At 41.6% G+C, this 123,574-nt stretch overlaps 3 protein-coding genes and 2 long non-coding RNA genes across 7 annotated transcripts; 4 read left to right on the top strand and 1 right to left on the bottom strand.

Annotated features, from left to right (window-relative positions):
- The first annotated feature begins 17,516 nt into the window (after positions 1-17,516).
- CDX4 (caudal type homeobox 4) lies at positions 17,517-36,316 on the top strand. The gene is made up of 3 exons (XM_081897494.1): positions 17,517-18,046; positions 32,506-32,651; positions 34,478-36,316. Exons 1-3 carry the CDS (start codon positions 17,587-17,589, stop codon positions 34,730-34,732), a joined length of 861 nt encoding a protein of 286 aa, XP_081753620.1. The 5' UTR covers positions 17,517-17,586; the 3' UTR covers positions 34,733-36,316.
- LOC309362089 lies at positions 32,778-34,050 on the top strand. The gene is made up of 2 exons (XR_014164790.1): positions 32,778-32,845; positions 33,223-34,050. It is a non-coding gene; the product is annotated as an uncharacterized lncRNA (long non-coding RNA).
- An 11,941-nt stretch (positions 36,317-48,257) lies between the features above and the next one.
- Positions 48,258-53,575, bottom strand: LOC309362051. Of its 2 annotated transcripts, XR_014164739.1 has the most exons (3): positions 53,318-53,460; positions 49,698-50,081; positions 48,258-49,156 (listed from the first exon to the last, which is right to left on the bottom strand). It is a non-coding gene; the product is annotated as an uncharacterized lncRNA (long non-coding RNA). The 2 variants fall into 2 exon arrangements; XR_014164738.1 differs by lacking the exon at positions 48,258-49,156 and having other exon boundaries at positions 49,833-50,081; positions 53,436-53,575.
- On the top strand, positions 53,341-83,569 carry LOC309362020 (cysteine-rich hydrophobic domain-containing protein 2-like; the record flags this gene model as incomplete). Of its 2 annotated transcripts, XM_081897495.1 has the most annotated exons (6): positions 53,341-53,816; positions 72,906-72,960; positions 75,117-75,272; positions 77,870-77,926; positions 78,209-78,268; positions 80,272-83,569. In XM_081897495.1, the coding sequence occupies 6 exons, from the start codon at positions 53,341-53,343 to the stop codon at positions 80,320-80,322; spliced, it is 855 nt and encodes a 284-aa protein (XP_081753621.1). In that variant the 3' UTR covers positions 80,323-83,569. The 2 variants fall into 2 exon arrangements, with proteins under 2 accessions (XP_081753621.1, XP_081753622.1); XM_081897496.1 differs by lacking the exon at positions 78,209-78,268.
- Positions 83,570-90,182: 6,613 nt separating this feature from the next.
- Positions 90,183-122,176, top strand: LOC309361830 (uncharacterized protein). The gene is made up of 14 exons (XM_081897056.1): positions 90,183-90,572; positions 94,384-94,465; positions 95,580-95,683; positions 101,810-101,868; positions 103,304-103,414; positions 107,591-107,721; positions 109,805-109,908; positions 111,509-111,613; positions 113,057-113,083; positions 114,267-114,320; positions 116,512-116,567; positions 118,327-118,471; positions 120,040-120,192; positions 121,961-122,176. The coding sequence occupies exons 3-14, from the start codon at positions 95,646-95,648 to the stop codon at positions 122,028-122,030; spliced, it is 1,053 nt and encodes a 350-aa protein (XP_081753182.1). The 5' UTR covers positions 90,183-90,572; positions 94,384-94,465; positions 95,580-95,645; the 3' UTR covers positions 122,031-122,176.
- Positions 122,177-123,574: the final 1,398 nt, after the last annotated feature.

Here is a 123,574-nt window from a genome sequence, read left to right as displayed (position 1 = left end):
TTAAATCACAGACTTGGCCTAGAAAGAGCAGAAGAAAGGTAAGTGTGGATAAGCCCTCAATATAAGGCACTGATGTTCCAGCTTTGCTCGATGGAGAGACATAACATGCCAACAGCACGCTAGAACTGAATTGCCCTGTAGAACCTTTCCAAGATCCCTTTTTCTTGCATTTTGAAGGCTGATTCATTAGAACAGTTAATAAATTCTTTCCTCCAATTCGCAAACTGAGGGAAAACATTTTACCAATTCTGAGTGTATTTGCCTTAGCATCAGTGTGTTTTGGTGTAGCTATGTTTGGAAGTGAGAGCTGGACCATAAAGAAGGCTGATCGCCGAAGAATTGATGCTTTTGAATTATGGTGCTGGAGGAGACTCTTGAGAGTCCCATGGACTGCAAGAAGATCAAATGCATCCATTCTGAAGGAAATAAGCCCTGAGAGCTCACTGGAAGGACAGATCTTGAAGCTGAGGCTCCAATACTTTGGCCACCTCATGAGAAGAGAAGACTCCCTGGAAAAGACCCTGATGTTGGGAAAGATGGAGGGCACAAGGAGAAGGGGACAACAGAGGAAGCTACAAACATGAGTCTGACCAAACTGCGGGAGGCAGTGGAAGACAGGAGTGTCTGGCATGCTCTGGTTCATGGGGTCACAAAGAGTCGGACACGACTAAACGACTAAACAACAACAACATGTTTGGCAGCTTATACTACTCTCTCTATAGATTGGCCATGTCAACTTGGTGCCCTCTGGACTACAACTCCCAGCAGCCCCAGCTTGTTCTCTCCCATAATGGTCATATGCAGAATAGAGCAACTGAAATGAAAGGACATGACTAATTTAGGTCTATTCATTTCAATGGGCCTACTCTGAGTAGTTTTTAGTTGTGCACAACCCTCCAGGGGGAGGGAGTAGTACCTCTGGTGGGGGAGATGTAATGCTCCTTCTGGGGCAGTTTGTCCACATTTGGCCCCTACTCTGCAATCAGCTCTCACCTGTGACTCCTAAATGGGCTACCTTCCCAAGTTGATGAGCCCAACCTGCCCCATACAGCACAGGCCAAGACTGCCTTCTTGACTGTTAGAACCCCTATTGGTATTGTCTACTCAATCTGCCGGAGCCTGTCTTTGCATAAAGGGGAAGTCCCTAACTCACCAAGTGTTTGCGATCCATTGGCTACCCTCACCTGGTTTAGCCAGCCAGTTGAAGCCTTTATATGATCCACAGAATGGAGTGACTCTATGCTGAAAAGTTGCAGCATTTGGGTCTTATTAGTTTCAAGAAGAAGAGAGGAGTGCCTGGCATGCTCTGGTCCATGGGGTCACGAAGAGTCGGACACGACTAAACGACTAAACAACAACAACGAAAGTTTCAGGAAAAGCCAAGTAGGTGACTAAAACTATGCATGGCGTAGCATATCATGGAGACAGTGGATAGAGAGGTGTTTTCTTCATGGAATCATAGAATTATAGAGTTGGATGGGACCCCAAGGATCATCTAGTTCAACCCCCTGAAGGAGTGCCATTGGCAGGATCCCTAGCAGGGTAACCTGCAGAAGGCCCCAAAATGGAGCATTCCAGGGTGGATGGAACCTGAATCGGTCTCACTGCCATCTTGCAGTGGCATCAAATCCAGTCCAAGCCCACTCACTGTTCCACTTCCAGGCTTAGTGTGGAAATTGCCCTGTACCATCCCCATTTCCACCCCATCTATTGTGAGTTCAAGGTTGCAGGTGCAGCAGTTGCCCTGCTCCATAAGGCCCTAGCAGATTTGGATTGTGCTCTGGGTGTGCCGCTCAAGCCCATGACAAAACATTCCAAAGTCCATATTGGGGCAATGCCTTTATTAGGGCAACCAAAATTTCATGAAACAGTATGCAAGCTTTCAGGTTCATCAGAACTCTTCATCAGACCTCCATCAGGTTCTAGAGAACTTGAACACTTGCACACTATTTGGCATTTTGGTTGCCCTAAGAAAGCAAAAATAATAATAACAAATGTCATTCCATTACCCACTTAGACAACAAAACAAAAACAATACATTGGTCCTTACCAGGTTGGTTGCCCCCAATTTTCTAACAGGCTCTGGTATCCTGGTTCTCATGCTGACATGAAGGTTGCAGGAAGCCTTAGAGTAAGCCATTGTAGCAAGTGTCATTTCAATATCAGCTTCTAAACTTGAAACTGATTAACTTCAGCCCTGCTTTTGAATGAGAAATGAAATTTATTCTGCCACAAACAGCTCCAGCTGAGGCAGCTAAGCTGAATGCGAAGAAATAAAAGTCCTCTTTAAACATATTGAATCAAACATCTCAACAGAGGGAGAATTTCATGAAATTTCATTAGCTGGTAAGTTCCTAAATCACAGAAAATGTAAGGAAGGAAAGTCAAATTTAGTCTAAGCAAAGCCAGGCTTGTAAAAAGTATCTATAATATGTTGTGTCAGTAAATGATCTATTTTATCAGTAGCAATGAATGAAGCCTATAGAAGTGGAAGTTATTTGCTATTAAAACACCAAAGAAAATAAGTTTGCTATACCAGATAAACTTCAATTTAAAGACATAAAAAGCACTGGGTCCTATCAAAACTCATAATGAATCCCTGCATTAGCTAAGAATATCAGCTGTGAGCTGGGAAATCCTGCATTTGAATCTCATTGCAGCAGTGGTTACCAAACTTGGCCCTCCAGCTGTTTTGGGAATACAATTCCCATCATCCCTGACAACTGGTCCTGTTAGTTAGGACTTGTAGTCCAGCAACAGCTGGAGGGCCAAGTCTGGCCACCACTGCACTACAGAATATGTATAAAATTATGTATACAAGTAGGGGAATTTTGCAGTTAAGAGTAGTGCTCCTATTCAAGACTTCATTTCTACCAGCAAGAGAACATGCTTCCCCATGATGCAATCATGACCACAATCATAGAACTGTAGAGATGGAAGAAGGCTCTGAGGGTCATCTAGTCCAACCCCCTGCAATCCAAAGACGATTAGACAAATTCATAGAGGAGAGGGTTACTGATGGCTACTAGCCCTGGCAGCTATGCTGTACCTCCACAGTTGGAAGCAGCAATGCTTCTGAACACTAGTTGCTGGAAACTGTGCTCAACTCAACTTGTGCTCAACTCTTGAGTGTTTCTCAGTTGTGGTGCCCGCCCTGTGGAACGTCCTCCCATCAGATGTCAAGGAAATAAAAAACTATCTGACTTTTAGAAGACATCTGAAGGCAGCCCTGTTTAGGGAAGTTTTTAATGTCTGTTTTATTGTATTTTCAATATTTTGTTGGAAGCCGTCCAGAGTGGCTGGGGAAACCCAGCCAGATGAGGGGGGTATAAATAATGTTGTTGTTGGCATCTGGTTGGCCACTGTGAGAACAGAATGCTGGACTAAATGAGCAATTGGCTTGATACAGCAGGTTTTTCTTAGGTTCCTAAAGATGATTCCACTGAGGCATGATGTCAGTGAAATGAATAATTCATCAACACAGGAAATAAGACCTCTTGCAACTAGCATCCCATGATGGAAACTTCCCCAACATACTGGATGTTAATCTAGGGCTATAGCAGAACATTGACACTCATTTATCCTATACCTTATCTGAGCATGCAGGCCTAAACATTGTATAATATGCTAAATATATTAATATCAGAGATCTTGGGTGGCTGTCTGTCATGGGTGTTTTAGTTGTGATTCTTGCATTGCAGGCTGGGTTGGAAACAAGTCTCCATCCATGGGCAGAAATGAATATGTAAGGGGTTCTAAATGACTTAGACTTATGCAATCTTGGGTTAGCAAAGATGCAGGCTGTATAATCACATTTTAGAGATATTCAGTTCACTTGCAGGGAGCCATGGCCGCATGGCTTCTTGCTTGTTCCAGGTAGGAAAAAAAGGGGTGGGGCAGAGCCTACTAAGATAAACACATTGGCAACTTGAGCTCAGGGCTCAGGCTAACCCTGTTATGCATGCAAATGTGAGCCAATAACTGCATATAACAACAACAACAAACCAGGCCTTGGGCATGGACTTTTAATTCTCTTGCCCTTATTTCACTACTTACATGGGTGGACCTACTTAAGACATAATCTATCCAAGAGGGGAGCAGTGTAGCTGGGACTCTTGCTTCATCAGCAATTCCCCACATAGGATTGGCCAAAGTGCATTATGTTTTTGGTTTTGTACTGGGTCTACAACTGTTTCCTGCCTTCTAATCTTGTCATCCCTCAGGATATAGAGATCTCACACAGAAGGAAGTGAAGTCTAGCATAAAGTTCCAAGCAACTTGCACAGAAAACAACATGAAGTTGTACATTTCATCCATCATTTACCTATGCTCTATTGTGTACTTCAAGTTTCCTCTAGTTTACTGATTCTGCAGACCTAGCGAACCTAGCAAGGCTCAGCAAGCTTTGGGCTGAACTGGGCTTTGGGTGAATTACATAACTCCTGGGTGGGAGCAAATAGACCAAATAGAGGTTGGGACCAAATAGAGGTTGAGGATAAATTGATCCAGTTCACATTTAAAGGCAAGCATTCCTAGTTACCATTTTCCAAAACAACATGCAAACCCAAACACAGTGATTCTTCAAAATTCGCCTTTCTCTGAATTCTGCGATACAGTTCTACAGCCAAATAATGTGTACTAAAATGCATATACTAAGGTAAAGTGTCCATTAAAATACATATATTAGTGAAAATAACATAAAAATGCATTATATTAGGGGAAATGGTTTGCATACAAAAATTTGCATATTTGGAGAAATTTGCAGTAAATGCTGATGGATTCTCATGAGAACTTTATAAATAAATTGCAAACTGACGAAATATGGAAACATCAGAAACTGAAATTAACAGATTCAACCATCCCAACTCCCATGGATCATGCAATAGACTGTATCTAGCTCTACAAAGTTGGAGATTGTGCTCTGAGGTCAAAGATGGAGATCCAATGTTAAAGTCTCCCTCCCAGCAGCCTCCAGTTGTTTTAATACCTAAATGGCACCAGAGCTCTGACTTTTAATTTTATATACATATATTATTGAAAAATGTCAGTAGAGAAATAATGTGGAAAAGGTGGAGAGAACTCGTAAGAAAAGAAAAAGAAAGAAAAGTGCATGAAACTGTGGTGCAATACAATATTGACTTAAGATGGGCCAAAGTGTTCTGGGAAGGGCCCTAAGCTATCTTGGTCACCTGACACATCTCCAAACCAGGAAGATATTTAGTTACACTCTGTGGAGTTATTCATCCAGACAAGGTGACATTTGCTTCACTGGTGAGTTGCTTCTTACTCTGCAAACAGGTCACCTTCAGAGGCACTCAATACTCTGATGTAGTGATATGGCTCAGGGAGGCCAACAGAAGCTTTGCTCCACACACCAGAGCCAAATGTCACAGCTTGCCTCTTCTGAGATCAAGATGCTGGAAAGGGAAAGGAGTTTTTGCCACAGGTACTTCTTCCTGCTGTGTGCCTAACACAAGAAAGTGACAGTCCCAACCACCACCTACCCCCAGGCAAGGCTTTCTGAAAGGAAGGAAGGTGAATATTTTCAACTGCCAGGGATTTATGATATAGATGAATTTCTTTTACTTGCTTTGCAGACTCCTGTTGTTCAGCAAGCCATGAAACAACAGGTAAGACTTATCTATGTTATCAATGGCACGTTAGAAGCCATGTAAGCTTCTCTCCCAATCAGAGGCAACACCTTCCGCCAATGACTGGGTGGGCCTGACGTTGCACACGCATGACATTGCATGGTTGGGAGGAAGTTGCATGCACCAAGCACCCCGTGCCAGTGTTGCTGTGTCAAGCGGCGCTGAGCATGCTAAGCCGAGTGCCGAGCACCAAGCCACCTCAATGGACAATGGCTCCTCTCTTGCGCTTGGCCTCCTCTGCACTTGGCTTTCTCTGCACTTGACCTCACCCAATATTGAGGTGGCTCCAAACAGTTCGGCCCCCCATGAGCTGGTGCCGCTGCTCCCAGTACAAACAACAACCTCAGAGGTGGGAATTGCCACCAACTTGGTGATTGGGACATCGCCAACTTGGTCGGCTTCAAAAGACCATTTTTTTGGAGTATCAATGGTTTTTCAGCCATGATGGCTAGGTTGTACATCCACTGTTGGAGGCAATATGCCTCCGAATCCTAGTTACTTGGAATCGCAAGTGGGGAGAGTTGCTGCTGCACTTGAGTCCTGCTTGAGGGCTTCCCACAAGCATCTGGATGGCCCCTATGAAAACAGGATGCTGTAGTAGGTGGGCTTTTGGTCGGCTCAGGCAGGCTCTTCTTATTTTTTTAGTATTTTTTGCCAGGGTTGTGGCAGGAAAGGAAGTCCCTGCAGCACTGTTGCTGCTTCTCCACTGCCCTGCAGTAAAGGTACCCCTGACCATTAGGTCCAGTCGTGGCCGACTCTGGGGTTGTGGCACTCATCTCGCTTTATTGGCCGAGGGAGCCAGCATAACTAAGCCGCTTCTGGCAAACCAGAGCAGCGCACAGAATGCCATTTACCTTCCCGCCAGAGTGGTACCTATTTATCTACTTGCACTTTGACGTGCTTTTGTACCTGCTGCTTATTATTTTTACTTTTCCAAAATGTGCATTAGGCAGGCACCTTCATTGTACTGTTTTATTTACATGTGAATTTTCAACAATTTATATGCTGCTTTCCACCATAGTCACTAAGGGGTGTAAGGTTACAAAATATAAGGTGAAGATAAAACCAGCTAAGACTAGCCATAAAATAAGAAAACATACTTAAAAAGTCAGCTGAAATATAAGGATCTTCACCAGGAAGGGGGGGTTCGTCTGATTTGAGCCAAGATGAACTCAAACCAGGACGAACGGTTATGTGCTAGTGGTAGTCTGGTCCCACCAACAGTTGAGACCAGGGTTTCCTAAGCTTGGGTCTCCAGCTGGTTTTGGACTACAATTCCCATCATCCCTGACCACTGGTCCTTCTAGCTAGGGATGATGGGAGTCATAGTCCAAGAACAGCTGGCGATCCAAGTTTGGGAAATCCTAGTCTAGGCACAGCATTATGCCACAGCTGGAGTTTCTGAACCAGCCCAACGGCGACAAAATACAACCTTATTGCAGTGATTGAGTCTTGAGGTTAGCAATAAGGCACTATTATGTTCCTAATTCTGGTATACTAAGCTCTTGCCACATAGTTGAGTCTTCAAAATAGAGAGTGGAAGCCTAATGTGGCTTAAGGATGTCTTTAGGTCAGATCATGCTGCAAATGTGGAGAGGTCAAGTGGTCATTGATGCCTGACACCTTGACAGGCTATAAGCCTCTGTGTTTATTTCACACACACCCCTGCATTATTACATTCATATCCCATATTTTCTCCAAGTGAGATCCAGGAAGCATGCAAGGATTCTCCCCCTCTCCATTATACCTTCACAACAACCCTGTGAGGTAAGTTAGGTTGAGAGTAAGTGACAGAGCTCAAAGTTTCCCAGTAAGCTTCATGTATGAGTGGGGTATTGAACCCTGGTCTCCTAGGTCCTCATCCAGCACTCTAACTGTCACACCACACTGTCTCTTAGGTTGCATGGTGGTGTGTAACAGCTTAGCAGAATGCTGTGGAACATCTTCAGTCTCTGGCAATTAAAAGTTCCATTTCTAATGGTCCTTTACAAGATCCACAATCTGTTTCACATTCCTAATGCTGTGAAATTCATCAGGATTCGTGGCTGGTGTGTTTGCACAACTTGTACCCTTAGGTCTCAAACCTGTATTTTAATCAGGTATCTTAATCCAAGGGGAAAGCTCAGAGGTAGGGCCTCTTCTCTGTATGCAGAAGGTCCCATGTTCAGTCCCCAAAATTTTAAGGTACAGCTGGAAAAAGTTCCTACCTGGATGGTCACACACTTCTGACCCCTGTCCTTTTCACTACCAGCCAGGTCAGGGAGAGACCTACCATTTGCTCTCTTTCACGAGGCCACTTCCTTTGCTACTCTAACAACTCATACTTAGGGACCATTAACTCACCAAGAAGGTGGCCAGGTTATTCCAACAATTGAATCCTCCATTAGATTTTAACCCTTGCTGGATTGAAGAATTAGAAGGGACTCATGCAAACATTCTATCTCCACTCCCCACCTACCCCCACCCCCAAAAACCCCTCACGATGCATTTTCTGAATCTTTTGCTATTTTTACCTGGTTGTGAGTGACATATTGTGGCAATGTCTTTCTTGAGATAACCTCCTAATAATGCCTTTGAGAAGCTATCATACTGCAAATTGTGCTTTATTGAAATCAGAGTCGTGTGTCGAAATCTTCAGCTGACAGATAGAACTCATTTAAGGTTTCAGAAATGTTTGCTGCCTTCTTGGGAAGAGTTTTCTTCACTGCCCACACATTTCTATTTTTAAACCCGTCTTACTCTATTCTGCAAAGCAATTTGCTTTAAACTGCAGCTGTACATTGACAAACCACCTACAAAGAATACTTCAAAGCTTCTCCCTTGCTGACACTGGAAGGTCCTTTGACACCACTGTTACACTTTTCACTCATGCATTTATTTCTAGACTGAATGGAATGGCAGAAGGCTATTTCACACGCTACACAGCAACAAGCCCCAAACTGCTGCCCCTGCTGCAATGCAGCAGCCAGCCTGCCACACATAACTATTATCCCTGCTCTTCCATCCCCGCCACCCACCTGCTTCCTCACCCAGCCCCCCTGCTTCCTGCCATACACACTTGGAACTAGGGAGGAGGAATAAATTTAATTCTGTTTGCATTTTAATGAGAAATTACCCAATTTGCACTTCTCCAAGCAATACATGAACCAAAACACAGCTATCCTTCAAAATTTGCAGTTACCTGAACTATGCAATGCAATCCTTCAAACAATGTGCACAAAAATGCATACATTTAAGAAAACAGTATACCCAAATGCATTATATCAAGGTGTGTGTATAAAAGATGTCTATACATTCATCTTTAACCAAGATAACTGTCTGGAGCATGGTGTTCTGCACTTACGTTCTGCAAACATTTTACAACAATGATTTTCCAAGCTTATAAAATGCATAAGGAACCACCACAAGATCATGGGGAGCCTTCTCCCTGAAGAGGGCTATGCTACACATACTGTTCCCAAACCCCCCCCACACACACACACACTGTTGTTGTTTTATCAATAGCTATTTGTAAGAGCATAAAAACACAGAGAGCTTCTGGATCAGGCCAAAGGTTCATCTCTTCCAACATCCATCTCCAACAGTGGTCATCCAGATGCTTCTTCTGTGAAGCCTGCAAGCAGGACTTGAGTGCAACAGCAACTCTCCCCACTGGCTGCATCAACAGAAGAATCAAGGGAAGGAATAGCACTGCTCTATTTTGCCTTGGTCAGACCACACCCACAGTAGTGTTTCCAGTTCTGGGCACCACAATTTAATAAGGATATTGACAAGCAGAAATGTGTGCACCAAGATGATCAAGGGTCTGGAAACCAAGCTTTATGAGGAACAGTTGAGGGACTTGGGTGTGTTTAAAAGAAGACTGAGAGGGAGATATGAATAGCCATCTTCAAATATCTAAAGGCCTGTGACATGGGGGATGCAGCATGCTTGCTTTCTCCTGCTCCAGAGGCCAGGACCCAAACCAATGGATCCTGAAAACATCAGGAAGAACTTTCTGACACTGAGTGGTTTGACAGTGGAGCACACTCCCTAGGAGGGTGGCGGACTCTCCTTCCTTGGAGGTTTTTAAGCAGAGGTTGGATGGCCATTTGTCATGGATGCTTTGGTTGAGATTCCTGCACTGCAGGGGGTTGGACTAGATGAACCTCAGGGTCCCTTCCAAATCTACAATTCTATGAACTGGTACACAGAGACATGCTGCCTCTGACACTGGACAGGGAACATAACCATCATGGCTAGTAGCCATTAATAGCCCTATCCATATTTTTGAGTTTTTAAACATAGGGTGTGAGAAGCAATAATCTGTAACATTAGTCTTTCAAAATGAAGCTTTCTTTCCGAAAGATGAAGGAGGATCACTCTCTTTAAATGCACTTTCTTTCTTTTTTTGTCTATTTGCATTTCTATAAAGCAACGAACACCAGTTAATCAGTAAGTCATGTTAAAGTTGAGAGGAATTGAGAAAGCCAGTGGAGGTCAATAAACTGAACTATGTTGTGATCACTTACTGAATATCATCAACTCAATTCTAAAATGGGTAATTTGTGGCTGTAATAGTAGGAAACAGAAACATTTCCTATGATGTATTAAAAGTGCCATCTAGTGGAGGAAAGTCATTTTCAAGCATCCATTTGTCAGTCTGAATTGTGCCCCTGCTAAATTTTCTATATCTTCCAAGTCCAATACACAGCGTCCAATCTGTTTGGCATGCAAGCGTACAGAATCCCAACCCACAACTGCATGTTCAGCATCCCACTGCAGTTTGCATAAAGACCTGAGGACTTGGCCATTAATAATGAATGCAGCAGCAGCATTAGAAGATATTGAGGGTAGTTGTTGTACTGAGTACCTCAGAATTCCCCATAAAACCCAGCCAGTCATGGAATGAGGCCCAGAGTGGGGAGTTGTTGTGGCATTATTCTCTCCCCCCCCCCTTATTTTCAACCTTCATGCTTAGCAGAGCAGTTCTGAAAGCTGCAATGTGACCCCCTCCCCTTTGCTGAGAGAAAAGTGTTGTAGGACTGGATACCATCTCTTTCTGGGATTTTCACAAACAGCTGGCGCATAGGCAAGGGGGCCCAGGACCATCTCTGGGAAGCAGGTTCTCAGAACCATGATCCAGGTGCAGTGACCAGCTGTCCATATGTGGCCAGGCCATGAGCCCATTGAGGCTGTGAGGAAGACCTCGTGGAATGTGGTCTGAAGGCACATGAAGCTACCACCTTGGTGAAACTAAGTAGGTCTAGGTCTGGTCAGTTTCCAAATGGTGACTGCTTGGGAACTCACCCACCGAACACCACTGCTTTGGGTTCCATGGCAGAAGGAAGGCAGGTAAATAAAAGTAAGAAAATGAGTTAATAAATCTCTTTCAGCTCCTTCGAACTCTTGATATGGATGCTGCCAGCTGTCAGAACCTCAACTGCCCCCAAAATGGAAAACCTTGCAGGATATGCTACTTTTGCTTTGGTATCAAAATGTGTAGAGTTTGGCACTAGCTGAGAAAATAACCCATAAATGCTGTACGGTAGGATATTATCTTATATGCAAAAAACACAGTGCTCCCTCAGTACATTGTGAAATTTTATTTTCCTAATGGTCTTAAGTACCTTAACAACCTAATGTTAAGTCTCTCTAAGATATACTGGGCTGCTTTTTTGTACTTCTGTTACTTTTATCACATTATTTTCTTTGATTTACTTCAATGAAATCTTTTAATAAGTAAGTAAGTCTCAAAGGGAACAAAAGGCAGTTTTAGGAAGTGGGGGCAGGATCACATATTGCAGGGCCAATGAAAAGCTGACCTTGTATTGTCAGGACAACCTCAGAAGCAAAAGCCCAGGGCCCTGTGAGGCAGAGTGAGCAGGGCAGACCTCAAACACAGTAGCAGCAGCTTGGCAGTAAGTATGAAAGAAGAGGCCCTCTGGATCCGACCAGAGGCCTGTGGAGTCCAGCATCCTGATCTCACAAGATAAAAGCACAAATAAGTAGTTGAAACCACTAGGTGTCTCCCTTGCTGCGTTCGGTTTTTGGTTGTTTTTTTAAGCATTTAAGCAAACCTGTATGTTTTATGCAAGAACCTTCTGCCTTTGATCACAGGACAGTGCTTGGGTTGTGTGTATGGTGAAATGGAAAATAATAATAAAATGTAGGAGGTGATGCAAAATACCTTTCTCTGCTGGTGAGTTGATGTCAGTCAGTTTAGATCAGGGGTTGGCAAACTAAGGCCCGTCAGCTGGATCAGGCCCAATTGCCTTCAGGATCTGGCCCACAGAGTGTCCATGGATCAGCGTGGGGATTCTGTTCGTTCGGGTGCGCCATTTTTTCCCTACACCATTCCATTTCCCCCCTCACACACACACCATGGTGGTGCCCCCTCCCTCCCTCCTCCTGGTTTCTCCCTACCCTGTCTAGAGGAGGAGGGGGGCTGGGCTGAGCTGGCTGAGTGCCATTTTAAGTAGCCCCTCTCCGGAGCCAGCCCTTTCGTGCCGCTCATCTTCCCTCCGCAACGGCCACCACCCTGGTGCTCCTGTAGGCCAGAGAGTGGAGTAGATGAGCTCACTCTGCCTCAGGTCCTGCTTGGATGCTTCCCATAAGTATCTGCTTGGCCACTGTGAGAGCAAGATGTTGAAGTAGGTGGGGCTTCAGCCTGATCCAATAGGCTCTTCTTATGCTCTTATATTAATTCCCATGTGGTTGACGGGAGTTCTAGTCCAAAAGTTGGGGTGGCACTAGACTGAAGGCTGATTTAAGCCATCTAAAAGGACCTCAGCTAGGTGTTACAAGAGGAATGGAAGCAGCAGAATATCAGAAAGGGAGAGAAGATGGGGATTAAAGGTGGCTCCAAATTCTGAAAAAGACAAAGACCTCTATTCGAATGCAGATGCTCCAACATAAAACAGATTTGAAATTGCAGGTGAAGTATCTGTGCAGACCTACTGGGGACAAAGGACAAGCAAAAGAAAAAAGGAGAATGAAACTAATTGATATGACCTGTGCTGGATTTACATATAAGCTAAACAAGCCATAGCTTAGGGCCCCACTCTCTTGGAGGCCCCAAAAAAATTTAAAGGGGAAAAAACCGGATGTACCTTTCCAAAATATAAGATAAAAAACAAATAAAATAAAACCTACATACAGTTAGAGCTTAATAATTATTTCACTATTAATAAACTTCTTCTTGATTGTATTTCACTATTAATATACTTCTTAATTGTATTTCGATTCAACAATTACTTTGATTAAAATACATATTTTCTTATGTTCAAATGGCTTTAGGTACCTATTAAGTCCATAAATTACCATATAGGATATATTCAACACAAAAACCAGTGACAATTTGTTGTTGACAAAGGACAGCTGCACATATAAAGGGCCCCATTACCTTCAGTAGCTTAGGGCCTCATCAAACCTAAATCCGGCCCTGGATATGACCACTTGAACTGGGGTGTTACCAGATGGGCTCAGAACAATGTAATGGTCTTGTCTGCCAGTCTCTCTCCAGCAGTGGCTTCCACCAGCTAGCACAAGGGGAGAGTAAAACCTGTATAGGCTCAGTAAACATCTCCAGGGGTTGATCCTTCTTCTCATCCGCAGGCAATTAAAACTATTTAGAGCCGCTCAGTGGGGAAATGCACTGTGAGAGGGCAATTGCTTTAACCAGAGAGGAAATTGGGGGTGGGGGGTGAGAAAAGTCTAGATGTCTTAATTGATTTTACACACCACAAAATTTAAAGCTGTTCCAATCCGGTATCTCTTTGAAGAGATGATTTCTGCTTTTCTGAACTGAATTACGATCACTGTATTCAGTCTTTTCCTACCAGGGCACTCCAGCTGTTTTTGGACTACAGCTCCCATCAGCCCCAGCCAGCACTGTGGTCCAAAAGCAGCTGGAAGACACCAAATTGGAGAAGGCTTCTCTATTTGATGTATAGTAATTGCTTAAAGATTCCGCCTCTATGGAGCCATCTGTAGGGCTGCTCTGCTCTAAGCTTCTGAAACGAAAGAGCAGGATATAAATGTAATAAAATTAATCCTGTTCCCCATGCAAAGCATGTAATTATTTAAAATAGTTCTCATCTCTCACCATATAAAGGCAGCCAGATTTTGGAAAATGTTTGAGTTAGTTAGTTTGGACTCTTGGTACTCAAGGGTCTGGCAGACAGCCTTCTTAGGAAAAAAATCTCATAAACTGAAAGTCTCTAAGAGGTCTAGTAAAAAAAAAACAGCCCCCCTTTTGCATTATGGTTTAATTTATGTCATTTACAAATAAGGAGGCATATGGACGGATTATCCCTCCAGCTAATACTGTAGTATGGGTTACATGAAAATACTATCAATAAGATTCAACACACCCATGCTATTTTCTTTTGTTTTATGATATTTTATTTTTAATCATATCTCTGTTCTTATGGTGTATACATATGAAAGCAAGGGAAATAAGAATAACACAATTTTTTTTACCCTGAGTTAAAAAAACCTCCCCCTGTAATGCAGGAATCTCAACCAGATCATACATGACAGATAGCCACCCAACCTCTGCATAAAAACCTCCAAGGTAGGAGAGTCCACCATGTCTTGTGGGATCTGTTCCACTGTCAAACAACTCTTACAGTCAGAATGTTCTTCCTGAAGTTTAGTCGGAATCTCCTTTCTTGTAACTTGAAGCCATTGGTTCTAATCCTATTCTCCAGAGCAGAAGAAAAGAACTTGCTCCATCCTCCATGTGACAGCCCTATAGATATTTGAAAATAGAGACTACACTTCTGTTGATGCTTGCTTTGTTGCTGCATCACACTGTTCACTCATGTTAAGCTTGTGATCAACTAAGACCCTTAGATCTGCCATCTCTCCCAGAGTGCTGCTTCAGGTGACTATTTCAGAAAGGCTCGTGGTAGTGCTGGCCCTGGAAACTCCTATGGGTTTTCAGCATCATCTGAATCAAGACAGCTATTTGTCCAGGTAAACAAAATGTAAGAAGAGCTCAACTAGGCCAAGTCAAAGGAGCATCTAGTCCAACATCCTGTTCTCAAAGTAGCCAGTCAGATACCTTTTCTGGAAATCCTACAAGCAGGACTTGAGCACAATAGTACAGTGGTACCTCAGGTTAAGTACTTAATTCATTCCAGAGGTCTGTTCTTAACCTGAAACTGTTCTTAACCTGAAGCACCACTTTAGCTAATGCGGCCTCCTGCTGCCGCCGCGCCGCCAGAGCACGATTTCTGTTCTCATCCTGAAGCAAAGTTCTTAACCTGAAGCACTATTTCTGGGTTAGCGGAGTCTGTAACCTGAAGCGTATGTAACCTGAAGCATATGTAACCTGATGTACCATTGTACACTCCCCACTTGTGACTCCCAGCAACAGATTGCCTCGGACAGTAGAAGTAGAACATAACCATAATGGCTAGTAGTCATTAACAGCCTCTTTCCATGAACTTGCCAGATTGTCTTTTTGACTTGTTCAAATTAGTGGTCATCATTACATCTTGTGGTAGCAAATTCCATAGTTTAACTATGCACTGTGTGAAGAATATACACATAACAATTTCCTCACACCATGCCAATGTCTTCCACTGGTAGGGACAGGAAAGCGTTCAGCATAATATTATAAGGACACCAGTATGAAAGAGCACAGGATGTTTTTACAACCTTTGCAGATGTATCATAAAGATTCTCCCTACAAGACTCCAGAATCAATGAATTAAACACTACAGAAGCAAATTTGGCAGCCATGTAAATCTGTTTGAAAGTCATTCTAGAATGCACCTTGAGAAAACAATCACAAGTCATTCATCCTGTGTTGGAATCCTGTTTGGAAAAGAACATCCTTCTCTAAACATAGTTACATTCCCAAAAGATCCTGCTTACTTCACATTTTCTAATTGTGGGAATAGGTGTTACATTGGAGGTGTCTAAGGGCACACACACATTGAGTCAATGGAACAATTCACTACAGGTTGAATGTGTTCAACAGAGATTTGCTCTAATGTGTCAGCTCATTCATAAAGGTGCAATTAAATATCACATCATTAAGCGACTGTATTTCCCCCCTAATTATCCTGATTATATTTTGCTGGCTCATAAAAAAACAGCGTCAATACAATTCACACTTAAAACAGCGTCAATACAATTCACACTTAAAAATCAACATATTTCTTTCTTGGTTGGTAGGAATCATCCTCCTGATTATTTTCAGCTATAACTTGTAACACGTTTAAACATGGAACTTTCTTGCATTGTTTTTTTTAATGGCATTTTTATGAGATATTCTCATAATATCTAAGAAAAGCACTTTATAGAAAGCAACTCATTCTCAGTTGCTTCAATCTGTTAAAAGAGACTTTGAAAGAGATGCCTCAAGACTCCTTCTTTATTTCAGCTAGAATGTTTGTAGTTCAGTCTTCCTGATGCTTTGGACTACAACTCCCATCAGCCCCAGTCTCCACTCCAAAACATCTGGAGGGAACCAGCCAATTATAAATACACTGAAGCCCAGTTAACTACGTCATGTAATGCAAAAGTGTTTAACTTTAATTGGAACAGGGAAAATTAAATTGCCACTGACAATTTGACATTTCCACCATGTTTCAACTCAACGCAAAGAAGATTACCGTCTTCAGAAGAAAATGACATATACATACATACAGTGCTTTTTCTATTAAAAAATGTTTAGGGGTACTCTCATTTTCCTACTCATATTGAAATACTGCCCCTCAATGAGGTGAAACTTGGATTCACAAAATGTTTTGGGGCAGTGATTTTTTTTCTTTAAGAAATGTTTAGGGGTACTCTCATTTTGACTCAAGAAAATCCCCATTTTATAGTTCAAATCTAGAAAAATAAATGCAGTAAATGGACAAAAGTACAAAGATTCACAAAATGTGTACCCCCAGAAAAAAGCACTGCATACATAAATACCTACATTATATCTCATTATTCTGTGCCACCTACATACATAATTTTATTTGTATGCCACTTTTCCACAGTATAAACAATGTTCAAGGTGGCTTTCAAAGTGAAAAAAGTTATACAATTCAAAACACAGCAAAAGTAGTCAGAAGCAGTAAATAAAACATCAAAAAGTACACAACCAAATGGAACAATTTTCCACATACAAGATGCAAAATAAAGATACAAAAAATTAATATCAATAACAGCAACAACCCACAGCTCAAGAAAAGCCCCTAAGCATTATCCCAGCCCAAGGGTTGTCAAAAGAAATGAACTTGCTTACCAGATGGCCTTATTCAAATCTCCAGTATATTTCAGTGGAAGCTTTCCTACCTTGTAGTCTAAGCATTGTATTGTGGCATAACCTTTCACAGAAAAAAAATCCACTTTGTCTGATGCCAGAGGTTGTACAGTCGACAACAGGTTGTGCCAAAATAAAGCTGTTGATTTTAAGATGCTACAAGACTCTTCTTAACTCATTTTGCTGCAACTGACAAAACAAATTCTAGAGGGACAGATGTGTTAGTCTGACGCAGCAAGTGCACACATAACTCATTTATGATGGAATGAGATACTTGTTGTTCTTATTTATTTTATTTTTGCATAAATAAATAAATGTGTGGAATCTGTGACCTGTCTGTCTGGGGATTTGGGAAACCAGTAGGTCAGGACATGGAGCATCTGTGAGAAAGGAAGCACCCAAATTGGCAGCAAGGTGGGGTTGTTGGGATGGCTAACCCTTCATTTGAATGCAAATGTTACTTGAGAGCAGCCAGTTATCTGTGACATCAGACAGAACCTTAGTAAACTGTTGGCCCAGCACCTGGTAATACTATTGTTAATCATGTGTAGTAAAGAGACCTCAGGGCTAGCATGAGTCATTCATAGAGCCAGTTGGGGCTAGAAAAAGAGAGTGAGAGAAAGAGGAGGGGGTGTGACATCAAAGGAGTAGAAGCAGGATGCCTTGGCAGGACAAAGCTAGGGTATGAGCATCATGTATGTGAGTTATCTTTTGGAAAAAGAAGGCAGCATGTATCCAGGATCCGTAAGGTGCAACAGCAGCAGCAGCAACAACAACAACAACCTGCCGGCACAAAACTTTGCCTCCACAACAACCTACGCAGATTACATGGGATACCATCCAATGCAAAATATGGACCACCGTGGACAAGCTTCAGGGGCTTGGGGAGCACATTATGGCCTGCAAAGAGAGGACTGGAATGCTTATGGCCCAGCACCTTCCAACACTGTGACCGCTACGCAAATGAATGGATCATCTCCCGGGCAGGTTTCCTATAGTTCTGCTGATTACAACTCCTTGAATCCCGCTGGATCAGGGGCTTTACCTTCTGTAAATACAATCAATACAGAGCAAATCTCTCCCCACAGTCAAAGACACAGCTCTTACGAATGGATGAGGAAAACAGTCCAATCCACTTCAACAGGTATGTTGGCGAGGACTAATCTATACACGGAAATCTCTAGCCTTATTCTGTGCCATCTCACCCACACACCTCTGCACGGGAATACAAAACTCTTGCTCAAGATGAAAAAGATTGCTTCCCTAGACATTGTCTATGCTTTTGAACAAATTTGATTTATTGTCCTTCTGATATCAATGAAAGATCAAATATAATGAAATAATCACCACATGCAATGTGCAGAAACAAGGGTTTTGAGGAGCGGGATAAGAGAATTTTTAATTGAAAGTGAACTGGGGTAATATCCATCTAAGTCATACTTAAAGAGATTCACTGAAATAAATGAACTTAAAGTGAATTATTTCAATGGGGGCACTCTGAGTATGACTTACGTCAATTGATTTCAATGGGTCTACTTTGAGTATGGTTTAGTTTGTTATTACCCAAAGTCTTTTAAATGAGATAATCCTGCAAATATATATATATTTTTTTATTCAACATAACCTTATGCCTGTTTATAGGAATTAAGTCTTACTCCCATATAGGACAGCAGACTGAAACACGCCGATTTGGTAGCACTGTAATTGAATACATGGCTCATTTAAGAGTAAGTTTCTCACATTTTCTACACACTTGTATGGCTGAAAAACTAAAATGGTCTTGAAGGAGAAAAGTTATATTCACATAATGCTTCACATCTTCTGAGGTCTACATGAGAGGGAGGTCTGCAGCATCACACCATGGTTATATGTTCAATTTATAGGGTTTCATGCATTAACACTTCAAATGGAAACAGTAGATGAAAGGTCACCCTTCACTTTAAAATGCTAGGCATGCTCAGAGGCTGCAGGGATCTAACACACACAACCAGCTTGATCTTTTCATAGGAGTTTCAATAGTAAGCTGGTGAAATAGAAATTGTATAAAATATATCACGGAGCTCCAGGAAAATATTTGTTAGATAATGGACTAGAATAAAGGTGTTGGCGGGGTGTGTGTGTGAGGAGGAACTGCCAGATTACTAAACACTCAGTAATTATAGTATATGGACAATGAATAATAAAATTCTGGTTTTAAAGTGCTGCATTAAAAAGAGAATCCTGAACAACCACAGCTACTGTGTGGTTTGACTGCGGCTATTAAGAGACCGTGGAAAATTGCTGCAATACCTGGTGCTCTATAGCATAATGCATAATGCCAGGATCCCAAAATGAGCCAGGCACACTTTTGCAGGCAATCCTTCAAAGAAGAATAGTGCTATTAAGGCGGGGGTGTGTGTGTTAAGTACTGCAAAACTTAAATGTATTTAGCTTTCAATTGAATCCTTTGGTTATGAAACAGTAGTGTAAACATATTACTCCTTGCTGATTATGTAAAGTACAGGAAACTCTGATCAGTGATTTGAACATCTAAGAGCTCAACTGTGATATTATGGCTTACTGTTAATCAAGCCTCATGGAATGCTGGGGCATATAAATCTCCAGGGGCTAATCAATGTTTTAAATTATTTCTTCCAAGTGAAGGATTGTGGTAAAGTATCTCTCTAAATACAGGCTACTGGAAAGGTCTTTATTGAAATAACTTTCAAACAACTTTCTACATTGCTTTTGAGGCCTCTTCTTCTTATATCCCACCTTCCATCAAAGGAACTCATGGGTTCCCTTCTCATTCTATCCTCACAAAAACCCTGTGAAGTAGGCTAGGCTGAGAGACAATAACCGATTCAGTGAGGATTTGAACCCTTATCTCCCACAACACTCTAACTGACTTTTTAAAATGCTGCTGTGTAAGTACCTAGAGTTGCCATTCTTAGGTTTCAGCAAAGTCCCCCTCTCTGGAAGTTCAATCTCTGAGGCTCAAATCCTACACATGTTGAAGGTTGCAGTCTCAACTCAACTTATGAGTAGACATGATTAGGATTGCACTGTTAGCCACATTTGAAACAGGGTGAAATTTTACTTACAAGCAAACATGCACAGAATATTGCTGCATGGCTCCTTGTCAGTGCCCAGCCTACACATACCATAGAACAATTAGATCTGTCTGATATATCTAACAAGACACAACAAAAAAGTATGTCTTCACACAGCACATGGCTAAACTATGGAATTTGCTCCAATAATGTGATGACCACCAGCTCAATAACTGTGTTCTACTTCCAGTGTCAGAGACAGTATGTCCCAATACCAGGTCCTGGGATTCACAAGTGGTGAGAGTTGCTGTTGCTTGCTGGCTTCCCATAGGCATCTGATTGGCCACTGTGAGAACAGGATGCTGAATGAGGCAGGCCTTTGGCCTAATGCAGTTTTCTTCTTATATTTTGATGTTAACAAAAATAACAAATTCCAGAGGGGTAGCTGTTTTAGTCTGTGGCAACAAAAATAACAAGGAGTCTCGTGGCGCCTTGAAGATAAATAAACACTTCCTGCCTCACAATGCAAAACCAGATTGGTAGACAATTCTAACTAAAATTAAACACACCATGCTAGAGCCCTTTAGAACCTAACAAATTAATAATATAAGAACTGTCCTGTAAACAGGAACCGATTGAGCTGCCTGGTCCAACATTCTGTCTTCTGCAGTAGCCAACAAGGTGTCATGAACATTCCATGAACAGTGCACAACAAAGCAGTGCTTGTTTGCTTCCAGAAATCAGGGCAGCTGATAGAACCTGCCCTAAGGATATTTGGCAGCAAAGTGATTATTCAAATGCTCTTTTTGGATGCTATACTCTCTACCATCAGGAATATCAGCAGCTCTTCTTTGTACAGAATCCAAGTGGCCAACAATTAAGGCAAGAACACTCAGTTAAAGCATATTTAAAAAATTGTTACTATTGAGCATTTTTCCTCCACTGTGCTATATGGAATTAGGTGATAGCCAACTCTGGAAAGCAGCTTGTCAATATTTTTTTAGATTATTATTGTTTTCCAGAACTGAGTTCTGCTTTGACCTTGAGAAAGAGATTGGATCTTCTGGAAAGAATCCAAATGGAACCTATAACCAATTAGAAACACAATTCTCCCTCCCCCGGTGTATACTCTTGAGAACAGAACCTTTTAGAGCTAGTTATCTCACCAGTTTCCTTATAAAATGTCTTTACTGAGCTAAGTGCTGCCCACTGCAGTCTTAGATAGCTGCTACAACAAGGTAGACACATGCAGACAGACTTTGTATTTGTGGTCAACATCAAGTCATCTGTTAGCAGCCAGAGCTTTCAGATTTAAAGTTTTCAAATATGACAAAACCAATGCCTTGTAAATTTTTGACTTGCTGTCAAGCATATACTGCTACAAAGACTTGGTAGTTAACATAGCAGATGGCCAAACTTCTCCTCTTTGGTTCAAATGCTTTATATAGTGTATTTAGCACCAACAGTGGCAGATGCTCCCCTGTGAGAAGAGAAGTATTAGGTCAGAGGTTGTCAAACTGCTTTCAAGGGTATTGTGGGCTTTCAAGAAGTTTATCAGGGGTTCCTTGATGAGTGTTAACACTGGCCAGCTTTCTCTGCAAGACAGTTTGACCAGAAGCTGAACATTTCTTTTGGAGTATGTTTGCCCAGAGAACAGACCTGCCTTTAAATAATAAAAATCCCCTTCAAATGCAGAGATCCTATTGTTTTGGTTTGTACCAGTTGGACCTCCACCACTTTGCCATCACATTTCATTATTGGTGCCACCTTCTCATGCCACAATGGAGAAGGCACTGTGGAGTTCAGGTCCTGCTTGCAGGCTTCCCATGGGTATCTAGTTGGCCACTGTAAGAACAGGATGCTGGACTAGATGGGCCATTGGCCTGATCCAGCACGACACTCTCGTGCTCACTTCACTCCAGATCTTCCTCGGCTTCCGTATGAGGGTTATGGGTTTTTTCAAGGTACAGTCTCATGGTGAGGAGAAACTTGGTCCATGCCATGTGCTGTGTCTGTGTCTTTTCCCTGGGATCTGCTTTGTTTTCTACCAGAATCTTAAAGTTCACCAAACAGAGTCAGGTGCAAAATAGTGCATAAAGAGGCCCAGTTTAGGTGTAACAATCACAGTCCAAAAAACCAGGGTTCTATGGTTATTAGGTCAAGAGCTAGCATTGTGTATATATGTGTGTGTGCTTCCTATTGCCCTTCCCTCCCTCCTTTGTTTTCTTGCAGGCCTTAGTGCAATATTTCCAGGGATTGTTAATCCATTATCGGTTTCAGGAAATCCAATTTTTAAGAGAAGGGACTTCTCTTGTTACTACTGCTAAACAATAAACAATAAAGGGATTTTGTTTGTTTGTTTACAATCAAGCAGTACTGTATATAAATTGTGTTAAATAATTTTAAAAATACTGTAAATCACTGAAAGGTCTGTCAGTAGACACCAAATCTCCTCTCTGCATACAAACACAACCCCACTCAATAATTTTCTGCAGTAGGCGGAAATGTAAATGTAGAGTGAGTTTCCTGAAAGTGGAAAGTTTAAAACCACATTTATACCACTTTAGCACTCATTGCTTTCCCCAAAGAATCCTGGGAGCTGTAGTTTACCACTCATAGAGCTATAATTCTCAAAACACTCTTAGCAAATTATAGGGGGTGATGCGATTGGTGTAAATAGATGAATACTGACTTTTTATAATAATTTTTATTAGTTTTCAATTACAGTACAGTCCAATAATAGCCTCATTATAGCAATACCAATTTATAATACAATTATTAATAATAATCATTCAAATACCGAATTATACAATTTAGATAAAGTGGGGGCCCTCATAACAATCTACCCCCAAACATTTTTCAGACATCTGCTTTCTTTCCTTCTCCCATCAGGCCTGCTATCCCCAAAGGCCTCTTAACTTAGGAATCTTGTACAATGAACTGTCACTTTTCCCTGTGTTGCTTTCCTGATCCTAAGCACATGCAGAGATGAGAGTCAGGAGAGGAAAATAGCAAACTTTAGCTCCCCATAGCCAAAATACACACACAAGAGTTTTCTCCTTTAACTGTAACTCTGTACAAGTTGCTCTGATTGCCCTTGACACCATATGTGGAGAGATCTCCACATACTTGCAGTTTTCTGACTTCCTCCACCGTCATAGGCAGAAAGCCCATGTACACCTGTTGGTGGCAATCACAAGTGGGAAGAGTGCTGTTGCACTCCGGTTCTCCTAGTGTGCTTCCTTTTGAGGCATCTGGTTGGTCACTGTGAGAATAGGATGCTGGACTAGATGGGCCTTTGGCCTCATCCTGCAGCCAGGTTTTTCTGAAGTTTTTAAATTTGACATTTTCTCTGGCCCAGGGTTCACTTTTGCCCCCTTTCTCGAAGGATTTAGGTAAAAATATACACTTATGTGGGGGTTACGTTCTGAGACATCACGCACATCAGTGAAATAACTGAACTCCATTAAGAAAGACTGTAAACATCAGCTCTGCCCTTTTAGTGATGTTTCAGTGATGTCTTTATAACGCTTCCAGGTCACTTTTGGGTTCACCACATTGCATGTATACATAATCACACACATATTGAATGCACATAAATGGGGGGCTGCCTGTACTGTGATGTCAATACCGACAGAAATTTTATTATTATTATTATTATTAATACCCCGTCCTCCCCAGCCAAGGCCGGGCTCAGGGCAGCTTACAAGCAATAATAAAAACAAGTTGAATGATTACAACTTAAAAACAAAATTAAAAATACAACATTAAAATATTGAAACATTAAAATATTAAAATGTAGCCTCATCACAGGAGGAGAAGGAAAAGAAAAAAGAAAGAGGGGGAGGGAATCAAATTGGCTCCAAGCCAAAGGCCAGGCGGAACAACTCTGTCTTACAGGCCCTGCGGAAAGAAATCAGATCCTGCAGGGCCCTGGTCTCATGAGGCAGAGCGTTCCACCAGGCCTGAGCCTGTCTTGCACCATGCCAGACTATTGGCCCATCTAGCTTACTATTCCCTCTACAGTGACTGATAGCAACCCTCAAGGGTTTCAGAGAGGAGTATTTCCCAGCCCTACCTGGAATTGAACCTGGAACACTTGGCATGCAAAGTAGATGCTCTGAGACTTGGCTGTAAGTCTCTGTTTATTTTTGTTGTGCAGTCACTATTAATATTGTGAACTGATAGGTCCTTGTTTAAAATCTTGCCTCCTCAGCCATGAATTCACTAGGGAAACCACCATCTCTCTTCTTGAAAATGGGGATGCTTTTAATACTGACCTACCTTATGTGGTTGTTGTACATATTAAAGAGACAATATGTGGGGCAACTTGAACACTCTAAAATGCTATATAAATGCTAAGTATAGATACAATAGATGCCTATTGTATATATTATCCTACCATTCTTTTTCAGAACAATTCAAATCCAGAGCTGCAACCTGGAAACAGGAGAGTCAAGGCAAGATACATAAAAGGCAAATATTGGTCAGCCCACCCCCTGTCAATATATATGTATATATATTTGCCTTAAAGACCTACATGAGACCGAGTGATAAAAAATAGTAATATTAACTTAAGACACAGCCTGAGAAAATGTGGGGGAGGAATAGACAAAATAAATTTACGATTTTATAATATGTTTTAAGATAAATTTTTCAGTGCTGCATACCAATTGTAGAACAAATTTTAAGAACCACAATTATTTAAAAAATCAGTCAAGAAGCTGAACAACTTAAGAATCGCTATCTGCAATCAGGTCTACGGACAGATTAAAAGGTAGATTAAGGATGTAATCCTAAAGTGGGCCTGAGAACATGTAATTTAAGGGAAATGATACTTACTCTGCTTTGGTATGCATCCTTCCCATAACTCTCTGGGTTACTGATTTGATTTTGGTGGTTGTGTATTACAGTCATACCTTGGGATAAATACAATTCAGGTTAAGCATTTTTGGGTTGCGCTACACAGCGACCCGAAAGTAACGGAACACGTTACTTCCGGGTTTCGCTGTTTGCGCATGTGCTCAAAATGACGTCACACATGCGCAGAAGCGGTGAAACGTGACCCATGCACACGCAGTCGCGTGTTACGTTCACTTCAGGATGCGAACGGGGCTCCAGAATGGATCCCGTTTGCATCCAGAGGTACCACTGTATTAGCTGTAAGAAAAATAAAAGAAAACTGTCAGTCATAATATAATAATAATAATAATAATAATAATAATAATAATAATAATAATAATTTTTATTTATACCCCGCCCTCCCCAGCCAAGGCCGGGCTCAGGGCGGCTAACAAGCAATAATAAAAATAAGTTGAATGAATACAACTTAAAAACAAAATTAAAACACAACATTAAAATATTTAAACATTAAAATATTAAAATGTAGCCTCATCGCAGGAGGAGAAGGAAAAGAAAAAAGAAAGAGGGGGAGGGAATCAAATTGGCTCCAAGCCAAAGGCCAGGTGGAACAACTCTGTCTTTACAGGCCCTGCGGAAAGAAATCAGATCCCGCAGGGCCCTGGTCTCATGAGACAGAGCGTTCCACCAGGCCGGAGCCAGAGTTGAAAAGGCCCTGGCTCTGGTTGAGGCTAATCTGACTTCCTTAGGGCCCGGGACCACTAGGGTGCTGCTATTTATGGACCATGAGGCTCTCCGTTGGTCCTAGGCCTTGAGGGTCCTAGGCTGTGAAGGGCTTTAAAGGTCAAAACCTGCATCTTAAATATGTGAAACTCAATTTTAAAAAACCAAAACCCTTTTGCTCAGAATAGACCCATTGAAATTAATAAAACCAAGTTAGTCATGGTCATTGATTTCAATGGATCTACACTGTAAAAGTAAGTACAGAAGGGGTGGTGCAAGGGGTGGAGGAGAGAACTGCTGAAGATTATTCATCCACCTCGTCCAATGCCCTCCTGCACACCACCTGGTAGGATGGGCCACAGCTGCGCTCTTGTCCTTAATTTTTTTAAAAAAAGAAATAACCAATACAGAGCCAGTGTGGTTAAAGACTAGGAGCTGGAAGACCTCAGTTTAAACCCCAACTCAGCCATGAAACTCACTGGGTGACCTTGGCGCGACCAGTCTCTACTGCACTACCCCACAGGAGTGTTGTGAGGCTAAAATGGGGAGGGGGCAGAACCATGTACAGCAGCTTGAGATCATTGGAGGAAAAGTAGAATATAAATGTAAGAATAAATGTAGAATAAATACATCTTTTGTCCTGCTGGAAACAGTGGGAAGAAAATAAAATCTAGGGCTAACGTAATTACCTAGAGGCATTAACTGGAGCTGGAAGCTGTTGGATCTGAGCTTTTGCTTGGTCCATCCCGGCACTGTATTGGGAGGGCAAGTTTGGGTTCATGTTTGGGTTCCCTTACACCAGCTCTCCCTGTCTGGGGCGGAATCTCTCTCTCCATTGGGAGAGAGAACTGCTGCTTCCTATAGCCTTTGGGGCACCTCCCAGGAGCTACATAATTGTAAACCTGAGACCATTGAAAATGTCTGGGTAAATAAAAGTCTTTGTCTGATAAGGAAAAGGCAGCGTTTTGGTGAGAAAACTGCAGAGAGAGTGTGCTAACACCAAAAGGTCTCTCTACCTGGTCTCTATCTGCTTCATCCAGGGCCGGATTTAGGTTTGATGAGGCCCTAAGCTACTGAAGGTAATGGGGCCCTTTATATGTCCAGCTGTCCTTTGTCAACAACAAATTGTCACTGGTTTTGTGTTGAATATATGCTATGTGGTAATTTATGGACCTAACAGGTATCTAACCAGTGATATTTTAGGCAGCAGTCTAGCAGGCGGGGCCCATTACTTACATCATAGGAACCTGCACAATACAAAACACTTGTTGCTGTATGTAGGTTTTATTTTAATTGTTTTCATCTTATATTTTGGAAATGTACATCCAGGTTTTTTTCCCTTTATTTTTTGGGGGGGTCTCATGAGAGTGGGGCCCTAAGCTATAGCTTGTTTAGCTTATACATAAATTGGGCACTGGCCTCATCTCTTAAGATTTATCTTAACCTGTCAGCGGACACATGCAGATGTAGGCAGCCTCAGAGATATTTTACTGTTGTTTTATTACAAATTTAATTTATTAATAGCTTCTTATGAAATACATAAAAGCAATTTCACAATACAATGAAAACAAATTTAAGCTAAAACAACTGCACATATAAAAATTGTTAAAACAATAGTGCTTTAAAGATTAAAACCAACAGCACTATGAATTTTGCTCAGAAACAGACAATAAGTTAAGTTCCAAAATTGGCAATACAGTGGTACCTCGGGTTACAAACACCTTGGGTTACAAACACTTCAGGTTACAGTCTCCGCTAACCCAGAAGTAGTACCTCGAGTTAAGAACTTTGCCCCAGGATGAGAACAGAAATTGCGCAGTGGCAGCAGCAGGAGGCCCCGTTAGCTAAAGTGGTACCTCAGGTTAAGAACGGTTTCAGGTTAAGAACGGACCTCCGGAACGAATTAAGTTTGTAACCAGAGGTACCACTGTATATATTCCTGCCCAGCAATATAGTACTCAATTTTTTAAAAAAAATTAAAATGGAACAGCTACATTTCCCAAGTAGTCTTCAGTGCCAGCCTCATGCACAGCCCATTGCAGTAGTCTAATTTGGAGAAAAAGGCATGAAAGCAGAAAGTATAAGGAGATGGTGCCCACCTCCATACACTTCCATTTACCAACAAGCTAAGAGTGCAATTCTCCAGGAAGACCTCAAATTATGTTAGCTCCTCTTTCACAGCTGCTGTTCATTTTAAGGAAGCTTCCTCAGAAGAACCTGCCACAGGATTGTGTCCTATATCAGTTATTTAATACCATGAAGGTACATGGCACCTCACAGAATAGCATAAGGAAAATGACAGTAAAACCCTTTAAAACTTTGACTGTGGAGGGATAAATAAGGGATGGGTAAGAGAAACTCATATACCAAAGCAGTGAATGAGAGCCAAACATTATAAAGCTTTGTTTCAAGGAAATGAGGACTAAGATAGGCCTTTGGCCCTCCAGACAGTGCTGGAATTCCAACCCTCATCAACCCCAGCCAGCATGGCCAATGGTGATGGGAGTGATGAGATGGTGATGGGAGCTGGAGGCCCACAATTTCCCTATCCTTGAATTAAGTGGTAAAACCAATGGACTGTATTCAAATATGTTTTATTAGTTTAGGCCCATTAATTTCAGTGGGTCTGCTTTAAGTAGGACTTACTTGAATACAACCCCAAATAAGGCTAGATTTGAGTATCCCCCACTTCTATAATAAGTTTAACAATTACATCAGTCACTATGCTAACAGTTGAGCTTCAGATCTCGTTCACATTTTTGCCCAGAACCATTTCTTTGTTGCTTTGAAGTAGATTTAATGTGTATAATTAGAACTGTGTCCCCATCACACAAACGAGAATATCAACATGGCCTCTTTTTTATCACCCTGCAGAAGTCACAGACATAGACTAATTCATGTGACAAAGAGGATGTTAATGATGTAAAACAGGAGCAAAGAGGACAGGGTGAGCCAGAGGCAGTTTTCATGCTAATTTATTTTGCTTTGTAAACTAGCTGTGAGGTCTGAGCATCCCCCACCCCGCCATGTCTTGCCCCTTCCATCCATTGTCTTCAGTTCAGAGGCCTATCTGCCATGTCAAGCAACAGACCCTCTTTTGACACCTCTTCCAGCTTTGATGTGCATCCCTGTCTCTTCCTTCTCTTCCTTTTATTTAGCAGTTATACTGCCGGAAAGAGTGACAATTTTCACAGCAAATAAAGAGGCCCGATCTTTGCTTTTATTGTGTTCAAAAGAAACACTCTGTGAATTTTATGGCCAATAGGAAAACTTCCCCCACCCCCTTCCCATCCCACACAATACTCAGGCTGAATCACAGACTGGTAAAATAACAGGAGTATCCTAATACAGGTCAAACATCAGGTGAGTAGTTTCATGGCATTTAGAACAGCCTGATTTCCACAAAAGATTACAAATGAACACTTAAATGGCTCTGCCCTAACATTTGCACATCGTAATAATTAATTTTGAAACAAGATGCAGCAAAAACTTTTCTCACGTGTTTTTTTAAAAGGGGATAGAGCCCAAGAAACCACTGGGAATCACTATATTCCCCCACCACATACCCCAAACATAGACATACAAAAATGAATGGGACAATGTTCCAATTGTTTTCTTTAAAAACGCAAAATACAATTCAGCCCAAATAAAGCACCTTTAAGTCCTTTTTATTTCAATGGAATACCTGTTGACTTTTCTGGGGCGGGTTGTACAAACTGTACAAGCAAAACAAAGTCTGAAAATTAGGTAACTGTGGCAAATTGCAACAAGTTGTTTTGTACATACAATTACTTGCTTATTTAAAAGAAGGTAGAGATTGAATGTTTCCCTCAAGAAGAATAACTTTACACATGATCTGAGACAATACCAAGATCCACAGGCAGAATCCACACAGAGCTTGAGGACATCTTTAACTCTCCCATAGCAAACAGATCAAATGTGCTTCATTTTGGCTAGATGGTACCCTATTTGCCTTATGATGTTGAGTAAGTAAAACAGTGGTACTAATTGTAAAGAACTAGGGAAAGCAAGGATGGTGAACCATTTACAGAGTCACATTCTCTTCTTGCAGGGCTGGTAGTGTTGTGCCAGTGGTGAATGGGGCCTGAAAAAGTAGACAGAGCAACAAATGTAAATTGTGCCTTTGAACCGTAGGCTTGTTTCTACATACACTCACACACCACTCTCTATTTTTCAGTTTGGCAATCAAGAGGCATTATCAGAGATCAAGGACACCTTCCAGACAGGGTATGGAGCAGGGCTGCTGAGGGTTGTGGCTTAGGAGAGTCCTGAGGGCAGCCTGAGGAGAGTCTTGAGGGCCTGTATTAAAAGGGTTTGTAGAATGATTAAACAATTTAGGACTAGTTCAAATAGTGCATCCCACTCAAGTCTTTATAGACACCTCTAAAAATGTAATGCAGACATTGCTATTCTCATTGGAGCACTGAGTACATCTATAATTACCAGGTTTAACTGCTAATTTTTCCACACTGTGTTAGAGGGCCTTTTCAACAAAAGCACCAAAGTGAGGATCACCCTCTGAGGTATAACTTGCACCAACTTTGTACAGCTTTTGTCAACAGGTCAAGATGCACTTCCTTGCCTAGGCCTTTGGAGAGGTGAGATGGGGTGACAATCGACTCTTTCTGCTGCTTCAATGTGCTGTTGCTTTTATTGTATATTTTCTGAAATTTTAAGGTATTTTATATTTGTGTGTTTTTACGTATCCCATCGTGGGGCTCCTTGGATGAAGAGTGGGCAATAAAAGTGATACAGTCACCTGCCCTGCTCCTGGATCTGATTGGTTCGGGTGGAGGGGCAGGAAGTGCTTCTTGCTCCCCCACCCTCCACCCAAACCAATCATATCCAGGAGCAGAGGAGGAACTTACTCTTTTTCAAAAGGCAAGACAGAAATAACCTATATAACAGTTTGCTAAGAACTATAACATGAAGAGCCCATGCTTGAGCTTGTTTTTCCCTTTCCCTGCCTGTTCATTTCCCCTAGTGTGTCAATGTCTTGAGCCTAAGAACAGGAACTGTATTAGTACTGAACTTGGTAAATTGCCTTCGGAGATTTCCCCCCTCCCCTTAAAGGGCGGGGTATAAATACAACAAACAAACAAACAAACAAAGTTGTAAAAGAAATATTTAGACATAGAATTGAAGAGATGGAAGGGACCCTGAGGATTCATTTAGTCCAATCCCCTACGATGTAGGAATATGCAGCTGCCCCATATGGGGATCAAACCTGCAACCTTGGCATTCTCAGCTATAATCCACTAAGCTATCCATGAATTTGTTTATTTTCAGTTAATAAAAATTAAATCCTCTTGATAGTAAGAAAACCGCTGTGTGATTTACAAAAATACACACACACACACACACACACACACACACACACATATATATATAGGTTTAAAGCAGATGTTGAAAAACATCCAAATGCTTATTAAAAAAACAAAAACCTAAAAATAAATGAAATACATGTAACGTCTACATTTCTGGATAGGCTTTCCCAAACAAAAATGTATTTGACTGACACCAAAAAGAGAACAGTGAACTGGTCCCAAGCTATTAAGCGACTACTGTAATTGGCCTGGTTTCAAATGGGATACCAGTGCAGATCTGAAGAGAAGTGTATGCAGACAGGATCTAACTCCTGTAAGCAACCATTTGAGAATTCTTCACAAACTGTAGCTTCTGGATCAGGTGCCCACAAAGAGTGCACTGCAGTAATCCAACTTTGAAGTCACCAGTGCTGGAACTATTGTGGTCAAGATCTGCAGGTTGAGGAATGGCTGTAGCTGTCACCCCATTCACAGTTGGTAAAAGGTGCTTCTAGCCACTAAGGCTATTGGAGCCTCCAGTGACTTGCACTGGATCCAGAAGCATTTGCTACATTGTGTACCTGCTTCTTCAAGGGGAAAGTAACCATGTCAAGGAACGCAACAATAGCCCATATTCTCAGCCACAGGAACCCCTCACCCAGTGCCTCCATCTTGCCAGGATTCAAGCTTAGATTATCTCACCTCATCCCAACAGCAGTCCAAAGCCTACATGACATCTCCTACTTCAGATGTTATGGTGAAATAGAGCTGAGTGTCATCAACGTACTGATGGCACCTTAACATAAAATTCCAAATGGCTGGCCACAGTAGCTTCATATAGATATTAAATCACTCTGGGGATAGAATGCTATTTTTTATGTAGAATATTGTGGAATGCTCTCCACAAGAAGGATTGCCTGCCACATTTGTTACAAATCTTTAGGCGCCAGTGAAAACATTCCTCTTCTCCCCAACCTTTGGCTAGTTAAACAATCTATGGCCTTTTCAACTGTGTGTTGGTGGTGGTGGGATCATTGTTTTTGTTTGTTACTATCTTATGTATTTGTTGTGTTTTTATATTGTTAACCGGCTTGTGATCCTCAGGTGAAGGGCAGTATAAGAAAGAAAGAAAGAAAGAAAGAAAGAAAGAAAGAAAGAAAGAAAGAAAGAAAGAAAGAAAGAAAGAAAGAAAGAATAGTATTGGGGATACAACAGTGCCCTGCAGCTCTACCACTACTATTTGTCCCCTTAGGTAGAATTCGAACCACTAGGAAACAGGGCCCTCAATTCCCATTCAACTGAGTCAGTCCAGAAGAATACCATGATCAATGGTACTGAAAGTCACAGAGAAATCAAGGAGCACAGTCACACCCACTTTATTTCTCTCTATAGTTCATTATCAGGACAACATACATAGAATGGTAGAGCTGGAAGGGACCCAAAGGGTCATCTAGTCCAACCCCCTGCAATGCAGGAATGTATACACATACAAACTACTACTGTCAAGAAAGTGAGAGTATGCAGGAGTGTGTATCCTGGCACTCTCCAGAATATATGTAGACATCTGTATTTCAGTCAATCAAGACATAAACATGAGACATGCCAAATTTTCTGGTTTAGAAATACCTATGCGTATTTTGTTTTTGTTTTTTTCTTAACAGGTAAAACAAGAACAAGAGAGAAGTACCGTGTAGTTTACACGGATCATCAGCGATTAGAACTAGAGAAGGAATTTCATTACAATAGATATATTACAATCAGGAGAAAGTCTGAACTTGCTGCAAACCTGAGACTTTCAGAGAGACAGGTAGAGTATGGTTTCCAATACAAAAGAGGTAAATTACTGGACCAAATTTGGGTGGTGTTAGAACAAAAACTGCAAAGCTTTCAAGGGAGGTATGTGTAAAATGGCTCAGTTCAACTCACCGTGTTGATGTTTTATAAATAAGTGGTCTAAATGTTTTTATTATTTATAAATAGACAAAAATTGCCATGAACAAGGTATTAAAGGTAAAGGTAAAGGTACCCCTGCCCGTACGGGCCAGTCTTGACAGACTCTGGGGTTGTGCGCCCATCTCACTTAAGAGGCCAGGGGCCAGCGCTGTCCGAAGACACTTCCGGGTCACGTGGCCAGCGTGACATCGCTGCTCTGGCGAGCCAGAGCCGCACACGGAAACGCCGTTTACCTTCCCGCTAGTAAGCGGTCCCTATTTATCTACTTGCACCCGGAGGTGCTTTCGAACTGCTAGGTTGGCAGGCGCTGGGACCGAGCAGTGGGAGCGCACCCCGCCGCAGGGATTCGAACCGCTGACCTTTCAATCGGCAAGTCCTAGGCGCTGAGGCTTTAACCCACAGCGCCACCTGCGTCCCGGAACAAGGTATTAAGCACACCTTATTGAGTCTTTGCTCAGATTTTGAAAAGGTGGTACTAAAGGTGACTGTATAGTTATTTTTAAGGTTTTAAGCTTGAAATGGGAGTGAAAACTTGTGGAATGCATGAAGTATGCTTTAAGAAAAGCTAACTAGCATGCTGGCTGTGGTTGATTGGAGTTGTCATCCAACATACTTGGATGGCATCAGGTTTGCAAAGGCTACATTAAGGTTGGAAAGATAGGAATGTACCTTAGACCAGGTCACACTGTTTATCGCACACTTTACCCTGAGAGGCAGCAGTAGGGGACTTTCCCATCACTTGCCACCTGTGCCCGGGACTGAATCTGAGCCTTTATGCATGCAAAGTACATGCTCTGTGCTGAACTACTGTATGAGTCCCCCTCTCCCCAAGTTCTTGCCAGCTTAGCAGAGAAAAACCAGCACAGCCTGCTCCTGTCTCTTTAACAGTAGTTTGATATGCAGTTGTCATTAGATGAAGCTTTTCATGGCAGGCATCTAAGATATCAATATTTCAAAAATGGGAAATCTATTGTGTGCCTGATAACAGTACTATTCTCACAGTAAGAATTAGTGGCACACTACATACCTGCCCCCTCATTTTAATATCAGGCAATACTGTAATTCTCTCAACTTCTGATTTACTTGGACTTAGTTTGTCTTGCCCCTATAATATCTCTCACAGAGCCTCGGAGGCAAGAGCAGTGCTTTTTTCTGGGGGTACGTGGGGGTACACATACCCCTAAACGTTTTGTGAATCTATGTTTGGCCTCATCAAGGAGCAGTATTTCAATATGAGTAGGAAAAAACATTTTTAAGGGAAAAAGCACTGGGCAAGTGTATCCAGTTGTTAAGACACATGAACAGAAAGCATATCTAGAAGTGGTGCCATCTTGGTGGCACAAGCTGCCACCAGAATTTGAGTAAGTTCACTCAAAAGTTAATGAGGGTGGTACGTGAGGGTACCAAAGATGGCACTGCTTGCTTTCACAGACACATTGCACACAACTTCTTAGAAGCACACTGTATGTGCCTTTCTGTCTGATGTCACAGAGTCTGTCAACAAATGTAAAGGGTGGCAAATACATCCATTTTGTTATTTTGCTGCCCCTCACATTGGACCCAAATGTGCAACACACACCTTCCCAGTGATTTAATTAGAGAAAGGCATACAAAGAAGGACATATGCATTTATAATTTTGTGGTAAGCAACTGAAACCATTATATTATTTGCCCTTGTAGGTAAAAATCTGGTTCCAGAACCGAAGAGCCAAAGAAAGAAAATTAATGAAGAAGAAAATGACAAGTTTTGATGGCAGCAGCCTCAGTTCCATCCAGAGTGACTCTGGTTCAATGAGTCCCATCCCAATGCCTGACCCACAGACGCATTCAGAAATGACTGGTACTTTATTCCCACCACCTCCACCACCTGCTCCTCTTCCAATGAATGGCTTACAACACAATGGAAATCTTCAGCAAGTTGTGGCATCTCAGTAAGGTCATTGCGTTAAAGGAAGAACATGATAAAGCATGGGTACATGGAGCACTACAGTTCACAACAGGAACGCCAAAGCTGTTTGCAAGAGACCCAACTCCCCAGCCCCAGCATCACAACAGCCATTTGTAAAATACTGAGAACTTCACATCACATCAAGGCCTGGGAGAAACAGCAAAACATCCTTTGGCAAGGTCACTTGTGATATGGCAAAAGCTCTTTGGGAACCTTGTGTTCTTGACTGCAAAGGCGGTCTGGAAATAGGGGCAGAGAGAAAGGGGGTTATGGCCGGAAAAACTTTTTTGGAATAAATGCCCCAAATCTGCAGCCCCATACTTTGCTTGATTTGAGACTGAATAATTTTTACACAGAGCAATTCCAGTAATTTGTTATTTCTAGAATGTTTTTATTCTGTTCTCTTAACAGGGTGGAGCTAATGACAATTACAAGGAAACGGAGGGTTACACTGAGTCAGTGTAGCTTGTTGTCAGGACTGGGCATATGCTGTGTTTCTGCAGAAGTACAGGAAAAGTAGGCAGTGCAGTATTAGGCACAAAATTCAGCTTCCTAAGAACAACTTTCATTTTAAACAGAAGTTCCTAGTCCTTATGGCTAGAAAGTTATGCCTGAAGGTGCACAGGCAATGCCTGATAAAATTTCAGAACCTAGACACATATCTAAGAAAGATTTCCAGTGCTTGAGGGCAAACTCCTTGTTCCTTGTCATGACCAGCAATAAATTTTGCAAAATAAGGACACGGTGCAAATTTGCTGAGTTTGCACAATGGCTTGTCCAAATGCAGATGTTGTTTTTTAGTGTGGAGGTTACACACCAGCCAACTTTTTGCTGATTGGATGTTTCCAGTGTAAAATTTCCGGATGTTTGAATCCACGGGGAAATTGCAGGGGGGGTCGGTTTGCCATTAAATTATTGTGTTTAGTATATTAAAAGTTAATAATTTTGGGGTTAATAATTGCAAATCGAATTTACTTCTTAATATTTTTTTTAAAAAAATTACAAATGGAGCTACAACTGCTGAACTGTAATCAACCTAGGATTCCCCCCCCCCCCCACTTTTCCAGTTTATAAGGAAAAGGTGGAACCTCCCCACTCCCAGGAACAGGAGAAACTGCCAACATTATAATAAAAGAAAATGTTTGTGTAATCTGAAAATTATTCAAGTAAGTCCTATTCAGAGTAGACGCACTGAAAGTAATGTAGCTAAGTTAGTATTGGGTGTACCGTGAGCAGGGTTAGCACTGATTACCACCCTGTGTCTCCTACAGTCCTCCACAATGTGAAGCAGACATAAAGCATTCGTATCCATGAACAGAACTGTGACAAAGCAAAGAGGGATATTACATGAATTTTAATCAACCTCTTTTTCTGAGCCACCACAATCAATTTCTGTTTCTTCATATTTGTCATTGTATTTATCATGGACTTCTAAAAGCTGAAGGTTTGCCCAGGTTGAAACAAGCTTATCTATCCTTTAACATGTCGTGGGGAGGGGAAAGGCTTGGATGGGGCGGGTAGAAGAAACAAAACTGATTTATTTTTTTTCCTGGGTCTTCACATCTCCAACCTGAAGCCATGAAATAAGTTTGATGGCACATCACCAGCTTCTGTTCCATTCCATTGTTTAATTCAAGATTCCTGTGGTTTTAATTTTGTACTTATTTCATATCTGCACGGGAGCTTATGATTTCATGTCTTGATATTCTCAACTAAATGACATCAGGGTTGCTCTGGACACCAGAATTAATAGAGAAGGGGAGGTACTCTTCAAATTCTGATTTTTAAATTATTGATTAACTAAAATCTACTTCTAAAATTCAGTTGAACAGGAGAGACTCTTATGCAAAAAGGGGTTGCACATGTACCTAGTTATATGCACCTAGATGCAGCAGCTGCCAAAAGGAGGTAAGGATGTGTATTTTCAATGGAACCTTAAGACAAATGAGAAGCCACATTCCCATCCACACTTTGCAGTACTAAATGTGATACTCATCTGCACCTAATCTGCACCCACAAAAGCTGAGTTCAGATTATCAGTTTTAAACTATGACTTAGATCAGGGATGAGGAACCTGTGGTTTTCAGATGTTGCGGGGTTGCAACATTCATCATCCCTGACCATTGACCATGCTGTCTGGGACTCATGGGAGCTAGATTCCAACAATGTTCTCTATCCTGGTTTGGAGGGAAATTAGCTGCAGTGAGATTCCAGTATCCTTTTGAATGCGAGAGAACAAGAATGAAAAGTTTTATGTTCTGTTTTGACTACACCAGTTTCTTGTTACATAGAAACTTAGGGACCTGCGGTTCATTCTAATTCTAGTTAATAACAATGATCAAACGACAGTTCACTGGATTTCGTACATAATGAGAAACTATGGTTTCGCCAAAACCAAGAGCAGAAGCTTTCACTCTGTGAAAGAGGAGATGCCTTTGTGAGCTGTGGCTTGAGCTATATCATCTTAATCATGTTTTAAATTAGTATTTGAAACAGGCCAGTGTGTTGGAAGCTGCATGTTCAGTTATCAGTTTAATATTTAAAATATAAGAGCTTGACTGCTGAATCAGACCAAAAGTCTAGTCCAGCACTGTGTTCTCACAGTGGCCAACAAGATGCCATGGGAAAACTGCATGCTAGAGTACAACCCCCCTTTCCTTAGCTGTGGCCCACTGACCCAATTGTGGGGTACTCACTGGTGGAAGAAGAGGGGGGCGGGGGAGCGCCCTGCCCCCAGCAGAGCGATCCCAGTGGGGTTCCATCTTGGCTGCTCCCTTGCCCCCAGAACACGTGCCCCGCCCCTGCGAGTGGCACGCCAGCCCCACCCCGCCTGCTCTCCGCCCCTGGTGCCAGAGCATGAAGCTCTGTCACTGGGGGTACTCTATCAGTAACCAGGAAAAGGACATAGTGCCAGGCTCCTAGTAGCGTAGAAGGCCTGGCAGTACCAAAGGCCTGCTGTCACTTAATCTCAGGACTGATGGTGAATACTATTTTTTTCTGTATCTGAAACAGGTTCTGTGACTTGAGTGCACCTAATCCATGGTACCTGCCTCAGACCATGAGTTCCCACTTCAAGCCTGAACATATCCCAAATATTCAAGAACCATACATCCCTCATATGATTCATTTGAGACATCATGCCAAACTATGGTTTGCACTATCATTTGGAAACTTAACCAGGATTTGTGTGCTAAATGTAGACCATACAATGTTACAACCTGTTAGTGTAATCCTATAAATAGTATCTGTCTACCGAAGAAAAATCATGGATCAGGGCTGTAGGTGTGCTTTCACATTCTGTCTGTTCAGCTTCATAAATTTACTCCCCACTCGTAGTGCAGCAGCTTCTGGACAAAACTGTCTTGCCATTTCAGACACCACACAGAAACAAAAGCACTGCCTACAGAGAAATGCTGTACTCAGAAGGAAATCACTGTTGTGGCCACTTTCATGTCGCCATGGAGGAAACACATAATCAAATAAGAGGGCATAGATTTGCATGTTCTGATTTACATGTATAGATGCAAATTAATAAATAATTATAATTTAAAATACAACTCTGGCGCATATCTTCATAGTGGGAAAATGTGTGACCAGGTGATCTGTGTTCCTGCTCAGTCTGTAGTCCAAGCCTTGCATTCCTTTCTAATGGTATCTTTAATCAGATACATTATTTTATCCCCTGGAGTTAATAGTTTTATGATGTTATCTCTCTTTATATGCACTCCTTTACCTCAAAATGTGATAAGGCTCTCTTGCTGCATTTGAGGACCCTCCTGCTCATTCTGCTGAGTGGGGTCCTGTACCTCTGCCCCAAAATCTGGCCCAGGTGGCACCACTGACCAAACATGGATTGAATAGCCCCTTGAGACTGTCCTCTATAAAGTATGAAACATGAGGACCCTATAAGCACCATTATATTCAATGGGATTTACTAAATAGGTATAGGATTGCAGCCTCAAGCTTTCTTCACCATGGTTTGACATGCTATCTGAATTGAACCTAAGTTAACTGCATGTATTTGATTTGTTAAGATGTTACAGAGGAAAATACTTAAATTTGATATACAAGAGCAGATGAAATTAGTTTCAAATTTACCAAAGTCTGCCAAAACGTTTGACTTAATATTTGCACACACTTCTATGCAGGTTGTTGATGGAAGAAGCTTACCCTGTTTGCATCCAAAGCCATCTTCAAAACGTCATAGGTTGAGGTCCAAAGTAGAATGCCACATACTTACCTGTATCATTCTGCTATGCTCAAAACAAAACAAAACAAAACATGAGAAGTTTCAAGTTGAAATGGAGGAATAATGCAGGAATGGGCTGCTTGACCTTTTTCTCCTCTAGCTATTTTTATTGTTAGAAGTACACTGCTCTGGGACAAAGGCAGCTTGAGGAGAGCAATTATGAGGAGAAAAGTTAGAAGATAGGAAAGAATTAAACAGCTGGGGTCCAACCCAATAGCTCAGTCCACTCCAACAAGAGATTGTTCTTTTAAAAAAAAAAAAATTTTACAATAATGGGGGCAAACTACCAAAAACTATCACATGTCGGGCCACCCAGATTGGTGGTTTTTCTGCAGGTGTCATTGACATAGCAAAAGTGCATTAAGCGTAGATTTATATTGGACTGTCCACATCTCATTCTGCTTTATTAGTTGTTTCCCATTCCTATATTACTATCTGGAGTGCACTCTTAAACTGTAATGCAACTTAGGTTTGACCAGTGCTCTTTTAGGGGGTACTCAGGGGTACTCAATACCAGCACCTCTTTTGTTGTGTGACACTTACTGTAACAATTTCATGGTGAGTACTGGCACCTATTTTTCTAGGAAAAAAACACTGAGTTTTACAAAAAAAGATAAAGTGGAATATTTGTGGTATAAAAAGTTACCAGATTTCAGTAGGAAGTTACAAGACACACACTGATTGGAAATGAAGCAGTATGTTGGCCCCAAAGCTTTTGCAGACACCAACAGTATTGCAAGCTAGTCTGAATATAACTATCCCATTACCATTATGAGCACAAATAATCATGAATGCACAATAAAAAAGGACATATGGAAGGGTTCCAAGTCTGTCCCTGTGTGTCGTTTTCAGAAATATTAACTACTGGAGGATGAAATGAACAGGAGACAAAGCAAATAATTCACCTCCTGAGTGGGTCAGTGGAAACTGCTAAATATGTTCATTTTTACATTACATCTTCTGTTATCCAGTTTTGAAAGTTGTTTTGTAGCTTAAAGAGTCTTGATTAACTTAGGCTGTAACAATGGGTTCCGTCTTCTAAAAAAATTAAATAAACATTATAACAGACCTTAAAGTTGCTTTATATACACATTTTTTAACAAACCATCCTTTGTTGATGTGGTGCCCTCCAGATGTTTTGGACTCCCATCAGCTCCAGCCATCATGGAATGGCAAAGGTTGCAATAAATGATACAGATGTTTTCATTGTAGTGTGGTGTAAGCTACTACAGGAAATGTCAAGGCACAAATGCTTTTGCTGTTATTCCTTGTGATCATAAGCAAAAATACAAAAAACAAAACAAAAACCCTACAATAAATACACTAACTGATCATATTAAAATGTAGGCAAGAAAATTATTCTTTTATATCTCAGTTCAAAAATACAAAGACGTGATACTGAGCAGCCCATGCAATATCAAATTGCAATCAACTTACATTGGTATCAATGAACAAAGCAAGGATTACGTTGCTTTTATTCTCCTAAACATACTTGAAAAGTCCTTAGAAATTCCATGGTGGCAATTAAAGGAAGAGAAACTTACACTTCCTGGTGTGAAAATTTGGAATGTCAAAACAAAAACTGCACTTTAGTCACTTGCCCCAGGATCACTGCAGGATCAGTTTATCTGGTAAACCAGTCTGTTTTACCTTGTTTACATACAGGAGATAATTATGACGGAAGATAAGGAAAGATTTGAAGACATATTTTAACTCTAATTTGCTAAAATGCTGCTTACTTTTGATTGCAATATGTTTTCATTAGATGCTGTTAGTATGTAACATAAAGCAGAGTTTTTAATAAGGCAGTATCCAAAGGTTAAAATCAGAACTGAAAAGTTCAAATGAGTTGATTTAAGAACAAAAGGACAAGTTCTTTGGAGCTGTTATACCTTAAGAGCACAGTTGTTTATATAGTTTTCAAGCCACTTGTAGCCCTAGTTTATTACTGCAATACAGGATGCGAAAAGAAATGATAAAGATGGTCCTTCTAACAATGATCCTTTATTAATCAAGTTGCAAGTTATTTTACTCAGTAGCACAAAAAGTAGTATCTCATGGAAAAAATGCAACTATATTTGAACTCAATATATTAATTGGTTAAAAGGTAGATTAATAACTAAAATATGTCTAATCTATTGACAGCCCTGATTAAAATATATTGCTATAAAATTGAACAATGCCTTATCTATCATTAGCCTAGTAGTTATATAGTGTTATGAGTCTGTGGGTGCCAGGTTCCTCTAAATCCCTGGAACCAGTAAGTGTTAGAATTTAATCAAATACTGCTAATTTCAGAAAACTACCAGACAACTACAATCCCCAGATCCAGCAAAGTATTAGAATCTAATTAAGGTTTGGGGTGCTAAGAGGTGTACTAGCCATCTCTAATCCTTGGATCAGTAAGTGTTAAAAGATAATTAAGCTTAGCTAGTTTCCTTTTGAGGTGATAGGCAGGTTATGGGCCATTCAGAAAACATGGGCTCCAAGGGACTTAGTGAGACAGCCAAATGGGTGGGGCCCCTCTCACAACCAATAAAGCCAGAGTTTAAAATAAAGAGTTAGGAACAATGTGAGTTAGAAGTTTAGGGTAGAGGCAGTAATGTGACCTAGAAGTAAAGCAGGAACAGGAGATTCAGAGCAATTTTCTGAGAGCAAGGTTTGAGAGCTTATTTGCATTCAAGGCTTTGGCTGTGAGAAAAGCAAGGCCTGCTTGGAGTGTTAATGCTGTGAACACCTTCACTGGAGGCTCAGGTTGTATATATGTGTAAATACACTATATATCATACGAATACCACAGTCTCTGATGTGCCACATTTCCAAAAGGAAATACGGACCCTGAGTGAGAGACTGAAACCCCTGGAATCTTATATAGCTCAAAGACAGGGGTGGCATACAACAACAGTGATTATTTAACATCAGTTTGACTCATTTGAAACCATGCAGGAAGTTTGATTCAGTAAGTATTTTGTTAACTGTAACAAAGAAAAAGCTATTTTATGCAATAAATGTTTGTGAAATACATTTGTACAAGTGGAAAGCCAGAACATTTTGCAGGTGTGTCTTTACTTCACATCACTTTGTTTCCTCTCCCCCATTTGCACACATCCTTTCATAAGCAAAGAGAACTCGACCAGCAGCCAGAGTGGCCAGAGTGTTTGTACAATAGTGGTCATTTTGTTGACTGAAATTCTTGCATTTCCTATGGAGAAAGAGATGGACCAGGGATCAGAGAAACTGTTGGCATGTGGGGAAAGAATGTGTGTCCACCTGCCTGCCTTCCAGACATCTTGTCCCTGAATTTGGGAAAGAAGCCAATTATTCCTCATGCCCTCAACATTTCTTTCCTGAGTGCCAAACCTTCTTTCTTCCATGGAACAGAAGGCTTGACCAAGACATTTCGGTGGCTGAAATATCTAAACAACAATTATCCCATCTGTTAATATAGGGCACAATACATCATTAAAGATTCCTGCACATGCTCCATTGCAGTAATCAGAAACTACTGTACTCTTATGCAGTTTATTTAATTTCAATAAGGATTGTGCAGGAACTGATGGTGGATTGTGAGTGACAAGTCACTGGCCATTTCATTTTGCCTTTCCTTTCCAAACCTGGTATCCTTCTGGTGTTTTGGGGAACAGCCATGCAAGCTAGGGTTGATATGAGTCATAGTTCAAAATATCTGGAAGGGCAGCTTTTCCTGCATTTAGGTGAGGTTCCTGGGTGTACCAGCGCCAGCTTCCATGCTGTTAGGTACCATCTATAGGTAAGTTTCAGAATGAGTTCTCTTATGTACTTTTCCGTGTTTGTTTTGTAACACAAGAAAATCTTTAATAAAAACTACAGTGGTACCTCAGGTTAAGTACTTAATTCATTCTGGAGGTCCGTTCTTAACCTGAAACTGTTCTTAACCTGAAGCACCACTTTAGCCAATGGGGCCTCCTGCTGCTGCTGCGCCACCACTGCACGATTTCTGTTCTCAACCTGAAGCAAAGTTCTTAACCCAAGGTAATATTTCTGGGTTAGCAGAGTCTGTAACCTGAATCGTATGTAAGCTGAAGCGTATGTAACCTGAGGTACCACTGTAATAATAATAATAATAATAATAATAATAATAATAATAATACATCTGGAGGGAAACCAGGTTGGAGAAGGTTGCCTTACAGTTTGGAGCCGTCTCTGTTCCCAACTAATCCCCAGATACTGACTGAAATGTCCATTTCTTGCTTAACGGTATCAAAATCTGAACATATTACAAAGGAAATGAAACAAGTGAAGGAATGAGGAACCTTTTCTATCCCAAGACTACATTGCCTGCTAGACAATCTTCTGAGGATGACATGTCATTTGTGGGGAGGGCCAGAGGCAAAGTGGGAAGAACAACAGTTGTGAATTTTACCCTTGTACAGTAGCATCTACAATCAACTCCCACACCCCTCTCCATCTTTCATCCAGGAAACAAGAGTCATGGTCAGGGTTCAAGGGCACATTCCAGACAGGCAAAAACACTCAAAGAGGGTACAAGGCAGGGCTAGTGAGGATGTGTGGCCCGTGGAGACTGAGGGCTAGATATGGGTCCCGGAGAGTCACATTTTGTCATTGTGCCTGAATTTCCCCACTTCTGAAAATGAGAGTTAAACTTTCCACTTCTAGATACTGAACTTTCCTTCACCTTCACTTGTTAGAGAAACTGTCTTGCTTGCCTTTTACCCATCTCTCTGATGGTCACAGCTTCCCTCTTTCCTGGAATTAGTATGGATGTACTATTCTGAATGGTGTCAAGGTGTAAAGAGCTCTGAAAGAATCCACCTATCTGAAAAGCTAAAGGTCTCATAATACGTCACATCTCTTTTACAAGGACATGCTTTGACAAATACCTTAGTGTTTAGTTATATATGATCTAGGATTTTATTTTTATTTTTTAAATGTAAACAAAGAGAACAAGACAGAGCTAGCAGAAAGGTGGGGTTGCTTGGATGCGTCAGCTCTTCATTTGAATGGACATGCACTTAGAGAATAGGCAGACCTTTTCCTAAACCATGACTACCAGAAGCGTGGTAACACAATGACTGTTAATTCAAAATAGAGTAATAGATTCAATCAGATTGTGATGTGTCCAAAGAGCAGCAATAACTTATATTTCACCTTAAATAGGAAGAGAGTAACCAACAAGCAGGATGTCAAAAAAAATCCACCAGTCACTGATATCGCATATGTAAGCCATCTTTTGGAAAGAAAAAGAAACCAGGATCCCTAAGGAGCAACAATAACCATCTAACAATACAGTACAAAACTCTGCCTCCACAGCACCATATACAGATTGCATGGCTTATTGTCATCTGCCAAGTATGGAAAACCATGGACTGGTAAACCAGTCTTTGGGGAGCTGGGGTTCTCATGATGACCTAGAAAGGGAAGATTGGCATTCTTACGACCAAGGACCCTCCAGGACAGATACTTGTTTACAAATGAATTCCTTATCTTCTAAAAGGGTTTCATACAGTGCTGCTAATCACAGCTCCCAAATCTTCTGTGCCTTCACCTTCTGTTACACAATTAATATGGATCAAGTCTCTCCCCAAAGTCAAAGACAAAACTCATCTTATGAATGGATGAGAAAATGCATGTACTCTACTAATAAAGATAAGTGGACACTATTATATTTTCAACCACGTAATCTGCCCCCTCACCAATCTTTTCTTCTCTAGTAGAACTCTTGGCATGATCCAGCTGAAGTTTCAAATCCCACACATATCTATTCCTCATTCCTCTCACAGAGTGAAAGTGCACTAAGCAAGTGCTTAACTTTCCTACTGAAATCAGTGGAGCTTAAAACTTCTTAACTCTTTGCTGGAACCTTTATTTAGAAATGAAACTTCTGTGCTTATGCAAATTAAATCTACATAATTTCAGCTTCTAAAGGCTGAAATCTTGGTAGCTTGAAATAACTTCACCTTCGCAAAGTTGCAAGTTTCAAAGTTTTATACATTTGTTTAGGTTTGAAAGATGTTGAATCTATAGCACTTTGCAGCATGAGCCAGAGTATTATGAAAAAAATCTATTTTTCTTAATAGCATCTCTTTTTTTTTACATTAGAATACAGTCTTTCCAATAAAGTTATCCTATGATATTCTTAATGTATGAAAAAACATTCATTATGAGAGCTTTTTTTTTTTTTTTTGCTGCCCCCAAATGTTCAGTTGACTGATACAGCTGGGCTAAGTTTCATGATGCTCTAATGTTTAAGGAGTCTCACCTCATATTAACATACTTAAACTAAAAAGCATGCATTGGGTGCTATCCAGCATTAGTCATACCCAATGGATCAGCTCTATGACTTATCTAGGTATCACTCAGTAAGTACAATAAATTACTGACTTAGATGCAAATGAAAAGCATGTCTGCCTTCTGTAAGAAGTGCCTTAAGATCATTTGCCATAATTTGTAATTTTCCCCATTATAGTGTCCTGTTTATTTAATAAATGACTTATTGCTTTACAGAAGACTTTTTGCCATCTGTTTTAAAAATATATTCCTGAAGGCCCAAATTAAAGCAGAAAGGGTTGTTGTGGTTGTTTTAATGGAAACCTGTAAGCCAGATTTAACCTCTTCTTTGTGTATGTTGAATTTAAGAATAATGGACCATTGGCAATTCTAGCAAGGTTAACAGCAAGGATAGAATTAAGCTGAAGTTACGCACTTTTTCATGCTGATTAATTTCAGTGGCAGAGTTCAGCACATGCTTAAATATCTCCCATTAAAACGTTTGAGACTTAAAGGTGCTTGAGTTTGGCAAAATTGTGCCTGAAGTGTGCCACTGAGTACCAAGGAGAAGGGTAATTACAGTAGACTAATCCTACAAGATGCTAAACCCATCAATTTAGCTTGTAAAACAACTCTGCTACTAATGGCTACTATCATTCAACGCTGAGTTTCATTTGGTGATTGTTCTTGTGCCAAAGCATTCGTACTTCTTGTTACTAGTTTTGCTTAAAATTAGGAGGCAATACAGATTCAAGTGAGTCTAAGTCCAGGTTCTTAAAATGCCTGTAAATAAAAGATAAAAATAAATAGTATAAAACATAAGCCAAAATACTATTGTGCTTGCATGGTTTAGACTGAAGATAGGATACTGAGCTTGGACCTGGTAGAACTGATTCACATCAGTTGTGGCATCCCAAGGAGACTTGTCTAATTTAATGTATTTTTAGTCCCAGGCAAACACTTATATTTCCAAACATCTATTGAGATTTTAATATCTATGGAATTTTAAATACTTCATATTTTTGTGTAAAGCTTTTTATTATTATTTCATTTTACAATGTATATAAAAGAGAGAGCAATTATAACAGACAAAAATTAAAAGAAGAACAAAACTATACAACAGGTATGTAGAATAAGCAGTTGCACATGAGTTAAAATAACAAAGTCTAAGTAAAGACTATTAAAGTTAAAGTTAAAGTTATCAGATCATCAAGTATAGTTCCAGATTTGAAGAATGCTGTTTTTACCTGCTGCTTTACTGGTGTAAAGAATAAAGTTATTTTTGCTGCTTTAATTGTTTTCATTGTTCATTATTTCTTGCTGTAAAGTGCCCAGGAAATGTTTATTGAAATACATAAAATTCATCTCTGTCATGGCTTCACTAAGAAAGTCTGAGAAATATGGATTATCATCATACATCAGTTTTCTTCAACCTGGTTTTGAACTATAGTTTTAATCAGCTGTGCTGACTGGGGCTGATGGGAGGCCAAGAGAACTAGAGGGCACCAGGTTGGGGAAGACTTTCCTATGAAATATTTCCGGTGTGCGTTCTTTCAAAAGAATCACTAACAGAATTCCCATACAGAAAACAAGTTGGAAGACACTCTTAAAGGCCTCCTTCGATTGAGAAACAGAGGAATGTATCTTCATTATAAAATAATACTATTTAACTTTTATATAAGCAGAGATTTGAATCCATGTCTCCTCTAGGCAAATCTGACCACTCTATTTTCATTCATTTTATGTAAGATGTCATACATATTATAAACATGGTATAGCTCAAGCAAAGGGCCCTTTGCTGCAGCAAAAAAGTTCACACCTCCAGCTGCATGCCTTTGCTTTATTTATCTGGTATTTGTTTATTTTTCTGTGTATTTGGAGGGGGGGACGTTTAGTGAGATGAGAGATTTTCCATGACAGTGGGTTCTGTTTATGATCTAAGATTCTGTGGCATTAGAGCAGTTCAACCAATCACTACCAGACATTTTACTGCCATTATTACATTATCTCTTAGTGCAGAGGTAGTCAACATAGTGGCCTTCAGCTGATTTGGACTACAGCTTCCCATCATCCTTGTCCATTGGTAATGCTAACTGACGCTGATGGGAGTTGGAGTCTAACAAAGGTTGGAGGGTATAATGTGCATTACAATACAGTGGTACCTATGGTTACGAACACTTCTGGTTACAAATGCTTCAGGTTACGAGCTCCACTAACCCAAAAGTAGCTGCTTCTGGTTGCGAACTTTGCTCCAAGATGCAAATGGAAATTGTGTGCCAGAGGCACACGCACAGCAAGAGGCCCCAGTAGCAAAAGCGGGCCTCAGGATAAGAATGGTTTCAGCTTAAGAATGGACCTCCAAACGAATTAAGTTTGTAACTAGAGGTACCACTGTATAGAGCTTTGCATATTGCAATTAAGATGCAATACTAAATACAATCAACAACATGCATTTTATAGACAAAAAGTCCTCTACATTGGATACAACTTAATCTCTCTTTTCTTTTTTTAACGCAGGGGCATTTGCACAGGGCAGATTTATATGTTTCTCATAACTACTGTGTAAGTAAACCCAATAACTGCTCCACTTAAGACAAAGCAAGCTGGGGTAGGGGATGAAGAAGCGCAAGGGGAGGAGGTGTCTAAGTTCTCCCCCACCTGAGGGTCTGAGTGCCAGACATCTGTTTCCAAGGGTAACCATGCATGTGAAACCTGAAGGGTTTGGGTTGGTTTACTTTTTTAAACAGAGTTTTTCAAACTGTGTTTGTGCTACATGTTAGTGTTTCGCTTGCAGTGTGTAGGTGTGTTGCAAAAACACTCCCTAAACTCCTCTAGGGGCTGGAAGGGGTTAGTTTAACCTCCAGTTTGCTAGTTAAATTGAATTACTGTACTGTGTCATGAAATGATGAATGTCTAAAAAGTGTGTCACTAACATGAAAAGTTTGGAAAGCTCTCTTTTAAAAGAAAGGCAGGATAGCATATATTTTTTAAAAAATAAATAATTTAAAAGAAGTTAGCATCAGGAGGGGAAAATATTTGCCCAATAGAAGAAGCTGCCAGGAATTGGTTAAGCAAGGATGTGTTGCATAGATTCTATATGGTCTGCAACAATAGTGTTTTAGACTAGGAATCATCAGAAATCTAGGTCTTCCTGAGGAATAAACACAGGTGATGGGAAGCTTGGTGAGAAACAAAACTCCTTACCTAAATGGTTTCTCTAAAAAAAACAGCTACAAGAGCATATACAATGGGTTGCTGAAAAGATGAAATAAAAAGCCACTCCCCTATTTTATTATAAAAATGCAAAGGCACAAGAAATAGGGGAAGGGCTATAGCCCAGTGGTACAACTGTTTTACATGCAAAAGGGCCAAGTCCCCAGCATTTATAGGTAGGGCTTAGAGAAATGCATCTGAATCCCTAGAATGCCACTGCCAGTCAGTGCCAATACTGAATTAGATTATGCAACAGTCTGAATCGGTATAAGACAGCTTCCTATGTTCCTGTATGTTAAATGAAGGTCTATAGCTCAATGGTAGAGCACATGTTTTGCAGACAAAGGTCCCAGGTTCAATCCCTAGCCTTTCCATTAAGGGCTGGGAAATATTCCTGGCTGAAACCCTAGAGATTCCCTGCTAAATCAGCATAGATGGATCAATGGTCTGAACTGATATAACACAACTTCCTATACTTCTAAAATGTGTATAATCTGAATATTAATTTCACAATGCAAGTGAGCTGTGCCAACTTTCTCTTACCCAAGTGTGCCATTGGTTTTAAAACCTCTCATAGTGAGCCACAGACCTTTTTAACACTTCTTTTAAACAGCTTTGATATGCAGAACTGTGTCTTCCTTCTCTTTTCTTCAGCAGCTAAATTGCCTGAAAGGGTGCTAATCTTCACAGCAAATAAAAAAAAGTTTCTTTCAGCTTTATTGTCTTTAGAAGAAATGTTCTGTGAATTTTATGAGGGGGGAATAGGTTAAACTCCCCCTCCCTCATCTCTGTTATTCTTATTTACTAAAGAGGTGTTAGAATAAGAGCACTTAAATTTTATCTCTTGCATTTGCAATTTTATACTTTGTAACTTGAAATGCAATTATCTGTCACAGAAAGGTTTTTCTTACTCAGAAATTATAGATATTTTAACAAATCTTATCCAATGCATAGGAACTGCTTTGAGCATTTGAAATGCCCTGTGAACATACTATGGGTTGTATCCAACTGAATCATACTCAGAGTAAACCAGCTGAAGCCTATGTTTATTTGTATCCTTAATTTCAACTAGTTTGCTCTTCAGTATGAATAGCATTGGATGAAATATGACCCACGTATACCAATTCTATGCATGCTTATGAAGAAGCCACACTCAATTCAAGGGGCTAAACCCCAATAAAATGTGCATAGCAGCCTTACAGACTGATCCTAGGTTTGCTTACCCTTAAGTAAGTCCTTGTGAGATCTGAAGAATCTACTTCTAAGTAACTGTGTGTATAAGTGAACACTTGTGCAGACTTGTTAAGGAGTCTTAATGAATTAAGTTCCAGTGATTTAAAAGTAAAAATTCATATGACTGGTGTGCAAGTTATAATAATTAAATGAGCAATAACAAAAAAATCATACAAATTCAGGTAGGTAGCCGGAAATTATACAATCACCTTTAGGGATTTCACTCAAAAGGATTTAGCTATTTTAGTGAAATATGTCTCAGTGCACTATTTAAAGAAACCTTCCAGATTCAGTTGAACAGGGTTCCATTCTGAGATTTTGCAGAAATCAGTAAAAGAAATTAGGCATCCATCTATTTCTGTCCGCTTGTTTTCCTGGAGATGAAAGAGAAGTTGACATTTGTTTAGGGCTTGTAAATTCCAAACCAATTGGTTTGTGTGTCTGAATGTGAAATGAGGTCTCAATAAGAACTTCTTGCTGCTCTTTTGTGTGGCATGTGCTTCATCTTAACACCTCAATGGAGTTTAGGGAACTACTTTAAAGGATACTTTGCATTACAGTTTGTTCCAAAACTTTCACATCAAAACAACCTGGGAAGATCAGAAAGGTTTGTTAAGAACCCAAATCAACACTGTAGAAGTTACATGTGTTTTATTTATTTTTAGTCAGTGTTGATTTCAAAAAAAAATTTAATATGTTTAATATCTGCTTTTAACTTTTTATCAGAAATTTTAATGTTTTATTTTATACTGTTGTAAACCTCTCTCTTTTTTTTAAAGTAAATGAATAATGCCCCTAATCCCCTCCTCACACAATGCCAGGAACGTTGGGGACCAAATATTGCAGGCAGAATTTTGTATGGATCCTACCCTTTTGAAATGTTGAGCATTGGTGTGTTTAGGCAAATGTCTGAACAGTGACTTCTAAATACATGGAGCCCAATCTACTGGAAATTTGTGTTGAAGAGGCTTTTCTCAAAAGAGCTTCCTTGTAGGTTGTGCCCATGAGAAGTAAAATAGTAGTAGTAGTAGCAGCAGTAATAATAATTTTATTTGTACCCCAGCCAGGGCCGGGTTCATGGTGGCTAACACCAGATATGAATTACAATAAAACGTAATAGAAAAAACAGCAACAAACAAACAGTTAATTAAAATATGGTTTAAAATAGAAGTACATTACACTCAGGCTGCAATCCAGCCACTTTTATCTTGAGGTAAACCCCACTAATTTCAACAGGACTTATTTCTGAGCTAAGTATACATGTTTAGGATTACGTTTTGATAAGATTGTACATGATCAAATGAAAGTACTTTTCCACACTGTAAGTAATCATATGGAGATTATTAAAATATTTTGAATACAATATTTTCTCAATCCTGCAGGATTGTATTTTCAACTGGCTCAACTTTTATTATAAATTTGTATCATGGATAAACTGATGAATTTCTGAGTTAATAATAGTTTTTTGAAATATGCAATTATGTTATTTCATTTGTGGTTCTTTGTGGTTCTTCAGCAATGTCTTGGAGGATTACATACGTAACGACAAGGAAATGTTTTATTTTTGTCAAAATAATTATGATTGTAAAATATCATTTCAACACACTTATAAAATGCATACTATGTACCTTGGACTACCACAGGACGAAAGGGAGAAATGTGCTAAGAGGAAGGTATGCTTGGCAAACCCTCACTGTGATCAACTCCCAGCCGGAAACCTATTTCCCCACTGTGGAAGGACGTGTGGATCCAGAATTGGCCTCTACGGTCACTTTTGGTCTCAGTTAAAACAGTGTTCATGGAAGACAATCTTACTCAGCTATGAGTGATTGTCAAAGACGAAGACTACCACATTATTACAGATTTACAGCTATAGTGGTAAATAACATGTTCCTAATAAATGCAGTCATTTTGTATTGAATTCTCTACTTCTGTCTGGAACAAGGGCTAACCAACTAGCAGCCTGGGGCCTGAACCTACCAATCTGGCACAAAATTAGACAGATCACCCTTATTATTCACTTTGACTGCTTTCCCCCTGCAGCTGCAATACAGGCAAAGGGCTCTTTACAGAGCAAACTCATCCATTCCCATGTGTTGTGAAGACCTTTCTCCCATTACCAAAGTTATCCCTAGTGAGGCCAATATGGCAGATGTCCTGTCACCTGAGTTTTAGTCTCCTTGTGTGGGGTTTTATATATTGATGGCGTTGTGCTGCTCTTGAGTGCTGAATTACACCATATCCTATGCAGTTATGCAACATTTTTAAGTCAATGGGAAAGAGCTTCCCTGTATAAAGTTATGCCATCCATAAAGGCATTATCAAGCAGTAAGGAGTATAACATACATCAAATAGGAGTCACCAATGTTTGGAGGCCAATGGGTGTATTAGTGCAGTAGACCCTGGTCACATAACAGCTGTCGAGGGTGTGTGGCACAACTGGCCGTTGTGGGATGTGTGACATCACACAAAATAGCTGCCACATCTAAAAGAGCAGAAAAGGGCCCACAAAATGGTGCAGCCATGTCCCCACACCATTAATGAAGGAAAGGCACCAGTGTCAGCCGCTGCTGCACTCAGAGGAAAGCTTTTTATACGCCTCTTCTGCCTAATGACACCTAATGAAATGTGGGCACGTTAAGAAAGTGTTCTTTGTAGAGGATGCTAAGCCAGTGCAAATGTGAACCAAGCAAGAAGAGCAAACAGTGTCTTGTGCTCTATAGATTTTTGAGGTGATATTTATTGAGACATTTAGCAAGTGCCATAGGAGGTACTGGCAAGCACACTGGTGCCTGCCAGGAATCACACTGGCAATCTCTTGGATGCAGTGTTTTTCTATGCTGCTGCTGACTTCCCTCTGTCAACATACCTTCACTGATGGAATGGTGCTGCCAATATATTCCACTGGTGGCGGACTATTGTTTTGCTGTCATAGCAGGGCTTTTGTCAAATCCTATAGCTCCACAACCAGTGGATCCTGCACAAAGGACTGCACTCTATATTCTTCTCTCTCATGAACAGTGAGGCAAGTTTTGCCACAGCAGTCCACATTTGCACCTCAGTTGCTGCCAACTCTCCCTCTCTTGCATTTAACAAATAGTTGAATGAACCAAATAATAAAGATACAATAATTCAGTCAACATTTGTGGTTTCTATTTTTTTTGGGGGGGGGGAATAGTTTTATTGCTCATTGCTTTGTGAGAAGGTGGAGACCTTGAAGAGGATATTTATTCATTTTTTCCACAAGCCCTTCCTTTAGCAGTTGGGGTTGTGCATTTACTTGCTTTTTATACAGATAGGTATAGTCTCTGTTTAATAATTTGAAGTCCACTGCCTTTAGGGCAGCCTTTCTCAACCTGTGGGTCCCCAGATGTTGTTGAACTACAACTGCCATCACCCCTAGCTAGCAAGGCCAGAGCTCAGGGATGATGGGAGTTGTAGTCCAACATCTGGGGACCCACAAGTGGAGAACCGCTGCTTTTGGGGGTGTGGGTTTTACGAAGAAACTCCATTCTTCCACGTGGCAAGGAGCTCAGTTGGCTGCTTTTTACTTTCATCTGACGTGCCAGCCAACGATTTTTTCCGCACTCCTTATCCCTTGTCAAACCACCTGCGTGTTTCCACTGCTGGGTGATGAAGACAACTTCTCAACCCAGAAAGCCGGGAAACCATTCACAGGACCAGGCTATGTGGGTCGTCGCAGCCGAAATCGCAGCACCACCTCTTACTTCTTCAGGTGCTTCCCGGCCTCTAAACTGTCTTCAGCTTCGGGTTCGTCTCCAAAAGCCTCGACGGCTGCGGCGGCCCCACTCGGCGCATGCCCACAGGCCTCCCGCGAGCCAGCGACTAACTGCCGCCAACCTGGGCCACCCCCCCCATCTCCCGCGAGCGGGGCGCACGCGCGTTTCTAGATCGCGAGCCGGAGAGGGAGGGGGGGCGATGAGCGTCCTGCTCCCCAACATGGCTGACTTTGACACTATCTATGAGCTGGAGGAGGAGGAAGACGAAGAGGAGGAGGAGTCCGAGACTGTGGTGAGGAGTCAGGAGCTGCCGCGGCTCCGGGACGCGCCTGAACCCGTGGCTGTGAGGGGCGCCGGGCAAATCACTGTGTAAGGAACCTGGGGAAGGGGTGACGGGGAGAGGGAGAGGGCGGCTGCTGGCTGACGGGACTGGGCAGGGGGCGGGGCGAAAGGGGCGGGGCGAGGGAAGAAGGGGAGGGCGGCGGTGACGCGGGGTGTGTGTGTGGGGGAGGAGGGGTTTGGGCTCGCTGGCTACAGGCCTGCCTGGCGCCAAGGGTGCCTCTGAGGGAGTGCAGAGCATAGCTGTCAACTTGAAAAGTTGAAAATAAGGGATTTGAAAATAAGGGATCAGCAGCCTCACCTGTCTATGGGATATCTAATAATCTGGGATAGCAGCGGGAAACGGCACTGGAATAAGGGAATTTCCCGCAAAAAAAAGGGAAGGTTGACAGCTATGGTGCAGAGAGCGCAGTTTCCTCATTCAACTCATCAGATGCTTCGGAACTCCGTGAAGCAGAGGGAGCCCCTGAGTGTGTGCAGAGAGCCATTCGTGCAGCCCTTTTTCGTTTTCTTTCGTGGGGATGAGACCTTGCGAAGGAGGAGGTGCAGAGGTCCCTTCCTGCTATGCGGGGGGTCCCTCCTGGAATATCTCACTCGGCACTAGGGCCCTGCGATCCACATGAGCAGCTTTGTACTGTGTTTTCATTTGTCGCCCTTTTTCTGGCAAATCCTCGTGCAGAGAGGAGGCGGGCTGGGAACGGGAGAAGGGCTTTCAGATCAGAAGTTGTTTGGGGTACAGATTTATACGCGCACGTGTGGATAATGGATATATGACAAGTGCCCAATTTTATTGCTTGGAAGGGGGAAAAGAGGTTTGCTGCGGAATGAAGCAAATCTGGAGATAACACACTGAGGCTTAATTGAATGAGTTGTGGTCAACCTACAATAAATACTGTATAAAGCACAACTCCTCACCCCACAACATAGACACCTGCCACATCCCCTTAGATGCCTTGGGATTCAGTTATGGCTCTCTCTCATTTGGTTGCATTAAAAAACAAAAACCCTGTTAATTTAAAACTTTTTCTAAAAAATTGCTAAGTTGGGCTGGGGAGAGGACCCATAATTATATTACTCCAATAAAACACTATTGAGGCAAGTAAAATTAGATTGATTTGAGGCCTGCAGGACTAGTAAAAGGACAGCTCCAAACAATCTGGTCATGCTGTCATAAGAATCCTGGGTTTTTCTGAATGACTGCAAAATAGAATCAACCTCTCTAGGCTGGTTGGTTTGCTAACTTTTCGTCTAGCTTAATTTAGCCAGTTGAGTTCTGTACTGCAGTAAAGGCAAAAAGCACAGCTATATGGGTTTTGCATGTTTTATTCATAACGGCATTTTGATCCCACCTTTCCATTTTAATGTTAGCAGCATGTTTATTAAAAGCAACCAACATTTTAAAAGCAATATACAAATTAAAAATAGGTTGGAGCAGTACATAAAATTTATTGAAACATTGCAAAGTTTAGCAACTGAACAGGGCTGATACTTTCAGTAAAGCAACAGTTCAGAAGTTGTTCTCTTTGGATTAGAACAAAAACTATTGAGTCTCACATAACTGCTGATAGTTTACACAAATAGGGTCATTTGAAAAAAATTACATGTATTGTTTATTAAAAAATATATTTTATGCTATGAAAACTACACTTCTTTGTTAATATTGCTATTGAATTTTACTCACACTTCTCCAAAAATGGTTCATGATAGTCAGTGTTGTATACTGTGCTACTGAATAGAAAAGGAACATCTTAATACAACAAGAGAACCATCTTTTATTTCTAAGAAATACAGTGGTTAAGTACTTAATTCGTTCCGGAAGTCTGTTCTTAACCTGAAACTGTTCTTAACCTGAAGCACCACTTTAGCTAATGGGGCCTCCTGCTGCTGCTGCGCCGCCGGAGCACGATTTCTGTTCTCACCCTGAAGCAAAGTTCTTAACCCGAAGCACTATTTCTGGGTTAGCAGAGTCTGTAACCTGAAGCGTATGTAACCTGAAGCGTGTGTAACCTGAGGTACCACTGTACTTTTGATTTTTACCATATCATTTTAAAAAGCATCTTCTAAACCTTTTATTAATCCTTAATAATTGTAGTCTTTTAAACACCATAAGCATTGTTTTATCATTTTATATTTATTGGATTTGCACTCAGACTCTTTGTAAGTGAGCGTACTTTGCACAGTATTTGTCAATTTGTTTCCCAGCTGTTTTCTTACAAACATCAGGTTGGATGTTTTGGATTGCACCCACTCTGTATTTCATTTTTTTCTACTCTATTTAATAAACCTTTATCACACCTTACTGCTATATCTACTCCTTTTGGGAGTAGCGTTTGCATCTTGTATTTCTTGTTTTCCTTCTGTCCTATATGTCATCTCAGTATATTTTCCTTCTTTCTTCTGTATTCCCATCCTGTTTGCTTAAGCCAGTGATGGTCAAACTCGGCCCTCCAGCGCTTTGGGAACTGCAATTCCCATCATATCCCTGACCACTGGTCCTGTTAGCTAGGGATGATGGGAGTTGTAGTCCAAAAACAGCTGGAGGGCCGAGTCTGGCCATCACTGGCTTAAGCTGTGCCTTGGTTCATTTTGAGAAATATGAATACATTCAGTTCCCCATTATGCATCTCATTTCTTGTTAAATCACTGAATTATTTACAAAAAATGTTTAAATTAATACACTGGCTACATTAAATTTAATGTTTAAATTAATACACTAATTAATTCCTGTGGTTGTTTGGTGAATAGACTGTCTGCATGGTTAAGCCGTGGTTTGTTGAACAAATCATGAATTTTTCCCACAGACAATCAAACAAATCATGGCTTGTTTTTCCCAAATTTGATTTATTGTCCAACCGCTCTTGCCTCGTGGCTTGTAGTTCAGTGAGTGTCTGAGGAAACCTTGGTTAAGGAAGAGTGCCAAGTTCACATGTAATCACACATAATGAAGCCATAGCTAATGTAAACCAAGATTCAAAAGCCATTCACAAACTGCATCTTCAAATTGTGGCCTGCTAATAAACAAACCATTACTGAAGTGGGGAGCTTGGTTCATAAATAATGCTTAACTGGGGTTTAATAAATCATAGTTTAATAACATCATCATCATCATCATCAAACCTTTATTAGCATCACTTACAAACATTCAGAATACTGTAAATAGGCCAGTGCAATCTCGTTGCCATTTCATCAGTACAGTCATTTGCCAAAGGAAAGAAGAGGCGAGCAATCTATTTCACCTCTGTGGGTCTCCAGCAACGGCAGGGTCCTGTAGCATAATACAGTGGTACCTCGGGTTAAGAACTTAATTTGTTCTGGAGGTCTGTTCTTAACCTGAAACTGTTCATAACCTGAGGTACCACTTTAGCTAATGGGGCCTCATCCTGAAGCAAAGTCTTAACCCGAGGCACTATTTCTGGGTTAGCGGAGTCTTTATCCTGAAGCGTCTGTAACCTGAAGCATCTGTAACCCGAGGTACCACTGTAGAGGAACTTAACTACTGTCTTGGTGAGCTCCTGGGGATACATACATTGGGATACATAGTTGGTCTAAAAATTGTTGGTGGAGATCATCATACATTTTTAAGGACCATGTGAGCTACAGTTTCCACCAGGTGGGCATAACATGAGCAGATCCTATCTCCTTCTGCCATACCCGCAAACCTACCCCAAAGGAGGTTAGGATTAGAATTGAACCTAGCCAGCGAAAAAGCCCTTCTTTCTTGCGGGTTAAACAAAAATTGTAGATAATTGAGGTTAAATTCCTGCGCTCAAGAGAGTCGAAAATAAAGAAGGGAACATGTTTTTTCCACAGCTGAAATTGGTTCCTGGCGATCTATGTCCCACAGCCTAGTTTTTAACATGGCCTTGGCGATTGGAAAAGCCACAGCACCCAAGAGATCCTCTGAAAGCCCAAGTTGCCGTACCTTTGTGCAAAACAATTGTAGTCCTGGGGAAGGGAAGGAGTCTGACAGAACTTTGCTAAGTAAAGTATCTTTGTCTGCTGAAAAATAAATGTTTAGCCAGCATAAAAGAAAACTCATCCAGGCAACGATCTCTAGCTTATGTTGGCCTCCCTCTAGACACAGGGCTGCGTAAGGTACACAGCATGGGACAGCGAAAATCTTAAATAGATAGGCTGCCTGTACTCATTCCATTGACTGGGTAAACCCTGACATTTTTTTTTGGAAGCCGCCCAGAGTGGCTGGGGAAGCCCAGCCAGATGGGCGGGGTATAAATAAAACTATTATTATTATTATTATTATTATTATTATTATTATTATCCAGACTGAAATTCCATAGCGCAGTTGAGCTCTAACTTTGACATTAAAAACCTTAAGGGCAGAAGTGATGTGTTAGTTACCTCTTGTTGCAAAGAAGCGCATTATGGCCTGCATAGACAGCTTGCTGGCGTCTGCCGCCTCTGCGCAATGCGAAGACCACCGGAGCATGTGATGGGAAAGTGATCCCCAAATAGTTGAATTCGAATACCTGCTGGATGTGTTTCCCACCAAAAACCCAACTTTGGCTCTTACGATAATTCCTGAAACCCATTATTTTGCTTTTATCGAAGTTAATGCTCATTTTCATTCTAGACAGATAGTCGATACAGGCATTTAGCAGACGCTTTAAGCCAATTCCTGACCATGAGAGCAGAATCATATTATCTGCATATAGGAGAGTGGGAATTTTTGATGCATTGAGTTTTGGGCTCTGAGCATCCACCAGTTTTAATAATGGGGCAAGGTCATTTAGGAAGAGATTAAAAAGAGAGGGAGCAGGAACACAGCCCTGTTTCACACCTTTATTTATAACAACAGGGTCTGACACCTCGTCCCCTGGGGTTATTCTTATACGACAGGTATTATTTGAGTAAAGCTTTTTAATCAAGTAAAGTAACCTAGGGTCTAGGCCCAATGACTCCAGTTTGGACCATAACAGCCCTCTATCAACTGAATCAAAAGCAGCCTTAAGATCTGAAAAGGCCACATATAGGCCTTCTTTATGGTCTTGCATGTACAGTGGTATCTCGGGTTACATATGCTTCAGGTTACATACGCTTCAGGTTACAGCCTCCACTAACCCAGAAATAGTGCTTCAAGTTAAGAACTTTGCTTCAGGATAAGAACAGAAATCGTGCTCCGGTGGCGCAGCAGCAGCAGGAGGAGGCTCCATTAGCTAAAGTGGTGCTTCAGGTTAAGAACAGTTTTAGTTTAAGTATGGACCTCCAGAATGAATTAAGTACTTAACCCGAGGTACCACTGTACTTGGCGGCTAAATGGGATAACACTATACAGTTATGTAAAGTGGATTTGCCTGGCCTAAACCCTGCCTGCTCTGGGCCTATGATGTTGTTCACGTCAAGCCACGTGGTTAATTCGGATAATAGATGTTTTGCATACAATTTCCCAATACAGTATTTGACAATAGATTTATTGGTCGATAGTTGGACGGTATGTTTTTGTCCCCCTTTTTAAAGATTGGGATGATTATGGATTTCTGCCATGAATTAGGCATAATTCCAATTCTGTCCACCACAGTGAATAGTTCTGCTAGAATCGGAGCCCACCAGTCTGGCTTGGCTTTAATTAGTTCAGGCGGGACGGCATCAGGGCCTGCGGCTTTGCCTAATTTCATCTGAGAAATTAAATTTTCGACTTCAGTAATGGAGACAGGGGGCCACTCAAACAGGGTCGAAGAAGCGGGAAGATCTTGGCTGTCTGATGGAATACAACCGTCGTAGAATATCGCCTTAAAATACTCTACCCATGGCATAGATGGAATCAATGTCAGTCGATGATCTTGGGTCTGTGGGGGGTCTGCAATAACCTTCCAAAATTTCTTATGATCATTGGTAAGGATGGCTGAAAGCAGTGAATCCCAGCAAGCCTGGTTGTATCTTATCTGGCTAAACTGGATAGACTCCCTAACGAAATATGTGTCAGGCAATTGAGAGGTGCCTGCCTCTCTAGACTCTCAAATATTCTCCTAACCTCTACTATAATGCCTTTGATTTTGTTATCAGTCCACTCGCCAAACCCTGGTTTCTTAGGTGGCCTGTGCGAGTGTGAATGGGGCAATTTGGTTAGAGTGTCCATAAGCTCCTCAAACCAAGTGACTCTAGCTATTGGGGAAAGTTCACCACTCCCTACCGAGATCAGGTGAATCACACGATCAGAATGCACCAAGGTTTGGAAAGACGATAGTGTATGCTCATTAATTCGAATCCTTATGTACTGAGGACACTGTACCTGGGGGTGGGGTGGGGTGGATTGATTATATATTCTGGCACTCTCGATGGAAAGACAAATTTACATTGAAGAGGGAGATGGTCACTAAGCATAGGATCACCTATGTGGAACTCAACCACTTGGGGCAGCAATTTAGTGGGGACCAGAATATAGTCTACCACACTATTTCCTTGTGAGGAGAGGAAGGTAAAGTTCCCAGAGCCTTCCTAGTCTGGCAGCCCATTAAGCCACACCAAAACCCTGATGGTAGTCAGCTTGGTGAGCTGTAATCCCGCCAGGTTGATTTCTAAGTCCTGTGATTCTTGTTCCCATAAGCAGAAGTCAGGAAGAGCAGTAGAGTCCAAGATCTCCCAAGCTGTTGTATATACTTCCTGCCCTTGGCATAGGCGGGCATTAAAATCGCCTGTCAAGACAATGGGAAAATCGGGGCAAATAGTGTCCAGATTCTTGAGCACGTGTGCAAGGAGATCTCATTGATGGTTCTTGGCTATGACAGTAGAGGTGGGAGGATTATACACGTTGACTAGTAAGATTTCCTGGCTCTCCAGCTAAAATTTGTTGCTAAAATTTTGCAATTTGCATTAGTCAAGAGAATGTGTTCACATTTTATATGGGGGGCCACCAGGGTTAGCAAGCCACCCGAGGGCCTGCCTTTCTCGTGGAGTTTGACTGCCAGAACCGCATAGGCGTTATAGTCGGCAAAGTCAATGTGCCGTGTTGACCAAGTTTCTTGTAAACAAACTATATTGTGCTCTCTTATTAACTTAACAAAGTCAGGATAGCATAACTTTGAGGATCATTCTGCCACGTTCCATGATAGCAACTTCAGGGAAGAGTGTTGCACCAGGTTTCCCACCTTGGCACAAAGTCAGTCTAAGTAGATGTCATTAGATTGGCTATCACTAGGGGCCCCAGGCGGAACCTGTAGCATTTCCTCTAGTGCCTCAGGGGCGCCAGTTAGACCATGGTCCCTGGTGTCGACGCTTCTTGAACTGTCTGCTGTCGACTCCTTGTTCGAAGTTGAGTAGCCAATTTTGGGGGGGGGGGTGAGATCGCTAGGACTGAGAGCATCGACGGGAATATGCATCCCAGAAATCGTTCCTGGGGGTTCTTCTGTTGAGGTGTCCTCTAGTGCCAGCATAACCAAGTCAGCATTTGCGAGGCAAGATGAAGGTTGATGTACTAAGATATTAACTTCTTGCAGATGGGCTTTGAGGCAGTCCTAGAACACAGGTGGGAGAGTAGGTTGCTTAGTAGTTTGTGATACATCCGGCAGGTTAGGCATTGTGTTACCTATCGGGGAAGTTTCTGGTTGGTCCTCAGCTAGGCAGAATTGCAACTCAGCGCTCAGGGTGACCAGCTTCCCAGTGTGCATCTCCTGATCAAGTTCAGATAATTCCCCAGACATCTGTGTAGTTTCTCACCTTGCTCGCTCATCCTCCTTAACTGGGGGCAAAGTCTGTTCTATTGGCAGAAGTGTGGATGAAATATCTATAGTGTCATACATGCTAATTCAGCGTATAGTTGGGTCCAGTCCCTTGGTCTGCAAATGCCTGCCTTTCTTGGTTGGGTGAGTCCCTTACCTGGGATTCCTCCTGTAGAAAGGCCAGTATCTCCTCTTTTCCAGACCTATCATTATTCATATTCCTGCTGCCCAAATGAGCAGGTTCATGGGGGTTTACCCTAGGCTTGTTGAGGTCACGCATCGAATCTTGAATACTGTTTGTTATTTCTTCAATTTCCTCTAATATAGAGTTAATTAGGGTTATGTTTATCGTTGCTCTTTCCTCAACATTCCTAAGGAGCGGAGATTTCTTTAGAGTCACTCTTTGAGGCCCTCCTGTATTAGATGCAGCTGTGTTAGTATCAGTCAGAGGAACTGGAAGATTTCCACGTTGGCTTAACCTTGAAGATGGTGCAAAGCTTGGGTCGGGGGATAGTTTAATGAGCCACGGTTTAGCATTATGTGGGAACCAGGCCAATATTCATTCAGACTAAGCAGAGTACTTGCTTTTCTTGCGTTCTGCTCAGCATACCTTCTTCCCTAGCCACCAATACATTCATAGTTACATGCTTATTTCAGACATTGAGCTATATTAGTTGCAGCCCTTTTCCTTTCTGACCTATGTTTATGTAGGATGCTCATTTCAGCCTGTCAATCTCTAAGCCTTTTCAAGGAGCAAAACCTCATATATTATATAATGCATCACATGCAGGACCTGCTTTTCCTGTAGGATTTTTTCCTCCCCGAGGTACTGTTTGCAATCCATTACGTATTACTGTTCCCATTTTTACATAATACTATGCTATTTCCTTCATCCAAAAGCCTGAGGTGGCACAAAATTGAGAAAATCACTTGGTGGTGCCAAGTATTGGTCTCCCACTGGGCACAATTATGTGAAAGATTACAAACTGCCTCCATTTTGTCCGGCTTTCAGAGGGCAAATCTATTTTATCCATCATTGGGTGGGGCATAGGGCCAGCCCTGGCATTGACCTCCGAAAACCGGGAAATCTCTCTATGCATGGGATAAATAGATAGAGATGGGGTTTACTTCGCTCTCCATTTGTTTATTTACTTCCCTCTGCAGCTCTTGATACTCTAAGCCATTTCTACCCTGCCTCCCAAAAGCTGCACGTGTTGCTGCCTAACCCTGCCATTGAACAGCTGAGAGCAACCTGGCAGCTTGGAAGCCCATGGAAAAACAGACTGGGGTCATTTACTTCTGAGTTAAAAGAAATAAAAATAAACCTTGCCATGTTGTTCAAGCCTATTTTCTACCTTCTCTCCTTCTCTGTGTGTGCATTTCTCTCCTGTCTGTTATGGGATGTTTTTTCACCTCTCATTTGATATCCATGCTGTACATCTATACTGTAGCTTTAATTTTAGAGAAAGTGTGCTAATTTAAATATTATCCATACAGTAAAATAAAAGTTGTAACAATATGTTAAAGGTAAGTAAACATTTTAAAGTTTCAGATGCCAAAGTAGTAACAGTTGCTTGGACATTAGCCCATTCTCTGCCTCATAATTCTATCCTTATTTCAAACAATGTATTATACTGGTATAATATGATGTTTATCTGGTGGCATGTCACATCTCCCACCCCTACTTGCAGCCCTTTCCCATTCTGACCTTTGTTTATGTAGGATGCAGCCTTTTCAAGTAGCAGAAGCTCATAAATCATAGAATTGTAGAATTGTGGAGTTGGAAGGGACCCCAAGGGTCATCTAGTCCAACCTGCTGCAGTGCAGGAAGCTCAGCTAAACATCCATGACAGATGGTCATCATATAATACATTGCATGTAGGGCCTGCTTTTCTCATAGGGATTTTTCCTCTTGAGGTATTTACTCTGTTTCCAGTCCATTATTGCTGTTTTCATTTTTACACAGTGCTAAGCTTTTTCTTTCCACTATAAGTGCTAGCTGTGCAATATTAAGAAGTTCCACTTGGTGGCACCACATATTAGCTTCGTATAATGCATTATTTTGTGAAAGATTACAAAAGTGCAGGCAGCGCAAGGGCTCTGTGCTTGCCCATCTTTGGGAAGGAGTGAATGTCTCCATGACTGTGCCAGAGTTCTAGATCTTCCTTCTCGGATCCTCACTCAGCCTGCGCAGGTGGAGCTTGCTTGGAAGTCAAAACTTGTTCCATATAAAAATAGGCTGGGGTTATTTACTTCTAAAGTTAAAGATAAAAATAAACCTTGCCCTGTTGCTTTAGCCCCCTTCCTCCCTTCTTCCTTGCTGTGTATGTGTGCACACTTGTATGTATTCAGACATTGTGTTACATCAGATGTTTAGCTGGTGAGATATCACAATGTTCAAAACCAGACAGTGTCCAGACCTAGTTGCAGTCCTTTTCTTTTCTGGGTTTACCATATGCAGGATGCTCATTTCACTCTGTCTATCTCCAAACCTTTGCAAGGAGCAGAACCTTATATGTGATATCATACACTACATGCAGGACATGCTTGTATGGTTCCCCCCCCCCCCGTGGCACCACCCTCCTAAAGCCAGCAGAAACCTTATGTGATCCTAGTTTATGCAGGTGTCTCTATGCGTGGGAATAAATAAATGGAGAGTGGGTGTCCTTCACTCTCTGTTTAGTGTTTGCTTCCCTCTGCAGCTCCTGACCTTTTGTGCTAAGCCTTCTGAAAGTCGCATACGTTGCAGTCAAACACTGCATTTTGAATGGCTGCTGCCCTGAACTAGGCTATATTACAAGCTGCCACTTGTCACATGGAAAAATAGGCAGGTTATTTACTACTGAGTTAAAAATAATAATAAACTTTGTTCTGTTCTTGAAGCCTAGTTTGTACCTTCTCCCCTTCTCTCTGTGTGTGTGCTCCTGTTTGTGTGTCTCTCTTGAGAAGATCAATTTTATGTGACGTTGGGAGAGTGGCTGGTACCGCCCTCCGAAAGTCCAGAAACCTTATGCCTTTGCACAAATGTCTCTGCGCACGGGGAATAAATAAATGGATAAACCGTTTCCTTTCTTCTCCATTTATCTATTTATTTCTCTCTGTAGTTCCAGAGACTCATAAGCCCTTTCTGTCTCACATGGCAAGAGATGCGAATGCTGCTGTCCAGTGCTGCTTTGAATAACTGCTGCCTTCAGTTGCTTAAGCCTTGTTTCTTCCTTCTCCCCTTCTGTATCTGTGTGTGTCTCTCTTGAGAAGATCATTTTTATCTGACTTTGGGAGCGTGACTGGTACCACCCTCCCAAAGTCCAGAAACCTTATGCCTTTGCGTAGATGTCTCTGTGCACGGGGAATAAATAAATGGATAAACAGTTTTCTTTCTTCTCCATTTATCTATTTATTTCTCTCTGTAGTTTGAGAGACTCATAAGCCCTTTCTGTCTCACATGGCAAGAGATGCGAATGCTGCTGTCCAGTGCTGCTTTGAATAACTGCTGCCTTCAGTTGCTTAAGCCTTGTTTCTCCCTTCTCCCCTTCTGGATTTGAGGGCATGCTTGTGTGTCTTTGTCTCCCTCATGTCTATCAGGGAAAATTCTCTCACATTTCCTTTGATATCTATGCTAACAATTACATCTACAGCTTTAATTTTAGAGAAAGTGTGCTAATTTAAAAATTATCTGTATCAGAAAATAACAGTTATAACAATATGTTAAAGGTAAGTAAATATTTATGTTTCAGACCTCTAAATAGTAGCAGTAGCCGGGACATGAGTCCATTTGCCTCTACATAGTTTAATCCTAATTTCAGACACCGTGCTGTATCAGTATTTCTTGATGCACACCTACTGGTATACCACAGTGCTTAAAGCCAGACTTGATGTTGGATACTTATTTAAATCTATCAGTCTCAGTGCCTTTTCAAGGAGCAGAACCTCATCTTTCATATGATACATTGCATATAGAACCTGCTTTTCTTGTAGGGATTTGTCATCCCTCAAGTGCTTAATGCTCTTCGCATGCCATTATTGCTGCTCTCATTTTTACACCACGCTATGCTTTTTCATTCATCCAAAAGTCCTAAGTGGTGCAATATTATGAAGATCCGCTTGGGGTGCTAAATAGCGCTCACAAACCGCCATTTTATAAAAGATAACAGTGCCTCCATTTTGTCTGGCTTTTGGAGGGTGGCGCAAGGGCTTGGTCGCCACCAGAGCCCTGGCACCGCCTTCCCAATGACGGAAGCATAGTAAGTGCTTGCCCATTTTTTGTAAGAAGGGAAGGGCTCTAGGACTATCCCTGAGCTAGAGGGAGATGACACACCCTTGAAAAGATCTTTTGCAATCACAGCTTTGTACAGGTGCCTGTGCCCTTTCTGCCTTGCCTCCCAAAAGCAGTTCATGTTGCTGTGCAGCACTGCCTTCAGCCAGGGCTCGCTTCTGGTTATTTACATCTGAGTTAAAAATAATAATAAAAAGCTTGCTCTGTTGTTTAAGCCTCCTTCCTCCCTTCTCCCCTTCTCTCTCTGTGTGTGCTTCTGTATGTGTCTCCTTTGTGTCTGTAAGGGAACCCTCTCTCACCTTTCCTTTCATACCTGTGCTGTTAATTATTTCTACAGATTTAATATTTAAAAAGTGTGCTGATTTAAAATTTATCTGTGCAATAAAATAACAGTGGTAACAATAAGGTAAAGCTAAGTAAATATAAGAACTTTGAGGAGCAGCAGTTGCCAGGACATTGCCCCATTCATCTCTATATAGTTTCATCCTTATTTCAGACATTGTGTTATATTGGTATATTGCGATGTTTAGCTGGTGACATATCACGATGTTGAAAACCAGACATTGTCCAGACCTACTTAGTCTCTCAAACTCCATGCGTTTTGAAGGAGCAGAACCTCATTTATGATACATTGAATACAGGACCTGCTTTTCTTGTAGGGTTTTTTTCTCCCCTGAGGTGCTTAACACTGTTTTTAACCCCATTATTGCTGTTCTCATTTTTAAACAGCACAGTGTTATTTCATTCATCCAAAAGTCATAGTTGGTGCAATATTATGAAGATCCACTTGGTGGTACCACATATTAGCTTCACACAGGGTGCCATTTTGTAAAGATTACAGAGTGCCTCCATTTTGTGTGGCTTTTGGAGAGCAGGGTGGAGGCTCTGGGATGCCGCCATAGTCCTTGCACTGCCTTCCTAATTACGGAAGCCTAAGAAGTGTTTGCCCATCTTTGGGAAGGGCTCTAGGACCATGCCAGAACCCTGAATCTTCCTTCCAGAGCCGGAGCAGTGCTGCAGATTTCCTTCACAGAACAATGACAGTCCTGTACAGGGGTTATTTACTTCTGAGTTAAAAAATAATAATAAACCTTGCTTTTTGTTTAAGCCTCCTCCCTCCATTCTTCCATTTTGTATATGTGTGCAGGGTTGTGCGCCTGTGTCTCCCCTCATGTCTATTAGGTAACATTTTCTCACATTTCCATTGAAATCTATGCCACTAATTATATAGCTTTAATTTTAGGGAAAGTGTCCTAATTTTAAAATTACCATTAAACAACAGTTGGAACAATTTGTTAAAGGTAATACAGACCTCTAAGTAGCAGCAGTTTCCAGGACATTGCCCCATTTGTCTCTTCATAATTTCATCCTTATTCAAACATTGTGTTACATCAGTATATCACAATGTTTAACTGGTGACATATCGCGATGTTGAAAAACAGGCATCGTCCAGACCTAGTTGCAGCCATTTTCCTTTGTGTAGGATACCATTTCAGTGTGTCAATCTCCATGCATTTTCATTTATCAAAACATACATTACAGGTAGGACCTACATTTCTCAATGGGGGCAGAGGTTCCTCCCTGAGGTACTTAACACTGTTTTTAGTCCATTATTGTTGTTCCCATTTTTAAACAACACAGTGTTAAATCATTCATCCAAAAGTCCTAGGCGGAGCAATATTATGAAGATCCACTTGGGGGTGCCAAATAGCGGACTCACAAGCCGCCATTTTATAAAAGATAACAGAGCGCCTCCATTTTGTCTGGCTTTTGGAGGGTGGCGCAAGGACTTTGGCACAGCCTCCCCTAAGCCGGAAGCTCAAGAAGTGCTTGCCCATCTTTGGGAAGGAGGGAAGGGCACTAGGACCACAACAGAGACCTGAATCTTCCTTCCCACAGCCAGAGCAGTGCTAGGAGTACAGTTCCCTAAGCTGAGATGCCACAATTTTTGCAAGATCCATAACTGAGAAACTCCACTTGTGGGTGAGAAATATTGGCCTCAAAAGGTTTGGATGGACAGTCTGAGGTGCTGCCATGGCCCTGACACTGCCCTCCAAAGCTGGGAAAGCCTTATGAGATTGCAGTTTTGCACAGGTGTCTCTATGCGTGGGAATAAATAAATGGAGAGTGGGTTTCCTTTTATTTAAATTAATCTACTTACTTCCCACACACACACCTCCTGACACCTGAGCCCTGCTGGGTCCCTCACATGGAAAAATAGATTGGGGTCATTTACTTCTGAGTTCAAAATAATAATAATAATAAACCTTACCCTGCTGTTTAAGCCTCATTCCTCCCTTCTCCCCTTCTCTCTGTGTGTTCCTTTTTCTGGGTTTCCTCAAATGTGCCTTTATTTTGTCTGACTTTGGGAGGGCAGGGCAAGTGATCTCTGAGAGCCCTGGATCTTTCTTCATAGACAGAAGAAAAGCACAGAGAAATTGAGGTGGCAAAAATATGAGAAGATCCATTTTATCTGACTTTGGGAGGGTGGCTGGTACCGCCCTCACAAAGTCCGGAAACCGTATGCCTTTGCGCAGATGTCTCTGTGCACAGGGAATAAATAAATGGATAAACAGTTTCCTTTCTTCTCCATTTATCTATTTATTTCTCTCTGTAGTTTGAGAGACTCATAAGCCCTTTCTGTCTCACATGGCAAGAGATGCGAATGCTGCTGTCCAGTGCTGCTTTGAATAACTGCTGCCTTCAGTTGCTTAAGCCTTGTTTCTTCCTTCTCCCCTTCTGTATCTGTGGGCATGCTTGTGTGTTTTTGTCTCCCTCATGTCTATCAGGGAAAATTCTCTCACATTTCCTTTGATATCTATGCTAACAATTACATCTACAGCTTTAATTTTAGAGAAAGTGTGCTAATTTAAAAATTATCTGTATCAGAAAATAACAGTTATAACAATATGTTAAAGGTAAGTAAATATTTATGTTTCAGACCTCTAAATAGTAGCAGTAGCCGGGACATGAGTCCATTTGCCTCTACATAGTTTAATCCCATGCTTGTGTGTTTTTCTCTCCCTCATGTCTATCAGGGAACATTCTCTCACATTTCCTTTGATATCTATGCTACCAATTACATCTACAACTTTAATTTTAGAGAAAGTGTCTTAATTTAAATATTATCCTTACTATAAAATAACAGTTGTAACAATATGTTAAAGGCAAGAGATATTTATAAGTTTCAGATGCCTAAGTAGCAGTTGCTTCCATCCGTATTTCAGACATTGTGTTATGCTGGTATACCGCGATGTTTAGCTGGTGAGGTACCACAATGTTGAAAACCAGACATTGTCCAGCCCTAGCTGCAGCCATTTTCCTTTCTGGGCTATGTTTATGTAGGATATTCATTTCAGTCTGTCAATCTCCATGCTTTTTCAAGGAGCAGAACCTCATATATGATACATTGCATATAGGACCTGCTTTTTTTGTAGGGATTTTTCATCCCTCAAGTGCTTAATGCTGTTTGCAGTCCATTATTGCTGTTCTCATTTTACGCAGCGCTATGCTATTTCATTAATGCAAAAGTCCTAAGTGGTGCAATATTATGAAGATCCACTTGGGGTGCCAAATAGCGCTCACAAGCAGCCATTTTATAAAAGATAACAGTGCCTCCATTTTGTCTGGCTTTTGGAGGGTGGTGCAGGGGCTCTGGGATGCCAGAGCCCTGGCATAGCCTTCCCAATGACGGAAGCATAGTACTTGCTTGCCCAATTTTTTGGAAGAAGGGAAGGGCTCTAGGACCCCGCAGTAGCCCTGGATCTTCCTTCCCTGAGCCAGAGCTGTGCCCAAGGTTTTCCTCCACAGTTATATCTTTCCAGTTGTATCTTTCAATAGATCGTCTATAGTCCATTATCTTATCCACCTTTAGGAAATTGAGATAAGGGCTCTGGGATGCCCTCTAGCACCACCCTCCCTAAACCCGGAAAACCTTATGGGATCACAGCTTTGTTCAGGTGTCTCTGTGGGTGGGAATGAGAGCAAAGGAGGGTTTCCTTTGTTCTCCATTTATCAATTTACTCTGTTCCACAGCTCCTGACACTTGAAAGTGCTTTCTGCCTCATCTCTGAAATGATGCATGCTACCGCCCTCATCCGGGGCTCGCTTGGAAGCAAAGTCTTGTCCTAAGGAAAAATAGACTGGGGTTATTTTACATATGAATAAATAATAAGAATAGAAACCTTGTCCTGTTTAATCTTTCTTCCAGTCTCTTGCCTTCCTATTTCTGTGTCTGTTAGGGAACCTTCTCTCACCTTTCATTTCATATCTATGCCACGTATTACTTCTACAGCTTTAATTTTAGAGAAAGTGTAATAATTTTAAAATTATGTGTTCTACAGAATATTGTAACAATATGTTAAAGGTAAGTAGATATTTATGTTTCAGAACCTAAAGGAATAGCAGTTGCCGGGACATAGCCCCATAGTTCCAGCCTCATTTCAGACATTGTGTTATATTGGTAATATCGCAATGTTTAGGTGGTGACATATCACGATGTTGTAAACCAGACATTGTCCAGCCCTAGCTGCAGCCATTTTCCTTTTTGTAGGATGCTCCATGTAGGATCTGCTTTGGGGAACGGGGCGGGGGGGGGGTTCTTAACATTTCCAGTCCATTATTGTCATTCTTATTTTTACACAGTGCTATGCTATTTAATTAATCCAAAAGTCCTAGAAGGTTCAGAATTGAGAAGATCCACGTGGGGGCACCAGATATTAGCATTCCAAAGGCTCCATTTTGTGAAAGATTACAAACTGCCTCCATTTTGTCTGGCTTCCAGACCCCTGGCACTACCCCCTCCCCCGAAGGATAGTAAATGCTTGCCCATCTTTGGGAAGGAGGGAAGGGCTCTAGGACCATGCCAGAACCCTTCCTTCCCAGAGCCAGAGCAGTGCAGGCGGAACAACAGAACAAAGGCAGGAAAACAAAGCCGGGGGAACCTTATGCCGTGGTTCCGATGTTTCTCTGTGTCGGAGTAAATAGAGAGGGTTTCCTTCACTCTCCATTGCCCTGCAGCTCCTTAAACTTGAAAGTCTTTTTTGCCTCGTTTCTCAAGAGCTGAGCTGTCCAGTGCTGCCTTTGAACTGCTGCTGGTCTCAGCTGGGATTGGCTTGGAAGTCACCACTTGTTCCATAGAAAAATAAATGGCGACTATTTACTTATGAGTTATTAATAATAATAATAATAATAATAATAATAATAATAATAATAATAATAAACATTGCTCTGTTGAATCTTCTCTTGTGCCTTCTCAGCTTCTCTCTCTCTCTCTCTCTCTCTCTGTGTCTCCCTTGTGTCTGTAAGGGAACCTCCTCCCACCTTTCCTTTCATATCCATGCTGCTAATTACTTCTACAACTTTAATTTTAGAGAAAGTGTCCTAATTTAAAAATTATTTGTATTTTAAAATAACAGTGGCAACAATATGTTAAAAGCATGGGGGGATTAAGTTTCAGACCCCTAAGTAGCAGCAGGTGCCAGGACATTACCCCGTTCACCTCTTCATAATTCCATCCTTATTTCAGACATTATATCGTGATGTTTTGCTGGTGATATACGACTATTTTTAAAACCAGACATCATCCAGCCCTAGTTACAGTCTGACCTATATTGATGTAGGGTGCTCATTTTAGTTTATCAGTCTCCATGTGTTTTCAAGGAGCAGAGCATCATTTATCATATGATACATTGCATGTAGGACCTGCTTTTCTTACAGAGTTTTTTCTTCCTTGGGGTACTTAACACTGTTTGCAGTCCATTATTTCTGTTCTCGTTTTTACGTACGGTAGTTAATTTCATGCATTCAAAAATCTGAGGTGGTGCAAAATTGAGAAAATCCATCTGGTGGCACCAACTGCACAGTGCCACTTTAAGAAAGGTTGCTGTTTTTTTACTGCAAAGTTTTCCTGCAATGGGGGCCAAGCCATGGTGGCTTGAGAAGAACCAAAATCTTTTCATGAATGTGTGCCTGTGTATCCCTCATGTCTTTGTCCCTTTCCTCTCTTCTCTGCTTCTGTGTGTACACACATGTATGTGTCTCCCTCTACGTTCCCCATTTTCTCCTCCTTACCACCGTACTCTCCCTAATATTCCCCTGCCCCTTTGCTTTCTCACACATTCCCCTCCCACACCCCCTATGCTTCCTTATGTGCTTCTTCACCTTCCTTTTTGTTCCCTCTGGCCCACACCCACTGGTGAAAAAGAAGGAGTGAAGTGTTTTCATTTCCATTTCCTGGAGTTTACGTTTTTGGTGCCCCATAAATAGCTTCCCTCCGTATTAAAAATAAAGGTTGATTTTTTTTTAAAGAAGGAGGTTATCTCTTTGCCACATAGTTTCACCTTTATTTCAGACATTGTGATACATTGTTTTATTGTGAAGTTTAGCTGGTGATATCTAACCTGATGTTGGAAACCAGACATCGCCTAGCCCTGGTGTATGCAAGGCAGGTAGCAAAGCCAAAATGACACTGCTGTGATTCCATCCTGTGAGGGACCCACTGGGATTACTGTTAAGATGTTGCGTCATTTTGTCATCCAAAGGGAGCTCAACAGTAAAGTGTGGGGGGGTGTTCAAAGTGCAATAATTTTTGCATCGGTTTTGTTGAAAGGATTATGCCCCTAATTCCTAGAGTCATATTCAGCTGATGAGTCTCACTAGCAGAATACCAAGAAAGGACTGCACAGCTTTAACCCTCTCCCCCCACATCCCCCCCCCCGATTGCCTCTATGAGGGTCACGAGAAACTCTGGAATAGGATATGGGGAGAGAAGAGGGGGATCATTCTGTCTGAAACAATTGTCAAGAGCTATGTTGAATTCCTCCTTTAGTTTTCAGGTTCTGCAATAATCTCAGCAAAGTACTCTTTACAGTTCATCAGGCTGTGGGCATAAGCAAGAAACAGATGAACTTTATAGTCACTACTTAATACAAATAGAAACATCAATTGCCCTAATAGTCTATAACCATGAAAGTGGGAGGAAGGTGCATGCCTTTGGATGTGGTTTTTAAATTAAGTGTTAATAAAAGGAGCTATGTTCTCTGCACGTTTTCAGTAGTACTTTAAAATGTACTATGAACACTTGAAAGCTGATGTGGAAAGTAGCAGCGATATATAACTTATGGCGTTAGAAACAAGTTAGGTGGAAATACTTTTTCTCTTTTGTTTTTTAAGGTTTGGCTTAACCAACAAGTTTGACACCGAATTTCCCTCTGTTCTGACAGGGAAGGTAAGTCAGCACATGTACCCCGTGTAAATTGCAAAAATGCTTTTCTTTCAGTCGGCTGAATGTCTTAAATGTTGAAAGAACTGAAAGATCTGGTGATCCTGACCTGTACTCCTATATTTTGAGATCCAGCCACTGATTTTCATGGAATTTACATTCAAGTTAATGTGTTGTGGAGCAGAGTACCAGGTGTTGGTTCGTTGACATCTTAGTCACTTCATCTTATTGGATTCAAGGTTCATTTAGCTCTTCCCAGAATCCTCATTTTGTTTTATTTCTTCTCTCTTACATCTATAATTTCCACAAATCTTGCTTCAGTTTTCTAATGTCCTGGCACACAACTAATACCTTGTGCAATAGGGATCTGTACACTTTTAAATGTAAAGTGCCTTGTACATTTTAAGCACTAACAAATTATAAATGATGCTACTGTCTGGAACACATATTATCTTTGGTTCTGTAACTACCATCCATTTCATTTTCAACACAGGCATAATTTAAAATACTTAAGTTAAAGTCAGTAGCAATTACCATGCAACACTTTTAATATCATGGAATTCTGGGTTATAACAATGCCAATACATACTAATTTTAGCAATAGTAAGATATTGCTGAGTTATAGCAAGTATTGTGAAGATATTCTGCTGAGTGTGGTTTGTTCCTTATACAGTATATTTAATCCTGTACCTTTACCTTTATATTTAAAAAGGATATTTGTAGGATTAAGATGCAACAGAACAATTACATTTAAACTCCACATTTCAGATTGCTGGATTGCTTTTTAATATTTGAATTCTTATATTATTGATCATACATGTTGATAATACAAAGCATCTTCATAAATAAAGAATGTGAACATATTTTGTGTAATTATTTTTTTAACTGAGATAACTGGATTGAGATTTTGTTTTAATTTGTACAAAAGGAAGTTTGTAAGTAGGAAGCCAATGATAAACTTTAAAAAGACAAGATGAAGAATGGGGATAGGTCTCAAAATATAGTCCCTAACAATAAATTTCATTTCCCTCCTCTTCAACTTTACAATCATTCTTTTTCCTTGGTAAATCTTTGAGTTCACCCCGAACTCTTGTCCCCCCTTTTTTTGTTCACTTAATTCTTTTAATGGATATGTTGGTAATCTTCTCAACATGCAACAGAATTGCATGTTCAGGCAAGAAGTCTCAGTCCTAGCTTTCAGTTCTTAGTTGATGGATGAAAATATTGGTTTGTGATATATGGCCTTAAATCTGCCACTTCCCTGTCACCTTGATCAATCAATAATCCTTTAGGGGGAAAGTCCAGTTTCCTGTCCTGATCTTAAAACAACAAGGACTTCTGTGGGGAAATTGGTGTCCAGTGCAAGGAAGTGTAAGTCATAAAACATTCCCTTCGTATTGTAATTTGGCACAAGGCGTGATTGATTGGGCTGTGATTATGATGGCCAAAGAAGGGAAAGGGAGCCTGCTGGTCATTGCTCCTTTCCTCTCTTGTATCCTGTTGTAAAATATTATGACCCTTCCCTTCACCTTTATTCCCCTTTATGGTGTACTGGGCCGAAAAGGAATCTCTTAGAATGCTGTCTGGGTTGTTTTTCCTCCAGAAAATTTCTAATTTCCTAAAACACTGTTTTACTGAGGACCACTATTGTGGTCACTTGCTCCTTGAGGACCATCACGTTTCCGTACCTTGCGACCTTTGTGTGAAAAGGATTCCATAATTCACACATTCAGCATTATCCTAAGGACTGTGGGGCTTACCGTAGCCTGCTAAAACTGTATTTGCAGAGAGAGGGGGGGGGGAGAGAGCTCACTTTTTACTGTGTTTAACATTGATTATGATGATGATAATAAGAATAACTGATTTGGTATGAAGTTGAAGTATTTAAATCTATTTATGCAGGCAAGAAACACAAGTAAGAATACCAAAAGTGTCTGTAGAGTAACTAAAACAAAAATTTCATCCTTAGTGATTACTGTATTTTCTCACACACAAACTGGCAGTAGAGTTCTAATTCCTGACAGCCTTTACAATATTTTTTTTTTACAATCAAGCAGCATATAAATTTTATGAAATAAATAAATCCCAGAATTATATTTTCTTTTTCTACTTCCTCTCTATATACATGGTTCCCAGTATGGGTTTATCTCTTGTTTTCCCAGGTTGCTCCGGAAGAATTCAAGACAAGTATCAGTCGTGTAAATGTATGTTTAAAGAAGAATCTCCCTATCAGTGTAAAATGGCTTCTCTGTGGCTGTTTGTGCTGCTGCTGCACGCTTGGCTGCAGTCTGTGGCCTGCTGTCTGTCTGAACAAAAGAGTAAGTACACATACAAGGCTACTAGTGTTACCAGCAGCTACCTGAAGTTGCTTGACCTCTTAATTTCTTTATTGCTTTTAGATCATTAGTTGCACAAACCTTTGTTCTTGAATATATATCAAAATAATTCACATCTTTCTTGTACTGACCCTAGAACATCTGTGCTTTTCTGTCAGCATTTTTCTCATTATTTTTTCAAACAACAAGAACTCTATTACTCTGATTTATATCCAAATGATAAAAATTCATTACAACACCATGATATGCAGAATTTATTCTTTTAATTAATTGATTCATACATTATTTTCTTTTCTAAACAGTCCTGTGTGACTCATGGCCTTAAATTCTTTACTTGCCTATTAAGTTATTTCTGTAGAAATACAATCAATACTTCTAGATGCCTGAATTTGTTCAGTGTCCTTTCAATAAACCCTAAGTGCCTTGGTTTTGCCTTCTTGAGGCTTTCAAAGCTCTTGTCACCCAAACCTTAGCTAATTGGTCATAATGCATTCATTTTGATAGAGAGCAGAAGACAGCACAGGTTTGGAAAATAAGAAAGGTACAGAATTATGCCTGTTTTAGGCAGATCTCTAGGAACCTCTACTCACTTTAAATTAGAGAAATGAAGGTCATAGCTATTTCAGTAGGCCCAGTATTAAATCTGGTTGGTATATTCTTGCTTGAGTGTTAATTCACTTCAAACCAGTTGCCACCAAGATCACCCTGTGCACTTGTGCCAAAACTCCAATAGTGTTGCAACTGAATCCCATAGGACTATTCCATCAGGTCATAGAGCAGAGGGGGAGAAAAGAAGCAGGGCTATGATGGGAGTCTCAGGTGAGATACCCACACAGTGGAAGTTGCTTCCAGTAGCAGTAACCACATGTAAGCTGAGAAAGGTTCAGATAGTTTACTATTGCAGAAGATAAGGCCCAGTAAAACAGTTATAGACGTAGATATATACAGCTTGTAGGTTTTTGCAGATAGATATATACAGATGCATACAACTACAAAGTACAGTATCTTGGTTGCTTTAAATAACTTTAAATAACTTATAACATGTAAAGATGTAACAGTGGACAGGTAATATTGACATACTAACCAACAGACAGACAGACAAACTGCAGACCTACTGGTTGACACATGGAGCTGCCATGACATATCACAGATATAGTCAGAACACTGGCTTGTCTGACCTTGTACCTGTGATTAGCTCATCCATGGAATAATTTACACTCATGAAGGAAATTAACCCATTCTCATTTCCAGTTACTCCACCAGGCTATTCCGTAGCCCCTGCTAACTGGCCCTCCCATCAACTATCACTTGGTGGGAGCCCTTCTGTCAGGCTATCTGTACTGTTTCCATCACAGCTGGTCTTTATAAGAACTGTAACTTTAAGAACTGGTGCCTCACCTTCCTTTCCCCCCTCCTCCTCCCTTTCCCCTTGTGTATTATGTCTTCAGACTGCAAGATTAGGATAGAAATACTTTACATAATATGGCATAAGCCATGGGTGGAAAACCTGTGACTCTCCAGATGTTGCTGGACTCCATCTCTCCTCAGCCCCATCCTGCATGGACAATGATCATGCAGTGATAGGAGTTAGAGTTAGCAACATCTGGAGGACTACAAGTTCCCCAGCACTGATATAAACTTATGACTCCTAATATGTTTCTTGGCTGTACTACTTCAGACTGCAGTTAGAGGTGGCATGAGTGAATGCTCCCTCCAGCAAAAAAATTAGTCCCTGTATATAGAAAATTTTCTGGAGAAGGCTTTGTTAAAAAGCTGCTCTCTTGTTTCATAGTGCTTCCTACACAGCCTAAGAACATCAGACCCCTGCTGGATCAGGCCCAAGGTGGATCTGGTCCAGCATTCTGCTCTCACAATGGCTAGCCATATTCCTATGGGAAGCCCACAAGCAAGATATGAGTGCAATAGCACTCTTTGGCTCTTGTTCCCCAGCAATATGACTAGGAACAAGTATATAGTGAACATTCATAATATAGTTTCCCCACTGTCATCTATCTTGAATTGGAACAGTCCAGATATACTTTTTACTTTGAGGCTAGACACTAATGATCATCAAAATTCCTGACCCCTGTGCAACTTCTGTAAATACTGCAAGCAGTCTGGTCATATATTTCATTTTATATTAATTTTTATTGCTTGCTTGCTTGCTTGAATTTATATACCTTCCTATACCCAGAAGTCTCAGGATGGTTCACAGAACAAAATATATAAGAATGGCCTTGTTGGATGAGACCAAAGGCCAATATAGTCTTTCCCATAGTGACTAATCAGATGCCTTTAGGAAGCCCACAAACGGTATGAGCACAACAACACTTTCCGCTCTTGTTCTTCACAGCAAACAGTGTTCAATATGGACTATATCGAAACTGGAGAAGACTGTATGTTTTTTATTCTGTTGTGTTCTCCTTCATCCTATCTTATTTGTGTAGAGCCAAAGAGATGAGAGATCCTTTGCAGAATTCCTTGTCAATTGCAACAGACACATGGGCCAGTTTTATGGGCCATATTTAAGGAAACTGATTGAATCCATATTCTAATACTATTTTGGTCATCTTTCCTAGACTAGAAGATCAATTGAGAAGTTGTTAGAATGGGAAAATAACAGACTATATCATAAGGTAAGAAGGGAAGTGGCTGCTTTAATCATGGTGGAGTGTTTCAGGGTTTTTTCAATTTTAGTGTGAATACATTTATTATAAGCAAGTAGTATGCAATTAACAAAGACACATTGCTGGATTAAAGATGCTTCTGTATTGCTTATGTGCCCCAGCTGTAGCCTTACAAATGCTAATATCCCAAATGGACAGATAAAATAACTATATACACAGATAGTCATGTTACATTATGCTAAATATTATGCTCCCATTAAGGTAATACTAAACATTATATTACTTTCCTAGCTTGGTTTGCACTGGAAGTTGAGTAAAAGGAAATGCGAATCTAGCAATATGATGGAGTATGTAAGTACTTTATACTTCTCTGTTAACAGATTGTTGGTTACAAACGTGTTTCCCTATTTTTCTGACTGATTTTTCAATTAATTGCTCTTACTTTGAACAAAACACTCTTGGCTTTTCTGTTCTGTGCATACTAATTTGGGAATAAGCCCCACTGAAATCTGTAGGAAATCCTTCTAAGTAAACCTGGATAGGATTGGTTATGTATCCGTCTGTTTAATTCACTGGGGCACTCTCTTTTCCAAAAAGCCTGCCTTATTTCAACATTTGAAGAAAGTTGGTAGCATTGGGAAGAATGGTTAATATGATACAGTGGTACCTTGGGTTAAGAAAATTCGTTCTGGAGGTCCGTTCTTAACCTGAAACTGTTCTTAACCTGAGGTACCACTTTTGCTAATGGGGCCTTCCACTGCCGCCGCGATTTCTGTTCTCATCCTGAGTTAAAGTTCTTAAGCCGAGGCACTACTTCTGGGTTAGCGGAATCTGTAACCTGAAGCGTCTGTAACCTGAAGCATCTGTAACCCGAGTTGCCACTGTATTGTACTTCCAAGCTGTAGTTTCAGACCAGTTCCTTGCCTCCAGTTACTCATGTGGTGCAAATTAGATAGGTGGGAAAGAGCTGTCCCTCTCCTCTCCTCCCTACCCCCCCCCGTCCCCTTTCCTTTCTGTTCATGCTGCTAATGGTGCAGATTGATTTTCTTCTGAAGTTGTCTGTTTGTCCTGTGGATATCATGAATCTACATTTACCTTTGTCGCCGTTGTCACCCCCCCCCCATCATTAACCATTCTGGTTCATATATATATTTAAGTAAATGTGGTCATCTTAGGTCCTGAGGTGATGCAGACTGGCCCATCAGACTTTTTAAAAATCACAGATTTCAGCTGTGGCTCTTAAGCAAGCTGGTTGTAGCAACAAGGTATTAGCCATGTACCTTCCATTACAAGGTCTATATCTTTTGAATTTTACAGAACCGTACTGGAATTCCTGAACATTTGAGATTGAGAGTGAAGGAATGGGTTTCTGTGTAGTAAGTTTAAAAACTGACTCAACCCCCCCCCTTTTGGGGGTGCTGTGGCACTCAGGGAATTTTCAGTTACATGCATATATGTGCAGACCTTTAGCTCAGATTCCCATAGCCTTTAGTGCTGAGTTATTCACCTCCTCCTGGATTAGTTAGGACCTCTGCATGTGTTTAGGGGCGTAACTTGTTCAGGAAAGGTTTCAGATTGACAGAGTCACCTGTTGTAACCAGCCCTGTACTTGCTCAGTGGTGTCATGGCATGAGCAGTGGGAAGAGAGGAGGTTGTGTACGGTGCCACAGTGGCTGCCAGGTTTGTGATCAGGGAAGTTTCAAGCTTCCCTTTTTATGGACTTGCCACATTGTTGCAGAAGCTTCATTTCCCACATTGCACTGATCATTCAAGTGCTATATAAGGCAACAAAACTGCTGATAACTCTCCCTTTGTTGGTGGTGCCACTTCGAGGAATAAACAACCGGAAAGCAGCTGTAACTCAGAAGATGAAAACTGCCAAGTTAGATTCAGTGAAAAAGCACCTTCAGGATCCACTGGGGGAGCAAGGTCTGAAATACAGTAGTACCTCAGGTTAAGTACTTAATTCGTTCCGGAGGTCCGTTCTTAACCTGAAACTGTTCTTAGCCTGAAGCACCAATTTAGCTAATGGGGTCTCCTGCTGCCGCTGCGCTGCCCGAGCACGATTTCTGTTCTCATCCCAAAGCAAAGTTCTTAACCCGAAGCACTATGTAACCCGAGGGACCATTGTATTGTCAATTGGGTACACTTCACCATGTGCCTTAGCACCCAACAGCCTTAGCACAGTCAGTATAGAAGAGATGAATTAAATGGGCCAGTGATTGATTTGGTATAAAGTACTGTCCGTGATTTTACCCAACATATTTAATTACTTGTAGCTTACCTAATATTCTGTACGCTAATGAGCTGAATGTATTGGTTAATATATGTTTGTGTTTTTTCCCCTTCTATAGGTAATACTAATAGAATTCTTACCAAAATATCCCATATTTCGACCTGACTGAGGAGCAGTATTACCTTTCATGTTATCTGTCGTTTCCTACCTGTAGTGCCTTGTAGGGGATGTTGGAGAGAAGATGGTCTACTATTCTGTGATTTTTAAACACAAAGGTGTTCTTTAGTAGAGTAGCTTCGTTGCTATGTTACTTTCCTTTGTTTTAAGAAGAAAACAATTTGCACATTTTTAATGTTAAATAATGAGGCTTCTGTGTGTACCCTGAATTATTATTTTAAACTTCTTTAATGATGCAGAGTTGTCACTACAGATATAATAGCCACTATTGATATAGAATCAGTGCTGCTTGTAGCCTTTTTTGACACAATACATCAGTTTCACACTACCTTAAAAATTCTTGACAGAAACAACCAAGGTTAGCTTTCAGTAACTATTAATACAGTTTTGATAATCCAGTTGTATAAGACTTGCAATGAACAGCAGCACTAGTTTTGTCCTGCACTTGCAAAGTTGCTCATTTTACATTTTGGAAGCAAGGTGAGGGTTCATTTGCAATATAGACAATGGGTCTATAACTATTGCCTCATTGTATAATGTTAAGTGTGATACTACATGAAGGTTTACAAAATGTAATATAATTCCTATTGTTTTACATTTGTTCTACATAGATTTATTATGAATTATGTCTGTAAGCATTCTTCTGATTGTATGACCCATTAGTGTGCCATACTATGAAGCCAATAATGGGTTTGTGCATACTACCAGAAGTCCCGCTCAGGTGCACTTTGTTAGTAAATGAATGCGAAAATGTATCACATTTATAAAGGTATTATTGCAACACCTGTATATTTCCAAGGTGTCACAAACCCAGTGGGATTATTGGCTTGAAATTCTTACATCATGCCTCTTAGCTTCCATTGAAACTGGGGAAACTTTCAAATGCATTTTATGATATGGCACTGGGGTGAGTGTCTGCTTTCATGACACTCAAAAATCCCCCTAAGTATGGTCTACTCTAAAGTTGCAATCCTAACTCCACTTACCATTGAAACCTCATTGGATTCAATGGGACTTATCTTTGAGTAGACATTTTAGTGAGTAGGATTGTAATCTACATTATGTTTTAAGGACTATGGCAGAACTGAAATACAGTAAAGAAAATAATTTTTTAGCAGAGTTGTACTTGGGTATTCTCTTATAATATTATTTTGTTCAGCATAACATGATTCATCCTTCTATGAAGACTATCCCTCTAAAAAAGTTCAAAGAATCTGGGTAAGCTGTACTACTGAAATAGCATGGCAGATCTGGAAGCCACCAGGTTCCTCTATTTCAATAACTTACTCTTTGAATAATTATATGTCAAGACATGCACTCAGCTTGGTGGCTCTTGCCTTGCTTGGTTTTCATTGACAGGTTGATTTTGGAGGTGAGGTGTTCATCTATGATTCTATGAATATCTCTGGATATCTCTCTGTCCAGTGGACTGAATATTATTGAGCACAAAAGGCCACTTATACCTGAAAAGCCTCTAATGAGTGCAGGGTAGGATTCAAGAATTGGGAAGCCAAACATTCATCAGAAATATTTCTTTGATGAATATGTTAGCTTTGACTCTGGAATATTTGGTTTACATGTATTTTCACACTACATATTCCAGTTTTACCCCAGTATGTTGCTATAATTGTGACTAAAATGGGATCAGAAGGTCCCTGCAATTTTATGTTGCTTGCTTGTGGCTCTGCTGTAACAGTGGCGATGAAGAAAGCAAGCTACCACCATCATGAGCCTTGCATTGCAGCTTCTTGTGCAGACCAGAGCTCCTGTTTCATCAAGAACTTGCATGCATCTATGTATGCATATACCACTTGCATGTTTAGGGTTGCCCATTTAGTAGAATGGTGGAGCCATTGCTTACTTGCAGCTCTGTGCATGCACCAGAGTGCCTATGGAATCCTTAATATCATGGACTTAAACAGGGTGCTCCTTAGTATGCTTTACACTGCACAGCTGCGAAAGCAAAGGATTCTAAGGTATGTGGTATAACATGAACCTTGAAATATTTACTGATGCCCAGGCTTCTGGCTCCGGGAGCAAATTCCTGATGGCAAGAGCTATCCAGTTGGATTTTAAAATGGAACACTGAGTATTAAAAATGGAATATCAGTTAAATAGAACTTTTGAGGTGCTGCTTGCTACTTAGACCTTTTTATTACTCAGTGTAGGTATTTCACATTCTGTTAAAATGTTCATGGTATTGAACAGAGGAGTATTGGAAAGCAGAATGAATATTTGAATAGCCAAATAATGTGGCACAGTGTGAAATGCAGTGTAGTGGTTTTCCAATCATTATAAAGGGTGTTGAGAGTTATGTACAGTATTGCCAAAAAGTGTAACTCTAAATATTGTTTCTTGCCTGATGTAACTGAAGCTTCTTGTGCTACAGTGCATTAACTGTTACATTCAAATATCACAGAATAGCCCAAACCCCACAAATCTTACTATTATTCCCCTCCCCCTGTGAGTTTTTCTTTGGATAGTTTCTTAGCACTGAGAAGATTTGAGTGTGTGTTTGACACTCTTTGTAATGAATTCTGAATACTATCCATGTGTCTTTTTAGATGCATGTCATTTCTTTGCTCAGTGGTTATAGTAGAATTCTCAACCCACCCCATGCTTGCTTCAAATAATCATAACACTGTGCCAGGCTTGGAGCTTTTTCATTTTGGTAGTATGTCTTAAATTAAGACTTGTACAAAAACACCTCCACCTTCCCATTCTGATCATATTATGTGGAAGCTAATTCCATAGACACTAGTGTGACTTGTTTCCAATTAATCTCTCTTTTCCTCTTTTGTAGGATTAGGTTACAAATCTTCCAAGTCTCAGACAGTTTAAAAGCTCAGTTGAATTCCAAAGTTTGTCTGACAAAGGGTCCATACGTGTTACCTGTTAGGTGTACAAGAGCCAAATGTTTGTTAATTGAATTTCTAATGAAAAAAACATGGTCCAACCGTGTTGCTACTAATAGTAGCATGCAGAATTTTCTTGATTCAAATAATGTAAGTATTGCATTTTTACAGATGTAAAATACTACCCAATTCATCCTATTTGGGGTAGTATTTGAGGCATGTGTACACAGTGTGAACCTCCGCCCTTCCTCTTGTCCTCATACTGATTCAACAGCAGTGAAATGTTATGAGGAATGGGGATGTCAGCCCTTTCAGTTTTCAGTAAGCTGCAGGAGCTTTGTGTAAAGCTACAAAGATTGCCCCAAACCTGACTTCCTCTTCACCTTCAGAAGCTCCTCTTTTCTTTTTCATAACCTGTAACAGTCAAGTAGATCTACAGCAGAGGTGGGAAACTTGTAGGCCTTCAGAAGTTGGACTCCCAACACCTGTTAGTCCCAGCCAGCATGGCCAATGATGGGAGCTGTGGTCCCAGTAACATATGGAAGGCTGCAGGCTTACCCATCTCTGATCTATAGTAACATGCCCAAGTAGTGGAAGAGGAAGTGCCTTGAACATTTCAGATGTACAGAGCTGTATACATAAAGCTATGGAATTTCATTGGCAAACCCAAGCCAAACGCTGTCACTGATTTTATGCTGTTGTTCCCTACAAGGTTTAAAGCCATTTTGTATGGTATAGGAGAGGTGGTAGAATTCCATAGGTGAGGAGTGTCCTACATATGTTCCAAATTATAAGTAACAAAGCTTTCCGCATGTACTAAACTAGAACCACAGGGGGTGGGCCACACTATCTCCTTGATGCACTATTTTACTACATGTACAGGTTTTTTTTTAATTTGGGAGAGCATTCATATATTGGATACTGCACACCTGCAGACTTCTGGTACAGTCCAGAAGTGTACCACCTTATTTTGTATATAATATGTATACTGGTTGTTCAATTTGCATCAGTATTGCAGAACTGGGAGGCTCTGCCCCACCCCAAACTGTGGAATGTATTATAGATATCCTATGTTAAGTCACACTTGAAACTGACCCATTGAAAAACCCATTGATTTCAGTAGGTCTGTTCCTGAATATGACTAACACTGATAAATTCAAAAATCCATTTTCTTGTCCTGATTTAAGATTCAGAACTCTACATGCTCAACTGTGAATATTGCATTTTAGTGTCCTGACAATGACTGATCACTTTCACTTGAAAACACTAGAATTGAGCAATAAGGGGAAGGGGTCAGTGGGTTGATACATGGTGTAAATAATTATACCATTTTAGTAAACAACTGCATTAAAATATGTTCACATTCTTTAACCTTGTGAATTTTTTGTTTATAATTATTTGTAACTCATGAAACTTGTTAAACTGTATGCATTTTAATTAAGTCCTCAATACTTCTATTCAGTTTACGAATTAACAGCCACTTTTTAAATAGGATGATCTCATGCCTTGAAGTTTTTAAAATAAAAAAACTAATTAAGCTTTGTGTCTGTGACTTCCTGCATTGCCCTATGTCTCCTTCAGCCAACATATGGATGCTAGGTATTTCCACTGTGAATTGCTTTTGGAAATAATTTACTGGTGAACCATTTTTTTGCGATGAGAGCTTTTCTGTTGCTTTGGTTTCTTTATAGAATCCAACCAGACAACAGTCCGTAAACAGGCTGTGTTCACAAGTGCTGCATCCATGTATACGGTACTTAATATGCACTAAGGGGAAAGTCAACTTGCAGTCTTAACATAGCCCTGAAGCAACTGCCCCCTGGTGGTCAGACTGTTTATTTTTGTACATTTCTATTCTGCCTATCTTCTATCAAAGCTCAGTGAACGTGTGGTTCCTAGGCAGCCTCCCATTCAAGTATTGGCCAGACCTGGATCTCCTTGAGCAGTAGCTTCATGTGCCTTCAGGTCATGCCCTAATCTACCTCTTGAATAAAATGTTTTAGTCTTTCCATCCATAATATTGAGATCATTCATTGATCCATACAAGGGATAACCTTATTTTTCAGGGTTGTCAACCAGAACTTTGAAGTCTGATCAGCCACAAGGTGAGGTGTTGGGATTGTTCTGGCCTCCAGACTAATGCTTGGAGGATATAGAGGCCCTTGAAAACTGATGGTGACTCTGGTGAACTGGGTTCACGTCTCCGCTCCTCCACATGCAGCTGCTGGGTGACCTTGGGCCAGTTACACTTCTCTGAAGTCTCTCAGCCTCACTCAGCTCACAGAGTGTTTATTGTGGGGGAGGAAGGGAAAGCAGATTGTTAGCTGCTTTGAGACTCCTTATGGTAGTGATAAAGCGGGATATCAAATCCAAATGCTGCTGCTTCTTCCTCCTCCTCCTCTTCCTCTCAGTCATTTCTGAATGCTTGCTTTAACCTTGACATTGAAGACCTAAAAATGGCTGTGCTTAGTCAAGTCAGACCAAAGGCCAAATTAGCCTAACAGTCAAACTTTCCTGGCCATCTATATGGAGCACAACTAATACAAATTTGCTGCTGTGGGATGTAGTAGGTATAGGAGGGGTAGACACTGGATGTGTCCACCTTTGATTCCCCACCCTGCATTCAGCTCTCAGCTCTGGCTCCTAGAAGCTGTCAGCATGCTACAGTGGCCATACCATAGGAAATAATTTCAGCTGGCCAGCTAAGCCAGGTGAGGGTAGCCAATGGGTCTCAAACCCTCAGAAAGTTAGGAACTACCCCTGCATGCAAAGACAGGCTCCAGCAGATTGAACGGACCCAGTAGTGGGTCCAACATTCAAGGAGGCGGTTTCTGCATCTGCTGCAGATGGAAGTGAGGGGCAGATGGGGCTCATCAGCCTGGGAAGGTAGCCCATCTAGGAAAAGGAAAACTCTAATCCTAAACCTCCACTGCCATACGGCTATACTCATTTGTGAAAAGGCTTCAGGAGTGCACCCAAGGAAAAATCAATACCCGCTGCCTTGCAGGACATTTTGGGAGAAGAAAAGGCTAAGCAGTAAACCCTACACAAACCTGTCCCTAAGGTGGTTGGATGGCGCCTTGTACACTTCCTTCCAGCAACTCCTCCAACAAAGCTGGTGCCAAACATATTGATTTGCTTTTCTTTGGACTACATCAGTGAGGCCGAGAGGGTGGTCTTGTCATCTGGGAAGCCCAGACCTCCACACACTGCCCAGGCTTGGTCACTGCTCTGGAGAGGTCACTTAGGTACTAACACCATGGTTTGACTTCACCCCTGGGAGCACACTCCACTATCTTGAGATTGATGCCCACAACAACCATTGCTGTATAAAACTACTTTAGCCTATTTTAATTTGGAACACAGTTTCTGCAATGTAGTTTCCTTCATTTATATCCTGGCGTAAGGCAACAAAAATGGTGTTCTATCACGTACAGCAACCCTGTGAGGTAGGTTAGGCTGATACTGATGGGCTGAAGGTTCATGGCTAAGTGGGACCTTGAATCTTCTCCCGTCCTAGCCTGACGGAACCTCTATAAAACACACTGGTATCAAGCAAGTGCTTGTGATTCTACTGATACTAAATGGAAAGGCTTTCCCACAATTACTACTTTTTTTGTGTATAAGGCATTTTCTTAATGGGCGGTTGTCTTGTACATGGGTGATCAACAACTTCGGCAACCCAAAAATACTGATTTGGGGTTAAAAAAAAAAAGAGGCCGTCTTATACATGGAAAAATATGATATTTAAAACATTTCTACACCACCTGCCTGGTTTTCCAATGACATTATTTTAGACTGTAAAAGCCCTTGGTATAATGACCAGTCAAATCTGCACCATTGGCATAGATTGCACAATACTAATCTTGTCCTGCGTGTTCCCAGTAGCTGGCCATTCATGATTTTTTCAGGCATTATGCTCCTAATTCTTGATGAGATAATGTTGTATTTGTGTGTGCAATATCAGGCTGGCATGTAATGAGAAGGGTATGTTTACTATGCAGGGTAAGGATAAGTTATACTGAAGGCTCTTCCCCTTTTAGGAAAATGCTGAGTATTTTTATTTCAGCACCTGAAAGATCAGCATATAACGTGGGCACAAAACAGCCTAGACAGATAGGGCTGGACAGATGTTACAAAGCTTGCTCAGTCTACTTGTGGCAGACAGGGATATCAAAGGAGATCTTGCATTGCGCACAAGTGTTGGGAGTTACGTGATTTGGTTGCTTGGTGGCTGCAGTCATACAGGCTGGTGCCATACTGAGTGTGCTTAATTTCAACTTTACTGTACATAACAGTACATTATTAATCTAAAGCTCCTTGCCCAGAGCAGGGGGGCTTCTGCCTTGTCACTGATACAAGGCTGGCTCCAAACTTTTGTGTGGCCTTTGCCAAGATAGCTGCCTTCCCTCTGGCTGTGAGCATAGCAGGCTGGCTAACATTTATTTCATTTATGAATCATTTCCTAAGGAACATCCATCACAAAGTAATTTACAATGCAATAAAAACATAATTGAATTGCACGCAAAAGAACTGCAACAACTATTACACACACATATATATTCAATTTCAAATCCAATACCAATATTCATTTAGAAGTGACTGTTAAGAAAGGAACATCGGCAACAGGTGTGGAAAGAACAAATAAAGTCTGTATCTGATATTTAAAGGGAGTGGGTTCCAAAGAGCCCCCCCCCCACTGAAGGCCTGATTCTGGCCTATTCAATACTGCCTACCTACACTGACTGTGGCTCTCCTGGGCTTCAGGTAAGAGGCTTTCCTAGCTGGAGATGCCAAGGATTGAACCTGGGACCTTTGGTATGCAATGCTGGTGATCTTCCACAGCGTGAAGCTTCCAGAAGGGCACCACTGAGACTCCTAGCATGTGTGTGTGTGTGCCAAACTGGATCTTTGACCCAGGCAAAAATGAGCCTAGTTTTACCCCTGCAATAATGAACTTGCATTCAAGTTCTGCTTATCTGTACCTGTTTTGTCTTTTAAAGAGAAGGCTACCCACTTCTTTTCAATAACATATACAACTATTCATGTATGTAAACTGGAAGACAAAAAGACAAGGCATACCAATGCAGCAGAATGAGGCAGGGGACGGTTGGCAGGCTGTGCTACTTCAGCCAGCAGGAGGTGAGGCATACCAATGTTGAATGTTCCCCTATGGTTTCAAAATGAAACACACACACACTCACACACTAGTCCCAAACCAGCAATGCAAGTAGAAAACCCATCACAGAAGCTGTTTCTGGCATAGCATTCTCCTTTCTGTGCATATTTTCTTCTTGCAATGTTTGTGTGTTTGTTTTATGTATACAGTGGTACCTCGGGTAAGTACTTAATTCATTCCGGAGGTCCATACTTAACCTGAAACTGTTCTTAACCTGAAGCACCACTTTAGCTAATGGGCCCCCCCGCTGCCGCCGCACTGCTGAAGCACAATTTCTGTTCTCATCCAGAAGCAAAGTTCTTAAGCTGAAGCACTATTTCTGGGTTAGCGGAGTCTGTAACCTGAAGCGTATGTAACCTGAAGCGTATGTAACCCAAGGCACCACTGTAAACTAGATGGGCACATCAGCTGGGCAGCCAGATTAGCTGTGTGTTTCCCAGCTGCACAACCAGCCATTTACAGAGTCAGTGAGCTTCATTAATGTGTGAGCTCGAAATTCCAGATCCCCCTCCAATCCGATGCCAAAGTTTAGTGCTAAACCATTTGCACAACTTTTGCATTAGTTTGCAGTCAGTCAGACAAGGTTGGGTTTTGGGGTGTCCCTGCGGCCCCCAGTCTGAGTGTCAATTACTCAGTTTAGGAGGCAGCACAAAATGTGGGGTTTGCGGCACAAAACGTTGGCACCTGTTTGGAGTCAATTAGACAAGGTTGGATTTTTTGGCATTACAGCGCCAAATTATAGCACCACTACTTTGGCACCAGTTTGGAATCAATCGTCAAGGTTGGGTTTTGGGACATTTACTTGCAACCCCAGTTTGAGTGTCAGTTATTCAGTTTGAGGGGCGGCACAAAACGGGTTCACGACACAAATTAGCACTGAACTTAGGCATCATTGGGGGGGGGGAATCTGGAATTTCGGGGTCACACGTTAATGAAGCTGAGCCAGCGTACTGCAGCAGCTGCCACATTGCGCTGGGAATAGAAAGACCCTGCTCCAAATTTCCCGCCTGCCAGGGGCGCTTTAAGCAAGATTTATTTTTCACTCTCTGCCTTCTGAACTGGAAAAGCGGGGCTGACACTGGATAACCTTCCTGGGGCTGTTGTATGAGAAGCACCTTGATCGTTGACTGGTTCAAAAGCCCCATATAAATTCTAAAGATTAAAAGAGCCATAGGTCCGCGAACGCATACACTTCGCTTCATCATGTCCTCATGGAGGAACGCGGCGGTGCATATACAGTACCTTGGGTTAAGTACTTAATTCGTTCCGGAGGTCCGTTCTTAACCTGAAACTGTTCTTAACCTGAAGCACCACTTTAGACTATGGGGCCTCCTGCTGCCGCCGCGCCCAATGGAGCACGATTTCTGTTCTCATCCTGAAGCAAAGTTCTTAACCTGAAGCACTATTTCTGGGTTAGCGGAGTCTGTAACCTGAAGCGTATGTAACCCGAGGTACATATAACGCTCTTATAACGGGTTAGTTTAACTTCTGTTTTGCTAGTAAAACTGAATTTACTGGGCCATGAAACTATGCTTGTTTAAAAAGCGTGTCACCAGCTTGAAAAGTTTGGAAAGCTCTGACTTCAGAGAGCAGTAGCCTGTCACGCTACTTTTCCTTTCTTACGGGACCATCTTTTCCCATGCAAATCCACCTACCCAGCAACCAGCCTTCTTGGGAGGAAACGCGCTTGTGATCAGACTCACTAGCCCCGGGTTATCTTAAATTTTAATTTCGTTTGAAAAGCTGGCCCAAGTCAAGTAGAGATATTCCCGGCTGGGCGCTAGGACCTGGCCGCTCCTCCCGTAACAGCAGCCGCAACCACCTCTCTGTCTCCGCTGCTCCGACGTTGAGAGGTGTCCCCCCCCCCCACTTTTTCCCACCCGCTCTCCTTCCGGGGTTAGAAGCCCAAGAAAGGGCGATGGATGGCGGCACTTTGGCCCAGCAGCCCCGGTGGGGGGGCTACTGCTCCAATAGCTCCACGCGAAGGATAGAGCCGGTTGAGGCGCACCTCCCTCTCTGAATCCCCCCCTGCAGCGCTTGCTGAGAGGCCTCGCTCGCTGGATCCCTTCCTTCCCTTCTTGTGCAACCTCTTCCCGGCCCGCTTCCCTTCCTGGGCTCCGCAGCCAAGTGCCTCCGGCTCCGCCATGGCAACGAATCTGGGAAGCAGTGCCATGCAGACGGAGGACGAGGAGCACTGGCTCTACGGAGGTAGGCAGGCAGCCCCGACCCCATCCTTCCCATTTTTTCCTTTCTGTTTCTTGCTGCTCTGGAGGGCGGGAAAGGAGCGCGCGCGCGCGGTGGAACGAAGGAGGATGCCATGCCGACCTAGCAGCCCCTTTGCAAACTTCTACCCGCCGCGCCGCGTTCAATTCTCCTCCGGCCCCTCCCACACCGCCCCTTTGGGCCGGAGATCTGAGACTGCTGCCTGGAGAGTAGAGCCGCTGCGCCGCCGCCAGGGTGCAGCACGTGGCAAAACCCACCGGTCCGCAGGCTCCCGACGCCGCTGCCCTACCTGCTCTAAGGAAGGAGAGGAAAAGAAGGAGGCGGCGGCGGCGGGGGCGTCTGCCTAGGGTCGCTTTGGACTTCAACTCGGAGGGAGAGCATCTTTCCCTCGATATCAGGTTCCCTCACGGAGTCGTAGGTAGCTTCCCGCCGTGTAGTAACTATTTAATGCCTGACTCGCATCCTCAGGGCACTGCAGAGCGTCACAATCAAGAATTATAATATTTTTTAAAGAAATAGAGGTCTCGTTCCCCGAGGAGCTTGCACATTTGTTACAGGGCGATCCTGGAAGTAAGCCGGGCAGAGTTCAGTGGGACTTAGACTCCCAGGTAAGGCTGAGTACAGGGGATGCAACTTCATTCGTTTAAAGTTCCCAGTATTCAGCCAAAGCTCTTGCAGCACCTTGCAAACCAAAATAGCAAATTAGTAAGGCTTTAAAATAACAGGAGCTGTAATGGCTTTTGTATGCTGCCCCATAATGCAAAGTTTCATGGGTGTATTACAATTGACAAGTAAGTAACCAGTTTAAGTATCAAATATGTCCTAAAACTTTAAAATCAAAGGCAACATAAACACACATAACCCTCAAATTCACTGCACCCCCCAAAGTTAAAACATAGGTTTAAAAACTGATAGATCCAGACCACATTGATTTAAAAGGCCCAGTTTTTTAAAATCAACTTGGTTCCAAGTTGTTCAGGGTTTTAAAGGTTAGACCTTGCACTTTAAATTGGGCATGGGAAGGCACCCCTGAAAGCAGCAGGGTGGGTTAAATTAGATTAAGAAGACAGAGACTGAAGGAGATGGGACCTGTGTTCAAATCCTGCTTGAGGGTTTCCTTTTCGGGCATCTGAGTAGCCACAGTGAGAACAGGATGTTGGACTAGATGAGCCATTGGCCTCATCCAGCAGGCACTGCTTATGGTATTGGTAGAATCATAGAATTGTAGAGTTAGAGTTACAAGCTTGGTGGATCTTTTCCATTTTAAAAAAAGGAAAAGTTTCATCAGACGTGACTTGTTTTTGAGAAACTCATGCTGGGTTTCTTTTCCAAGTGCTCACAGACTGTTGAATTATCTATTCTAGGATCTTTCCTGGCATTGGTGTCAAGCTCACTGGTTGGTAGTTACATGGGTCTCCCCCCCCCTTTTGAAAACGGGGACAACATTTGCCTGCCTCCTGTCTGCAGGGACCTCAGCTCCAAGAATTCTCAAAGATTACTGTGTAGACAAAGGTTCTGATATTGCATCCACAAGCTCCTTTAGTACCCTTGGGTGCAGCTCAACAGGCCCTGAAGATTTGAATTTAAAGCAGCTAGGTGTTCCCTTACCACCTTTTTTTCTATCATGGGCTGCAGCTCCCTCCTTGCATCATTTATTATGTTATCACCAGGTTGTGTATCACCAGGTTGCTATATAACTGGGGGGGGGGCAGGGAGGGACAGCCCCCCAGCAAAATGCCTGCCCCCCCAACAAAAATTCTAGCTACGCCCATGTTGAGTACTGCTTTTCCATTTGGGTGAAAACGGGCAAAGCAGGTGTCGAGCCGTTCCACTTTCTCTGTCACTCAATAGTATTGCTCCATCTTCTCCACTAGGGGGCTTACTAGTTGCTTGTTCTGCTTCTTGCTTTGAACAAAGCAGAATAAATCTTTTAAAGTTATTTTTAACCTCTTTCCTTCTGAGCTTTGGCTTGCCTGCCTGCCTTCCTCCCTGCAACCGTTGACTACTCATGTATATTCCTCATTTGTGATTTTCACTTTCCTTCATTTCTTATACTTTTCCTTCTTAAATCTCAGCTCATCTCTGAGCCGGTTTCTTTAAATGCCTCCCACTTTTTTCCTTCTTGTTGGGATTGTCTGCATTTGTGCCTTCACCTTTAAGATATGCAATAACAGATGAATTGAGCTATACATCAGAAAAAGCCTGTATAAGCAGAAGGGTCTGAAGCAAAGTACTGATGACCCCTGCTTAATATTAACAGCCAAGGAGTTGGACAGCCTAGGTGATCGTGTACCAAAGACTTTCCCTTGTATCCAGTGCGCTGCATGCTGTCAGTGCAAGGATTCCATCACTAAATAGATGTGAGAGTGAGTTATGCTGTGCAAGAAGGAATCCTTGCACCAGCAGGACACTTACTTTGCACAGCATTGAATATGAGTCCCTATTTCTCATAGAAGGTGAACGTCATGTTCAGGGGATGTATGCTAAGAGAAGGCAGTAGGTGAACATTCTTGTCTGGAGGCTTAGTAAGGGCAGCCAGCTAGGCAGAGTGGCATTCTTGAAACTCCCCACTGGCTCTGTATTCCTGCAGGTTTAGACACCACTAATGGGGAAGGAAAAAGTTAGACAGCAGGATTTCTATATGACCAACTGGGAGCTTTTAATGGTATGCAACAGGTGCTGCGGTGGCCAAAGCGAAGATAAAAGAGTCATGGTAGCCAAGAGAAAGCAAAAGGGATGATAGGAGTTTCTGTGTGCCCTAGAGCGAGGGACAGCCCTGGGAAATGAAAGTGAGGCAAAGCATGAAGCGAATCCAGAGTTAGTGCTGCTTCTTTGTGTTTCCGGACACATCTCCCCTCCATTGGGCAGGGTGTCTCATTAGCATACTACAGAGGCAATTATTATTCTTTTGTACTGAATTTTTCAAAGGGGAAAAGTGACATAAGCATGTTGCATGATTTGTTAGGGAGGAATGTATGCAAATGTAGCGGAATGTTCTCTCTCTCTCTAAAAGATTCTGAAGCTTTGATAAAAGTTACCTCCTCTTGATATATTTGCAGTTGATATTGGTAATCAAAATGATGGACCAATTCCTGGGTAAATTTTACTTTATTTTTGCAATTCAGAGTCAAATGCATTTTTTTGGGGGGGGGCAGTTGCAGTACATTTGCCAGGATGGCTTACATACTGTTACCAGCCACCCCTTTGGAATGAGATACATCGGAGACTGTAGTATCTTTTAGAAATATGGTTTATTTATACATATTTACACCTGAGTTTAGGTGGAGGGAGTGCAGAAAATTACATCCCTGTAGTGTATCTTGTTGCTCATCTCATAGCTTCAGAAAGCTTTGGTCCAGAGCAGAAGCCAGGCATGACCCCCGGTCTCTTGGTTCAGCCTCCTCCAGCCAACACCACATGGAGTTCTACTCCTCCATACTTCTTTCCCAAAACCTTGCTCAAAAACCTCTGTATAAAAGGACACCCCACCCCCCTGTATGGACATCACACCTCCTGTAACCCTGGCAACCTCCCCTACTCAACATTGCTAGTGTCTTTTGCTAACTAACACACAGCTGCATGGGAGAATAGAAAATGGAAAACAGTATGTATGTATGTATGTACTGTATGTATGTATGTATGTATGTATGTATGTATTTGGTCTTTTTTGCTGATTGTGGTTACCAATCACTACTCTGTTGCCTTGCCAGACTGGCTGATCATTGTGACTGAGATGTGTTTTGAGAAGGAGCCAACATAGGTTCTAGTCTGTGTGTGCGTGTTCTGTGTTTATCAGGGACACAGGATCTCATCCTTTAAAAGACATTCCCAAGGAGAAAAAGATTGTCAGTGATGAAGAATGAGAATTATTACAGCAAGTAAGTAGTACGGTATAATCAAGCTGACATCTCTACTCCAGTGCTCCTCTGTTGTTTAGATCTCCCAACTCCCATCAGCCCCGGACAACAACATACAGGTGTGCTACCCGGGGCTGATGGGACTTGGAGTCCAAAACATCTGGAAGGCACCAGGTTGGAGATGGCTGGCTTAGAAGAATGGTTTAGCTCTTTGCCAAGCTTAACAGAAGTAGAGGAGACCCAGAATGGTTGGGCAGTTGTTCAGTTTGCTGGCAAAATACAGTCAACTATCTCATAAAGGTAGAGTGCTTTTGCATTGCATTGCATTTGTTTATTTAAATCAGGGGGTTGGGGAACCTCAGGGCAGAGGCCCAAATGCAGCCCTCTAAGCCTCCATACTCTCCCTAGCCCATATCTCTTGCCTAGCTACAAACACACATCAGCTTACCAACCATGCTTTGCCCTTTATTGCTTCTTCCTGGCTGGGATGGGTTCTTGAACTTTGATTAATGCCTCTTGCTTGCCTCGATGGAGAATATAGAGCGGTGAGTGTGTATAGAAAGTAGCAAATGGTAAAAAAATAATAATCTGCATTTGTTGCTATTCCTCCGGTCACCCGGAAGTAAATGTGGCTTTTCGATCAAAAAGGACTCTCTTTCCTAGATTTGAATCAACAGATAAATAAATAGCTGCCCATCTTCTCAACTCACTCATCATCCATGATTGCTGGCACAAATAAATTAAAATAAATTACATACTTACAGCACAAGTAACCGAGAAGGAAGGGGGATGGCACCTTTTGAGCATTCCTATTTTAAAGTTTTATGTAACTAACTAAAAAAAAAAAGCCTCTGAATGTTTATTTCTCAGGCTTAAGGCTGCATTCCTAACCTCACTTCCATAGGAGTGATTCCCCATTGAGTTACAGGAGAGTTACTTTTTGTAGGCATGGTTGAGATTTCACTGTGAACAAAGTCCAACAGGGCTTAAAAGTAATGTCATGCCTAACTTATCAAATTTATTGCAATTGAAGTTGAGCTAACTTTATTGGAAACAAGCTAACTTGTGCTGCTGCTTAGGTATGTATTTTTAAAAACTGTCTTCTCATTGTGCATGTCTTCTGTCTCCTTCCTAGACCCTTTCAGGTAGAGAAGACAACGAGGAAGACAGTGATAGTGACAGTGACGACTACATCCAAGTAATGATTGGCAATATCACAACAAGAAGGCCATCTTTCATGTACGTCTGCAGGTATCAGAATTCTGCTCTTGGTTTTATCTGTGGTTTTGTTTTCTGCTATATTTAGAAAGGAAAGGGGAAGAAAGGGGAAGAAAGACTAAATAGAGTTGTATAGCAAAAATTAAAAGATTTACCGGTAGTAGTGGACCTTGGTCTGAAAAGTTGGAAGACTCCTGCCATGAGAATACCATGGCTGATGGTATCAAAGCCAATGAGAGATCCAGCAAGAACTTAGCCACACTCGCCCCATCCATTTACTGATAGAGGTCAAACATCAGGGTGACCAAGATGAATTCTGTCCCAAACCCAGGTCTGACCCTAGATTGGAACAGGTAATGGGAACCTTTAGCTCTTCAGATGGAGCTGAACTAGAACTCCTATCATTCCTAGCAAGTATGAAAGTCATAGTTCAGTGTGTATGTGTATACACAGGAAACTTTTGACAAATAAGAGACTGGGACAGGAATTTATCTCATCAGATAAAGTTAAGAAAAGAGGTGTGGTGATTTATGCAAAAGAAAAATTGGCTCCAAAAATGATATTTAAAGATGAACAAGGAAGATACCTGGCAATTGAAATTCAAATTCAAGGAGAAAAAGTTTTGATAGTAGGAGTTTATGCACCAAATGAAGGGAAGGCCGAATTTTTTAAGAAATTGCATGAGACTTTAATGGATTTCTTAGACTACAAAATCGTAATGATGGGAGATATGAATGGAGTTGTCTCCACAAACAATGGATAAAGCACAGAGACAAGTGATCTCTAAGGAAGGAAGATTACCAAAGACCTTTTTTGAAATGACTGAAACTATGGACCTTATTGATATTTGGAGAACAAGGAACCCTCTCGAGAGAGAGGGAACTTTTTTCTCTGAAGCAAAAATGACATGGACAAGAATTGACCAAATTTGGGTTACTAGTAGTCTGGCGCCAAGAATTAAAAAAACAGAAATCTGCCCCAAAACCTGCTCCGGCCATAACGCGGTAAAGATGGAGATGAAATTGACAACAACTGGATCCTTTAGATGAAGAATGAATGACACCCTATTCAGAGATGAAGAGATTTATAAGAAGGCCCAAAAAACATTGAAAGATTACTTTGAGATAAATCTGAGAACAGAAGTGGAGAAAAGAACAATTTGGGACGCTAGCAAGGCCGTGATGCGTGGTTTCCTAATTCAACAGAACTCCATAAAGAGGAAAAAACAAAATGAGAAGAAAGAAAAAATCTTGGAAAAAATGAAAGGAGAAAAGAAATTGAGATCTAAACCAAAGTCTCAAGAGATTTTGAGAGAAATAAAGTATTATCAGATGCAATATATGGAATTGATGAATCAAGAAATAGAATGGAAAATAAAGCAAATTAGACAAAAAACATTTGAATCGGCAGACAAATGTGGGAAACTTCTGTCATGGCAACTGAAAAAGAGGCAAAAATTGAACACTGTGACATGTCTTGAAGTGGATGGAAAAATCATTCACAAGCCGAATGAGATAAGTAATTGTTTCCAAAGTTTTTTAAAGAAATTGTATGCACAAGGGCCAGTAAATGAACAAGAAATAGAAGAATTTATTAAAAAATATGGATTACCAAAAATTTCAGAACAAAGCAAAATGATCCAGAATGAGAAAATTAAAGAACAAGAAATAGAGGGTGCCATTCAGAACATGCAACTGGGGAAATCACCAGGACCAGATGGCTTGACTGCTAGATACTACAAAGCGCTGAAGGAATGGTTAATACAACCACTGAAGGAAGTATGCAATGAAATTTTGGAGGGGAAAAAGGCTCCCGAATCGAGGAAAGAGGCATTTATCTCACTTATACCGAAAACAGAGACTGAAAAGAACCAGGTCAGGAACTACCGCCCTATATCTTTACTGAATGTGGATTACAAAATTTTTGCAGACATTTTGGCAAAAAGATTTAAGAGAGTGTTGTTAGGGGAGATTCACAAGGACCAGACAGGCTTTCTCCCAGGGAGACAGATGTCAGACTATGTGAGGAACATTATAGACATTTTGGAGTTACTAGAGGTGGACATTAATAGGAAAGCTGTTTTGATTTTTGTGGATGCGGAGAAAGCCTTCGACAACATTTGCTGGAGTTTTATGAAGAAGAATCTCCAAGGGATGGGGGTAGGCCAAGGTTTTGAAAACGGTATAGGTGCAATATATTCTAAACAAAAAGCAAAGCTAATTGTAAACAATGTGGTAACGGAGGAAATGCCAATAGAAAAAGGTACACGACAGGGATGCCCAATATCCCCTTTGCTTTTTATATCAGTCCTGGAGGTTTTGTTAAATATGATTAGAAGGGACCAGTTGGTTAAAGGTATTCAGGTCGGAGTCAAAAATTACAAGTTAAGGGCATTCGCAGATGACCTAGTGTTAACTTTGCAACAGCCAGACACTAGTACCAAAAGAGTACTAGAATTAATTGAGACATTTGGTCAAGTAGCAGGATTTAAACTGAACAAACAGAAAAAAAATTGTTGGAAAAAAATTTAACAATGGAAGAAAGAGAGAGATTTCAGAGTGAAACAGGGTTGGAAATAACAAAAAAAGGGAAATACCTGGGGGTGAACTTAACATCTAAGAATGTGAACTTATTTAAAGACAATTATGAAAAGTGTTGGACAGAAGTAAAGAAAGATCTAGAAATATGGTCTAGGCTGAGACTTTCCTTGTTAGGCCGAATTGCTGTCATTAAGATGAATGTATTGCCTAGAATGTTATTTTTGTTTCAGACGTTACAAATTTTGGACAAGATGGATTGCTTCAAGAAGTGGCAGAAAGACATATCTAAATTTGTCTGGCAGGGCAAAAAGCCCAGAATAAAATTTAAGATTTTAACTGATGCAAAAGATAGAGGGGGCTTTGCCCTGCCGGACTTAAGACTTTATTATGAATCAGCAGCTTTTTGCTGGTTGAAACACTGGCTACTTCTTGAAGGCACAGACATTTTGGATTTGGAAGGGTATGATAATAACTTTGGTTGGCATGCATATTTATGGTATGACAAGGTAAAGGTGTATAAAAGTTTCAAAAACCATATTGTCAGGAAAGCATTATACAATGTTTGGATTCGATATAAAGACTTGTTGGAAAGTAAAACTCCCAGGTGGTTGTCACCAATGGAAGCTAAGGTGGTGAAAAAACTTAATATGGATTCTAAATGGCCAAAATACTGTGAAATCCTAGAACAAGATGGTGAGAAGCTTAAACTTCAGAGTTATGAGAAATTAAAGTTCAAAGTTCGAGATTGGTTACATTACCATCAGATAAATGAGACATTTAAGCAGGACAGGAAAATAGGATTTCAGAAGGAGAGCTCAAAGTTAGAAATAGAATTGTTAGAACCCAATACTAAGAATTTGTCTAGAATGTATAACTTGCTGTTGAAATGGAATACACAGGATGAAACGGTGAAATCAGCTATGATTAAATGGGCACAGGATATCGGTCATGACATTATGTTTGCTGACTGGGAACAGTTATGGACCACTGGTGTTAAGTTTACGGCATGTAATGCCTTAAAAGAGAACATAATGGCCCTGAAAGAGAATATAATGAAAATGATCTATAGGTGGTACATGACCCCAGTCAAACTTGCAAAGATTTACCATCTGCCCAATAACAAATGTTGGAAATGTAATGAGGCTGAAGGTACCTTTTACCATCTTTGGTGGACCTGCCCAAAGATTAAGGCCTACTGGGAAATGATCTATAATGAAATTAAGAAAGTCCTTAAGTGGACATTTGTAAAGAAACCGGAGGCTTTTCTCTTGGGCATGGTCGGCCAATTGGTATCAAAGAAGGATAAGACATTCTTTATGTATGCAACTACAGCAGCAAGAATCCTGTTGGCAAAGTATTGGAAGATGCAAGAATTACCTACTCTGGAAGAATGGCAATCGAAGGTGATGGAATATATGGGACTGGCAGAGATGACCGGCAGAATCCGTGACCAGAGGAAAGAGACAGTGGAGGAGGACTGGGGGAAATTTAAAACATATCTAAAAAATTACTGTAAAATTGTGGACTGATAAGATGTTAAGGGGTAGGAAACAAAGAACCACAGCTGTAAATCTTAAACTTTAAGGAAATTCAAAAGGGACTTAACTAAAGACTGATTGATGAGTTGCTCGAAAAAATGGTAAAATAAGGATGTGGCGAAGGGAAGGCATGGGGAAGTCAATTTTTGTTGTCTGTTTTTGATGTTTGTGTCTGTTTTGTGTTGTCATTAATATGTGTAAAAACTAATAAAAATATTTTTTTAAAAAAAAATAAAAATAAAAGAGAACATAATGAAAATGATTTACAGGTCGTACATGACCCCAGTCAAGCTTGTAAAAATTTACCATTTGCCCAATAATAAATGCTGGAAATGTAATGAGACTGAAGGTACCTTTTACCACCTTTGGTGGACCTGCCCAAAGATTAAAGCCTTTTGGGAAATGATCTATAATGAAATTAAGAAAGTCCTTAAGTGGACGTTTCCTAAGAAACCTGAGGCTTTTCTTCTGGGCATGGTTGGCCAATTGGTGCCAAAGAAGGAAAGGACATTTTTTATGTATGCTACTACAGCAGCAAGAATTCTTCTGGCAAAGTATTGGAAGACGCAAGAACTACCTACTCTGGAAGAATGGCAGACAAAGGTGACGGACTTTATGGGATTGGCAGAGATGACCGGCAGAATCCGCGACCAGGGGAAAGAGACAGTGTAAGAGGACTGGAAGAAATTTAGAATATATCTAAAAAATTGTTGTAAAATTGAGGAGTGTTAAGATGTCAAGGGGTAAGAACTAGAGAATTACAGCTGTAACTAATAAGTTTAAGGAAAATTAATAGAAGGGAACTAGTAGATAAACTGACTAATGGGTTGCTAAAGAACTGTAAAACAAGGATGCAGCGAAAGGGAGGTATGGGGAAATCGGAGGAAAGAAGGTGTATGAAAACAACATTATGATTTAAATGTTTTGTATGTATTTGTTTTTTGTTTTGTTTGTGTGTTTTTATTATGTGTTAAAAAATGAATAAAAAATATTTTAAAAAAAGAAAGAAAGTCATAGTTCAGTAAGATCTGTAATGCAAAAGGTTCTCCACACCTGGTCTAGATAATCAGTTTCCTTCAGGACTCCCCGCAGCTGCATTGTCTCAACCTTCTCTAATATTTTGCCCAAAAGGAGAGGGAAATCTGTGACTTGATGATAGTTGTTAAATGCCATCAGGTCCAGGTTTTCCAGGAGTATCCACACCACTACATCAAACGAAGACACGCTCACCTGACCTTGAACCCACCCCTCTGACTAACTTTAGTAAGCCATGAAGCAAAATGAATTATAGCTGGAAGGGAAAAATTTGAAGCACACTTTGAGTACTCTCTGAATTTTCCCTTTGCAGGCCAGCTTAAATTCAAGATGGGCTACAAAGGAAACATCTTCCTTAGTAAGTGTGGCTTAAACTTAAGAGTATGCTCTTGAGTCTACCTTTGAAGTTTGAAGTTTAATCACCTGGTGTCAGGTGACTGACAAGTGGGTGGTCCTGCCCACCTGTCAAAGTGATCCACAGTGAGTGGGGAGCTGGATACAGTCCCCCACCCCAGCTTCAGTGCAAGTTTGAAGGGCTTGCTTGAACTGCAGTTGCCAGTTCAGACATCAACATGGTTTGGTGAAAATTAGGAAGTGTTTGATTAAGCTGGGCCTGCAAAGAAAGGAGGGAGGACATAAGCTCATCACCATTCACCATGGTTTGGACAATGCTCTTCATAACTGTTCAACTGGCTTTTAGTGAATGCCTTGTAATATGTCAGAACTAGGAAGTGATCAGACTTGCTACGTTTCTTGGCTGCCTTCTGCTTCTCTCCCTCACATCTTAGCCTGTCCATTTATTGTAGCTGCTCACTGAAGCCAAACCACAGTGCAATTCAGCAGAAGCTTGTTCCAGCTGTCTGATGCAGGCATGAAGGTAGCCAGGATTTTTGTTTGGGGGGCAGGCCTTTTGTTGGGGAGGGGGACAGAATCTCAGTTATATATTTTTATTGATTTCTGGGGGGCAGCTGGCTCTCTCTCTCTTGGCTATGCCCATGGATGCAGATGTGTTTTGGTCCTTTCTCTCTCCCTAGGGAGCGCCCCAGGAATATGAGTCTAAAAAACAACCAAGGTTATGAAGCAACCACAACTGGTACTGGTCTTCCTATTACTCCCACTGTGGCTTTTCCTCCTCTGAAGCAGTTAGTCAAGATGGGTCCTGTATAGCAGGGATGGAGAACCTCAGGCCTGCAGGCTGAATTCTGCCTGCCCTCCAGACCTTTCTGTTTGGCCCTTGGGACTTACTCCAAGCTACATTCCTGCTCCTCAGGCCCCACCTCTGACTGATTCTGCTTAGCCCCTGCTAGAGTGCTTTGGTCTGACTTTGAGAGTGCCTCTTTCTTGGCTGGATGAAAGAGTGTGTAGAGAACCCCCATGACTTCTGCATGTCTGGACTGTAGCCTCCATCGCTCAGTGCACCTAGTGTCTCTTGCCTTACCATTACTTGTATGCAAAGCCCGGAGAAATCTGAGGCAAAAGTGGATAGCGGAGGCCCAAATGTTATACTGTTCATCCCTTGTGTGATAACCATACATTGCTGAGGAAGATTAGAAGAAGGAAGCCAGTGGCTGTGTTAGACTAATAGGCTTCCCTGTCCTGCCAGAAGATTGTACAAGTGAGGTTTTTCAAAGTCACTAAACTGTCAAAGCAACCCGGAAGTACAACTGGAGGAACTCTGGGATCACAGGCAGATTGTCCCCGCTAGCTAGACCTGAGTGCTAAATGAATAAAGGTGGAGGTTTAGGGAATTTGTAGCAGCTTTTTAGAGGCTGATGTCAGCAACAGCTTCTCTTGAGCACATGGAAGACCTCAGAATAAATTACCAGTATTCCCTCTAGTAGTTAATAGTTTAACATAACAACCAATATAATAATTTCACAGCTAAGCCTATTATGCCTAACTACTAAGGAAATTTAAAGGCGTTCTAAGCATCTAAGAGAGTGGGCAGCAGCAGGAATGTATCCTATGGCGTAAATCTGTGTTATTGTGGGAGGGAATTCCATCGACCCTGCAATATTAAAAGCAAGGTAGCACAAATACCTGAATTTGTGTTTATACAAAGTGGGATCAGCAAAACTGTTTCCCTTTACAACTATAGTTAAGACTAACCATAGTTTAGTATTTGTAATGTAATGGAATGCAAAAGCATTCCTGCTGCATAGGAGAGCGGTAGGTTGTCTGCATGAACCGGAGGCTCATTCAATTCATGATATAGTTTATCCCTGCATATGAATGCAGTCTTAAGATGTCTTAAGTTTTTCTGTCTTTCCCCGCTTATCTGTTTCTTTAGCTAAATAGCTGGAACCCATTAATTTTTTTAAGAAGGGGAAACAGAATAATTTTGACAATAGCAACAACTTGTGATTGAACTCACAGTTGGGAATAATTAATGTAACTGAAGCTAAATCCATTGGGGATTTTTAAAAAAGGAGGAGAGAGAAAAAAGAAACCCTGATCAATTTGCTCAGCAAATGAATGGATCAACAACAGAGTCTTGGCACTAAACATCTGTTTCCCTTCTTTCAAAGCCAAGTTGCAACCCAAAGGTAATGATTTAGATGCTCCTGGGAATATATATGGCTTACCTGAAGCAGACATGGATTTGGATTCAGCTGATGACAAACCATGGAGGAAACCAGGTGGGGCCTCAAAGTTTATTGTGGTCAATACTATCAGTTGATTTATTTTTTGCTTTGTATTTCACATCATGTGCCTGTGTGCAGCAGGAGTTACGGGGTAGATGGGAGGAGAGCATGATGTGTGATTTATAAGTGTGCTTCTCAATCAGACATTAAAAAATTACCCAGCTGCAAACATTTGGCTCATACTTCATTTTATTTATTGCCTCATCTGATGTCTTCAGATTCATTCAGTTCTTGTCCAAGTGCTTTTAAGCATCTCTCAACCATTTGTAAGGAAATCTGTTTGCTTGTTTTTAATTTAAAAATGAAATTGAACCCGAGATTGTCAGGAAGCAGAATTCCGAACCCAGTGCCAGTTTCTGTGTCCCTCATGGAATCTTGGCAATGGATGCAGCTATCTCACTGGAATATATTCTGCAGCTTCCACGTGTTCTCGTTCCTCTGGGCCAAGTTGCATAAGTCCTTTGGGGTCCCCAGAACATGTGTGTGCTGTGTGCTCACCCCCATTTCATTGATTGTCAGGGCCAAGAACCAATCGGTGCCAAGCTAGAGTCATTCTGTTCTTGTAGTTGAATGTTGGGCTAGTACCTGGGAGACCAGGGTTCAAATCTCCTCCCAGCCACATGAAGGCTCACTGGGTAACCTTGGGCCAGTCACTACTCTTAGCCTAAGCTATTTTACTGGATTGTTGTGGGGATTGGATGAGGAGGAGATTTATGCAGATTTATGGGAGATTTATGCAGCCAAACATAACTGTATAATTACCAGTAAGAAAGGGGTTAAGGATCACAGAGTGCTTAATTGCTAGAGAAGACTCAGATTGGTCATGACCCCTCACCATTGGGGAGGGAGGATGCAAGGGTTATTTCCTGTTCTTCTCTCTCTGTGTCTTCTCTTTGAACCATGTAACTGAGCAAACATCTGAGGCTGGGGCTCAGTTACATGTGTTGTTTCTGCTGTAGCATTGTGTTGTTTCTGTTGTAGCATTGAACAATGCATGACTGAGATCTCTGATTACTGTAAGTAAAACATTTAAACTTACTTAAGGTTGTGGTCTCTTCACTCCTAGAGGGGTAGAGGTTGGGGAGCACAATTGTCAGTGCTTAATACTGGTACATTTAAAGGTCTAACAGCCTATATTGCCCATCCTTTGCAAACACTGCACATATATTTTAGTTTTAAACTCTACTGGGGGTTCTTTGGGCTAGACAGTGAGTCAAGCCCTGTGCTTTTTTTGAATTTAGGTAGTCAGCTATTGGGACTTCAGGATTAACTGTTATTCCCTAGTTATTTTCCAACACCATGTACAACATACATTGAGCTCCTTGGAGAAAAAACGTGGGATATAAATGCAATAAATAAAATTGTCGCAAGCATATTGGCTGTTAAAGTGCTCCCAATTTACTAATTAAATATACTCATGTGCTTGGGACAAACTTTCAGGAAGTAGTTTCCTAGCCCTGGCAAGACTGTTGGGAGAGACAACAGAAAGTGGTCTTTTCCCCTATGAGTCTCTCTCAAATTTGCCTTTGCCTGGTGTAGACTCAAATAAGTGAAACATTTTGCAGAGGATAGCAGGGATAAGGGAAAAGAGAGAGTGGGGGAATTCTATCAGATGGCTGTGAAACTGGATTTTTTAAGTGAAAAGTTAAAGATGAGCCTCTTGGACAATTGCTGGGTGGGAAACTTGGCTGGCTGAATCATTAAAATCCCATAACTGAAGCTCCGCTCTGAATTTCCCCTCTCTTCACTGGATTTAAGTGTGAAAGGTACAGACCAGGGATCTGAGCAAGTTAATTAACCTTGAAAGGCTGGTGAAAGGGTTAAATTTGGTAGACAGTGTAACTGGTGAAACTCATCTGCCAAAGCGTAGCAGTATCAGATATGATCTTGAAGTAGCTTGAACACATTTTAAAAGCTTCCAGTTACTTTAATTTATGGAAGTCTTGACTAAATCAAAAGACCCCCAGGAATATTTGCTCCTGAGGAGAATGTTTCGCTGATGTGTATTGCAGAAAACATTGCAGCAGCAGTGTTATAACTGGATAATTGATTAGGCGCCCAAGCTCTAATCATTACATCAAATCAACCAAACCTTTAGTTGATTAATGAGGGGAAGCCAGTTTTAATCAGTGGAACTTTTAAGGACATACATATTTCCTTATGCAGGCTGTTTTGGTTCTGGTTTGTTTCTAGACTAGAGGATGAAAAAGCTGTAATCGAAGCAAGAGGCTCAGGAAAGTTTGTTTCTGCCCTTCCTTGCACAACTGTCTTGTAGAGTAGGCCAGTTATGGCTCAGCTTTCTGGTTTTTGCTGCCACCCCTCCTCCATAACATAAGTCAGGAGGGAGATCTTGGGACCCTCACTCAAACACCTATGTGGGGATTGCACAGATGTCTTCTAAAAGTCAGATAGGGAAATGAAGATGTCAGAAGAACAAGGAAAACTAAAAGGAGCATCTGTGGTTCTAATTTATCTCATCCTAAACTTTCTACTTGGGATCAGGTGAGTAGCAAGGATGGTCAGTTGCAGGATTATCTGATGGGGGTGGGATGGATCCTGATGTGAGAGAACAAAGGCTACATAGCACAGTCCATTTATAAGGGGCTCAGGACCCCCATTTGGCAGGCAGTTTCCAGCAAATCAGAAGTCTGGCATACTTGCTAGGCAAAGATTAACACTCCACTGAGATCAGATGAAGGTGGACAGTTACTGCCCAGATTCCTACCCCCACCCCAATCTTTCTGTGACACAGTCTGAATCATTTTGTTGACGTAGGTTGCGTTTTGGCTCCCGCAAGGCAAATGGAGCAGCAAGAAACCAGGCTTTTCCCTCACAGAAGCAAATATTAGAGATGGCTTTTCCTTGTGACACTGACTGATTGGTTTGTCTTTCACTTCCTAACTTATATCAGAAAGACATCTAAATTGGGGCTACGCTAGTGTACAAAATATATTCAAGTGTAGTTGGCTATTACCAATTCCTTAAATCAGTTGGCAGCCCTGGCGTTTTACATTGCAGCTTGGATTTTCTCCCTTCCTTTTTAACTGAACAACACCAAAAATATAATTCTGGCACAATAATAGATCAGGCAATGCTGTGAAACCGAAATGCTATTTAATTCCTTCTGTGTGATTTGCTTATATAAGAGGAGTTAGATACTTTAGGCATTGATTTCTATAGTCAAACATTAGGATGGCAATGTTCACATGCTGATGATCCCAGACTGATTTGGTTAATGCCCTCAAATTAAAGTGTTCCTCCTTTTTTTTTAGACAAATGTAATTAAATCATGACAGGGCCATTCACTGATATGCCTTGGAGCTTGTTACAAATACAATTGTGGTTTAGTGGACTCAAATACTCCCTCCCATCAGCATGGATTTATTCTGTTTTTTCAAAGTTTGCTTTAGGTAGGATTGTCTCATTACCATGGTTTCCAAATCTACTTCAGTCCATAGTTAAGAGGCTAGTCCTGGTCAACCCAGTACTTTTTTCAGGTGGAACTCAGTTCCAGCCCCCCTCAGCCATTGCCATTATAAGAGAACAAGGGAGACGTTCATGGTGAGTTCCATCACCTCATTTTCTAGAAAATTAGCGCAGGTCAACCACTAACTGTGGAATGTTGTGCCTTGGTTCTCAGAAATTCACCCGTTTTTGTCTGGGATTATGACTGTTAATGAGAATGCTGATATTTACTGTAAGGAAATACATTTTGTCTCAGAGGTTGCTAGATTGTTCCAGACTTTGATACTTCCTTTGTATCCCACCACAACATATAATAGCACCACAGCTGTGTTAACCCCAGAGCTAATTTTTTTGAGGATGTTTTAATTTTTCTATGACTCAAAGTCTGAAATGATCTACATATGCAGGAGAATGAAGTGGTAAAGTAGACAATACAACTTTGGACAGCAAGTGAGCATTTATGAATGTTCCTCTGTAAGTAGAAAATTAAGTAGAAAATTAATGTATCAGCAGCTTCTGTCTATGCTAGTTTTCTCTCTGTGTGTAGATTGCTCTGCTGTTTTTAAAACATAGGAACACATTTTAAAATGAGGTCCTCCACTGCAGACTGAAGTGGGATGACGCATTCTCCCACCTCGAGATTCTGCCATCTCGTTCTACTAGGTATATGGAACCTGCCTCATTCATTCATTCATTTCCTCCCAGGTGCTGACCTTTCTGATTACTTCAATTATGGATTCAATGAGGAAACATGGAAAGCCTATTGTGAAAAGCAGCACTGGTTTCAACTTGGCATGAAGTCATCCGCCCCTGTCAGTGCTGAAAACCAGATCAAGGTAAGTGGTGGAACTCAGGTGTACTGGAGGCGGTTGGAGGATGGATGACAGCTAAGAGACAGAGGTTGAATCCTGACAATACAGAAGTACTGTTTTGGGGGGCAGGTGTGGGGGACATCCTGGTTCTGAATAGGGTAACTGTGCCCCTGAAGGACCAGGTGTGCATCCTAGGAGTCATTTTGGACTCGCAGCTGTCCATGGAGGCGCAGGTCAATTCTGTGTCTAGGGCAGCTGTCTACCAGCTCCACCTACTGCAGGGTGTCTCACCAGAGTGGTGCATGCTCTGGTTATCTCCCTCTTGGACTACTACAATGTGCTCTATGTGGGGCTACCTTTGAAGGTGACTTGGAAACTGCAATTAATCCAGAATGCGGCAGCTAGACTAGTGACTGGGAGTGGCCGCCGAGACCATATAGCACCAGTCCTGAAAGATCTTCATTGGCTCCCAGTATGTTTCCAAGCACAATTCAAAGTGTTGGTGCTGACCTTTAAAGCCCTAAACGGCCTCGGTCCTGTATACCTGAAGGAGTGTCTCCACGCCCATCATCCAGCCTGGACACTGAGGTCCAGCGCCGAGGGCCTTCTGGCGGTTCCCTCCCTGCGAGAAGTCTTCTAAAAGTTACAGGGAACTAGGTTACAGGGAACTAGGCAGAGGGCCTTCTCAATAGTGGCAGACTTCCTGTGGAACACCCTCCCATCAGATGTCAAGGAAATAAACAACTATGTGACTTTTAGAAGACATTTGAAGGCAGCCTTGTATCTGGAAGTTTTTAATGTTTGAAGTTTTAGTATGCTTTGATATATGCTGTAAGCTGCCCAGAGTGGCTGAGGAAACACAGCCAGATGGGCGGGGTATAAATAATAAAATTATTACTATTATTAATATTACTTGGAGGTACACACACACACACACACACACACACACTGAGCTCAGGCGTACTTAGCTTATTCATATATGCACGTGTGTGTGTGTGTGTATACACACACACATATATTTAAATAAAATGTATTAATTTTATTAATCTTAAATAAAAAAATCATTGTGCCACAATTCTGTAAATAAATATAATATGTATATATGCAAATGATGGTAACATCAAGCAACAAAAAACTATTGCAGAGTTTGCTTCCAGCCACTTCCTCAGTCAGTCAACTAATATATTTAGAAATTCATTTCCGCTGCCAGGATGAGTTTCCGTACATGGTGTAGTAGCCACTTGGCAAAAGCAGCTTGGAGAGAATTTCATGCTAAGAAAATAATTGGGAGGAGAATGGTTAAGTACTCTTTATATTCCCATCTCTTTCCCAGTGCAGATTCTCTCCCCACACCACACCCTGAGAAGGCTTTGCAATTGTGAAGGGGTCATTGCAGGGAGGGGAGTTCAGTTACAGGCATGCTCAGATCAGTGACTCATGCAGCAACACTCGGAATGTTGAGTTTCTGCACTGTGTGTGTGTGGTTACTTTTGACTCTTAAACACACTCTGAAATAGCCTCCCCCAACCTGAGGCCCTCCAGATGTTGCTGGACAGCAACAGAGGCTGATGGGAGCTGTGCTTCAAACCATTTGGAGAGTCTCCAGATTGGTGAAAGTTTCCCTGCAGGTAACCGCCCTCTTGGGACGTGGGTGGCGCTGTGGGTTAAAGCACAGAGCCTAGGACTTGCCGATCAGAAGGTCAGTGGTTCCAACCCCCACGATGGGGTGAGCTCCCATTGCTCGGTCCCTGCTCCTGCCAACCTAGCAGTTCAAAAGCACGTCAAAGTGCAAGTAGATAAATAGATACCGCTCTGGCGGGAAGGTAAACAGCATTTCTGTGCGCTGCGCTGGTTCGCCAGAAGCGGCTTAGTCATGCTGGCCATATGACCCGGAAGCTGTACGCCAGCTCCCTCAGCCAATAAAGCGAGATGAGCGCAGCAACCTCAGAGTCGATCACGACTGGACCTAATGGTCAGGGGTCCCTTTACCTTTACCTTAACCGCCATCTTTGGTTATATAAACAAAACAAACTTCCAACCTCAACTTTTTGTGCCTTGGCTAACAAAGGCTGTATTATGCTATTGGTTTTAATTTTTTTTTGCTTAGGTTCAACAAGGAAGAATTAGAAATTCAGAAAAAGAACTAGATTTTAAAGCAGATCTTACAGCCCGAGTAGATGGGCAGGTGAAAGTCGGGTCTCCCCCAAACAGGTACACCAATCACTTTTTGTTTTGTTTTTAAGCTTCTTGTATTAATTAAATGCTATGTTACGCCAGGTCGGCTCCAAGCTGTTCTTGTGTAGGCTTGATCCTGTTGCAGGGGCAGGGAACCTTTTTAGGCTCCATGGGCCAGATCCATTTTGGGATCCGCCTCACAGGCCAAATTTGGCAGGTGGGTGGCCGCAACCTGTGGGATGTTGGTATCCAAAATGCATATAGTAAAGGGATCGTTGCAAGAGCTGTAGAACTCTGTGATGTCATACGTCTGAGGCAGTTATGGCAGTTGGTACAGTTGGTTCAGTCAGTTGAACAGTCTTCACAGAGCAGCAGGTTATGTTTTGATGTGTTGCTGTCTGCCTCAGAGTCAGAGTTAGTTAGTCTGCAATAGTTTAATCTGTGTAAAATGTTTTAGCAGCTTAAGTATCATTATATATTTTAATCTGCAAGTGCAAGTACACTAAGTAGGTTATGTTATTTTTAACTTTAACTGTGGTTACTTTCTTTGAAGTTATGGTCCATCATCTTCTGATTTCCCGCAAACGTATCTGTTTCAGGGGCCTGCCAACTGCCCCACCAGGCTGAATGTACAGCAGGATGTATAAGACTCTACATACACTGTCCTTCCTTAGAAGGAGCAGAGGCCAGGCATCACTGTGAGCTCTTTATGTTTGGGGCAGGGCAGGGCATGAAGAGAAGAGTGATATTCAGATGAGGGGGAGGAAAAGAAAGCGCCCATAGGAGGATTTATAAAACCCCAACCCCTCAAGTCACCAGGGTTTCTGAGGGTTGACCTGAGTTGCACAATGCCCAGCCTGGAAATGAAGGGGTGGAGCTCCTGAGTTAAGGATGGGAGAGGATAAGAACATAGCCATCATGGCAAGTAGCTATTGATAGCCTTATCCTCCATGAATTTACCCATTCCTGGGAAAGGAATGTAGCCTAATGCCGCACATACTGTGCCAAGACACAGCATGCCTTTTGCCTCTGGGTGGAGCCAAGTGGATGTAGTTGTGGGGGACATAGTAAAATAACAAAAGTTCCCAAGCCAAGCAGGAAATGCCTGTCTACTTGTTCCTGACCCTGTGCCTTAAAGTGTTATTCTGTCCCCTGGAGACCCCAAGAAAAGGCAGTGAAAACCCTACAACATTCAGCAAAAGCTTTAGGTGTGGGAAAACCTTAACCCTTGTTATTAGATGAGGTGCTCGTGTGTCTGGGCCAGTGAATGCTTTGCAGTTAAGTCTTTGGGCCTCCCTAATTGGCTGCTAGGGATGCCATGCTCCCTCCATGAATCTTACTGTGCACTTGAATTCATTCATTCATTCATTCATTCATTCATTCATTTGTTTGTTTATTCATTCAGACTGGGTAAGAATGCCCAAGTCCTTCCTGTGGAAGATCTAAGGGCCAAGGGTCTATACAGTGGAGCTTGGTGCAGTATATGACCTACGTGTTGGTAAATCTCAAAGCTTTCCATCTCTTCCCTGTTTGCATAGCTGAATGAGGGGGAGAGTGCAAGTGTGCACCCGGACCATCTGTCTGTCACCTGCTTATGCTGAATCTGAGATGTTGCTTCTCTCCCTTTTCTAACCAGGAAGCTAAGTATGACCATTGATGTGATAGGTGGAGAGCCAGGCACTATTAGAAGAGTGGAAGAAGGCGTCGTGATAAGTATGGCTCAGAGGAAAACTCAATTCAGGTAAGAAATCTGTCCAGACTGCATGAACTTCGCTTTCTTATCTAACTCACTTTTGAGTACAAGTGGATTCGTTTGTTTATATATTTATTGTATTTATATCCCAGCTTTTTCTCCAAGGAACTTAAGGTGGTGCATTCTTTCTCATTTAATCCCCATAACAGCTCTGTCAGGTAGGGGGGCTGAGAGGCAGTGACTGGCCCCCACAGTCACCTAGTGAGAGCTTCATGGCCAAGTGGGAGGATTTGAACCCTGGTCTCTCCCAGGTCCTAGTCCAACCACTCCACCACACTGGTTCTCAAATTTATATCACACCCTTCGTCTAAAGGAGCCTCCTTTGAGGCTGATTGCATACCCTTTTTTATTACCGTATTTTTCCGTGTACAAGGCTAGGTTTTTCTCCTTTTGAAAAATGTCAAAAATTAGGGGGCGTCTTATACATGGGGCCATCTCCCCCCATTTTCTTAAATCCGAGTCCCCAAAACTAGGGGGCGTCTTATAGATGGAAAGATACGGTAAATTCAGTCCGCATACTCAAAAGCAAAGTAAGCAGAAGTTCAGAATTCCATTTAAACTCAACTCCACATCCAGGACCACATTCTGCCATTTTTCTGTGCTCCAATGGCACAGTGCAGTCCTCCCATGTGGGATATGTGCTTTGTGTAAGGCCTGGTACAGGAATCAGTTTGGTTGCAATTAACGGGGAGGTCAGGTGTTTTCTTTTTTCTTTTTAACTAATCCCTTTTCTGTTTTATGTTCCTTTTAAAGTTACTTGGTGACAATGGGAGCAAGGCACACCCCACAAAGTCACTGCAGCAACCAGGGCCACAACAGCCATTGGTGCCACCCACGGGTCCTCCACCATCAGTAGGTGGTTCACCTCCATCTTGTTTTTTTCCTTCCTTGGATGCCAGTTACCACCTTGTCATCATCCAGGTAGGTGCCTGCCAATATAGAAGGCTGTTCCAGAAAGCTAGGTAGACCCTACCATCACGGTCTGAAACCCGCTTTGCCATAGGCAGTTGATTATAGGAAATGCCTGAAAGAGCACTCACTGGTTCTCCTGTGTCTACAGTAGCAAAGTGAAAGGACTGGGCCACAGACGGAAGGTCAGGATCCTTTCTTTAAAGATTATAAAGCTTCTAATAATACCACTTCAATCTCACCTTGTTCTGCAGCATGTGCAGAGCTATGCCCAATGGTACTTTGGTGGTGTAGATACTTACAGTGCTTTCTGTTCTATTCTTCATATTAGCTACAGTGGGGCTGAGGAATATGTGGCCCTCAATAGGTTACTGGACTACAATTCCCATCACTCCTGACTGCTGGTGGCATTTGCTGGGGTTGATGGGAGTTGATGGGTCCAGCAATAGGGCCACATATTCTCCACCCCTGCTCTAAACCATATTTGTAAACCTGCTTAACAAGTATTCTGTTATTGCCTAGGTATGCCACCCCCAGCTCCCGTTCCAGGTAAGTACTTCTGTTTAAGCATAAGAGTAGCAAATTCAATCTGGCCTACTGGAGAATGGAGCACTTCAAATTAAAGCCTTTGAAGAGAAATCTGGGTAGCATTTAATTGGATGAACACATGTAGCTAATCAAACATGGTCTTGTCAACATGTTTCTTGACTAAGTCTTCTGTCATCTCTGACCATTAGCCATTATAGGTCGGGCTGATAGGAGCTGGAATCAAGAACCATCTAGAGGGGACTGTCCTGTGACCATTATACAGATTTAATTGGGCACCAACCTATGAAATCTTTAACTTCTCTGGTGTGTAATGGTTATGGGGTGGGGAAACACCTTAAAGAGTAATGGAATAGGCAAGGCTGAGGTCTGAAAGTGTCTAAGTTCCTGAGACAGAAGTAGATGTGGTAGACACCTGGAAGGAAAGCTACCTGGGAACTGCAGGTGGGATAGCAGAATTGCACAGTATGGGTAGGACATGAGTCCATTGTTGAGTCTTGTCTCTCTTCCTTCACTAATATGTAGTGAATATATGCTGATATTATCACATTGTGTGTTTCCTGCCTTGCATTATTGACAGCAGCTGGTTGGGGTGCAGGGAGATGAAACATGAAGTTCAGAGACAGGTGTATGCTTTATGGCACATTACCAAACAGGATGGAGATGGTACCAGGGTTTTAATTGGCATAGTGAAGTTCTAGGAAGAGCCTGTTGGATCAGGCCAGTGGCCCATCTTGTCTGGCATCCTGTTCTCACAGTGGCCAACCAGGTGCCTGTAAGAAAACCACAAGAAGGATCTGAGCACAAGAACATGCTCAAGGGACATGCTCTGTCCCCATTCTGTGGCCAAAGAAACAATATTATATGCTTCTGAAGAAAAAACACCAGTGAGGAAAGAGAAGGCTTCAGTGGCAGTTGAAGGGTCTTCCTTTAGAGGCAGCAAGTGAGCTCACTAAAAGTGCTGCTCCTTCTTCATCTGAGAAATGAGGCCAGGGTGGCCTCCGCTTTGGTGTTATGTTCTTTTGGGGAGCAGGAGGAACAGCTTTCCCACAGCTCTTGACTGATGGGAGAGGCTGAAGCATACCGCCCTTCAGCTCTGCCAGGCTTTGTAGCAGCATTTGCAAGGGGGCTGAGAGCTTCCCTTCCCCTTCTACACACATTTAAACTAGTATGACATTGTCTACAGGTCTGTTTCCTCCACCTCATGCTTCACCGCCACCCCTTTTGATTCCAACACATGGTGGGTAAGTGACTCTATTTGTTGCATTTATATCCTAACTTTTTTGAGCTCAAGGTGGCAAACTTGCATCTTCCCTTCCTCAGTTAATCCCCACAACAACCCTGTGAGGTAGGTTAGGCTGAGAGACCAGTGACTGGCCGAGGGTCACCAACTGAGCTTCACAGCTGAGTGGAGAGTTGAACCCTGGTCTCCCAGGTCCTAGTCTGACACTCTAACCACTATGCCACACTGACATCTCTCTTAATATTGTCTCATCTGTAGGCTGCAAAAGGCTAGCAGAATTGTGGTTGTGGTTTTGCATTACTTTGTGGTTGAGAAAGAGCTCTTTGAATATGATTGTGGACATTAGCAGAATCACCATTCAAATGCACATCAACACTTTTTTTAACCTTAGGCTGAGATTGGTCACCATTGTCTTTTGTCAGTTTATTTATCCACTATGATTGCACTACTTGTAAATTATAATATTAGTGAGGGTTCTTGGAGATAGGGCTAGGGCTGTTTGGTGTCCCCACCTTTTTTTATTTGCCATCTCCATTCCACCTGGAAGGTTGTAATCCCAGTTTTGTAGATTACCAGATCAAGCCATAGCTGAGGGCAGTGGTGGGAGGCAAAAGCAGATGGAGAGAGCCAGCTGATCTGTAACTTCTCTGGTGATAGATTCCAGATTGCTCAGACCATGTGAGCCATTCTGACCCGAAAGCTTTCATAGGGGCCAGCAACTATCAACTGAACTGCTCATGCCTATTCAGTGTGCCTTATCTCCCTGCAGGTTGTACCTCCAGCTACTGCTGAGCAGTGGCATTCAGACTGCCAGTTCATGAGTTGCTAAGAGCAGAACCCTTGGGATGATTTGTGGCTCTTTCCAGTGGTGTGCAGAGAATGTGGTGATGCTCTTGAAGAGGCATCTGAAACTGCAGAAAAATACAGCAGCCACAGTGTTTCATGGTGAGCACTTTTCCTGCCACATTACACTAGTCTTATATCAATTGCACTGGCTTCTGGATCTCTCTTTCTCCCACTCCACTTTCCTGGTCCCAGTTCTAGATGCTGGTTGTTACCTGTCCAGGAATACCTGAAACGCAGCCTCAGCTCACCATAGGTTACTGTCATCTTGTGATGTCCTGATTTGTGTCCCATCAGCAGAAGAGGTTAGTTTAGTAGGAAGGCAGATTGGGCCTTTTCTGTGATAGCCCCCCTTCCCAAATGGAATTCCCTTCCAGAATAAGTTGGACTGGCCTGCCCCTAAGAGCTCATAGGCAGGCATTTTAATGGTGTTTAATTATGAGATTTTAGGGTTTAGCTTTTCTCTGTTTTCCTGGGTTTTAGATATTTGGATTTTATTTTGTGTACACTGGTTTCATTGGTTTTAATGTACTGCAAATGGCCTTGGGGGGGGGGGAAGAAAGGTTTTTCATGAGCAAAAATGTTTGTACAAAGAAAAGACAGGAGCTTAGATTAAGAACTCTTACACACTCATTCCCCACATTATCAGTTTATGGAGTTCATTTGGCAAAATGTGGAGATGGCTTTACAATGTGACTATATCTTCCCCAACGTGGTGCAACCTTCAGGTGTATTAGTCTACAATTCCCATCTTCCATCAGTCAGCGTGGTAATTGCCACAGATGCTTAGAGTCCAAAACATTTGGAGGGGTGTCAGGTTGGGAAAGGCTAGATTAGACAAATTTACAGGGAACTCTACAGATTTCAGTGGACATCAGCCATGATAATCAAATGGACATCCATATTTATGGAGGCAGCATGTCACTTGGGGAGGAGAGACCTGCAGGAGAGGGTGATAGCATGCCTGGCTTGTAGGGTTCCCAGAGGCATCTTGGTGTTCAAAGTGGAAAGCCAGATGCAGGGCTAGGTGGTCTCATCCAACAGGGCTTTTCAGTATTCTTGTGTCTAGCTCTCTGCATACTCAACACTCCTAGGTTGTGCTCCTAGTGGATAGACAAGAAAGTGGTAGTAGCTAGGAGAGATGGCATGGTAGGACTAGGAAAGAATCAGCACCTTTGATGAGGAGGTGGCTTACAATCAATAAGAGAGAAGCTCTTTAAGGGAGTTGGGACAATGATGCTCTGTTTTAGAACAGTTGATTTTAATTTTTCTCCTTCTGAATGGGTGACAGGGGGACTAGATATTACTAAAGAGTTGTGGTTGTGCTCCCTCCCCCCTCTCAAAGCCAGTCTGCCAGCTACAACAACAGCCAACCACCTCCATTTGGCTACAACTCCACAGGTGAGCCCCTTAGATATGCTGCCTGAAATCAGTTAGTGTCCTGTGCTACCCATTATGGGTTATGTGGATTTCCCCGCTCGCTTCTTGTTGGGCAGCCTTAGACCATTCTATTTAATTATTGTTATATTTACTGTATTGGCCTGAATATAAGCCTCACATTCCCCCCAAATTCCGACCGTGAAAAGTTAAAGTGAGGCTTATATTCATGACTTTACGGTATGCAGCCAGGAGTGCAGGGCAAACAGCGCCAGGAGTGCAGCAAAGCAGCGCCCACCCCACATGTAGTCCCCCGTCCTCTCCCCCAAGGCCAGAAAGGGAGAGAGCAACGCAGCACGGCTCCACCCCCCATATGCAGCCAGGAGCAGTGAGGAATGGAGTGGCTTTTATTCAAATATTTTTTTCTTTTTTTTCTTTCCCCCCTCCAATTTTAAAGGTGCTGCTTATATTCAGGTGCGGCTTGTATTTGGGCCAATACAGTATTTATATCCCACATGTTTCCCTGGCAGGACTCAAGGCAGCTTACAACTAAAATAGAAGCAGCTAAAAACATATATAAAAAAGAAATCTGTTTTTTAAAAAACAATTTTACATTAGTAGAATTAAAATATAAAATATAAAACATAAAACAAGCATGCCTGAGAGGGAGGCAGGCCTGAGAATGGCCTCCCTTGAAGATCTCAGAGCCCAGGCAGGTCCATCTTCTATGACTGGAACAGGTTGTCTACTCTTGGATATGAGCTGCCACTAAATGCTAACCTCTACAAACTGGCAGGTGTAGAAGAGCTGGAGTGCCACTATACCCCATGATGTGCCTTCTATGCTAGCCATGTTTGAGCTGCCCCTTCCTGTGTGACTCCCTGCATTGCAGCATTTGCCTTGTTCATTCTCCCACCAACTGCTAAAGCCTGGAGTGGGTGAGGTGGATGTCATGTATGTTACAATATTCCTGAGATTTCTCTCCTGCATATCCCTACCTGTTCTTCCTGGCCTTAACATGTTCCCAAATTCACTTGAAAAATACCAGCACCAGTCAGTGTAATCACCCTTTTAACATGTTGCCCACCCAATCTTTTGGGCTACAATTCCCATCATTCCCAACCATTGGCCACACTGGTTCTAGATTTTAAAGTGCTTTGCGTTGTCAGTCCCCTATACCTTAGATATAGTCAGACAGTCAGTCAAGTTTATTGCTTATAGCCAAAGGCTGCTGCAGTACCTTAGATATAATCTATTAGCCCAGCCATGCTTTTATTTTCTGCTCTGTGTGTCCACTTCATAAGGGGCAAAGACTTCTGGAACATGAAGCAGGCCTTTTACCACCATTGGGACACAAAACACAAAATCTACATCTTTTAAAACGGTTGTGTCAGATGAGTGCCTTTTTCTGGAACTGCACTTCTGTACAGTCCATTGCTTTTAGCACTTATTGAGTAAGCTTCAAGGGTGGATTCTTAGAATCTTCCAGTTTCTTTAGAGTTAGGGAAGCAGTTCCTGAGAGTTTCCAAATCAGCATTGTTCATCAGCTACTCCACAGTTAACTTCTGCAATAGATATGACTTGGACAGCTTACACAGTTGTGTCTGGTTCTCTTTCAAGAGATAGACTGAAAGCAAGAAAGGAAGGACTTTGTCTTGGCTATATCTATGTGGAGAGTTTGTTGCAAGTTCCATTATGGATGTTGTGGAGGACCAAGGCACATGCCAGCTCCATCATACAGTTGTTTGAACTGGGTAGTGAAAGACTGTTTCCTTTTCCACAGCTTTGGGTTTTATAAGCTACCCTCCCATTTCTACATCTCACAAGCCATGGATGACTACAGCCTCCAATATTTCCAGTCACTGGGAACATTCTGGCTCAAGAGGGGAAAGAGATTGTGACTGGACATCTGCCACCAGTGAATACCAGTAAGTGCTGGTGTTTCTTATGTTGGAATGGAACTGGAGCTACAGGTACAGCAGACTTCTGAAGCATGAAACTGGGCACAAAACTCAACACCCAGAAGACTGTCTGACTCCGAAACACCCACTCTGATTGCATGGAGCCCAGACAGCCCCATGGTTTTCCCCAGAGCTGAGGGTGATGAAACAATCACTGAGACGGCTAAAGCGCGCTGGTGGTGGAAAACTCATTCTGAATCTGACCAGACACGGGTTAAGAGCTCAACGTCGACGCTACCAAGTGGCAATAGCGACCACAAAGAGGAACTTTTCACCACCTCAGTGGCATCTGCAGAAAACAGCAGCAGGAGATTCTTTCAGGTGGTTCACAATCTAATGCCATCAGGGCCTGGTAAGGTCCCTAAAATCTCCTGCAATGATTTTGCAGTTTTTTGCAGGTAAAGTCGCTCAGATTTGGAAAGAGGACTCCACCGTGGGAGCAGGACCGGGGCGGGAGAGTGCTAGAGTCCTGTCTAGTCAAGTTGCATGGGATCAGTTCCAATCTTTTACCTCCAAGGATGTGGACAGGCTGCTTGGATGAGTGAAACCGACCACCTGTCTCCTTGATCCCTGCCTATCCTAGCTCATAAAAGCTCTGTAGGATGGTGAATGCTTCCCTCTGTGAGGGACTCTTCCCAGACTCGCTGAAAGAAGTGGTTATTAAACCACTTCTCAAAAAAGCATATGTAGACCCAGTCACTATGGTCAAATATTGCCCAGTCTCAAATCTTCCATTCTTGGGCAAGGTGATTGAGCGGGCAGTTGCTGAAAAACTCCAGGCATGCCTGGAGGATGTGGACCATTTGGATCCCTTCCAGTCGGGATTCAGGCCTCATCATGGGACTGAAACTGCCTTGGTCGCACTGGTTGATGATCTCCAGTAGGCTAGGGACAAAGGTAAAAGCTGTTTCCTAGTTCTGCTGGATCTCTCAGTGGCTTTCGGTACCATTGACCATGGTATTCTTCTGGATCAGCTAGAGGGGTTGCACTGGCCCCATGAGGTGAAACCACCTCAGGTCCCTCAGTGACAGTTTCACCCTAGGCAGGAACTATATTAGAACTACAACTACACTACTCAGGCAAGACTTATTGGCCATGCTCCTGTGAAAGACTGTGGGTTTTGCCTGCCAGGCTCATGTGAACATTTCTGGAAGAATTTATTGGCTTCACTTTTCTGACTTGGGTTTGTTTTGGTTTAGCCATTTTACCACATGGTTTTTTTCCTGTGTCATTGTCCATCCATTTTGAGGGGAGGTGAGGGGAAGGTTGGGGCAGAAGCTCTTTTTGTAAACCCTATCACTGGAATTGCCCATATCTGTTAAAACAGTAAAGCAGTTTTTAAAAAGGTGGGTTCTGGGGTTTCGACATGGTTCGTGATCAACTTTCCATGTGTTTTCATTTCTTGTTACATTTCTTGAAGCAAGTTTGTGTATGATGAGGTTCCAATAGGTAAATCTTGTGACCTACTTATGAAACTCTGAAAAGAGAACAGTGTTTGAAATTTTCTTCTCTAACTCACTATTATTTCCTTTCAGTGATGATGAAAGAGATCATTACTATAGCAGAGAAGGCAGCTACAATTTTGAGCAGGACTATCACAGTAGAGATAATAGTTGGGAGCGAGAATATCATCATTGGGAGCAAAGGCACAGAGACAAAGAGGAAGCAGGCAAACACAAATCATGGTGGTAAGGCTTTTCCCAATGGTTGGTTGGAGCTTCTAGCTGGGATCAGGCCAAGGAACATTAAATTATGTAGGGGTAAACTGTGTTCCAATCTGGTCTTTATCTATAATTTAGGATGGACAAAGGCTGTAATAGGTGTAGGAGGGATGGCTGGATCTCTCTACCACATGTGGTAGACCTGCCCAAAGGTCCTTATAGACCAAAATAATTAAAGATACTGGTTGGTTATAGAATCAATTATTGACTCCCAACCCCAGATTGGTCCTGCTGTATATTTCAGAAATGGACACTGAGGTTTTAACACCCTAAGACTTAAGCCTATTTCTCTTGGCAGTGGCTAAACTTATGATAGTAAAACATTAGAGGTCACTATCTAGGAATTTCATGTTAGAATGGACAACTATAATATCAATTTGGTTTTAACTGAATGTTTACAGACAAATTTTATACTAGGGCAAGATTTATTGACTATGCTTCTGTAAAGGAATAGGCTTTGCTTGCCAGGCTTGCATGGACGTTTCTGGAAGCCTTCCTTGGCTTCACCTCTCCTGACTTAGGTTTGTTCTGACTTGGTTCAGCCATTGGTCATCCATCTTTGGGGGAGGGTTGGGGCAGGAGCTCTTTTTGTATACCCTTCCTATCATTGGAATGCCCATACCTGCTAAAACAATGGAAGAAATTTTAAAATTGTTGGTTCTGGTGTTTTCACATGGTTTGTGATCAACTTTCCAACTGTTTACATTTCTTGAAACAACTGAGTTTATGATGAGGTTCCAGTAGGTAAATATTGTGACCTATTTATGAAACTGAAGAGAGAAGAGTGTTTGAAGCCTTTTACTTGTTAGAATAAGTCTCTTCTCCAAGTGACTATTCCTCATTCTTTCCTTTCAGTGAAGATGAAAGGGATGGTTACTCTAGCCAAGAATGTAGTTATGATTTTGTGTGGGGCTTTCACAGTAGAAAGCAAGAAGACCATCACCGGGAGCAAAGGCACAGAGACAAAGAGGAAGCAGGCAAACACAAATCATGGTGGCAAGAGGCTTCCCATTGGTAATTTGGAGCCTCTAGCTGGGATCAGGCCAAATAGCATTAAATTATGTAGGGTTAAACTGTGGTCCAGTCTGATTCATACTAATATATATTTTTTCAGTCTCCTTCCTACACTAGCTGAAGTTTCCAGGCACTAGAGGACAGCCCCATAGAGGTTGTTAACTGTAGCCTAGCCTTGGGAATACAAAGATGTGGAGCATACCTGACAGCTACTGCATCATTCAGGTGCAGCAATGGTTGTGAAAGCCCCACAGCTGTGATAAAATTGACTTGGGTATGTGTGTGTTGCATTCCCATCAGTTTCCCCCTTGAGGTAGAAATTCACTGATCAGTGTTATGTCAGTCTCTTATTGATTGATCCTCCTGAAATACCATGTGTTTCAGGTTCCTACTGGAACATTCAGGTTCCTACTGGAACATTTCCCCAGCATATGGAAAAGGCCTCTTGATGTTAGAGCTCTAAGACCAGTTTTTCTGTAAAAGGATGGCTGTAGTCCAGAGCTGATGCATAACGTTGCTTTGCATCCAATCACCTGCCTCTCCATTTTTAAACTACTTTTTCACTATAATATTATCTCTTGCATTGAGATGTTGGCAGTACAATATTAGAAAATCTGACAGATAAGTTTAGAGTTTTGCTTAAAAGCCACCAAGGATTCTGTTGTATTTCTATGATAAGGAGCAAAGCATTAATTCTTCTTGTATTTTTGTTCAATCCTAGTAAGCAGCATGAGAGCAAAGAATGTGAAAACCACAAGCATCACAAGCACAAGAAGAAAGAGAAGTCATGAGGAAGGTGCACTGGAGAGAAATGGATAGGATTCATGAAGGAGCAAATCTGTGGTCCAAAAAGAATAGTGACACTTTTACAGCCAGATTGTCTGTAGCAACTTTCTTCCCCTGAGACATTAAACGGCTGAAATGATTAGCAACCAAACATGCGCACAAGCTTCCTCTTTGTGAAAGACCACATTCACAGATTTTTGGAGAGAGAAAACTGGCAGCAAAAAAAAGGCAGTTATTTACCAACATGTGAGATCCCATGACTTCTTATGGGAGATAGCTTCCGTGCAAACTAATGCATTTAGAATATAGGACAATACTTGGCAAATCATTGACTTTTTATTTTTTAGAACAGTAACAGCCACATGAAGCTTTGTCCAAAAAAGGAAAATATTATGACAAAATTATCACAATAAGCTACCTGACAGCTAGCTTAGAGTCTGACTTCTAAAAGCTAGAAGCTAGTTGTAGGGATGCTGCATGCTAGGAGAGCCAATATGATCAGAATAACACATCATCAAAACAGCTTCAATAACTTCAGAATAATTTATAAATGCATCAAAATAATAACAGTTGTTAACAATGTACCATAATCTCTTTGGTGCAAAACAATGTAGATTTACTGGTGATTGTTAAAGGCACCTTGAAATAAGACAACATAGTGAAATAGTGCTGCTGAGGCAGCACATACCCTTCATTTGGAAAAAGCATACAATTTCCTCTCTACAGTCATTGCAAGAGGCAAATATTACTCCTGGCTTCCGCCTTGGGTCTTGTGGATTCTGTAATCACCCCTTGCAAGGAGATGTAAATGGCGATTCCTTTTAATACCGCATTTACATGAAGGCATTAACACTCAGTATTGATGCTGTGACTTGCAGGAACACCTCACCCACATGAAAATTGCATGCCCTGTTAGATCAATGTCCTCTCACACATGGCAATAACAGCTTGCAACACCCAAATGAGGCAGTGAAGACATTTAAATCAGAGATGGCAATTTGAATCATTCCTCGGGTCCTTTTGGATTCTTTAAACATGTAGATTTGATGGACTGCTCCTCCTGAAAGTTGACCACTGAACTTGTATTTCACACATAGCTGTTAGTCTGATTTCAACCTGCATTTTATACAAGTTACATATACTAGTGCAGTGGTACCTCAGGTTACAGATGTTTCAGGGTACAGACTCCGCTAACCCAGAAATAGTACCTCGGGTTAAGAACTTTGCTTCAGGATGAGAACAGAAATCACGCGGCGGCAGTGGGAGGCCCCATTAGCTAAAGTGGTACCTCAGGTTAAGAACAGTTTCAGGTTAAGAACGGACCTCCAGAATGAATTAAGTTCTTAACCCGAGGTACCACTGTATACAGAAATGCTGGACCAAAAGTTATTTTAAGCATTACACTTGCCCTATAGAATGCAGGTAAAGCAAGCAGTTTTCACAGGGGCAGAGACTCACATTAAGCAAACCACAATCTTAGAACAACAAAGGAGCACCCCACACTGCCATCCTTATGGAAGTTTCCTCAAACTTACTATCTGTAGTCTAA

This window comes from Podarcis melisellensis (assembly GCF_964234715.1).
Source record: "Podarcis melisellensis genome assembly, chromosome: Z".
In the NCBI taxonomy this organism is placed as follows: domain Eukaryota; kingdom Metazoa; phylum Chordata; class Lepidosauria; order Squamata; family Lacertidae; genus Podarcis; species Podarcis melisellensis.
This window is presented reverse-complemented; position numbering and strand designations above follow the sequence as displayed.

Excerpts from the sequence above, each read along its gene's own strand:
- CDX4 (XM_081897494.1), top strand. The coding sequence starts at position 17,587 with ATGAGCATCATGTATGTGAGTTATCTTTTGGAAAAAGAAGGCAGCATG. Across the intron at positions 18,047-32,505 it reads AGTCCAATCCACTTCAACAG|GTAAAACAAGAACAAGAGAG; the intron begins GTATGTTGGCGA and ends TTTTCTTAACAG. Across the intron at positions 32,652-34,477 it reads TGAGACTTTCAGAGAGACAG|GTAAAAATCTGGTTCCAGAA; the intron begins GTAGAGTATGGT and ends TTGCCCTTGTAG.
- LOC309361830 (XM_081897056.1), top strand. The coding sequence starts at position 95,646 with ATGATTGGCAATATCACAACAAGAAGGCCATCTTTCAT. Across the intron at positions 109,909-111,508 it reads GTCGGGTCTCCCCCAAACAG|GAAGCTAAGTATGACCATTG; the intron begins GTACACCAATCA and ends TTTTCTAACCAG. Across the intron at positions 116,568-118,326 it reads ATTTGGCTACAACTCCACAG|CTTTGGGTTTTATAAGCTAC; the intron begins GTGAGCCCCTTA and ends CCTTTTCCACAG.